We start from the raw sequence: 144,179 nt of genomic DNA, 5'->3' as shown, positions 1-144,179 counted from the left end.
ACGCAATCGGAACCGGAAGGGAGAGGGACGGCGCGTGCCCGGCCACGCCCTTCGTCTTGTCCCGACGGCGTTCTTCTAACCGATTGTCTAATCGTATGACGAGATCGATAAGCCCGTCTAAATCCCGCGGTTCGTCCCTTAGCCACCAGGTGCTCCTTTAGAACCAATGACAGTCCGTTTACAAAGGCGGCGCAGAGGGCAGTGCTATTCCAGCCGGACCTCGCAGCCGCGATGCGGAAGTCGACTGCATAGACAGCTGCGCTCCGGCGCCCCTGTCTCATTGACAGCAGCACGGCTGAAGCGGTCTCTCCTCTATTTGGTGATCGAACACTGTTGTGAACTCCCTCACAAAACCATCATATGTCTGAAGGAGCCGTGAATTTTGCTCCCAGAGCGCTGTAGCCCAAGCGCTGTGCCTCACCATGAAGCAGATTTATCACATAAGCTACTTTGCTAGCATCAGTCGCGTACATGACGGGACGCTGTGCGAAGACGAGGCGAACACTGCATAAGGAAATCCGTGCACGTCTCCACACAGCCTCCGTACGGCTCTGGAGGGCTTATGTTATGCTTCCGGGAAGGTGGAGGGGGTCGTTGAACGACCAGTGGAACGTCACTGTTACGCCACAGGGTCGACGGGAGGGAGAGCCGCAGCGGCGCCCGGAGGGCGCGCTTCCACCTGCGCGGCGAGAGGCCTCCATCCTGCAGTTCAGGAGGATGTTCTGCTCGGTCATCAAATCCAACTGAGTCGTGAAAGCGGTGAGGATCCGCTGCAACTCCCCGATCACCCCTTCCTGCGGACAGCCTGCGCGCCCTGTTCTTCCATTGGCCGTCAACAGCCGGTTGACGCCCTCGGGATCCATGACGCTGGCCGAGATATCCTGTTGGGGAAAGTGTAGGAGGCACGGACCCACAACAGGGGGCGCAAATGAACGGACAATGGATAAAGCCAAATACACACTTTACTGTTGTGAAAATGCACAACAACAACAGATTACAATAGTGAGTCAAATACAAGATGTCATGTGGGCAGGCTCGAAGATAGGAGACATCAGTCCGAAGTCGAACCGGAACCACACGATTTCCTCCGCCACCGAACCCCGGGAATACTGGAGCCGCCAAGTCCCGAATTCCCAGGTGGCCACTGCCTCCGCGGTGGCGGATCTGGTACTGCTGGCGAGGAGCAAACACAGTTAGAAGTGGGTGCGTGTGCACCCAGCAATACGTACGGTGGAAAACCACCTCCTCCTCTCGTCGAATAAAGAGTTCACAAAAAACGCTCAAGCAACAAAGGGTTATTATCTCACAACCAGCTGAGGTACGTTACCTTCAGGTTAGAACGATATCTCGGCAAAGAGGTGGAGATGTCGTCTGGCTGATATACCAATGCTGATCCTGTTGAGTGGTGACAGCTGTCAAGGATGATGAGCGTCAGCTGTCACCCTGGCTGCTCCTGTTAGGCGGCAGCGCCCTCTGGTGCCTGGAGCCCACACTCCAGGCAGGGCGCCCTCTGGTGGTGGTGGGCCAGCAGTACCTCCTCTTCAGCGGCCCACACAACACATTGCAGTAGTCCAGTCTAGAAGAGGCAAATGCATAGATCAGAGTCTTTGCATCACCATAGACAGGACAGGAAAAATCTTTTGCTATGTTACAAGGTGAAAGAAAGCAGACGTTGTAATTTTGTGGGATCAAAAATCACCCTAAGGTTCCTCACTTTGTCAGAGGAGCAGGATGATGCATGAGTCTGAGTTAACTGTTAGCTGGTAAAAATCATGTTGATGTCTTGCTGGACCAAGGAAGTCTTGGTCATTTCAGTCTTCTCTGAGTTTAAAATTAAGAAATTGCTAGACATCCAGCTTGTCACTGTAGCAGGGCAATCCTCTAAAGTGTGTGAGATTACTAGCAGTTATTGGCATGTACAACTGAGTATCATCAGCATAGCAGTGAAACTAATCACATAACATTGCAGAATATGCCCAAGAGGTGCTATATAAGGGGACAAAAGCAGGGGACCTAAGATGGATGCCTGTGGAACCCTGGATTTCATCGGAACAAGGTTTGCCGGTGACATTATTGTACAGGACACAGTGAGAATGACTGGTTAAGCAGAATGTCAAAATACAAGGACATTCCAGCAATCCCAAAGTGATTCTCCAACCTAGTGTGTAGCATACAATGATTCACTGTGTCCAAACGCAGTGCTAGATGTAACAGAACCAAACTGGTGTCCAAATCCATAGGGAGCAGATCATTTTCCACTTTAGTAGGAGCTGTCTCAGTGGAATGGTGTGTTGAAAAAGCAGATGGCAGCTGGTATTCTCAGTAAAGTGGTCCACAAGCTGCTATGAAACTACTTTTTCAAGGATTTTAGAACAATATGATAGGTTTGATATCGGCCTATATTTTTCAGGAGACCAGCGTTAAGGTTTGATTTCTTAAATAGTGGTTTATTCACTGCAGATTTAAAGCATTTAGGAAGTGATCCAGAGGTTAATGGCAGGCTAATAATTTCAAATACAGTTAGCCTAAGTGTAGGCCACAGGTCTGAAACACTTTTATTGGTGTAAGGTCAAAAGACATTTAATAATATCAAATTCAGGAAATCTAGTTGAGGGTGTCAGCAATGGCACCACATCAGCAACAGGGTGCAGTGGCAGGACTAAGCCATTGTAGCGGAAAGCTGGATCAAACAACCACCATATTCAGCTTGCATTAAGATGGGGCCCTGGAATTCCTTTTAAACAAAGTAAGCTCCATACAGCAAGGCCTAGTATATCTCCAGGTGTCAAAGAAGAGACTTGTAAGCCCGGCACAGCTTGGATCTGTCAACAAACCCCCCAACACTTTAAGGATTTAAGATCACCAAAAAGCATTCCACAAGGAGCTGTGAATGCTTATCAGCACTCCAGACCAGATGTGACTCAACTCCCCTCTCACATAAAAGGGCCTTCACAGAAGACACCTTCCTCAACAAAAGTCCTGAAAAGAGGTTTCCACACTAAACCCAAAAGAAAACAGCTCACTGAACGTTATCCTCAATGGGACAATCATTACAAAAGTTTCGTGGCTGAAGTCGACCCAAAATTACTAATTTTGCATCACAATAGATAAATGCCATTTTTAACCATGGAACAAGAGCGACCCCTGTGGGACGATTTGGGAAGGGCAGGTAGGACATCCTGCAAACCTCAAACGTTCTAACAACATTTTAAAGAAAGGAAATTTCATTGTATGTAACAAAAGAACAGGAAAAAAGAAGAAAAGGAAACATGTCACTCTTTTCTGTTTATGCAATGAAAGTGTTATATTTGATGTGTCATAACTCCGCTCATTGGGAATGTTTACTTAATGTGTTCTCTCTTCTTTTCCTTGGGTTTAAGGACGCGCCTCCCGTCCAGATTTTATGACCCTTTGTCTGAATCCACGTGCTACTTAAGACTAATTCTTGTTTGGTGTACCGACAAGAATTTATTTTTCTGACAGATAACTTTTGCAACCTTTGTCAAGTTAAATGCGCTGGGCGCATTTAACTTCCTTTTTGAATTTTCAAATTAAAACTGTTTTTCTTTTTTAAACTCCAAATTCCTTTCATGAACCTTTTCTTCTAAAGTCAACTGTTTTTACATTGAATTCTGATTCGACCAAGCTTCCAAAAAGACGATGACGAAAGACGAATTTTTGATTTTTGATAGAGAATAAGACGCTCAAACTTTTATTCTGATGAGCCATACACCAGAGTGCTGCAGAAGAAAAAACATCCAGGTCAGCTGAGACGTCCCAAAGCGACTTGAACTGCCACCGTGAAATCACAGCAATAAAAGAATTCATCCCCGCCACTGACGAGACCGAGCGGGTCGGACCGGCAGAGCCTTTGTTAAGGTCCCTGACGAAGCTGTGTGGTGGACAGAGCGTCGAATGAACCAGACGATTCCAGCATCGGACCTCACGAAGACGGTGCAAAGTAAGACTGGGCTATGTTGTCAGATAAACAGAGTGGCTTTATTTAACTCTATTCAAAATCATTAAGTCTCTCTCTGGGTTAACAAATACCAAAGTAAACTCCCTGTTACATTAGGATGAATTTTACTCCAAAACTCCCGCTATGAAACCAAACGATCAGAACATCGTATAATTATTGCTAGTTGAATGTCATCATAATTAAATTGCTCACTGTGATATGTCCTGTTATTTAACTCCTGCCAGGGTTAAATAAATATCTTAACTTGTGAAGTTTGTCTGTGATTTTTGTATGGTTTTACAGAGGGTGTCGGATCTGACCTGCAGAGCTTACGCCTTTAAAAATTGAGACTGATTAAAAACTGAGACTGATTAATTGACAAATAATAAGGACCTATCCTTTGAAATAGGTGGTGCCCCTGAGGTAAAATTATCCACAAGTGATAATTTTCAATATTCCAAAATATTATAATATTCATCCTGTAGCCTTTCCTTCTCTACACCATGCTGGGCTATATTAGACCTATTGTCATCTATTTCTCTTTCTGAAGTAAGTAGTAAATGAGCAGTAAATGGAGAGCAAACTTACAGTTGGTTGTCCTTGAATAGGTGTTGCCACCGTGTCGAGCAAGAACATTGAATTATACTTGTTTTGCTGATCAAGTTAGAGTAGTAGGCCTGTTTTGTAGCCAATAGTGTGTGCTTATTGTCCAGATTAGCATCGCCTCACGCAAGGTGGAATACCTCTGGTTTTGAGCTACGGCATTTCCATTTTGACATCCAGACTTATGCTTGAGGCCTCTTCGATGATCACTGAAACAAGGAAAGTAAGGGGTAGAGAAAGGGGTTCAGAAGGCTTGTTTACATGAATGTTGAAGTCACCAACAATCAGAATGTTATCTACATGGGTTGCCAAAGACTCGCCAAATTTATCTAAGAATTAAGGATATGGACCCGAGGACCTATATACGGTGACAAAGTAACATGTATGAATTTTATTCACCTGACATTGGCTATATGTGGCATCCTGAGCAGAGCAGAGAGTCAAATGTTCAAACAAGTTATATTTTAGACTCCAAAAGCCAGTAAACATAACCCAGACTTATGATTAAAAGCAACACCTCTGCCTTGCTTTGTATTGTGACGGCTGTGACTAAACAATGGTTCTGTGGGTCTGCCAAGTTGGTTCCTTTCGACCCTTGGATGATGGTTTAGGTGTTTGTTCTCAAAAATGCCCTGGTGGCTTCAGAAACTTGTGGAACATCGATTTAAAGTATTTGCATGGATTCAGAAAAAGTTCAAGGCTTGGCAACAACAGTTCTGGCAAATTTGCTCTTAATCTGAAAAACGCAGGAAGTTGTCTTTAAAATGCAGCAAACTCGATTCAAACCTTAAAATTCATCAATGCTGGAGCATTAACAACAAAGGTTACAGTACAAAGGAAACACTAAGAAAACCTTGATACAAAAGGACTGAGCAAAAGCTACAAGGTTGGAAAAAGAAAAAAAAACAGCAAAAGGGGTAACAGTGAAAGGACAAGAGCAAGAGAGAGAGTGATCCTTTGTTCATGGTCTTTTTAAAGGGGGCAAGCTTACCACTGTTGCTGTGAGGGTGGTAAGGTTAGACCTTACTGTGTGAAGCACTTTGAGGCAACTCTGTTGTTATTTGGTGCTATATTAATGTAAATAAATTGAAAAATTGAAAATTGAAAGCTAAGCCTGGTCATGGGCTCTGCCATTCAGGCATCAGATTTCTGAGCCAAAAGGATATTACGGGAAAAAAACACATCAGATATAATGAATGATCACTTCTTTTCTAAGTGTACCCTAGGCAGAAAAATAAACACTTTCATCATGACAATTCATTAATAATTCAAGAAATAACATTTGACATACATCAACAGTTATAAAAGGCATCGCATGAAATAAATATGTTGACAGATTAACCCTCTGGAGTCCAGGGTATAATGGCCATTTTGACTACTTTTGTTTTACCTTCATAATTCACCTTAAAAACTGTTTACATTGCCTTGTTTGGTGTCATTATTTTAAACACAACCTCAACTGCGTGAGATTGTCCCTGTCTGACCACACCTGTCTAACAAGTGTATTAACTCAATGAACCTAAATTCACACAAAACATAAAATCTGAATAGAAAAAGTTTGTTTTTCCCTGTGAAAACCATAAACATATTTAACAAACAATTAAATATAAGTGAGAATGCAAATATAAATAGTAAATTTCAAAAAATTGAGCAAACAACAATTTACCTTAAAATGAAAATGCTTCAGGCATTTTTTGTACAACAATTTACAAAACAATAAAATGCCACACAAATTATTTGTGCCATTCAGAAAAAAAAACATTCCTGTCCATGACAAGACATCTGCCTTGTGCTGGATATGTCACGGGTTTGTCACTTTGTCATTCCTTCTGTTTTTCACCTCGGAGCAGCGTTGGTGGCTTTTTGGTTTGATCTCCTGAGCAACAAGCCTATGTGTGTTGGTGATTTTGATTGGTTTAGGTTATGAATTTAACACCAATGATAAAGGGAAAGTAATATTTTTCCCCTTGTAATTGCTCTGGCCAGAGAAGAGAAAGAGGAAAACAAACTCCATTTGAGCGTGTGCCAACGAAATGTGCTCTACATATGCTGTCTAATCAGCATCTTGATATACCACCCTGTGAGGTGGGATGGATTATCTTGGCAAAGAAGTGTTCACAAACACAGATTTTGACAGATTTGTGAACAATATTTGAGAGAAATAGGTATTTTGTGTATATAGAAAATGTTTTAGATCTTTGAGTTCACCTCATGAAAATTGGGAGCAAAAACAAAAGTGCTGCATTTTTATTTTTATTCAGTGTAGTTTCTGTCTGTGTCCATTTGTTTGTATTCATTGTGTTCTCATCCTTGTCATTGTCATTTATCTGTGTTTGTCATCCTTGTTGTCCCCTGTCAGTGTTGGTGGTCTGTCCCCTCACAGCTGATGATTTAGCCAGCATATGCCAACCGTATTACAAATGTTGGCATACACTGGCATACGTCTAATAAGTTATGCAGCTGTCACACTTTGATGATTTAGTCAGCGTATGCGGCCAGGCTTGTTTCCACCGAGTGGTTTGGGTCGGTACTGCGAGTCAGAACGGTTAAGTCTGGCTTGCTTTACATTTCTACCACCAGCAGAACCCTTTTTTGCCAGGTGGAACACTTAATTTTGACGAGCACATCATCCAGCCCGCGTACGCTGTCACACAGTGTCTCCACTCCACACGGAGGCAAAACAGATTCGATTTGATTTATTTTTGTCTTGGTGGATCATGGATTTATTTTCATTGTGAGCAGAATGCTGATGAGTCGACTGATGGCTGTGGAAAACGTTGCTGTGAATGAATCAGGCTCTGTGGTCTGATCGGTCCCCCCGGGTCTGATCGGTACTCCCGTGGTCTGATCAGTCTCCACATGTGGTCAGGGAGGACCGATCATGCTGCGACACCGGCATCCTCAGGCAGAGAAATGCACCTGAAGTAGAAAAACCACCAAGGGACTTATTTTAAAATGTGACGTTTCCAGCCATGACAAGGAAAGTGTTTTCAGATGTCGCTTTCCAAAATCAGGACATTTTCTAAGGATACTTTTTCATCAGGCTGTGATGATGAATCCGAGTGAAACAAACAGGTAAGATTCAGACTTTATATTTACTCTGTGTGTGAATGGATTTAATATTTGAAGCAAGCCATTTTGCATGAGGGCTGCAGCTTTCAGCCAGTCAATGGACAGCATTAATGGACGTATTTTGACTTATGAGTAACTTAAAAGAAATGTGTGTCACAATCACATAACTTACCTACAACTTTTTTCCCCCCTATCTGCATATATAGTCCCAGCTAACACGAAACGTCCTTGCAACGTTGCTGGGAGGTTACATTTCATTGCACAATTGGGAACGTTCTGTCCACCTCCTGGCAACTTCCATCAGGCACATTTACTTGTTACAGTTTTTGGACGTTTCTTTGGAACGTTGTACTTACGTTGAGGGGACGTTCTGTTAACTACTATATATAATTCACCAGCCTTATCAATCTATATATGATTGATAAGGCTGGTGAATAAGTATTGTTTGTAAATTTAAATTCCTGTATTTTCTTTCTTAACACTTATATTTTATAACTTACTTAATTTTCCAAAAGTTTTTCATTCTCAGGGATACTTTAGTAGGCCTACCGTCCCGATGATAGCCTAGTGCGGATTGACCCGGTCGATCGCATGGGCGGGACTCCCGTGGTTCATTCTATCTGCGCATGCGCAGGGTCAAGAGGTCATGAGGAGCTACAGTGGAGAGTGACGGGAGCGTATAATGGCGGAGGAAAATATCCCAAACTTATCATTTTCATCCAGAGTGGGAGGAAGATTATTTTTTCGTTTATTCAAATGGCAAATCCATCTGCCTTATCTGCGATGCAAACGTGGCATTGACGAAAGAAGAAGGGAATTTGGAGCGGCATTTTAAGACGAGCCACAAGAGCACCGATGCTAGCTTCCCGGCTAAAAGCCGGCTTGCAGCACAACAAGCCGTTTTCCCCCAGCCAAATTCCACCAGCAAGGCTGCAACCACAGCTTCTTTTTGTGCCAGCCGTGTTCTGGCAAAAAGAAAGAAATCATTCAAGGATGGTGAAATTGTGAAAGGAGCTTTCATGGAAGCTGCAGATGTGCTCTTTGCCGATTTTAAAAATCAGAAGGAGATTGTGTCTGCAGGATGTGCAGCTCTCAAGAAAGTCTGTTGCACAACGATGCGAGTTAATGGCGGAGGATATTGATCGGCAACTGAGGAATGATATTGAGGTATGTGAGTGTTTTTCTCTGCAATTCGATGAATCCACTGATACTGTGGACGTGGCTCAGCTATGTGTTTTTATTAAAATGTTTTTTGACAACATGAATGTAAAAGAAAAACTGCTGAGCATTTTACCTTTGAAAGGCCACACGAGAGGCACAGATATGTTTCAGGCTTTTATGGAATTTGTTAAGAGCCAGCTGCCCCTCTACAAACTCATTTCTATAACCGAGCTGCCAGCTCGATGCCATCTTAATAATGTATTTATACAAACAACCATGTCATCAAATTTCATTGCATAAGAGGCCTATTAACTGATCGAGTAGTTCTGTTGTGTTTATATACTTGTTCCTGCTTTCAGCAGCATTGTAGCTGTTTCATGTATACTAAACTTGAAGCAACTTTGTAACAGATGGTACGCAGCAACGACTCGACAGACTGGATTCAAAGGTGGACCGCATACTACAACTACTGTGGAGGAATCAGGCTGCTGAAGAAGCTGACTGCATTGGCGATAATGCAGGCCAGACTTAAAACAACGGAGGAGCTGGACCAATCAGCAAAACGCTGGAGGACCAGGAGTTTAGGAGGACAGTGGTAAATTATTGTTCCTAACACTTTTGCAGAAGTGGTTATTTTCATAAAGGTTGCATATTGCCATGCACACATACTGCTTTTTACTCTGTCATAGGTGAATCTGCTGAAACAGCTATCTGGATCAATGCTGAACTCTTTTGCCAGGACGATGCTCGGCAAATTGGGATGTGGCGGTTGTAGGCTGGCGTCAGCCTCAAAGGATGGAAAGGGAAGAAAGCCCTGCAGCCTCTCACTCTCTAGAGTTTTGAAGAGTAAGTTATCAAGGTGTCTCACTGCATCATTTAATTTTAGTTAGCAATTAAAAAGAATTTTATCGTTTCTCCAGTTAAAAGAGGAAAATACAAGAACGTTTTTTATTTTGTTTTTGTGACAGAAGCCTTCAGCAACAAGATGGAAATTTTACCAGATGCTATCGATGATGCGTTAACTGAAACACTGTGCCATGCAGCAAAGAGGGTAAGTAGTTAAACTTTTATGGCATCAGCAACTCACAGGTGACTTGTACTAGCACCATGGCCACACCTAGTCATTCCCTTCAATCAAATCCCGGTCCATTGTTGACTGTTTCAAGAGTGAAGACCGTGACCGGCTCACATGCACCCCAGCTCTTTGGAGCAATCTCTCTCTCTCTCAATCCGTTCCTCACATTCTGTATTCTCTTTCCGCAAAACATCTTAAAACCTATCTGTGTGGGCTCACCTTCCCTCCATAGTGTAACTGTCACTCAGCTGTGTTGACAATGGGAATTCATTCATTCATTATTGGTTTCTTTTTGACAGGGACAGTGCATATTAATGAACGTACAATTGTTATAGACAGTATACACACACACACACACACACACACACACACATATATATATATATATATATATATATATATAATATATATATATATATATATATATATAATATATATATATATATATAGGGCGCACACTTTAACGTAAATATGCAGTTTTAACATAATACTAATTTCCATCTGTAGTCTCCAGACATAAAATATAAAACCACGAGCATTTAACAAGCATAAAAAACATTGATAATTTTACAATATAATACACTGTCATATTTTAATATAACCCCAGAGCCATATAAAGGAGGAGGTTATCTGTTCCGGTCAAGATGGAGGTTAAAATGCTATTGTCTCAATATAAGTGCAGGAAAGTACTGAGGTAGAATCAGTTGTAGGTATGTACAGGTACAGTCACTTTTATTATAAGATGCTGAATAAAGTGCTTTGCCACGATAGTAAAGTGCTCGATACAGCTGCAGTATCTCTTTAAGTGCTGGTGTGCATAAGCTTACCTATGTGTGTTCTGTGCGGTATATGAAAGTATATTGCTTTCGCATGTCTTTAACTCTTAATGATTACAGGTTTTGTTATCTTTCAGTCATGTTTTAAGCTGTCTTGAATAAAGCAAATGTGGGGCTGAACCTGATTGTCATTGGCAGAGTAATCCATGTGCTACTGCCCCTAATAGAGAGTACATTTTGAGCAAAGACAGTTTTTCAAAATTTGATCTCGCAATCACACCTAGCGGAGGATCTGGTGTTAATTTCATTGTACTTTTCCTGTTAATATAGTTCCTCAGAGGGGGTGGGGCCAAATTGTGTAGGGACCTGTACACAACACAACACATTTTAAATAGCATGAAATTCTCAAAACTTAAAAGCTTATATTTTTCTAAGATTGGATGGTGATGAGAAATCTGTTTTGTTTTGTTTTTTTGGGGTCCAATATTTTTATGGCTTTTTTGTACAATTGTTCTACTGGTTTCAGTACAGTTGTTTCCTGCAAAGGACCATGTGTAATGCAATACTCTATATGTGACATGAAGTGTAAGTAAGATTTGGCCGCATCTATTGTAATAAATGGTCTCATCTGTTTAAAATTAGATCGATTGAACTTTACAGTGTGATTTACCTTTTTGATATGTTTTTTGAATGTGAGATTTGGGTCTAATATCACTCAGAGTTATTTGAATTGGTTCACAAGCACAGTTCTTCCCCTTCCAAGAAAACATGGGATCTGGCTAGCTTAATTGGTCCTTTTGGTGAACATCATACATACAGTTTTTGGTGTTCAGCAGAAGACACTTTTTATGTAGTCATTTGTGTATTTTACATAGTGCATTTTGTGAGGTCTACAGATATTTTGTCACTCTTTCCCTGGGTAAAGATTACTGCGTCATCTGCATACATTTGCATATTTAGTTCAGAGCACACATGGGGGAGATCATTTCTATACAGAAAGAATAATAGAGGGGCTAATATTGAGCCTTGTGGAAGACAACATAAATAGGGAGATATGAGGATGTGGCACCATCCACAACAACACGCTGCTTTGTGTTCGAAGATAGGATTGAAACCATTGAATAGTATCCTCTGAAAAATTAAAATATTAATTGTAAAAATTGAGATATTGAATTAAGGATTTTGCATATTAATACATGGACTGGTTGAGCGCCCTTGAACTTCACTGTGCTGAGGGGACTGGCACTATAGAAGTTATAGTATAGTATTTTTATGAATGGTTTTCTTTGTTTTTTAGGCAAAGAAGGAGAATGAAAGAATTGGTTCTGGTGTTAATGTTGACTCAGATGCTGGGGTGGACGAAGCCACGGGCGATGATGTGGATGCCGATGCATGGACCATTGTGTAGTGAATGATGACGCCATGGACGGCAGTGCCATGAGTGATGATGCCACAATTAGTCATGGGTCAGATGAGAAGTGATTCATTTTATACTGAGAACTTATGTCTCCCCCTCTGTAAGGTGCAGGGGAGACATGAAATAAGTGCCCAATTTTCCTTGCACAACAACTTTTTTCCTGGATGCCATGATCATCAACTCAACTGGACTGATGCCTAGTTTGTTTTGATCCACCTTTGTGATCCACCCACCATTGTGGGAACAAATCAAAAGCTGTATTCACCACGGGGGACACGTTCGGCACTATTCAGGATTATTTTAGTTTTTTTTTTTGTTTTTTTTTACGATGACGAACAATGCGTAAAAAAAAAACTGACCGATGCAACTACATCGGTCCAAATCAGTCTGGATCCGGGACTGATGTTGCTGCTTTAAAGGGTGGGCGGTGGAGACATCTTCAGTTTTTGTTTAACGTTGACCCTTCTAGTTCATTTTATACTGAGAACGTATCCATGGCTTAATGCTATTGTAACTGTAATAATACTAGATGATGTCACCTGGCTTAGTACCTGAGAGATTGGAGTGTATTTTACCTGTTTCTATGACTGTATTATTTTATGTGTTTATTTATTTGTGTAAGGTAAATTATTCTATTGAAGTTTTATTGCACTGAAGTCACTGAATGAGAAAAGAAATTTCGTTTCTAGTGTATACAATTGCACAGTGAAAATAACAACAAAATCTTTGAACCTTAGTCATGGGTCACACATCGCGGATGAGAACTGATCCCTGGCTTAATGCTATTGTAATTGTAATAATACTGGAGGGCGGATGAGAACTAATCAAGTTACTGAGAACTTGTCCATGGCTTAATGCATTGCTATTGTAAAAAAGTAATAAAGTAATAAACTTGCAATTGACAGACTCATGCAGTGTTCACAGTGTTCCTTCGTGTTGGGGGACATTGCAACAACGTTGCAGCAATGTTGTGTCACAACCTCCTGAGAACGTTCTAGGTTGGTTGGTTGGCAACGTTCTTGGCAACATCCCAGGAACGTTCTGGAGAGTCTACAAATGAACGTTCCTACAACGTTGTGATGCAACGTTACTGCCACTTTGATGTAACGTTCAGGCAACTTTCAGGCAATGTTCCATTGTTAGCTGGGGTAATGGTAAATGCCAAACTGGCAGAACCATTTATATACATATATACACATATATGAATTGAATTGAATTAAATTGAATTGAATGAGATTTATTGTCATTGTCATCACAAATGCAACAACAATGAAATTGCGTTTACACTCCAGTTACCTCAGACAAAATACAACAATTAATCCACAATTATTACTTGTTTACCGTAATAATGGTACACATCAAAATTAAAGACAAACATATACATTTGACATTGTTTATGTGCACTAAACGTGATGCAATCCGTCATCCGAATTGAGGCAAAGTGGGTGAGGGCCGCTGCATCATGAGTCGTGCCACCAGAAGCTTGGGGGAGTGGCGTGAGCGGGGGCTGGGATGGGGTGTGTGGTGGGGAGCAGGAGGGGGAAGCGGAGCATGCTTACAGTCTTTGTGTGAGTCAGTCCTTTTTCTGTCCATGTGGGTGTTAGAGAAAATAAGGGGAAGCCGAATGTTCACCAAGGCCGTAGTCATTCTCCATGTTTGTGGTTGAGCAGTGAAAAACACTTTTACAGTCTCACATGAACACACCAGATCCAAAATTGAATATTCCCTGGTCTCTGAAATCTTCCTCTGCAAGGTGCGCATTTGCTCCGAGATGCCATCCAATTTGCATCCGAGTGCAAGGATTAACACAGTCTGAGAATGCATCACCTTGTCCAACTCGTTAATCATGACAGACAGGGGGGTTGTGGTTCTGGTGGCAGCCATCTTGCCAATTTTCCGGTAGGTCAGGGCAGCACATAAGCCAATAAGTACCAGCCCTCCTACTATGAAACCAAATATATATAAAGCCTTGACATTCTCCACACAGAATGGTGCAAAGCATGCGACTCGCCACGTCTCCCAGGCGTCAAGAACATAGCCCACAGGGTAGGTTCCATCTGGGCACGCAGGGTCCCCTGGCCCTGATCTTCTTGTAGAAAAAATGGTGTCAATCGCATTCAGAGTTCAGCTGATTAATTCCATGGTTAATCCATTATAGTTTGAAGAATTCACAGTCTGGTGAAATAGGGACTTTGACGGTTGGAGGAGAGATAGAGAGAGAGATGTGTCCACCCTTGTCAGAGTCCCAAGCTGAACAATATGCAATTTGTTCTTGCAAGACAGATAGCATGTAGTGCATGAGTGAATGTGGTGTGCATGTGTGACCTTCATCTGCCCTTCCTGATCAGCCTATAACATTTTATGTAAAGCTAACATAACTTTTATCAGGAAGGGCTGACCACCAAAACATGAAGATAGAAAAGAATGAAGACAAGAGGTGACAGCAATAACTGTGAAGTGATGAAAAGTGAGACACCAAGGAGATGGAACCCCAACAATACAACATACCAGGACAAACAACCACACATGAACAAGCAGTGGCAGCAATAGTCTGTTGTATAGTTATTGAGCATCCATACCCTATATTAGGAGACCAGAGTCTTAATACCCTTGAGACCACCCAAAACCGAATTGTGGTGATGGCCACAAACACCTAACCATCCACACACAGAGACCCAGATCACAGCTAAATATCCGATCACTACTGTGGCTGGTGTGTTGGGCCAAGACAAAAGTACAGAACCTTACCATATGATGTGGACCATTCCAGCATGCCAGGAGCCATAAGGGTGATTACATGCAACTGATGGAAAGGGGTCTGGGATGCAGGGCCCCAGGAGAGACAAGGATTAAAAGGGTGGTAGAAGGGCACAGGGGCCAGGAAGAGCACCCACCAGGGCCACCAGGGCAGCCCAATGAACAGCCCAGACAGGGCCAAAACGTACCCCCACACTGCACCCCTGCCCCACCGAGGCACAGAAAGCAACCTCACACACAACCGGAATGGAACAGGGCACGGTGTAGGCCCACAAAAAGGGGCACCCCAGAACAGCACCAGCCGGCCCACGGCCCCCCAAGGGATGAGCAAGCGGCGGTGTGGACGAGGAGCCAAGGAGCCAGCACAACCAAGCCTGGGCAGGGACCACCGAGCCAACAAGGGCGAGATCCAGCCCCCAGACAAAGGATGGGACCAAAACCCCTGAGCCGGGAAGCACAGGTAAACTCCCACAACACCAAGACTCCCCCCAACACAGCCAGCAGGTCCCCCCCCCAACTTACCTACAGCTTATGTCCTGCATATGCAGGATGTATTCTCTTCACGGATGATGCGAAGGAGATGTGTTGCACTGCATGAGGCAAATGGTGGTCACACCAGATACTGACTGGTATCCCCCCCAATAAAACAAAACTGCACCTTTCAGAGTGGCCTTTTATTGTGGGCAGTCTAAGGCACACCTGTGCACTAATCATGGTGTCTAATCAGCATCTTGATATGGCACACCTGTGAGGTGGGATGGATTATCTCAGCAAAGGAGAAGTGCTCACTATCACAGATTTAGACTGGTTTGTGAACAATATTTGAGGGAAATGGTGATATTGTGTATGTGGAAAAAGTTTTAGATCTTTGAGTTCATCTCATACAAAATGGGAGCAAACCAAAAGTGTTGCGTTTATATTTTTGTTCAGTGTATGAGTCATATGCTGGCACACATTGAAAATTTTAAGCATGTCCAAAATTTTAGAGGTGCTTGGCATATTACAACCTATATCAGTGTGCTTCAATGTACACTTAACTTACACAAAACTTACCCATAACTTAGACATACCATCAGCATATGCCCAGCATTTTTAATACAGTTAGCATAACCTTGCCAAATCGTCAAGGTGTGACGGGGGTTTCACTATTGAGTTACGTCTTAAGGTTTTTGCCTTGGATGTTTGTTTGTTTTTTGTTTTTTTTTTACTTTGTTTCATATTTGATTTATTTATTTATTTATTTTTTTAGGATATGTATTATTATTCTGGTTGCTTTGAGTTCCACTTACTCCCAGGTTTTGGTTGAGTTTTGTTTCACCTTTTGTATGCTAGTTTATGTATATATGTTCATATGTTTTATGGCTCTGGTTTCCCCTTTTGTTACACTCTGCACCTGCTGCTTGTTTGATCATTTATCCTCTGTGTATTTAAGCCTGCATGATTTTCCTGCTTCGTTGTTAGTTCCTTCTCGTTGGTCCCATGATCCTAAGGTCTTGTTGTAAGTATGTGTTTATTTTGTCACCTTCTGCATGTAATCTGTTCCAGTTTATGTTTGATCATCCTGTCACCACTGTCGTGTTACATGGTTGAGTTGGATTCTCTTGTGTGTTCGTTTTTGACTCATGTGAAACCCTGTGTGCTTACTTTGTTCAATGGACTTGTCTCATGTGTTGATGGATAATAAATGACCTGTTTTTTTTCATCATACCTCCCGTTGACTGGCTTCTTGCATATCGGGTTCACATTGTACTGCTAAACATAACACTGTTAGTAAAGCTCAAGGCTAGCTGACTGTGATCACCTTAGTACAACCCCGATTCAATGAAGTTGAGACATTGTGTGAAATGTAAATAAAAACAGAATACAATGATTTGCAAATCCTCTTCAACCTATATTCAATTGAATACACCACAAAGACAAGATATTTAATGTTTGAACTGATTATTGTTTTTGTGCAAATATTTGCTCATTTTGAAATGGATGTCTGCAACATGTTTCAAAAGGCTGAGACAAGAGAGGTCTGGGCGGCTTTGCTTGAGCTGTTGCCCCCGCGACCCGGACTCCGGATAAAGCGGAAGAAGATGGATGATGGATGGGACAAAAGACTTGGAAAGTTGAAGAACCCTGTTTGGAACATTCCACAGGTGAATAGGTTAATTGCAAACAAGTGAGTGTATTATTTGGTTATAAAGGAACATTCCCAAAAGGCTCAGCCGTTCACAAGCAAAGATGGGGCAAGGATCACACTTTGTGAACAACTGCGTGAAAAACTAGTCCAACAGTTTAAGAACAATGTTTCTCAATGTTCAGTTGCAAGAAATGTAGGGATTCCATCAGCTGCAGTCCATAATATAATCAGAAGATTCAGAGAATATGGGGAACTTTCAACTCGTAAGCAGCAAGGCCAAAAACCAACATTGAATGCCTGTGACCTTCAATCCTTCAGGCTGTACTGCATTAAAACCAACATCAATGTGTAAAGGATCTTACCGTGTGGGGTCAGAAACAATTCAGAGAAAACTATTGTCAGTTAATACAGTTTGTCGCTACATCTACAAGTGCAAGTTAAAACTCTACCATGCAAAGCGAAAGCCATCCATCAACAACATCCAGACACCCCCCGCCGCCTTCTATGGGCCCGAGCTCTTTTGAAATGGACAGACACAAAGGGGAAAAATGTGCTGTGGTCTGATGAGTCCATGTTTCAAATTGTTTTTGGAAATCATGGACGTCGTGTCCTCCGGACAAAAGAGGAGAAAGACCATCCAAATTGTTACCAGCGCAAAGTTCAAAAGCCAGCATCTGTGATTGTATAGAGGTGTGTTAGTGTCCATGGCTATGGGCAACTTACACATCTGTGATGGCATCATCAATGCTCCAGGTTTTTAGAGCAACACATGCTGCCAGCCAAAGAGTGCAGGTACTAGACTGGCCTGCCTGCAGTCCAGACCTGTCACCCATTGAAAATGTGTGGCGCGTTATGAAGTGCAAAAATACGACAATGGAGACCCTGGACTGTTGAACAACTAAAGTTGTACATCAAGCAAGAATGGGAAAGAATTCCACCTACAAAGCTTCAACACTTAGTGTCCTCAGTTCCCAAATGCTTATTGAGTGTTGTTAGAAGGACATGTAACACAGTGGTAAACATACCACTGTCCCCGCTTTTTGAATGTGTTGCAGGCATCCATCCAAATGAGCAAATATTTGCACACAAACAATAAAGTTAATCAGTTTGAACATTAAATATCTTGTCTTTGTGGTGTATTCAATTGAATATAGGTTGAAGAGGTTTTGCAAATCATTCTGTTTTATTTACATTTTACACAATGTCCCAACTTCACTGGAACTGGGGTTGTATTTTCTCTGCTTCCCTGTCGATTTACTGCTGGTGAATTCATACTTTAGGTGCAGTTATTTCCAGCCTACTGACTCTGCTCTTTTTCTGTCTGTGTGAGGCACTGATGACATTGCATGGGACTGATGGCTGTGCATCACAGGGCACTAAATTGACCACGAGATGCACTGGCTGAAGCTGACACAGTACAGCAGTCTGCTGTGATGGATGTCTACTGCCCCTGCATCCCAGGGCACTAGACAAGCCCCTGCTAGTGACTGTGTGCTCATCTCAATAATGCACTTTGTTTTGATGTTATCTCTGTTTTTTTTCTATTTCCTGTTTCTTCAGCTTGGTTTTTACAAAAAAGATGTTAAAACTTTGTAAATGTTGAATGCCCTAAGCAGGGGGTCCACCCCTCTGAGTCTGGTCTGCTTGAGATTTCTTCCTCAACATCATTAGAGGGAGTTTTTCCTTACCACAGTCACCTGTGTGGTTGCTCTAGGGCAGAGGTCTTCAACTCATTCCAGAAAGGGCCAAGAGAGTGCAGGGTTTTTTTGCAACCACCCACTCCACCAGGTGATTTCACTGATTCCATCTGCTCAAAGAGATGCTAATCAGTGAAATCACCTGGTGGAGTGGGTGGTTGCAAACAAAACCTGTACCCTCTCGACCCTTTCTGGAATGAGTTGAAGAGCTCACAAATGTTTTACAAAAGAGTTTTCACACACTTTATTACATGAAAAGACAAAAACATCTGTTCAAAGGTGACAAGAAGCAGTTTACGCTGACATTATTGTGCTTATACAGTGAAATAAATTAGCCCATTAGCTTCTGCTTGCTGATGTAAATGGACTGCATTATATAGTGCTTTTTCCATCTTCATTAGACGCTCAAATCACTTTACAATAATGCCTCACATTCACCCCGATCTCAGGGTGCTGCCATACATGGTGCTCACTACACACCGGGAGCACTAGGGGATTAAAGACCTTGCCCAAGGGCCCTTAATGATTTTCCAGTCAGGCGGGGATTTGAACCGAAGATCATCTGGTCTCAAGCCCAACACCTTAACCACTAGACCATCACCTCCCCCTGATGTGGTGTTTATGTTATAAATAGAATTCAACAATGCATCGATTAAATACATTTTGCTTCCTGTTCCATGAAGCAGTAGCACCACTTTTCAGAAATAAATTATTTTTCGACTAGTGTAACTGCTGCATGTTAGTTTTTCTTTTTTTTTTCTTCATGGCACATTTTTGGACTGATGCAACTAATATGCCGGTGCAACTTATTGTCCGAAAAATATGAAAAATTCTGTGGAAAATGTACACCTACAGAGGTGTTCAGTATCTTAGCAGCTGTTCTATTATCTCTGAATTTGGACAGGATGTAAATTTACTGTAAAAACATATACTGAATATGATAAATTCATTTTTTTTACGGATGTAGTGGAATTTAGACCAAAAAATCCTCTACTGTCAAGTAAATGCACAAACTGTTTCTTCACTCCCCTTAAGCCACACTTTGAATGCGTTCATCAATCTCTGCTATGACTTCGTCTATTTACCGGTTTCCAACAGAATAATTTGCAGATGCACAGTTTGATGTTTAATGCAGAGTTGGATGAGAGACAGAAAAAACATGCTGGCATCAATACAAGGGCTCAGGAAGCCCGTAAGCTTATGATTAAGGTGGAAAAAGGTGAACAATTTTGAACCAGTTCTTCACTGGAACCAGTTGTGGATTCTCGACCTTATTGCAAAGCCATGGGCCAAGTTGTTGGTCGGCTTTGTGCATCTTTTTTTCTGTCTCTTTCTTTCTTCTTTACCTCTGTCAATCATGCGGTGAAGTATTGCAGGATTGAGTGTTTACTATTATTTACTTCAATAGTTCCCCCGGCTTAACAACATAGGAACTCACTCATTTAACATCAGTGTTTGATGTGAAGTTACATACAGTGAGGAAAATAAGTATTTGAACACCCTGCGATTTTGCAAGTTCTCCCACTTAGAAATCATGGAGGGGTCGAAAGTTTCATCTTAGGTGCATGTCAACTGTGAGTGACATAATCTAGCAAAAAAAAAATCCAGAAGTCACAATGTATGATTTTTTAATAATTTATTTGTATGTTACTGCTGCAAATAAGTATTTCAACACCTGTGAAAATCAGTGTTAATATTTGGTACAGTAGCCTTTGTTTGCAATTACAGAGGTCAAACATTTCCTGTAGTTTTTCACCAGGTTTTCACACACTGCAGCAGGGATTTGGTCCACTCCTCCACACAGATCTTCTCTAGATCAGCCAGGTTACTGGGCTGTCGCTGAGAACACAGAATTTGAGCTCCCTCCAAAGATTTTCTATTGGGTTTAGGTCTGGAGACTGGCTTCTGCCACTCCAGAACCTTGATATGCTTCTTACGGAGCCACTCCTTGACTATCCTGGCTGTGTGCTTCGGATCATGTCATGTTGGAAGACCCATCCACGACCCATCTTCAATGCTTTAACTGAGGGAAGGAGGCTGTTCCCCAAAATCTTGCAATACATGGCCCCGGTCATCCTCTCCTTAATACAGCGCATTCCTCCTGTCCCATGTGCAGAAAAACACCACCAAAGCATGATGCTTCCACCCCATGCTTCATAGCAGGGACAGTGTTTTTGGGATGGTACTCAGCATTCTTCTTCCTCCAAACACGGTGAGTGGAATTAAGACCAAAAAGTTCTATTTTGGTTTCATCTGACCACATAACTTCTCCCATGACTCCTCTGGATCATCCAAATGGCATGGGCAAACTTAAGACGGGCCTGGACGTGTGCTGATTTAAGCAGGGTAACCTTCCGTGCCATGCATGATTTAACCCATGATGTCTTAGTGTATTATCTGTTATGTTTCGGACGCGGTCGGAGCACCGACCCAGCGTTTGAAAGGACCCAGCATAAAATAAGCAGAGCACGGTTCAAAAGGTAACAGAATTAATAAACATAACAGTGGGTGAAGTGCTAAACAACTAAAAAGTCCGCGGTCTGGTGAGGTGGAAACATGGCGCGCTCTCAACAGCGCAAACGGTCCGGAGCCACAGCAGTTCAGACCCAGGGACCCCGCCGACACCCCCCAGGTGGCCGCGACAAACCAAGTCTGTGAAGAAAGAAAACATGAGGTGAGTCCAACTCCACACAGAGAGACACAACTCAAAGTGCACGCAATCAGCAAACACTTCCTGGCTTAAATCTATACATCAGCTTCTCACCCTGCAGGCACGGAACAACTCAGTTCAAATCTCCACTGCAGCAGAAGCTGATTAGACAATTAGCATAACGTGACAGCTCACTAACACAAGGTGTGAGGGACACCAAATCCACTGTCATTACTTCATAAAAGTCACCAAAACCAAATTACCTCAGGAAGTGTGCTGAAGAGTGTGAGACCTCACCCAATCCTCCTTCACAGACTGTGGCGTCAAACCTGGAGCGGTCTCTGCGTCCGTGATGGTGAGATTGTTCTCCTGACGTCGATCTCACCGTCTGCTCACAAGGTCGAGTCTCTGGCCCTCACACACTGTGCATTCAAGGTTTAAATGCAGCAATCTCTGATCAAGACAAATACACCACAGCTGTGAGTCCTGATGACCTGCACGTGAAAACAAGCCTCAGGTGTTCAGGGTGAGGTCCTAATGCTCAGCCACTCAGTCCTGAATGCATACCACCTGGTGGGAGAAACAGAAAACAAAAACCAAGCCAGCCAAACACCCCAGCCCACAACATTATCCAGAGTAACCTTGGAAACAGTGGTGCCAGCTCTCTCTTCAGGTCTCAACTATGCACCAGTAGCTATTGCTGTACTTGCAGAGTCACTTTAAATGTATCCAGGCTACACTGCATGACATCTCAAACATTGAGTTGATGGTCAGTTCCACGGATTCCGCGACCAATGCACCTGTCCTCCGACGGTGAAAACTGACAGAAGTCAGTGGACCATTGCCAAACATCACCTTCTGCTGAGCTACATTAACCTGCAATGAGAATCTGCTATGTCAACCCGCATCAGCTGCTTCAATTATAGGGTGACTGGGCCCTAACCCAGGTGACCAACACAACATTTCTCTCCACACTCCAGGCCACCCTTGCTAAATACTGTCAAAATCTATCCAAAGGTAGTTGTAAAAACAAAAAAGCATAATTCTTTGCAAAATAAGAGTTGTAGCTTAAATGAGAATGTTGCAGTGCAGTCCCTGCCTGGAACACCCGTGTCACTCACTGAAGTGTTACATTTTGACTGAGAGACATGAAATCCTTGCAGAACCTTCAACCGCCAACAGCATTTCAGCAAAACTTTCCTATATGTTGTTGTTGTAAAGTAGAAACTCATGATCCTTCGGTTTGAAAATGAAGTTGTGTGAAAATTAATGCTACACTTAATTACTTCTGAAGTGGCAGGATAAATTTCCCTCCTGTCCAAGGTCAAGAGTTTGCATTTGAAATGTTCAAAACTGCACTAAAAATACCAGTTTGTGTGTTTGTGCGAGGGAGCAAGCGAGAGAGAGAGACCGAGAGGAAGAGCCTGACAGACTACTGGGATGAATAAATGATGAAATGAAAATATGGAGTGAAGGGAGAAAGAGAAAGAAAACAGGAGGAAAATGTCAAACATTTCTCCTTGCAACTCAATAAGGAAACAGAAAGCAGGTGAAAAATCAAATCTTACGTATTCTGATGCACCAATCTTTCTCTCGAAGCCAACTGTATTGTGGAACATATTCAGCCCTCTAAAGAAATGCACATTATAAGTGAGACTCAATACCATCGTGAGTTCTGAAATGCAGCACTGAAGTTGCAGAAAATCATAATGTGGAACTTTGCAAAGGTCCAGATGGGTATTTTGTTGACAGGTTGAAGGTTTAGGAAGACGCAAAGCAAGAAAATCTGAATAATCTCAAAGTACATGTTGCGTTGTAGCCTCACTGGCTCGCTCTTCCATCCGCGGCAAAGCTGCTGTACAGTATGCATGGCTGCAACTATTTATAGAACCCCCCCCAAAAAAAAGCCCATAAGTGCAACACCTGGCCACATAATCCTTGACTAACCCTTAATCATTCCATTGTGGATAACTACATATTGGTTTAAGTTAACAGTTATGAGCTTGAGTTTGACATTTAAATGTCACCTGCCATCATAGGTGGCAGGGGAGGCGTAAATGGTAAATGGACTGCATTTATATAGCGCTTTTCCATCTGCATCAGACGCTCAAAGCACTTTACAATTATGCCTCACATTCACCCCGATGTCAGGGTGCTGCGATACAAGGCGCTCACTACACACTGGCAATTACATATGCAATTTATCTTTTCAGTTCAAATTGATGGAAATATTTAATTTTTTATATCAGTTTGTAGGACATTCAGCACAGAACAGTTTTGGTCAGCGTATCAAGCGCTCAAATTTTTGTATTTCGTCACTTTCCTAAAATAATGGGCTAAGTCCATCCATCCATTTTCTTCCGCTTTATCCGGAGTCGGGTCGCGGGGGCAGCAGCTCAAGCAAAGCTGCCCAGACCTCCCGATCCACACACACTTCCCCCAGCTCCTCCGGGGGAACCCCAAGGCATTCACAAGCCAGCCGAGAGATGTAGTCCCTCCAGCGTGTCCTGGGTCTTCCCCGGGGAATGTGCCCGGAACACCTCTCCAGCGAGGCGTCCAGGGGGCATCCGGAAAAGATGCCCGAGCCACCTCAACTGACTCCTTTCGATGTGGAAGAGCAGCGGCTCGACTCCGAGCTCCTCCCGAGTGACCGAGCTCCTCACCCTATCTCTAAGGGAGCGCCCAGCCACCCTGCGGAGGAAACTCATCTCAGCCGCTTGTACTCGCGATCTCGTTCTTTCGGTCATGAGCCAAATCTCATGACCATAGGTGAGGATCGGAACATAGATCAATCGGTAAATCGAGAGCTTTGCCCCCCTACTCAGCTCTCTCTTCACCAGGACGGTCCGATACAGCGACCGCATCACTGCAGATGCTGAACCGATCCGTCTATCGATCTCACGCTCCATCCGTCCCTCACTCATGAACAAGACCCCGAGATACTTAAACTCCTCCACTTGAAGCAAGGACACTCCACCGACATGAAGAGGGCAAAGCACCTTTTTCTGGTCGAGAACCATGGCCTCGGATTTGGAGGTGCTGATTTTCATCCCGGACGCTTCACACTCGGCTGCAAACCGCCCCAGTGCACGCTGAAGGTCCTGATTTGACGAAGCCAACAGAACCACATCGTCCGCAAACAGCAGAGACGAGATTCTGTGGTTCCCAAACCAGACCCCCTCTACACCCTGGTTGTGCCTAGAAATTATGTCCATAAAATAATGAACAGAACCAGTTCTGGGCTAAGTCATTTTTTCCAAAAGTGATTTTTTTTTTTTTTTTTTGCCTAAATCATCTCCCTATGATGCTGGCCACCTGTGGTAAAATCACTTAAATCTTCACTTGAAGAGATCATGCAGTTGCACCCCAGTTGTATAATGGCCTATCTCAAGAGTGTGACTTAGGCCATATTATGTTGCCTAAGTCAAAAGAGTATGTGACTTAAACAGTTTTAGAAGCTTTTCAAAATGGTGACTGCTTCAGGAAAATGAAACTCTACTCAGTCACTGAAGCTCTTGTGTTTTCCTTTGTGTTTTCTCAAAAACATGAAAAACATGACTTAAGCCATTATTTTAGGAAGGTGATATTTTTTAAAAAAATGGCTGCCTTAAAAAATTGTGATTTTGGCGTGTTAGAAAAAGTCATTATTCTTACATAATTTCTGTGTAACATAACCTTTGACATGGATTTTTAGGTAATACTTTATGATTAATAAACTATATCAATGAAATATTGATATATTTGAATTTTTTCACAAACCAAATTAAAATAATTACTGCATGTTGTTGTTATTTGAAAATTATTCAATAAATTCACATTTACAGATATTTTTTAAGATCCAAGATTAGATCAATATTCAGGTGGTGAAAAGTGTACAATTTGTAGCTCGTATATGGACATCATCTTCCACCACATGCTGCACTAAATTCATAACTCAGATTTTGGCTATTAGAGGTCATGTGATGATATACCTGTATTAATTTGTGCATTTGTGTGAACAGTCTGTAAGCATATGCCAATCAAAACAAACAGCTTTTGAGCCTGCCAAACAAAGTATTCATTAGTACTTGGACTAGCACCTGCCTATTTAGCTGACCTAGTCAAGCCCTACGTACTGGCCCGGGTTCTGCGTTCTCAGGGTGCAGGACTATGTTGTGTCCCTAGAGTGAATAAAAAGTCTCTGGGCCACAGAGCCTTCTCTTATCGTGTCCCTGTTTTGTGGAATGATCTCACTATGGATTCTGTAGAGACTTTCAAGTCCAGACATAAGATGCATTTATTCTCCCTTTCGTATGGCTAGCATACTGGCATAATATGGTACAATGTTTCCTACCCTTTTAAATTCATTTTATTAGTAAACAGGTCTTGGCCTCCACTTTATCTAAAATCTGGGTCTGTTAGTGAAGCTTAGGGGTAGTGGATGGTGATCACCTTAGTATTTCTTCCCAATTCCATCACCTCTTCATGGTGGACTGGATGCCTGCATGGACTCTTGACAATTATTGTTGTGTTCTGTATTGTAAACTTTTTTGGTCGAATGGCCTAAGCACTGGGTCACCCCTTTGAGTCTGGTCTGCTTGAGGTTTTTTCCTCATCATCATCAGAGGGAGTTTTCCCTTACCATGGTTGTCTGTGTGCTTACTCTAGGGGCTGGTAAGGTCAGACCTTACTTGTGTGATGCACCTTGAGGCAACTTTGTTGTGATTAGGTGCTATATAAATGAAATAAATTGAATTGAATTGAGCACTGCGACAAATGCCTGTAATTTGACCAAAAAAAAAAGGTGGACAAAGTCCCTTAAACATGTCCTAGATATGATAATCAGAACAATAAGACAATATTTAGTAGATGACATTGGCATCACCTGTAATCCTGTGTGCACTGTGTGTACATTTTTAGTCACAGCTTTATTTGTAAAAATCATTCAGTATTACAACAGTAAAAGTAGATTGTGCAAAACTACATTTAATGTCTTGATTCAAACATGCGCCGCACAAATGATAACTGTGTTTGGGAGGAAAGCTGGAAAACAGCAGACTTTTTCATCCAAAGCATCATCAGGCAGACTGCAGAATGCTATCAAAAATCCAATGCTATAAACACCAACTCAATATTTTTCAAGTGTATAGAAAGTGTTGTGTGTCGGGGGGTGTGGCTGGAGGTTTTGGTGTTGTTTTCTTTTCTTTGCTCCTCAGGTGGCATGGAAGCTGATTTGTCTGTGGAAAAGAAGGTGCTGGCTGAAGAATCCTCACCCTCGTCAATATCGTGTGAGGCACCTGGGACTGGTGCTCACGTGCAGCCCTAAAGACTTTCAGCTGTAGCAGATAATTGGATGGCGTTCTGCTTTTAAGGCAGGTGTGAGCCAAGCAGAACTGCCGGGAACTCGACCTTGTGATGTTCGTTTGTGAGACGCTGAGGACCGCACCTGGGTTTGACACAATAAGCCTGTGAAGCAAGGAAGGGTGAGGACACATGCTGTCAGCACACAGTAAAGGTAATTAACTGTTGGATTAATTGTAGATAATAACTTGATGTTTTGCTACATAGTATACGTGAAATTGTGATGAGAATGGTGTGGCTTGCTTCTCACTGTTGTGACGTGCAGGATAAGTGATCCTCCACTTATTGTGAGAAGCTGCTCATGTGCATAAAGATAAAAAGTATAAACCTTGATGTGTTGCTGATAGCATGTGTTCTGTGAAAGAAATTGCTATAATAGCTAACGTGCCTCACATCTTCTGTGCTTCAACAGAGAATCAGTTTGTCGTGTCCACCTGGGGGGTGTCTGTTTGTTGGTAGTGAGTCCAGGAGCATCGGACTTCTCTCCCTGTGAACACTGGAGAGCGTGCCAGCAGTCACTCCTCCTGAAGGACATTGGGTTGGGGTTTTTTTTGTATGATTTATTTAGGCACAGGTGAAAAATAAATAGTTTTTTTGTTGATGGAACCGCTTCTTGGTTATTTTTAGTGCTGGGTCCTGTCTGACGCAGGTTCGCTCCTCAATCTGCGTCGACACATAACAGAAAGATTCAAAGACACACTGTAAACAGAGGAACTTCTGGAAGAGGGCACAGTTCCTTACTTTCATTTTTTGGGGGTTACTAGGTCTGCACTTTATAATACAGCCTGTTAGGTGGCAAGCCGTATTTAGCCGTTTCATCCTGTTTTAGCACTTTTTTTTTAATCTTAGTAGAACAGTGCCCTGTGGAATAATCTGTGAGAGACACTCCTTTGGGCGAATAGGCACTTAATGCTCCCCATGCCGGCAGCAGAGGTGGGAGCTCACGCTTAGTCACGTGAAATTTATACACTACTGAGCATGTGTAACAACGGTCCATACAGAGTTTACATAAGTGTGATGTGTCATGGTGCCTTGATTTTACAGTGATAACTGTGTTGATTTTGATGCAGTTAGTAAAAAAAAATAAAAATAAATAAGAGTCATGATGCAACAAATGGAAGTATGAGGGGTGATTGAGAAGTTTTGAGCCTGACCCAGAAAAGTAGGGTGTGGTTCTCCATCTTTTGCACGAGAAACCACTATTTCTTGAATGTGTGACGTTTTGACTGACTGGGTGCAGTGTTGAATAATGTTGGTCAACCATTGTCTGAGGTAGTAGTGAGGTATCCTTGGTACCAAATTCCATCTTGATACACAGTCTTTTTGAAGGTATAGCATCCACAAGGTTACAAAGAGTTGGGCCCCTGGTGATCACAATTAAAACTGCAATGGACTCACCATCAAACCTGTCTGAGATCATCATTAGGTGACTTTGTGTACCAAGTTTCACCTTGATACTCAGTATTTGTCAAAATGTACATACCAATACACATAGACCACACAGACGCACATAACGAGTCCGTTAGGTCCTGGATCTACTCTGCTTTTTGTGACGCAAGTCAAAAGAGAAGAGATGAAGTACGAGTGTGAGAATAGGCACAATAGAATCATTTTCAGAGCTTACTGTGGAGATGGGTTCAGATTAAAAAATTAATCAGATTATTATCAAATTAAGTGTAAGAAGATAGAGGAAGCAGGTAGTTGGAGTTCAAAACCAAGCTAACCGTTTAAAAAACAAACCAAAAAACAAAAGTGTGAATCAGGAACAGAGGGAGACGAGGGAGTAATCAGTGGAACTGTATAGTGAAAATGAGAAAATGGTAAAGGAAAGAAAACGTTTGGTGCAGACTGAGGACAGTATTGAGTGGTACAGAGAGGAAATGAGATGGAGACAGACACGTGTGAGGGACTTTCAGGAGGCGCTGAGGCAGGATGTCAATATGATGTCCTCATCTTTCTGTTGATGTTATGTCAAGAGTATCACAGATGACCACAACAGGCAGGAAACAGATCACCCGGCAGATCGCTCTGCCTCTGCTCCATCCTTCACATCTTTAATTGGCTCTCTCTCTTCACAACATCTTCCAACCTCAGTCTGTTCACTTTTGTCATGATGCTCTCTGTTCACAGTGTTCCCCCAAGCACAGTCACTCTTTGGCCCTGACAATGAGCGGTACCACAGCGATTTGAGTCAGGTAGCGTCTCAACATAGATGTGGAAAATGTCATTCTCCAGCTGCACAGAGACCGGTTTGGATTTTCACTGTTTGTGTTGTAGACATCCATATGAAGCTGCTGTTGATCACCAACATGGTAGGAAAATCTTTTCCACTAGTATAGGCCCAAAGCCAATTTTGACATGATCAGTACCACTTAAGGGGACTAAACAACACTTACAATACAGTCTCAGTATACCATGGCCTACAGAAAAATGTATGGTGGTCACCATACTCAGGTAGGGATCAATGAAGGATTACATGGATGTCAACATGTAAAAATGCTCCAATCATATAACTGACCAGGTAGAGCGCTGGTCTCAAGCATGAGCAATCTGGGGTTCAAATCCTGCTATGGCCACAAGGATACAGTAGTGTTCAGAATAATAGTAGTGTTATGTGAATAAAAGAGATTAATCCAGGTTTTGAGTATATTTCTTAATGTTACATGGGAAACAAGGTACCAGTAGATTCAGTAGATTCTCACAAATCTAACAAGACCAAGCATTCATGATATGCACACTCTTAAGGCTATGAAATTGGGCTATTAGTAAAAAAAAAAAAAGTAGAAAAGGTGGTGTTCACAATAATAGCAGTGTGGCATTCAGTCAGTGAGTTCATCAATTTTGTGAAACAAACAGCGGTGAATCAGGTGTCCCCTATTTAAGGATGAAGCCAGCACCTGTTGAACATGCTTTTCTCTTTGAAAGCCTGAGGAAAATGGGACGTTCAAGACATTGTTCAGAAGAACAGCGTAGTTTGACTAAAAAGTTGATTGGAGAGGGAAAACGTATACGCAGGTGCAAAAAAATTATAGGCTATTCATCTACAATGATCTCCAATGCTTTAAAATGCACAAAAAAAAAAAAAAAACAGAGACGTGTGGAAGAAAACGGAAAACAACCATCAAAATGGATAGAAGAATAACCAGAATGGCAAAGGCTCACCCATTGATCAGCTCCAGGATGATCAAAGACAGTCTGGAGTTACCTGTAAGTGCTGTGACAGAAGACACCTGTGTGAAGCTAATTTATTTGCAAGAATCCCCCGCAAAGTCCCTCTGTTAAAAGACGTGCAGAAGAGGTTACAATTTGCCAATGAACACATCAACCGACCTAAAGAGAAATGGAGGAATATTTTGTGGACTGATGAGAGTAAAATTGTTCTTTTTGGGTCCAAGGGCCACAGACAGTTTGTGAGAGAACCCCCAAACTCTGAATTCAAGCCACAGTTCACAGTGAAGACAGTGAAGCATGGTGGTGCAAGCATCATGATATGGGCATGTTTCTCCTACTATGGTGTTGGGCCTATATATCGCATACCAGGTATCATGGATCACTTTGGATATGTCATAATACTTGAAGAGGTCATGTTGCCTTATGCTGAAGAGGACATGCCCTTGAAATGAGTGTTTCAACAAGACAATGATCCCAAGCACACTAGTAAACGAGCAAAATCTTGGTTCCAAACCAACAAAATTAATGCCTCGCAGATGTGAAGAAATCATGAAAAACTGTGGTTATACAACTAAATACTAGTTTAGTGATTCACAGGATTGCTAAAAAAGCAGTTTGAACATAATAGTTTTGTGTTTGTAGCGTCAACAGCAGATACTACTGTTATTGTGAACACCCCCTTTTCTACTTTTTTTTACTAATAGCCCAATTTCATAGGCTTAAGAGTGTGCATATCATGAATGCCTGGTCTTGTTGGATTTGTGAGAATCTACTGAATCTACTGGTACCTTGTTTCCCATGTAACAATAAGAAATATACTCAAAACCTGGATTATTCTTTTTAGTCACATAGCACTACTATTATTCTGAACACTACTGTATGTCCTCTGGTCACAAACTGGTGTTGTTGGCAGGATGACTGGGTAGTCACAGGACATTGTCCCAACCTTAAAACTGCTGGGGAAATATGTAACAAGGTGAAGTCCAGACTGAAAAGAGGTTCCAACTGGCTTGACCACTGGGTAACTCAGCTTTGACTGACCTGGTCAAGACTTGGTCTCAAGTACAAGCAATCTGGTGTTTGAACCCCACTGTGGCTGTGGCCACAAAAATATTTCATACAGTCACACTAGTTTAGACTAGATTAGATAGAACTTTATTAATCCCTCAGGGAAATTGACATTCCAGCAGCATTGTATAGCAGAACACAGGTAAGAAGCACACCATGGACTGGTGGTCCTTATTTTGCAAAATTTTGAAATTTAAAACTCTGACCTCCTGAATAGGTTCCAATTGATGAAAAAACACGCTGTGTAAAATTTTGTTTATATAAAATGTTTTTTAGATGTAGTTCAAAAGCATTAAAATTTTGCTATTTTCTGCCATATAACGCCATACAAACTAAAGCTTAATGGTGCCCCAACCCATCCAAAACAACATATCAAAAGTCCTGATGAATCCTCCTGGTGCCCACTTCCACAGGTGATTTTCAAGCTTTAGTTTGTATAGCGTTATATAGCAGGAAAATATCAACATTTAAATACTTCTGAGCTACCTCTAAAAATGAATTTATACTAGGGATAGACCAATCAGCTAGGCCAATTATCAGCTGGCTGATTATTGGTTTACCGATTTTTGGCCAATTACAGGCTGGCCAATAATCATCTGATAAATTGGCCAATAACTGGCCCTGCCAATGGGATGGGCCAATTATTGGCCCACCAATAAACGGCCAGCTGGTAATCGGCAGATTAATCGGCTGATAATCAGTCTAACCCTAATTTATACAAGGGTGATTCTTAGACTACGGGCACTTATGATGTCCTTTGATCATATTGTATGAAAAAATGAAAAAAGGGGAAATTTCACACTTTTATAGTTATCTTTACAATGAAAGTGTGTTAAGAAATTTGTTCTAGTAGTCTATGATGACTTGTTCACCTTTTTTCAGCATCATTATATGCAAATATTGCCATTTTGTGCTTGTCCCACACCCAGACTTTTGATCTTCAATGATAAAAATGAATGGTAAAGAAATGTTTTTTCTAATGTTTTAAAATATCTCTGAATAAAATATCAGTAAAATAATCAAAACATAATTGGGGTATTCAATGTCATACAACTGTTGTGATTTTTTTAAAACAAAATGTAGTTGTCCCACACTATTGCCGTAATTTCCACCACAACACTGTAATGTCCCTTTAAACAGTTTGTATGAAAGATTGTTTGGGTAGTTTCTATGGAGATAAACAGTGACATCAGAGCACATGTATATAGCGCCAAATCACAACAAACAGTTGCCCCAAGGCACTTTATATTGTAAGGCAATGGTGTGGTGGAAATTACATTTACAAGGCCAATAGTGCCCGTAGTTAAAGAATCACCCACAAACAAAATTTTACACAGCATGTTTTGTCATCATTTGGAACCTATTCAGGGGTCAGCGTATTAAATTTCAAAACTTTGCAAAATAAGGACCACCCTACCATACATAAGATGAACACGTCCTTCCACATCGACTGCAGGTGGACGAAGGATGAAAACCTGGTTGGAGGTAGTTGTTTGGGTGGGTTTATTTATTTATTCAATCGCTGCCTCTTCGCTGGGACAGTAGTTCTGTGATTTGACTCATAAAATGCAGTAGGTGTTTACCACATTTTAAACTGAGTGATTGTGCACAAAGGAGACTTGTGAGGAAAGCCACCAAATCCTCCAAACCAACACGAAAGGGGTTCCAGTCTTCTGTGGCTATTCTTTGTGAAAATGCGTGTAGTCCATCTTTTTCTGTTGCATCACTGATTATACAGCTTCATAGTGGAGTGGAACAGTGAAGGATTTTCTTAAAAAGAAGCTGTGAAATTTCAACTACAGTTTGCCAGAAGGCATGTTTGACACTTGTGCCTACATTTTAATGATTTTCCTGTGTAACAATGCTGTAACTAGTGGTGCAGCTTTTGTCTGTTGCACAACATTTATCCATATCTCATTATAAGTGTAGGACACCTTCTCTGAAGTGTTTGGACAGACTTTGGACAAGTACACCTGCTTATGAAAGATTTGTAGGGTATCTAAAGTTTTCACGGTGATCTAATGTCACTTTAATGGACTCTGAAGAGCAAGGTTAATGGGTGTCTCTGGGGATCAGCGGGTGCATATGATTATGTTCTGAGCGCAAGTGGGTTATGAGACCTTGATCTCCCTCATGCGGTGTAAACTGTGCAATCTGGACAAAATGAAGGAACAAAAAGAAAATTCTACTTTATGTCCAGTCCCAGCCATACAACAAGGGAATGAACAGACTCTCAGCCAAATGCATTGCTTCATTTTTTGATGTCTCAACGCGCATATGAGTGATTTTGCTTTCTGTCACCAGTCAGAATTTAAGTATCAATTGAAGAACTAATTCACTTCTACGTACAATGATACGGGCTGCTAGCATGACCAGGAATCAAACCCAGGTCTACATACTGTTTGGATCCAAACAAAGCAATGTAGTGTATTCTACCAGATGTCAAGAAAACGAACACTACATAGGTGAGACTAAGCAACCTTTACACAAAAGGCTATACCAGCACGTGGACCTCAGTCTGCAGTTCATCTCCACCTTAAAGACACTAACCACACGTTTGAGGGCAAGGAAGTTAAAATCTTAGCCAGAGAAAGGAAATGGTTTGAGAGAGGAGTGAAGGAGGCATTTTATGTGAAACAGTTGAAACCCAGCCTTAACCGGGGAGGGGGTCTGAGACACGCTTTGTTCCCTGTTTACAATGGGGTACTCAGGTCAAAGCAGTTTCAGTCTTTTGTTCATGGTAATGAGTCATTCACGTCATCAGGAGAGTCGTCAGGGGAGCCGTCAGGAGAGGCGTCCGTCCCATCATTAGGAGGGACAGCTGTCCTGTCATTAGGAGGGTGCTAGCTAGAGCACAATAGGTGCTAATTAGAGCTATTGTTTAGTCACTAGCCTATAGCAGTCTGCCGCTCGGTAGGAGGGTCTGGTTAGGTTTAAAACTCCAGCTTTTGTGGCTTCTGTTTATTCTTCTCTACAAGAATCAAGACAGAAGTCAGACTACCAGAGCAAGAATTTTAGCTGAGGAAGCTTCTGTGATTTGAAGCGAAACGTCCTCGCGTCAAGCAACCCAGTCCAGTCGAAGATTCAAGCTTCTCTACTATTTTTATGTAAAATATTTCAATATAATTCTTTTTTCACATTTTACATATTTATGTGTTAAAATTGTCTTTAAATAAATGTTCTTATCCAAATGACACATATTTGCTGCAATTAACATGCATTTTTTATGAGTGTGACCTATCTTCTTATCCCCTCCTGTGTAGGTTACTAGTAATCAGGATGCTTTGCACCCTGTGACTATAGGGTGGTGTGTCTAAAAATAGATGTGACTGGATGGAAATTCCCAGCATGTGGTGGAAGATGATGTCCATATACTAGCGACAAATTGTACACTTTTCACCACCTGAATATTGATCTGATCTTGGATCTTAAAAAAATATCTGTAAATTTGAATTTATTGAATAATTTTCAAATAACCACAACATGCAGGAATTATTTTAATTTGGTTTGTGAAAGAATTCAAATATATCAATATTTCATTCTTCTTCTTCTTCTTTTCCTAAGCCTGTATTCCCGCTTTTGCAGGGTCGGCTGCCTTGGTCTTTGTCCTCCAGGTTTTCCTGTCCTGGGCCTCCTCCGGTCTCACTCCAAAGTGGGTCATATCTTCCTTGATGCAGTCCATCCATCTCTTGCGAGGTCGTCCTCGGGGTCTCCTTCCCAGTATGCTTGCTTCCCATACCTTCTTAACTGGGTTCTCGTCTTCCATCCTGGCTACATGGCCATACCACCTTAACCGTATCTCTCTAACTTTCTCATTTATGGTGTTTATTTGTAGCTCTCTTCTGATGTCTTCACTCCTCTCTCGATCTCTCAATGTCACTCCCTTGATTCTCCTAAGCATTCTCATCTCAGTTGACTCTAGGATTCTCTCTTCCTTTTTTCCCATGGTCCAGACCTCCGCTCCATACAGTAGTACTGGTCTTATGATGGTGTTATTAATCATAAACTATTACCTAAAAATCCATGTCAAAGGTTATGTTACACAGAAATTAATTTACTCAATTCATGCGCAATTAATCTTCTCCCCAGTGGGACCAGGCCCGAAGACATTCATTTCTATGTCTGGAGAAAAAGCAGGTTGTTGTGCTGACTCTGTTAACACACATGTATCTATCTGAGCACGCAAAAAACAATTATCCTTTGCTAAATTATTGCTGGATAAATGCATTTTTGTGTTTGCTATTATCCACATAAACACAATATTAACAGCTGATGCACAATGTATTTGGCCAAATTGTATCTTGTGCATGCAATAGCATTTTGAGCAGGCAATGTAATAAAATTTATGTGCGTGTGTGTGTGTGTGTGTGTGTGTGTGGGGGGGGGGGGGGGGGGCTTAATTTTTGTGATGACAACAGATCAAAAGATCGAGGTTGACTGCCCCTGAATTTAAATGGAGTTTTGTGTGTGTGTGTGTGTGTGTGTGTGTGTGTGTGTGTGTGGTGGTGGGGGGGAAGTGTTGAAGAATAGCAGCATGTGAAGCATCAAAGTAAACCCATGTGTGGTTGCTTCTGTGTGAGTGAGAGCACAGCATGTGAAAGAAAATACCTGAAGGTGACAAACAAAACGGATGGAGGTATATGGGGAGGGTGGAGGGGGTCCATCTGGGAGATAGCTCATTAACAAACATCTCTAATGAAGTCCTATCATTTGTGGATGTGTGTGCTTATTATCCCTCAACTCATTACCCAGTGAGACATCAAGACAAAAAAGATGATGTAGCTGAAGGAAAAGCAAAGCGTTTCCATGTAGTCCAAACCAGCTGTGTTCATTCGCGGATTCCTTATAGCTGAATGCATGACAACAGCACGTATGAGATGTGACAATACAGAATGTATGAGAAACACAAAGTATCAGTGATTTGCCTTGGTGAAACTGACACAAAAAACATGTTTACCACCAGTTCTAAGTATGTTGTGGTGCCACTGTTCTGCCTTCCCCTTTTCCGTGGCTTCAGCCACATCACACTCCAGAAAGTCCTCGCTTCGCAGGTTATTTGACCTAATCGCCCTCACTCGCTCTCCTGTGCACGTGTCCTGATTTACCATCCCACTGTTTACAGCACGAACTTCAGCCACACTGGTTTCTTAAGGTGAGTTTGTTGTCAGGCTTCGCTCACTAGTCTTTAAGGTGACTGAAGCCAAACCACTGGTTGTTACACACCAGGAGGCTGCTTACCATCTTCGTTCATTTCAAAGTGATTGACCCTGCGTCTGCCACAAAGCAAAGTGACTGGTGCATTGTTTTTAGATTTTGTTGACCTTTGGCTGTCTTTCAGCTGCTGCTGCTGGCTGGTGTTAATCAAACAAAGAGGTTGAGATTTTTGAGTGCAGACATCCATACAGGAGATCAAGATTTGGGGGAAGGGGGGTTTGGAGAGTGCAGGGTCCCTTATTTTCCAACCCTGCCCCCAAGAGACTCTCTGCCAATCTTACTGAGCTGAGTTAATACTCCCCAGCCCCCGACCTCTTCTCCATCACTTTTCGATATACACATGAACTACACAAGGTGAGTGACAGTTCTACAGCTTCATGACAAAGTGCTATAGACGAAGATTTTCTTAAAACATCAATCAATCAACTTTCAATCAACTTTTTTCTTATATAGCGCCAAATCACAACAAACAGTTGCCCCAAGGCGCTTGAAAGTTCAGCTACAAACTGCCAGAAGGCACATCTGAGATGCAAGCCTAGATTTGATGTGTTTTGGTGAAGAATATCCTTCTCTGCTCTACTCCACTATGAAGCTAAGAGTGGCGATGCAACATACAAAATTTACACTGTGCACAATTTCTCCAATCACAGCCACATGAGCATATAACTTCTTCTGGGTTGTCCGGGTGTCTTGGTGGCTTTCCTCAATCTTCTTCTTCTTGCACAGTCACTCAGTTTTTGACAACTCCATGCAGATTTACCGTAGAGTGCCATACTGTTTGTACAACCCCAATTCCAATGAAGTTGGGATGTTGTGTAACATGTAAATAAAAACAGAATACAATGATTTGCAAATCCTCTTCAACCTATAATTGAATACACCACAAAGACAATATATTTGATATTCAAACTGATAAACTTTGTTTTTGTGCAAATATTTGCTCATTTTGAAATGGATGCCTACAACACATTTCAAAAAAGCTGGGACAGTGGTATGTTTACCACTGTGTTACATCACCTTTCCTTCTAACAACACTCAATAAGCGTTTAGGAACTGAGGACACTAATTGTTGAAGCTTTATAAGTAGAATTCTTTCCCATTCTTGCTTGATGTACAACTTCAGTCGTTCAACAGTCGGGGGACTCCATTGTTGTATTTTGCGCTTCATAATGCGCCACACATTTTCAATGGGCGACAGGTCTGGACTGCAGGCAGGCCAGTCTAGTACCCGCACTCTTTTACTACGAAGCCACTGTTGGTTTTTGGCCTTGCCGCTTACGTGTAGAAAGTTCTCCAGATTCTCTGAATCTTCTCATTATATTATGGACTGTAGATGATGGAATCCCTAAAGTCCTTGCAACTGAACATTGAGAAACATTGTTCTTAAACTGTTGGACGATTTTTTCATGCAGTTCACAAAGTGGTGATCCTCACCCCATCTTTGCTTGTGAATGGCTGAGCCTTTTGGGGATGCTCCTTTTATACCCAATCATGACACTCACCTGTTTCGAAACAGGTGTTCTTTGAGCATTCATCAACTTTCCCAGTGTTTTGTTGCCCTGTCCCAACTTTTTTGAAACGTGTTGCAGGCCTCCATTTCAAAATGAGCAAATATTTGCAGAAAACAATAAAGTTTATCAGTTTGAACATTAAATATTTTGTCTTTGTGGTGTATTCAATTGAATATAGGTTGAAGAAGAATTGCAAATTATTGTATTCTGTTTTTATTTACATTTTGCACAACGTCCCAACTTCATTGGCATTGGGGTTTTATTTCTTCCTAATTGATGTAAATAAAGTTCAAGATATATTCAGTGGCAGCTTTACCATCAGAGAGCCTTGTCCACAAACTACCACAAAAGACTCCATGTTGTCACTGATCTTAAAGGGGGCAAAAGACAGTATGAAGAATGGGGGGGGATGCAAACTTTTGATCAGGATCATTTGGGTAGTTTCTATTGTCTTTATGATTTAAAAAGTAAAAACAGTTTGACAATAAATGGCTTTATCCAACCACTAGCCATGAGTGAAAAAGTGTTGCATTATTATTCATATTGTCTGAAAAATGTAAAAAAAAAAAAAAAATCTGGCAGAGTATGTAAATGTTTGAGCACAACTGTACCTGTTTGATAAGGATGAGGATATTTTTGTCTGTCTCTCCACACAGTAAATTTTGTTTATATGACAACATTTAGAACCTTTTCTTTGCACAGTTTGACAGTTGAGCTCCCTGGGCTCTGGGAACACAGGGGAAAAATAGGAATAGGAAGAATAGTGTTCTGTGATGTGAGTATGCAGAGTGCCAATTAAAATCAGTGAAAATTTATTTTGTATTCATGAAACAATGAAGATGTGCAAAAGCCCAGAGTCAGTTCAATACTGCAGTGATTGCAGTGAAGGCATATGGAGAGAAAAGTTTCAGCTTTTCAAGAAATCCTTTTGAACAACAATAAATTGCTCAGGGTGCTGTGCATATCCCATGCATGCATGAATATGGGTGTTCCAAAATGTGTACGTGGTAAAAGACGTCTCTCCAGCTACAGGATGGCAGCATTTAGTTGCATGCTGCTGCACTGATGTGATCCCCTACTTCCAGTAGTATTGCACTGTGTGCGTAGCAGACAAACCAATTTTTTGTTGTACTTGTGTTAATATTAGCATGCTGCTGGAGCGATGCAGATGCCCTGAAGGAAGTGATGCTCCTCACTCTCGCAGCATCTGCAACAAAAAGATGGCAAAGATATGGATGCCTCGCTCAAGTGCACATTTGCATAGATATCTTCATAATCTGATTTTCCTCTGGCTGCTATTGTGTTCTCTTTCAGCCTCTCTCTTTTTTATTAATAAAAGTGGTTTTAAAAGCCAAACATTTATCCCAAAACATCCCTGGGGCCAGGATAATTCTGTTCTGAATTCTACCAGACCCACTTGAACCACTTGTTTTTTTCTTTTTTTTTTCTTTCTTTTATATTCTTGCAGGAGTGCTTGTCACTTGAAATGTATGGGAGACGTGCCCAGATAAAGCAATTTATTCATAAATCAGGTGCATTTTATAAAAACATTGCACAAAATTAACAGTGTTCACAGTCTATTTTCCATCCTACCAATATCTGTACTAACAGTATTCGTGCATAAACTGGAATGTTGCAAATGTGATACCATTTGAAGTGGATTTGTAGGATTTCATTGCACAGAGAATTAAATAATGTTAGTGTAAATTACAGTGTGGAATGATGAATTATGGTATCCATTGGCAACCAGTGTGTAGAATTTTCTGCTTTGAAGTGGGTGGTTGCAAAAAGAAGTTGGCTGAATATATGAGAGAAGTGACACATCAAAGAAAAATGCACCTTCCTCATAACACAAAATGTGTGTCTCTCTCTCACACACACACACACACACACACACATACACACGCGAGGGACAAACATGCAGCATGTGTATCTCATTCTCATTCAGAAAACCAAATTTAATGTGTTTGAAGTATTGCTTCCACAAAGATGTGCGACTTTCAGTGATCAATGCAGTAGACCATTCATTCATTCATTCATTCATTTATTCATTCATTCATTCATTCGTTTTCTGCTGCCTATCTGGGTTCAGGTCACAGTGGCAATAGACTAATCAGCTCAAGCCACACTTCCCTGTCCTCGGCAAAGTCCTGTAACTCTTTCTGGGGGATCCTGAGGCACTCCTAAGCCAGCTGGGAAATGTGGTGCCTCCAGCATGTTCTGGGGTCTTCCTGGGGACGACTCCCAGTTGGACTTGCCTGGAATACCTCCGTAGGGAGGCAACTAGGGGGCATCATCACCAGATGTCTGAATACATTGGGGTAGCAGCAATCTTCCATTCCAGCTTATTAATTAATCAAAAACCCAGACAGAGCTTTAATTCATTTGAAAGCTTGACTCTTAGTCTTGTCCATCCAAATTGGAAGTCCCAAAAACCAGTTTTATTTGTTATTATCTATCGTCCACCTGGTCGTTACTGTGAGTTTCTCTGTGAATTTTCAGACCTTTTGTCTGACTTAGTGCTTAGCTCAGATAAGATAATTATAGTGGGCGATTTTAACATCCACACAGATGCTGAGAATGACAGCCTCAACACTGCATTTAATCTATTATTAGACTCTATTGGCTTTGCTCAAAAAGTAAATGAGTCCACCCACCACTTTAATCATATCTTATCTTGTTCTGACTTATGGTATGGAAATAGAAGACTTAACAGTATTCCCTGAAAACTCCCTTCTGTCTGATCATTTCTTAATAACATTTACATTTACTCTGATGGACTACCCAGCAGTGGGGAATAAGTTTCATTACACTAGAAGTCTTTCAGAAAGCGCTGTAACTAGGTTTAAGGATATGATTCCTTCTTTATGTTCTCTAATGCCATATACCAACACAGTGCAGAGTAGCTACCTAAACTCTGTAAGTGAGATAGAGTATCTTGTCAATAGTTTTACATCCTCATTGAAGACAACTTTGGATGCTGTAGCTCCTCTAAAAAAGAGAGCTTTAAATCAGAAGTGCCTGACTCCGTGGTATAACTCACAAACTCGTAGCTTAAAGCAGATAACCCGTAAGTTGGAGAGGAAATGGCGTCTCACTAATTTAGAAGATCTTCACTTAGCCTGGAAAAAGAGTCTGTTGCTCTATAAAAAAGCCCTCCGTAAAGCTAGGACATCTTTCTACTCATCACTAATTGAAGAAAATAAGAACAACCCCAGGTTTCTTTTCAGCACTGTAGCCAGGCTGACAAAGAGTCAGAGCTCTATTGAGCTGAGTATTCCATTAACTTTAACTAGTAATGACTTCATGACTTTCTTTGCTAACAAAATTTTAACTATTAGAGAAAAAATTACTCATAACCATCCCAAAGACGTATCGTTATCTTTGGCTGCTTTCAGTGATGCCGGTATTTGGTTAGACTCTTTCTGTCCAATTGTTCTGTCTGAGTTATTTTCATTAGTTACTTCATCCAAACCATCAACATGTTTATTAGACCCCATTCCTACCAGGCTGCTCAAGGAAGCCCTACCATTATTTAATGCTTCGATCTTAAATATGATCAATCTATCTTTGTTAGTTGGCTATGTACCACAGGCTTTTAAGGTGGCAGTAATTAAACCATTATTTAAAAAGCCATCACTTGACCCAGCTATCTTAGCTAATTATAGGCCAATCTCCAACCTTCCTTTTCTCTCAAAAATTCTTGAAAGGGTAGTTGTAAAACAGCTAACTGATCATCTGCAGAGGAATGGTCTATTTGAAGAGTTTCAGTCAGGTTTTAGAATTCATCATAGTACAGAAACAGCATTAGTGAAGGTTACAAATGATCTTCTTATGGCCTCGGACAGTGGACTCATCTCTGTGCTTGTTCTGTTAGACCTCAGTGCTGCTTTTGATACTGTTGACCATAAAATTTTATTACAGAGATTAGAGCATGCCATAGGTATTAAAGGCACTGCGCTGCGGTGGTTTGAATCATATTTGTCTAATAGATTACAATTTGTTCATGTAAATGGGGAATCTTCTTCACAGACTAAAGTTAATTATGGAGTTCCACAAGGTTCTGTGCTAGGACCAATTTTATTCACTTTATACATGCTTCCCTTAGGCAGTATTATTAGACGGTATTGCTTAAATTTTCATTGTTACGCAGATGATACCCAGCTTTATCTATCCATTAAGCCAGAGGACACACACCAATTAGCTAAACTGCAGGATTGTCTTACAGACATAAAGACATGGATGACCTCTAATTTCCTGCTTTTAAACTCAGATAAAAGTTATTGTACTTGGCCCCACAAATCTTAGAAACATGGTGTCTAACCAGATCCTTACTCTGGATGGCATTACCCTGACCTCTAGTAATACTGTGAGAAATCTTGGAGTCATTTTTGATCAGGATATGTCATTCAAAGCGCATATTAAACAAATATGTAGGACTGCTTTTTTGCATTTACGCAATATCTCTAAAATCAGAAAGGTCTTGTCTCAGAGTGATGCTGAAAAACTAATTCATGCATTTATTTCCTCTAGGCTGGACTATTGTAATTCATTATTATCAGGTTGTCCTAAAAGTTCCCTAAAAAGCCTTCAGTTAATTCAAAATGCTGCAGCTAGAGTACTGACGGGGACTAGAAGGAGAGAGCATATCTCACCCATATTGGCCTCTCTTCATTGGCTTCCTGTTAATTCTAGAATAGAATTTAAAATTCTTCTTCTTACTTATAAGGTTTTGAATAATCAGGTCCCATCTTATCTTAGGGACCTCGTAGTACCATATCACCCCAATAGAGCGCTTCGCTCTCAGACTGCAGGCTTACTTGTAGTTCCTAGGGTTTGTAAGAGTAGAATGGGAGGCAGAGCCTTTAGCTTTCAGGCTCCTCTCCTGTGGAACCAGCTCCCAATTCAGATCAGGGAGACAGACACCCTCTCTACTTTTAAGATTAGGCTTAAAACTTTCCTTTTTGCTAAAGCTTATAGTTAGGGCTGGATCAGGTGACCCTGAACCATCCCTTAGTTATGCTGCTATAGACGTAGACTGCTGGGGGGTTCCCATGATGCACTGTTTCTTTCTCTTTTTGCTCTGTATGCACCACTCTGCATTTAATCATTAGTGATCGATCTCTGCTCCCCTCCACAGCATGTCTTTTTCCTGGTTCTCTCCCTCAGCCCCAACCAGTCCCAGCCGAAGACTGCCCCTCCCTGAGCCTGGTTCTGCTGGAGGTTTCTTCCTGTTAAAAGGGAGTTTTTCCTTCCCACTGTAGCCAAGTGCCTGCTCACAGGGGGTCGTTTTGACCGTTGGGGTTTTACATAATTATTGTATGGCCTTGCCTTACAATATAAAGGGCCTTGGGGCAACTGTTTGTTGTGATTTGGCGCTATATAAAAAAATTGATTGATTGATTGATTGTTACTACCAAAATGTGCGCTGAAGGCCGTTGGTGGGCCATGAAAGCAATGCAGGTTGGCCATGAGAGTATATTGAAATCAAGTCTGGCAGCATGTGGCGGTGTTGCGTTTTGCCGCTTCCATGACACCATTGAAATGCTTTGGGCCCTGATTGGCAACCACCCATCCAGACAAACAGACCTACCAAAGTTGTTGAAAGTGGCCATGTATCTGCTGCATTCATGTTACCTTAATCCTGTGATAATAGAGATGTCAGTAAAATTCTCTGGGAAAGGAGTTTTCTGCTGTTTCTTTCAAGAATAAAGCCATGTTACCTTTTTGAAGACAGTTACCTTAAGGCAGTAAAGATTTTACATTCACACTTGAGTTTTATTTACAGAAAATTTCTGTGTCAATTTGTTCACAAGTAACATGGCTATGAAACTATGATCATGTTCATGGGAGCTCCTCTTCTCTGTGCATCTTTGTTCCATCTGCTCTGCTTATGACACACAATCACATCGCACTGCAAACAGGCTACGCACCTCTGCTTGGAGATTAAAAATTAAACCTGCAAAATCCGTGGGATGGGGCACACTTATTATGTGTTTCAATGAGAGGTATCCTGACTCCCTGCATTGGAACAGGAGTGAAGGCTGTCCTGACACATGGCCTTAAACTGTGTGGCCATGCACACAATTACACAGAGCTTTCTTATCCAATGAGAATCAGCCTCAAATATTACAGGTATCCTTTGGTAAAATTGTATTACCAATTACCACCTCCAAATATAAAATGAATCGTGTCTGAATAGGGCTTTAGCTTCTCTCAGTAACCACTCATTAGATACAAAGTCATTAAAGCGGTACCCAAGGATCCTCTGAAGATACCTGTTAACAAAGACACACTGTCATCACCCTTGGTCACTGCTTAATGTCCAAGCCACAAAACCATACGGTAAGACAGTTAACACCATGACCCTTAAAGAGTTGAACCTTTGTTCTCCTGCAAAGATATCGACATTGCCAAACAGCGGTGTCCAGCAATCTTATTACTCCCATAAACTCTACCCAGGTGCCTGTTAATCTCAAAGGCCAAGACCAACAATTTACCATGTACAGATACATTCTGAGTCAAGGACTTTTTAAAGGCCTGGGGCCTCATGTACAAAGACTTGCGTGGACTTTGTAGTAAAAGTTGGCGTACACCAAAAACCTGAATCTGGCGTAAGCACAAATATAGTCAGATGTATTAATGTGTGCATAGGCATGAATTCACGTACGTTGCATTTGTACATCCCACTGAACGTGGAATTGAGCGTGGAACCAAACTCCTCCCTGGCCACGCCCCATTTAAATATGCAATTTCATGTAAATAAGCCCTTGGAGCAGGGATTCTCCACGACGTCACATCAGACAACATGAACACAGAAAATAAATGATACTATAGATGACTGGAAAGTATGCAGAGACACACAGGGACAGTTTATTCGGTAGGCTGTTAAACGGATTAATCATGAAACTGGAAAAATGTTCGTGGCAGCCACAGAGCATGTATGTGTGAGGCCAACACGCAGAACAGCACACACACACTGACGTTAAAAAGGTGAGGCATGCCTATGGCGTCAGATCAGTGACAAAACCCCACTCGCATAATGCGTTCACATGTAGATATTAACTACGATGACAAATTAAAATCTCTTTAATCATGTGCAAACCATGGCGCCACCACCTCCCTGAAGGAGACAATGGCGTCTCCTTTAAAAGAATAAAATTATTTATTCATGAATCAAATCCAAACAAAACACGTCCTGTACAGAATCCTGAAATGCTCATTACAGTCATTACAGTTACTAAATAATTGTCTCAAAAATTAGCCCAAAAGAGATTATATTCTTAAAGATTTTGGAAAGGAGGAAATACAAAAGATTAGATGTAAATATTTAACATTTCCAGTCTCACCAAAGATGAAAGAACTCCAACTGAAAATTCTGAACAAGATTTATCCAACTAAGAAGTTTTTAAAACAGAGATTCCAAATGGATGTCAGTAACTGACTGGAACTGAAGACCTGCTGAACCATCTTTTCTTTTTGTGTGAAACAGTGCAAAGTTTTTGGTTTGACCTTCAACAATGGATTGTCTCTGAAGGAATTTGGATCTGTGATCTACATCATAGACATCAATTCTGGAATATTAACCGAAATGACTTTGGTATTAATAATGTAATTTTACTAAGCAAACATTACATACACAAATGTCATTTTTTTTCCCAAAACAAAACCAAACATTACTCATTGGAAAAATGAGTTTAAACTTAATTATAAGTCTCTATCATTGATTGAATCCAATAATGTTTTAAAAGTAGCTTCTTTTATAGACAAATTTGATTTGTAAATGTTTGGTTGCCCTATAGTTTCTTTTCTTTTATTATATTCAATAAGCCCCTTATGTTCTTGTATTTGTATTTTCGTGTATACAGCTATTTCAGGATTTTGTACAGGACCTGTTTTGTTTGGATTTGATTAATGAATAAATAATTTTATTTTTTAAAGGCGATGCCGCTTTCTCCTTCAGGGAGGTGGCGGCGTCATAGTTTTCACATGATTTAAGAGGTTTTAATTTGTCGTCTGATGGTTAATAATCCCATTTTTCCCTTTGATCAGTTTGGGTGTCAGTCTGCAGACGAGTTTCAGGAGGTGATTTTTTTAGCACTTTCTGTAATTTGTTATGAAATAATGCTGAATTTATGTGGAAATGATTGTTGTACAGAAGCTTCAGAGATCTGTCACTGAGATAGATGATGACTGGAGTGAAGTTTTAAGCAGAAACAAGGCGATAATCGCTTAACGCCGTCGTCTCCGACTGACTTCCGCATCAGAGGAGGGCTGTCAATCAAACCTCGCTCTCCAGAGACGGCCAACCACAGCAGAGTCAGTGCCATCCTGGTTCTCTCCCCTATAGTGCCATAAGTTTAAAGCGAGTGAGAAGGAATTCTCTGTGCGCAAGCAGAAATAAACTTTGCACAAGCAGAAATAAATTTTGCGCGAGCAGAAATCAAGTACGAGCGGGCTGGGGGAGCGCTGGTCCTTGCTTGCAGCACCTTTGCGCATGCGCAGAGATAATTTGCACACATGGAGTGATTATTTGCACATGCTCAGTTAATATCTATGCGTGAACGCATTTTTTCCGAGAGTGGGGTTTTGTCACTGATCTGACACCATACGTGCCTCTGCTGACAGTGTGACGTTCACAATTTACACACGCGTTTATTGACAAATACTGAACACAGGAAGCCTGTTAAGACGCTCTGCAGCTCACCATCAAGCAAAAATAAAAAAAGATATTAATAATAACAATTAAAGCGTATTTAACTGCACACATGCCTAAATGTGTACGCACTGGTTTTCGTTCCGAACACTTACACCAATAAGCTATTTTAATACAAGTAGCCCCCCATGGCTCGCCATGCCATGCACCTAATGCACACCAGATATGATTTGAACATTGATGGAATGAAAATGTTTCCTATTAACAGGAACAAATTCATCATGTGACGGTGCCCTTATAGCAAAATGTGTGCAGTTAATAGCTCTGATTACATTCAGGAAACGGCTCTCGCTGCAAAATGCACTGTAAATGTTGGAATGTACCTGGATGACATTTGGATGATTGCGTTCCACACAGCTGGTGGCTTGGTGCAAGGTTGACTGGCACACTCCTGACTGATCAGCCAGCTCACGCTGAAATGCCCCTGATGCCAGGATGCCCAGCGTGGTCAGCACCTGTGTGGGCACAGACTCAAGTCACAGTGACCTTGGTAATCAAAATCAGTTTCAGAGCTAATTATCCTCATTTGGAAGTAAATCCTCGCATTCCCTGAGTACATGCTCACATCAGATTGCACCATTTGCAAGGTCCTCTAGCAACGCTAACACAGCTACTGTTAGTGCCATTTTTACGCTCATCACTTTGTGCGTGCTTTTATATCCATCCATATAATTGGAAACACGTGGGTGTGTTAAGTGCAGTGGTGGGCACAGCTAACCAAAAAGTTAACTTCGATAACTGGTTATCAGCTAACTGAAAAGTTATCTTTTGGAACGCTAAACCGTTAAACTGCCTAAAAAAAACTTATCGGAAGCTACAGATAACTGATGACTTTCAATTTTGCCTCAAATACACTCTCAGCTACTAAGAAGCTGATTTTGAGTTTAAACACCACCAAAGCTTCTGATAGAACCAAAGAATCACAAACCCAAACAGCCAATGAGCCAGAGCTTCTGTCTTTGTGCACTCTGTCCCCCGCTGTAAGAAAGTGTCATTTACCCTTACAGGATACAGAGGTCCAGCGATGAGGCAGAGGTCTTGAAATGGAAAGCAGGTTTGAATTATGGTTTTGCTTTCTAAATAAAATTGTTCTGGATAGAATAACTACATTAATGTAAACTCTTAAAATGTACAAAGTGATATATAACACATATCTGTTAATTCTAAAATAATGCACTAATTCTGAAGATTTGAACATTAACACACAGAAGCCCAAAGGGATTATGGGTATACTAAGCCTCCGCTCATACCAATTGGTTGATTCATTCATGCTATGTATAAACGAACACAAGTTAATCAATGTAACGTGTTGGTGTTTACAAATAAATGTGCCTATGCAAAATATGTCATTTTTTCATTTGTATATAAAAAAGAAAGAAATTTTCAAGATCCCGCTAGACAGCGCCGAAGTGCACGCGTGATGACATCACAATTCTATCCGGTTAGGGAAACACGGTTTCTTTCAATAACAAGAACTGTCAAAAAACTTTCTTGTGTGTGGTTGGAATTGCGTGGCGATAGGAATCGCCATTTGAATGCTTGAATAACAATGTCAGCCGCACAAAGAAATCAAATAATAGTGAAAACATGTTCGGTGCGGTGTCATAACGCATCAATCAGTCGCTCTGTGAGGCATCATAACATCAAGCTACATGGCAAGATAATTAGGCCGATATCGGACTCGATCTTCCCCTTCCGACAATCTTAAGGACGCCCCGACAATCATGATGATGCCAAATATAATCTTATCAGATATTCTTCCCATGTGTGGTGTGTTAAGAAGGACGTGAGGAGCTAAATGTGACATGCAGCCAATCAGAAAGTGAGCTGTTTGACTTGGGAATGTTCGTGGGTGAAATCTGTTTGTGTATGTTGTTTTTACCGTGTGGCTGACACCACACACTGTACAACTAAACCTGTCAGATCTATGATTGAATTTGGAAAATTTCTAAGTTCCATTTCAGAATGAAAATGGCGCACATGCCCATGTGCAGTGTCAGCGTGATATTATGTTATATTATATTTTATTATATTATGTTGCATTAGACTTGCCAATTCATGCACATTGATGTGTATTTTCAACCTGCATCTGCGACTTGTATTGAGAGCATCAGCAGAGACAGACTGGCTTCCTGCGTTGTTGTTGGGATTCAACATAGCCATGCGCTGGCCATGATATAATAATGAATAAATTAATTAATTATAACAATTAGCACGGTAAGCAGCCGGTCTGCTCTGTGTCAGCCTGATCCCGTCAGATCTCAGAAGCTAAGCAGAGCAGGATCTGGTTAGTACTTGGATGGGAGACCTCTTTGGAACACCAGTGGCTGTGTGTGTTTCTCCAAGTAAAACTGGAGTTGCGTCAGGAAGGGCATCCGACATAAAACTTGTGCCAATTACCAATGCGGATCTGGCTGTATCCGCTGTGGTGACCCCGAACAAAACCGGGAGCAGCTGCATGAACAACAACAATAACAATTAGCATGGTGGATTAGTGGTTAGCACTGTTACCTCACAACAAGAAGGTTATGGGTTCGATTCCCACCTGTGGCCTTTCTGTGTGGAGTTTGCATGTTCTCCCCGTGTTTGCATGGGTTCCCTCTGGGTGCTCCGGCTTAGTCCCATATCCAAAGACACGCAGGTTAGGTGGATTGGAAGCTTTAAAATTGTTTGTAAGTGTGCGTGCAGGTGTGAATGTGTTTGCTTGTCGGTATGTAACCCTGCGACAGGTGGTCGTCCTGTCCTGGGTGTACCCCGCCTCACTCCCTATGACTGCTGGGATAGACTCCAGCCCACCCATGAGCCTTAATTGCAGTAAGCGGTTGAAGATAAATGAGTGAATATAACAATTACATGTATATGTTGAACTCAAACAAGCACAAGAATTTTGTTAAACCATTTACATATTGCAAATTATTCTTGATAATCTGGTTAATCTGGATCTATGATTTTTTTTTTCCTGCATATTTTCAGACATGTTAGACTTGTGCAGACTGTAGCTTAACACTTAGAACTTTCCTTTTTTTTTTTAAATATCAACTTTTTACATGTTGATAGAAGACGAATACCCCCAAAAGTATATTACATGTCATAAATGTTATTGCAATTCACATAAATTTCTAAATTCATGTTTTCCTTTTCTGCTGTTATAGCAAGCACCCAAAGCATTAATAATGATCACCGTCATCAAGCTTTCCATGCTTTTCTTGTCTATAGGGCAGATGTAGAGCACATAATTTAAAATAAGTTGTCTCCACGCATGTTTTCCATCCGTTGTTGCCCAGCCAGCTTCCATCACTCCTTACAAAGTGATCTTCCAAAAGGGAATTCAAATTAATTGCGATGAGAACACTAATGATTAGATGGAGCTCGCCAATACAACTGAATCACCTCAAAGACTGTAAACATGTCCTCTTATGCTGCAGAAGTACAACAATTTGCTTTGAATTTAGGAAAAAAACTGCAAAGTCAAAAAGGATAGCTTTCAATGTCAGAATTCTTGGGAAAATACAATGAGATGTCATAATGTTGAGAAATTGGCAGATACAAAATAGTTGCACTTTTTATGTTCATTCATGTACTAGCAAATGTTAATGACATCAGGCCAATTTTGTTGCAGTGGAAAGTTTTCTTGGCACGCCTTGCAGAGGTTATAAATTATAGCTTGTAGAGCAGGGGTGGGCAACGAGGGCCGAGACACTGCAGGTTTTCCTTGCAACCAATCACCTCAGCAGGTGGGTTGCTGATGAGCCTCTCCCTTGAACATAAACACCTGGTTATCAATGAAATCACCCGCTGAGACACCTGAACATTAATGAAATCACTTGCTGAGGTGATTGGTAGCAAGGAAAACCTGCAGTGCTTCGGCCCTTCATGGCATATGATTGCCCACCCCTGTTGTAGAGTGTTTTGATTTTACACATAAGCTTCAAAAATAGCTTACAGTAGTGTTCAGAATAATAGTAGTACTATGTGGTACAAGTACAAGGTACCAGTAGATTCAGTAGAGTCTCACAAATCCAACATGACCAAGCATTCATGATATGCACACTCTTAAGGCTATGAAATTGGGCAATTAGTAAAAAAAGTAGAAAAGGCGGTGTTCACAATAATAGTAGCATCTGCTGTTGATGCTACAAACTCAAAACTATTATGTTCAGACTGCTTTTTTAGCAATCCTGTGAATCAGTAAACTAGTATTAGTTGTATAACCACAGTTTTTCATGATTTCTTCACATCTGCGAGGCATTAATTTTGTTGGTTTGGAACCAAGATTTTGCTTGTTTACTAGTGTGCTTGGGGTCATTGTCTTGTTGAAACACCCATTTCAAGGGCATGTCCTCTTCAGCATAAGGGAACATGACCTCTTCAAGTATTATGACATATCCAAACTGATCCATGATACCTGGTATGCGATATATAGGCCCAACACCATAGTAGGAGAAACATGCCCATATCGTGATGCTTGCACCACCATGCTTCACTGTCTTCACTGTGAACTGTGGCTTGAATTCAGAGTTTGGGGGTCATCTCACAAACTGTCTGCAGCCCTTGGACCCAAAAAGAACAATTTTACTCTCATCAGTCCACAAAATATTCCTCCATTTCTCTTTAGGCTAGTTGATGAGTTCTTTGGCAAATTGTAACCTCTTCTGCACATGTCTTATTTAACAGAGGGACTTTGCGGGGGATTCTTGCAAATAAATTAGCTTCACACGGGCGTCTTCTAACTGTCACAGCACTTACCGGTAACTCCAGACTGTCTTTGATCATCCTGGAGCTGATCAATGGGTGAGCCTTTGCCATTCTGGTTATTCTTCTATCCATTTTGATGGTTGTTTTCCGTTTTCTTCCATGCGTCTCTGGTTTTTTTGTGCATTTTAAAGCAGTGGAGATCATTGTAGATGAACAGCCTATAATATTTTGCACCTGTGTATAAGTTTTCCCCTCTCCAATCAACTTTTTAATCAAACTACGCTGTTCTTCTGAACAATGTCTTGAATGTCCCATTTTCCTCAGGCTTTCAAAGAGAAAAGCATGTTCAACAGGTGCTGGCTTCATCCTTAAACAGGGGACACCTGATTCACACCTGTTTGTTCCACAAAATCGACAAACTCACTGAGTGAATGCCACACTACGATTATTGTGAACACCCCCTTTTCTACTTTTTTTTTTAACTAATAGCCCAATTTCATAGCCTTAGGAGTGTGTGTATAATGAATGCTTGGTCTTGTTGGATTTGTGAGAATCTACTGAATCTACTGGTACCTTGTTTCCCATGTAACAATAAGAAATATACTCAAAACCTGGATGAATCTTTTTAGTCACATAACACTACTATTATTCTGAACGCTACTATATGTTAATAAGGGAACAGGCTCCTTGTAGGCACTGGGCAGGTCTAACTCTGGTCATGACAAACTTAGGAAAAACATGTAATTCATGTACTGTAACAAATACACTGGTAGTTATCCACTTGTCCACTTTATTGCATACAGGTTGCTGGAAAAACAGTTGTCTTCTGAACCAGACTGGTACTGGCACTTCTTGACTGGTGGTTCATTCAATGGAGCGACATCTTGATCTTTGGCTGTCTTCAATGCTACATGCATTTGAGCCTCAGGAGTGAGGAGGATCAGATTTAATTACTGGGTACAAATATATTCAATTAAAAACATACTAAATGTAGATGTATGTATGTGCTCTGCTCTATACAGTGACCACAAGCATTCATGTACATGTAAAGGAAGAACCCTTCAAACAGGTAAACAGGGCCTTTCAAATACTCCATTAACAATAAGCCCCAAAATATTATGAAATATTCTCCTAATGTACCTTGGTGATCAAATTTATGTCTGTGAATCGATAACACGTCGGATGAAACCCAAAGTTGGGGTGTTTCACAACAACATCATGAAAGGACTTCAATCCATTTTGCCAGGATTTACAGCAATCGACAACCTTAATCCACCTCACTGCTGTCATTGGAGCGGATTCAAGGTGGAAAAAGCATTTCATTTCCGCTTCTCCAGCCAGTGTGCCGGCGCGCGCCATGTTATTTACATGCTGCTAGGAGTTGAAGGCTGAGCAGTGATTAATTCAGACGGATCACGTGTGGTTACCCTTCTCATTCAAAAAATTAGAAACATTATTTTTTTTCTTGGGTTAATATCTCGCTACTGTGTGGACTTTTTGAGTTGAACTCTATGAAATATACTTTTCTATATTTTTAACAAAATTATTACATAAAGATCATTTAGACCGGAAGTACTAAATTTATTGGAATGGAATGTAAAGAATGATGCAAAGAACACTCTGATTTCTCACTCAGCTTCTCAAGTGCTGCATTCAGGGTATTAATTGATTCCACAAAGATCACAGCATCGTCTGGGAAGTCAAGGTCATTAAACCAATCCTCACCAATAAAAGCACCTGAGTCACTAGTTTCCACAACCCTACCCAACACCTAGAACACACAAAGAGTGAACACATTTTACTAGGAAAAACTCAAAGCCTTTGGTCTCCGCTATCTGTATATAAGCTGGCTATGGTCTCCAGCAACATCTTGGGGATCCCATAAATTCTCACGATGTCCCAGAGAGCAGTCTAATCAAGTGAATCAAACACTTGGTGAAAAGCAGCATAGGCCACAAAGAAGCACTGCCGAAATTCACTCTTGTGTTCTGCGAATACTTGCAGGACTAGTTTGTGGTCAGTGTGTCAGGTTTTGAATCTGGCTTTATTTTTTCTAGTCTGTTATTTTTTCAGTTTCATTGGTTTTCTGTGGGTTCATTTTCTTGTGGGGCTTTTCTGTTTGGGTCTGTCTGTCTCTATCTCTCTTGGTACTTGGTGTTGTGTGTTTCCCTCTCTCTGGCCACACCTTTATTGTGATGCTTTCCATGCACACCTGTTCAAATCAAATCAAATCAATTTTATTTATACAGCGCCAAATCACAACAAACAGTTGCCCCAAGGCACTTTATATTGGAAGGCAAAAGCCATACAATAATTATAGAAAAACCCCAACGGTCAAAACGACCCCCTATGAGTAAGCACTTGGCGACAGTGGGAAGGAAAACTCCCTTTTAACAGGAAGAAACCTCCAGCAGAACCAGGCTCAGGGAGGGGCAGTCTTCTGCTGGGACTGGTTGGGGCTGAGGGGAGAGAATCAGGAAAAAGACATGCTGTGGAAGAGAGCAGAGATCAATCACTAATGATTAAATGCAGAGTGGTGCATACAGAGCAAAAAGAGGTGAATAAAAAGAAACACTGCATCATGGGAACCCCCCAGCAGTCTAAGTCTATAGCAGCATAACTAAGGGATAGTTCAGGGTCACCTGATCCAACCCTAACTATAAGCTTTAGCAAAAAGGAAAGTTTTAAGCTTAATCTTAAAAGTAGAGGGGGTGTCTGTCTCCCTAATCCGAATTGGGAGTTGGTTCCACAGGAGAGGAGCCTGAAAGCTGAAGGCTCTGCCTCCCATTCTACTCTTACAAACCCTAGGAACTACAAGTAAGCCTGCAGTCTGAGAGCAAAGCGCTCTATTGGGGTGATATGGTACTATGAGGTCCCTAAGATAAGATGAGACCTGATTATTCAAAATCTTATAAGTAAGAAGAAGAATTTTAAATTCTATTCTGGAATTAACAGGGAGCCAATGAAGAGAAGCCAATATGGGTGAAATATGCTCTCTCCCTCCAGTCCCTGTCAGTACTCTAGCTGCAGCATTATGAATTAACTGAAGGCTTTTCAGGGAACTTTTAGGACAACCTGATAATGAATTACAATAGTCCAGCCTAGAAGAAATAAATGCATGAATTAGCTTTTCAGCATCACTCTGAGACAAGACCTTTCTAATTTTAGAGATACTGCGCAAATGCAAAAAAGCAGTTCTACATATTTGCTTAATATGCGCATTGAAGGACATATCCTGATCAAAAATGACTCCAAGATTTCTCACAGTATTACTGGAGGTCAGGGTAATGCCATCCATAGTAAGGATCTGGTTAGACACCATGTTTCTAAGATTTGTGGGGCCAAGTACAATAACTTTAGTTTTATCTGAATTTAAAAGCAGGAAATTAGAGGTCATCCATGTACAATATCTTCAGTTTTATCTGAATTTAAAAGCAGGAAATTAGAGGTCATCCATGTCTTTAAGTCTGAAAGACATTCCTGCAGTTTAACTAATTGGTGTGTGTCCTCTGGCTTCATGGATAGATAAAGCTGGGTATCATCTGCGTAACAATGAAAATTTAAGCAATGCTTTCTAATAATACTGCCTAAGGGAAGCATGTATAAAGTGAATAAAATCGGTCCTAGCACAGAACCTTGTGGAACTCCATAATTAACCTTAGTCCGTGAAGAAGACTCCCCATTTACATGAACAAATTGTAATCTATTAGATAAATATGATTCAAATTACTGCGGCGCAGTGCCTTTAATACCTATGGCATGCTGTAATCTCTGTAATAAAATTTTATGGTCAACAGTTTGGATGCCATTTACTTCCCAGTTTCTTACTGAAAATTAAAGGGACCATGTAGACACCAGGCATAATATAAAATTCACCTCAAAGGAGCAATTCACAAAACTGTCAGAATTGTAGATCTATTTGGGGAGGTGATGGTCTAGTGGTTAAGCATTGGGCTTGAGACCAGAGGATCCTCGGTTCAAATCCCAGCCTGACCAGAAAATCACTAAGGGCCCTTTGGCAAGGTCCTTAATCCCCTAGTTGCTCCCAGTGTGTAGTGGGCGCCTTGCATGACAGGAGCCTCACATCGGGGTGAATGTGAGGCATTGATGTGTAAAGTGCTTTGAGCATCTGATGCAGATGGAAAAGCGCTATATAGATGCAGTCCATTTACCATTTATCTACTGATGGACATATGTACGTACATTATGAATCCAAGGAACCATTCCAAGTAGCTCTTTACAAACATGCCACAGTGCACAGACCAGTATGAGGGGCGATTGATAAGTTTTGTGTCTGACGCACAAAACGCAGGGTGTCATTCTCCATCTGTTGTATTCTGAGAAACAAACATTTATCATCATTGCACCCAGTGAGTTAAAACTTCACACATTCTTAAGAAATGTTTGTTTCTCAGAATCCAAAAGTTGGAGAACCACATCCTTCTTTTCCTGGGCAGGCGCAAAATGTCTCAAGCACTCCTTGTACATCAAATACCACAACTGATACAACATAAATACTCAAGTAATCTTGACTCTCCCAGCAAAACATGCATCTTATTTTGTGACATTCCACAAGTGTGGCTAAAGTTTCAGAGACCACACACCCAACCTCCCCAGCCACATTCTAAGATTTCAAGAGAATCAAGGTCATCCAGTTGGCTTTGTCTCAACACAGCAGTCTTCCTGTTACCATTCCAATCAGGATTGTCTAACCATAAAGTGTGTGTGGGTGTGCGCACAAGTCATCCACATGCATGTGTCCTCTCACTGCTGCTGAACACTTACAGTGTGACAGCCTCACTGAGCCCAGGTTTCCCCACTTGAGCTGATTGGGTTTCAGGGTAGAGCAGGGAGAGCGCTCAATTAAGAATGGCAGATAATCGATGAGGAAGGAAAGCGAAACCACTGAGTATCCACAGGGGAGGCTGGCTGAGACGACAGTATGGTGTCCACACTGATATTTACAGACACGGTTGAAACATCCTGAGCCATTTATGAATGACGATTTATTTGCTATAATGTGGCACTATGAACACCTTCTCACTCAAAAATGCATCAACTAAAGCAGGACACTCGGAGATTAAATATTGCCGATTCCACTCAACAACCAGATTGCATGTGTTTTTTAATAAGTCTTATTCAAACACGTTTTCTGGAGATTGACCTTTGGAGTAATTGTGCTTACTGCTAAATGGTTAACTAGGTTTGATGTAGCATATTTCCAAGCAAAATCTAATCACTGTGAAGCAGGGCTTCTAACCAGCTCTTTTTTCAGTTGGGTTGTTCCACACAGCATCGACATTTTAACATTTCTGGTTTTAGATTCCACCTAAAATTCTCGATCCTAAACCAGTTACAATGATGTGGTAAAAATGTTGCATGGAAGGCTGTGTGACATAATAAGTATGTTTTCAAATGCTAGAAAAATGCCTATTCATATGCCATGTTATACCCTGCTAGTGCATTGCCTGTGAGATCCATGGGCTCTAGATTGGATTGTGTTTATAAAATAAGTAGCTGACATATTTCAAAGCTAGTAATAAATTGTGCAAAGGTTCTATAATGAATTGGAATGAGTGCAGAGTGTTTTTAGAACCTTAGACCTCAACAGTTTTTTGAAGAACCATTTTTGATTGTTTAGTGCCTTTTGTGCGCTGTATGACTCCCTCGGCTAGCGCGATGCTAAGCTACTCTGCAGCTGAGCTATGGAGCTTGAACAACAACAATGTTCCTCGGGACATTCTTGCTATCAGAGAGCTTGGTGTGCTCCGCCGGCCTCGCTGTGTCCACAGAGGCTCCCAGAGAAAGTTTGTATTCCATCGGACTGGGTTGTCTGTGCCGGTTATCTGGTCAGCTGAGCGCATTGGCACTCGGCGCCCATGTCATCAGAGCGCTGCAGCTTCTGGGACTTGTAGTCCTGATGTGATGACAGCGGTTTCTGACAATGTCCGGGCGCTGGATGGAAAACGTGGAGTGGATTTTAAGCTACTCAGGCCTATTCAAAGATGTCAGTCTGTCAAACCGACAGAAGTCTTCAGTTTGGGTCTCATTAACATCAGATCACTGTCCTCAAATCCCTGTTGATCAATGATCTAATTATGGATCATCACTTGGACATGATTGGTTTATGTGAAACCTGGCTCAAACCCACAGCTGTTCTTCCTCTGAATGAAGCCTGCCCACCAGGGTACACATTTGGTCACATGTCTCGTGGTGCAAAGCAAGGCGGGGGTGTTGCGTTTATTTATAAATCCAGGTTTACCTTCTTGACTGTTGGGGGTCATAAATATAATTTGTTTAAGCATCTGACTCTCCGCTCTGCTCATGATGCTACATACTGTCAGGGTCAGAAGTATGAAAATCAGTCATGTTATTTTGTCACTGTTTATAGGCCTCCTGGCCCATACTCTGAATTCTTAGATGAATTGCAGACAACATTTTGATTATTGGTGACTTTAACATTCATATAAATAAGCCCTCTGATCCCCTTTGCAAGTCATTTATGGAACTTGTGGATGCGTTGGGATTCCAGCAGTGCATTCAGGATTCAACGCACATTAGTGGAAATACCCTTGATTTGGTTCTCACACGTGGCCTTGCTGTCACGAACACTGACATTTTGCCTCTTGCCTCGGTGGTCTCTGACCACTCATTTATTAGGTGTGCATTTATGTTGCCACATTTAGTGGACCGAAAGCCTTGTCTATCTCTGCGGTGACGCATTAATCCCTCAACTATGACTGAACTCAAAGCCAGACTGCCTGAAATTTTGGCTTCAGGGTTGGAGAATATTCAATCAGTGGATAGTCTTATGGATGGCTTGAATTCAGCGCTCAAGACTACACTGGATAAGGTTGCGCCTCCTCTTTTAAGGCCACGCCTTCCCAAGGCACAGTCGCCTTGGTTCAATGGTTACTTGCATAACCTTAGGCAGAAGGCTCGAGGTTTGAAACGGAAATGGCGTAGTTCTAAATTAGAGGTGTTCCACCTTGCATGGCGTGATGCTGTCTTAGATTATAAGCAGGCACTACTGGCTACAAAGCGTGCCTATTATTTTGATTTGATCAATAAAAACAAGCATAACTCAAAGTTTTTGTTTGAAACTGTAGCATTTCTCATTCATGGACAGCCACCTGTTATTCACTTTCCCTTTTCAGCACAGGACTTCTTGGACTATTTCGAGAAGAAAATTGAGGATATTAGGTTGAGCATATCTCAGCAGGCTTTGGTCCAACCACTGCATACTGCTATGGAGGTGGATGCGCCCACTGAGGTGTTACCCAGATTTACAGATTTTGATGGTATCTCGCTAGGCGCGCTGACGAAGCTCATGACGTCTACTAAACACAACCTGTTTACTTGATCCTATACCAACGAAACTGTTTAAGGACCTGTGGCCCATTCTTGGACCAACTGTGCTGGAAATTATAAATCTCTCATTAACTTCTGGATCTGTTCCTAAATGTTTCAAGTCTGCAGTGATTAAACCATTGCTTAAGAAATCCAATCTCGACCCTAGTGTATTGAAGAATTATAGACTGATATCAAATCTATCATTTTGTTCTAAAATCCTGGAAAAAGTGGTTTCGCGACAGCTCGTGGACTACCTCACTGAGAATAATCTTTTTGAGCCACTGCAGTCTGCTTTTCGAAAATATCACTCCACAGAGACAGCACTTACTAAAGTAGTGAATGACCTTTTGCGAGCAATGGACTCAGATACCACTACAGTCTTGGTGCTGCTGGATCTTAGTGCTGCATTTGATACTGTGGATCATCATATTTTACTTAATAGGCTGGAGAATCACTTTGGGATTACTGGAACTGCTCTTGCATGGTTGACGTCATACCTGTCCAGTCGTTCTTACTGTGTATTGTGTAATGGCACCTCCTCGAATCCGCAGGGATCCGTTTTAGGCCCCCTGCTTTTTTCCCTTTATGTAGCACCCCTTGGGAATATACTGCGGCGCTTTGGGATTCCCTTTCATTGCTATGCTGATGACACTCAATTGTACATGCCAATAACTGCTGGTAATCTCATTCACATAAAATCTTTGGAAGATTGCCTTGCATCAGTAAGAGGTTGGATGTCTAACTTCCTACTTTTAAATTCTGATAAGACTGAAGTTATGGTTCTTGGTCCAGCGAGGTATCGGCATCAATTTGATCAGCTAGCACTTAGCTTAGTGTGTGTTATACATCATACGGATAAAGTGAGGAACCTTGCAGTAATTTTTGATCCTACATTGTCCTTTGATCTCCACATTAGAGACATTACGAGGACTGCTTTCTTCCATTTGCAAAATATAGCGAAGATTCATCCCATCCTGTCTATAGCTGATGCTGAGACTTTGATTCATGCATTTGTCTCTTCTAGATTGGACTATTGTAATGCTGTATTTTCTGGCTTACCGCAGTCCAGGTTTAGGGGTCTTCAACTGGTTCAAAACGCTGCTGCCAGACTTTTGACACAGAGCAGAAAGTTTGACCACATTACGCCCGTTTTGGCATCCCTGCACTGGCTTCCTGTTCCTGCAAGATTGGATTTTAAAGTACTGTTATTAGTTCATAAAATTGTTCATGGACTTGCACCTCCCTATCTGGCTGACCTGGTAAGCCCCTATGTACCGGCTCGGGCCCTGCGTTCTCAGGGTGCAGGACTTCCGTGTGTTCCCAGGGTGAATAAAAAGTCTGCCGGTCACAGAGCTTTCTCCTACCGTGCCCCAGCTCTGTGGAACGATCTCCCGGCACACATTCGGCAGTCGGATACTGTGGAGACTTTTAAGTCACGTTTAAAGACTCATTTGTTTTCCCTGTTTTATCATTAGTGTTATGATGTGTTTTTATTCTTGTATTCTTTTATGGTTGTCTTTCTTTTATGGTCATCTTTTTATTGTGTTTTAAATTTGTAATTGTTTTTTTATGTTGTGTGAAGCGCCTTGAGACAATTTCATCGTGAATTGGCGCTAAATAAATTAATAAATGTGATTTGATTTTTGAAGAATAACTAAAAAAAAAATTCATATATTTGCAGTTTAGTTGAATAATAAATTGATTTTTATTGAAATTTTGTCTCTTTGTTTTTGTCTATAAGCACATGCAATATCAATATCAGTGCTCAGATGACAGTAGCTTCTGGGAAAGGTGCAAGTTGCAATAAACTGTGATGCCAAGCGCTAAGGATACATGCTATCCAGTCACAGCAGATGAAACTTTTTTTTACTACTGAGCAAACATCATTGTTAGACTTTTTTATGTTCAATGATTCCACGGCGAGCTCGGTCACTCGGGAGGAGCTCGGAGTCGAGCCACTGCTCCTCCACGTCGAAAGGAGTCAGTTGAGGTGGCTCGGGCATCTTTTCCGGATGCCCCCTGGACGCCTCGCTGGAGAGGTGTTCCGGGCATGTCCCATTGGGAGGAGGCCCCGGGGAAGACCCAGGACACGCTGGAGGGACTATATCTCTCGGCTGGCTTGGGAATGCCTTCGGGTTCCCCCGGAGGAGCTGGGGGAGGTGTGTGTGGATCGGGAGGTCTGGGCGGCTTTGCTTGAGCTGCTGCCCCCGTGACCCGACTCCGGATTAAGCGGAAGAAAATGGATGGATGGATATATATATATATATATTCTATTTCTACCTCATTTTCTTATTTTTTTGTATTGTTACAAGTATTATTATTATTGCTTATCCTTGCACACAGTGTTTGATGCACATTTTGTGTGTTTTTTAAGAGCTGACGTAACGTGAATTTCTCCACTGTGAGATCAATAACGTTTTATCTTATCTCTTACATGAGAAATGTTTTTTGGAGGGTTTTTTTTTTTTTACTTTTTTTCAGCATTTTATATTTGCATATTATCTAAATATTTAATGATTTCAGCAAACATTAAGTCAAATATTAAGCTAAATGTTTTGCAGAAAAAATATATCTAAATATTATGAAAAGTAACTACAAATTTAACAAGAATATACAAAACCTGACATGCATCAATTCATGATGCTCTAGACTTTGACATTCTCATGTTCTAGGATCAGTGGCTGTTTTATTTAGGGACACAACATCTGTGCATTGTTTTTGTGTATGTGGATTAGTTTATTTTATTGGTCTCCTGTTATTTACTTGAAACGAGAGAATCCAAATTGGGTTAGTGTTGAAACATTAAGCAGAGCAAGACACAACTCTCTTATTTTTACCCTCACCCACCATCTGTGTATTCCTCCAGTATGAGTCACAGCTGGCTCATTCCATTATGAATAAATACAATTTGTGCAACAGAAAGTTGCTGCTTTGGTGCATTGAGCAGCACTGCACCGCTGAAAGAAGAGGTGCCCCCTAATGGAGGGAACAGGAGGGCATCATCTAGCAATCAGTGCTGTGTACCTACCCCATTCCAGCTGTCCAGAGGGAGACCCATACTGCCCAGAAGTACTTGACAGCTCCCCAGTAGTATGCCACCCCCAACTACCTTTCTGCCCATGGCTACCGGTGGGATCTGGGCCCCACCAACAGCATTTGTGTCGGGGTTGGAACTGGGGAGTTTTGGAGTTTCTGTGACTGATTTGGCATTGGTGCAGTCCCTGTCGTTGCCTCTGGGTTGTTCTACCAGGCCATCTGTCACTATGAACAGTAGATTATATATGGATGCTCAACTGCAACATTTCCATCACTGCATGTTGTGACACTTCTGTGCTGTTTTGTTCAATGTTGTTGAACAGGGAGGCGGAATTATACAGTCTGATTGCCACAGGTAGGAAAGACCTCCTGTGATGTTCTGTGGTGCACCTCGGTAGTCTCAGTCTTTGGCTGAAGGTGCTCTGACAGGACATCAGTGTGGCATGCATGAGGTGGGAGGTGTTCTCCAGGATGCTGAGCAGTTTCCTCAGCATCCTCCTCTCTGACACCTCCATCACAGACTCCTGTTCCACCCCCAGGACAAAGCCAGCTCTCCTGTTGAGCTTGTTGAGTCTGTTCATGTCAGCTTCCTTCACCCTGCTGCCCCAGCACACTACAGCATAGAAGATGACGCTGGATACCACCAAGTGATAAAACATCTGCAACGTATTTCTGCAGATATTGAAAGATCTGAGCCTCCTGAGGACGTACAGTCTGCTCTGACCTTTCAATAATCAAAAACAGCCAAGGAAGTTTTTCCGAACCAACTGGCTTGCTTAGGGGGTGGGTAAGTCTTAGATTTTACACATGTATATATGTGTAAAACTTTACCTAGGGGCCACATTATTTTGGATTTGGTGCTATATAAATTAATTGAATTGAAGTGACTTGAAAGTTTTAGCCTCCAGGTGTATTGCAACTACGGGAGCAACAATTAACCAATACAAATCAAAAATCTATTTTAAAGTAACAGCTACAGCTACATCAATACACGGGCTGCAGAATCAATTTAAATGTACTGCGAACTATTCAAGGGCTCCACTTTAACATCATGAATTGGTCGATTTTAGCTTCTTTTTTTTTTGCTGCTGCTTCCGCATCTTCAAACTGTATTAACAGGACGAAATCTTAGTTTTCAAGATAAAAACAAAATCAACATTTCTAATAGTGGTACACGGTGCAATTGAGAAAAGTACCCTTTTGAACTTTATGTTAGGTTCAAACTTTATGTTAGGTTCGACGATATTCCTGGTTGGGTCCTGAGAGACTGTACTGAGGAGCTCACGGATGTCTTCACGGACATCTTCAACATCTCGCTGAGACAAGCTGTTGTCCTGACATGCCTCAAAGCCACCACCATCATCCTCGTCCCGAAGAAGTCGTCTCCCTCCTGCTACAATGAGTACCACCTGGTCGCACTCACTCCCATCATTATGAAGTGCTTCGAGCCGCTAGTCATGGACCACATCAAATCTGCCCTCCCCCCCACACTGAACCCCTACCAGTTTGCATATCGGTCCAATCGCTTGACTGATGATGCTATCTCCACTGCCCTCCACTCAGCCCTCATTCACCTGGAGACAAAGGACTCACACGTCAGAATGCTGTTCATCGACTTCAGCTCAGCATTCAATACAATCATCCCTCAGCAGCTCATCCACAAACTAGTCCAGCTGGGACTCAACACCTCCCTGTGCAACTGACTGCTGGACTTTCTGACGGGGAGACCACAGGCAGTTCGGGTTGGCATCAACACCAGGAGCCCCCCAAGGATGTGTGCTGAGCCCCCTTCCTCTTCACTCTGCCGACCCACGACTGCACACCTACATCCAGCTCCAACCTCTTCATCAAGTTCGCAGACGACACGACTGTGGTGGGTCTCATCAAAAAAAAAAAAAAAAAAAAATGGGGTGGGGGGTTGTCCTGACGGGGGGTTCGTGGTTACGTTACAGCACAGCGGCGCCCCTATCTTCCCCCTCCCCCCCGTCCCATGGTGGGAGGCACGCATCTGGTGCCTGTACAATCCACTGTCCTCAGATCACATCATCATCTGTCATCACGCTCTGCTCTATTATTGTATAATATTTCAAATAAAGGTTTTGAAATTCTCTACATTCCCATTAGGTTTGATTCTGTGTTGTGTATGATGAACCGAAGGAATTCCCAAGATTATGGTGGTCAAGGTGGTCAATTGGTCAAGTTGAAATGGTTTAGCGACAGTCTCACCTCTCGCGTTAGGTGAGCAATGCTGCACAGTGCAGAGTTTGTGCAGGGGGAGGGGGGAATCATTCAATGTTTGGACGAGGAGGTGGTCGAAATGGAGTAAGACAATCATGGATAGGAAACGATCAAAGCCATCAGGTGCCCAATTTCGAAAGAAAAAGAAAGAAGAAGAGAGAAATGAGCAAAGGAAAAAGGTATGTATCGATTTATGTATCGATTTCAGTGAGTGACATGATGAATTAGTGGTCTAACTAGCCTGATGATGTTTGTTAAATTGGACGGCCTAGCCAAAATTAATTTCAGCATAAGATTAGGCTTAAACTTTTAAAGTTATTGCTGTCATCACCTTGGGTTAACGTTGGGCTCTGTGTTAGCCAACAGAATGGTAGCCCCATAATACACTCCGATGCCGTTCCACCAGTGGAACGCTGTAATAGTCATTGAAATGTTGACTACCAAGTACTACACTACTACAGAGACGATTGCTCTAAGACTGCAAGGGAAGCTCAGCTTCCCCTAAAATGTGAAAAAATAAGTGATCAAATATATACTACTGTTGTGTGTACGTCATTGACTAAATATGCACTACAACGCGCTCAACTTTTGTTCAGAATCAGCTTCTTATCACTGGTAACGACGCGGCTTTCCTCTCACTCAAACCCACAGCTTCACAGTGCTTTAAACAGTGTGGACGCTGAGTGTCCATAGAGTTTAATAGCGTAGCAAAGCATGCAGCGAAATAAGACGAGTCATTGGATAAATGCTGGGCTTTGTCCCGCCCATCGGACGCTCAGCGTCTCTGGGGGTCTATGGGGCAGTGGGCTGACCTCAGCTGGCCCGGACGCTCAGCTTGTGCATGATGACTGGATGATCTGTCTGAAGCTGAATCCCTTTTTGATTGACAGCAAAATGAGCGAATCAGCGATCTTTTGGTGTAAACATCCGTGGGAGCATTTTTTAATTTTCTTTCTGTTCTGAGTTGAACCGGAGACTTTCCTAATCCTCTTAGCGGCATTTTCTTTGTTAAAAACGACTAGTGACAAATCGAGCTTCTATTTCTGGTGGGTTTTTTTTGTAGCTGCTTGTGTTTGGAGACTGACTTCTATCACTCTTTCTGACTTCTATCGCAGCTTCTGTCCCTACCGAGCAGCGGGTGCTGCTGAGCTCCTCCACCGTCACAAAGCACTCACAGGTGGACAAACTTCACACTAGCCTCATGCCAGTCCCAGCTAGCGAGCTAGCTAGGTAGAAAGCTGCACATAATGGCAGACAATTTGAATGTTGTGGACCGGATTTTGGCAAAGCCATTTGATAGTCTTCCTTACGAAGAAGCCATGGCTGCTGTCATGGCTTCAGCTCTCAATGGTTTGCAGGCCAAAGTTAAAGTAATAGCCCCCAGTGCAATGTTTGTGTATTGCTATGCACACAGACTGAATCTGGTTCTGTCTCAGGGGGCTAAATGCTTATCTGAGTGCAGAATATTTTTTGCATCACTCTCTGGGTTTGCCACATTTTTCTCAAAATCCACAAAGAGGATGTCTTTTCTTGAGTCTCCAGGCTGCTCAAGGTTGCCCAGAAATGCTCCTACTTGATGGAATTTCACATCACGGATAGTGAGCACTTATTTATATGGTGCGACTTTAATGGAGGTTTAAGTCTTGTTCATTATGGTGAATGGTACTCTATGATAATGCAAAGTGCACTCTGTTGATAAAACTGAATGATGTGCAATATTTTGACCATCGGGTGGTGCTGCAGTGCAGTTGTGCTTTCTTAAATACCTGTACTGTACATAGTTGTAATGTGAAGTCACTGAGTCTTTTGTTTTTTTTATGTTCAAAAACTTTATTGAAGTAATTATTGTTTATCTTTGTGTTTGTTATTGCAGTAGTCATTAAAACCGGAAATTTGTTCTTGAAAATAGCTGTTGTGAGTTAATTTGTGGGATTGTGGGTGTTCTGGACGAAGTTAGTGTTTTCACGGGTGGTGGGGCGGAGGTGGTGGCCACGTTAGTGTGCGTGGGGGCGCACGCAGGGGGTTTCTCCCGGGGAGTAAATCACTCTAGAACTGCCACTGTATAGGGGTACCATCGAGAGCATCCTGACCAGCAGCATCACTGTGTGGTACGGTACCTGCACCGTATCCTGCCGCAAGACCCTGCAGCGCACTGTGAAAGCAGCTGGGAAGATCATCGGTGTTCCTCTTCCCTCTCTGCTGGACATCTACCACACCCGCCTCAGTTGCAAAGCCACCAGGATCGCAGGTGACCCCACCCACCCAACTCAGTCTTTTTACCCTTCTGCCATCAGGGAGGAGGCTGCAGAGTCTCCGGGCCAAGACCAGCAAGCTCAAAGACAGTTTCCTCCACCAGGCAGTCAAGATGCTCAACTTCCTCCCTTCTCTGCCCCCACTCGTCCCAAATGACCCCCCCCACTGACCCTGCATGCCCACACACACCTCACTTTATCCTCCCCCATTGCACTATTGCATCCACATCAGGACCGCCTGTACTGATACTGGTACATTAGTATACAGTCATTGCACTATCATCAGCATACTGCCACTTGCACCACTGTTATACTGTATCATCATGTATTATCATATTTAATGTTATACTGTTTACAATAGTACGCTTTTGCCATTTGCACAACAGCATCATACTGTTATACTTACACGATCTACACTGTTTACACTGTTTTATATTATTTTTATTTTGTAAAAATTGTATTCAGTAATATTTAAGGTAATTTTTTTTACTTAGCTTAGTAGTTTTTATTCTATACTCTGCACCGTGGGTCTGAGAGGACTGAAATTTCATCTGTGCTGTATGTTGAGCATGTATAGCATATTTGACAATAAAGCTGGCTTTGACTTTGACTTTTGAACTTAATTCTGACTATATTATATCTTCTAAAGCACTTAATATGAACACAAAATTAGAAATATTGTGTTAATGTTGAAATGCATGAATCACAACATTTTTTATCTTATAGAGTGACAAATCACATTTAAATAGGAGCTTTTACTTAAAGTGACATTGTTAAGATCTAGTGCCATCTAGTAGTGAAGTAACAGTTTGTATTTTATCCTCACTGGTCACTGATGTTTTTCCCCCCCTTTGTCTTATTTGATGACAGGAATTCATGCTCCCCTGTCTTCATTTGTGATAAGCAATATCTATGATCCTCATTTTCACAATGAGTGTTTTCAAACCTGCATGAGCAACCAGCAGACAGTGCCCAAGGGAGCAACCATTGATTCTGCTTCCATTTTCTTTAATCTTCCAAAAATACAAAAGCCTGAGTACAGTGTTGCCAACCCCTCAGTAAGAAAAGAAAAGAAGTCACTAAATGACATTCTGGCTGAATTTGAACAATATATAAGCAGTATTAACTGAGGTCTTCGGGTCTGTGGGACCCGTTTTCAGATTTTAGCTTTAGAAAAATGATACAATACTTATTTTTTCAAACTAAGATTCATTGGCCTTGGCTCTTTTCTGTGAGGAACATAAATCAAGTAAGATTTTCAATGATGCCCCCCTGTATAACACCCCTTCACATTCACATTACACACAAGGTCTTCGGGTCCACTGGACCCGGGGCGATTGAATGTGTAGAAATTACAGGTCCTGTGCACCCTCATTTTTGCTTTCTGCTCTCTGGACCTGTGAATGAGTGGGTGTTTGGAGTGGAGTGGAGCGAAGCGAAGCAGGTGAATGGGCCCTTGTTGTGAGCACCCACTGTTCCCACACAAGGTTGCAACATTATGTGGTGACTGCACCCACATTCCCACACATTTCACCTTCTGTTCCCAATCTTGGGGACCTGACACTATAAACAGCTGTGTCAGCATGGTTCCATACCACAACTGATCAAGAAGGCAAAGTGATTCTCTGTTCAGGCTGCCTTACAGCTGATAGTGGAAGAGACAGAGGGTTTTGATGGTGATGCAGAGGAAAATGTTTGAGAATGTGAGGATCACATTTCTAAACATTCAGAGTCTGACACTGAGTTTGCAGAGGAGGATGAACATCAGCCAGCTCTGAAGCATGAAAGAGCCTCAGGACCAGCCCTTCAGCAGCCAGGACTAGTCTGTGAAGTGTGTGGACCCAAGATGGACAGAAAAAAAACAAAATATGCATGAACCCAGTGCAAGAAGTACATATGTAATACACAGTGAAACTCTGCCCCTCATCTGTGGTATAGTCTGGTATGAAAATGAAAGTTCAGTGTAGCTTATGTGATGTTCAGATGGATGTTATGTATAAACTAACCTGAGTATGTTAAATTTCTAATGAAATTCAAATAAATAATATACTATAGTTTTGGAAAAACTTGCTTCATTTGTAGATGTGTTAATTATTTTCCAGTTTTGCTTGTTTTGTGATGCATGTTCTTATTTTCTGACATTTTAAATAAAAAAATAAACAAAAATTAGCGATATTTCTATTCATTTTTGTGATTTAAAAAGGAAAAGGGAACAAACGTGTTGTTTATATTACTTGCAATAGATATGAAGTAAACATCTGATGAGTATTTTAACAAAACAAGTGGGATTATGTTGAATTAAAAGTCCCAATATGCAATGGGTCCACCAGACCCAGCAGGACTTCCTGTGTACAAAAAAAAATGAAGACCCTATAATGCCGCGTTCACACCGGGCGCAACGCGAGCAACAGCAGCGACAGGTTGCCATGTAATCCCTATGGAAGGACACGTTTTGCTGCCAAGCCGCGCAGCGCGATGCGATGGACGCGAATGAAGCGACGCGAGTGAAGTGATTTTGAGCGACTGGCGCGTTTGTGGCGCAATATTGCGTCACGTCACGTCGCATTGCCCTCCTCCCCACGTTGAAAAATCTGAACTTTTTCATCTTGTCGCGCCGTGATGACCAATCAAGGACTGAATATGTAGTGACGTGAAGATGTCTGGAGTGTGACTGAGTTGGATGTGAACATGTCCTGTCTCTGGTAGCAGCCTGTGAGCAGGACGTATGTCGCTTTTGTCCTTTATTTCACAATTATGAGTTTTTGGAGCGAGCAGTAGCCCCACAGCAGGGGCTGCGGAGTTTTTTTCTTTTTCACGTGCGTGTGCGAGCGAATTGTCCGTGAAGATTATTTTATTTATTAACTACACAGATGTATAATAAAGCAAATGGTGACTGGTTTCTAAACACAATTATGACAGAGTTTTGGGGGGAAGAGCGAGGAGCAGCCCCACAGCAAGCAGTGGAGTTTTTTTTTTTTTTACATGCGCAAAAGAGTGAATCGTCCATGAAGATTATTTTATTTATTAACTACACAGATGTATAATAAAGCAAATGGTGACTGGTTTAAAAACACAATTATGACAGAGTTTTTGGAGCGAGGAGCAGTCCCACAGCAGGCAGTGGAGGTTTTTTTTAATTGTTTACATGTGCGTGCATGAACGTGACAGGAGGTCCTCAAACTGGGTCCTGCAGAGGCAGAAGGACCGCTGAAAGCGGCCGTCATCCAGACGCAGCTCCTGCAGCAAATAATGATACTCCCCGAATTGGGAATGCCTCATGACGTTTGTCAGCTTTCCACAACAACTCGCTCCATGTGATCAAGGTCTGTCATGTTAACTTAACTGACAACCGGAGCCAGCGAGCGAATGGAAGCTCCTCTTATTTGATAATGCACTGGGGCGAATTTTCGCAGTGAAAGCAGAGCGACACACCGGGCGATAGTGGCGCATCCGTCGCCACCTGACCAACGCGAATTTGTGGCGTCTGGTCGCGCCCGGTGTGAACACGGCATAAGGGTTAAGCTCTCTCAAAAGTAACAAAACTGCCACGCTCTATAAGCTATTTTTTAAAAGAGAATTAATGTTAAAGAATCCCTTTACTTTTGTTATTGTACAATTTATTTTCTATTATTTTTTCTTGCTATTTATAATGATAATACGCTGAATTTTATTGTGGTCTTGTCCTTGGTTCGTGTACTGTAAATGTATTTGTTGAAATAAAAGTTTGGAAAAAACTTGTCGGAGAGACAAAAAGTGAGTATAAACACCTTAATGATATTTAGAACTACAAGTAAACTTGATTCTTGATTTGTTTATTTTTTTGCCATTAAAATTGGCCATCACTTCTCAAAATAAAAATAAAATAACTTCTCAAGGCCAGGGCTTCGCAAAGTCTCAAAGAGTGAGGTTTGCCATTCAACGCGAGAACATGTGTGTGTTCCATTTGCACTTTGAATGGAGAGGATTGTAGATCTCAGGAAAGTCGCCAGATTTAACGAGAAAGTCGCCAAGTTGGCAACACTGCCTGAGTAAGAATGTCCATTTTGGGCTACTGGCTCAACATGGTAGTGCAACATGGTGGCCTCCATGAGGGTGCCTGCTTCAATGAAAGACTCATTCTAACTTTATGGAAAAAATACATTGATTCATTGTTGTAAGTAATTGTACATTGTTGAACAGTTGGTTATGAATGTTATACGAGGTCTGTCCAAAAAGTATCGGACCTTTTTATTTTTTGCAAAAACCATATGGATTTGAATCTTTGTGCTGTCGGTTGCGTCATTCGCATGCGCACGAAGGTTCAAGCTTGGCTGATGCAATCACACGTGATTCAAATCCATATGGTTTTTGCAAAAAATAAAAAGGTCTGATACTTTTTGGACAGACCTCATATTCCATTCCTGCTAATAAACACCCCTAAAAAACTAAAAACTGTTTTACAGAGAGCTCATCAGACCTGTGGATGTTGTGTATGATTGTGTTGTGTTCCTGCTACATGCTCATACTATTCCTGCACTGTGACTGACACCACCACCTGGCCGGCTCTTAGGACGTGTGTCACAGTAGCGCCTGTGTGGTGCCATTCTTCTGAACAACACATATGGCCGAATATTGAGTTCAGTGTCCAGAATGGCAGCGACGAGGTCTGGGCTGAGCAGCGGGTGCCGTGCCCTTGACAGATGGAGTTTAGATGTGTGACTCTATTACACAGGACATAGAGGGAGGCCTGTATAGAACAGTGAGTGAACGGAAATGTGGAAAACTTATGACGAGAAAGGGGTGAAGACTGAGATGAGGGTGATAATGAGCCGAGTGCAGGAGAGAATCTGAAACAATCAACACAAAGGGTAATAAAGAAAAAAGGAGTTAAAAAGAAGGTCTTCCAGGGTGACAATGAGGAATGTTACAGTGGGTTTCTATCAATGACCCACCAGGACTTTGCCTCCTGAGAAACACGTCAGCCAAACCAGCAGAATCACTGAGAAATAATGGCTCTGTCATCTAATAAGCATAAAAGAAATTCAGATGGAAGCTGACAGAGAAGCGGCAATTTGGACCGTGAGTCAAGGACATAGTCAAGCACTGGGGCCAATAAATCTGGATCTGAGGCCGTTCAGACCAATCAAATCCTATTATGAACAATAGCTAGTTGGGCTCATTACCAGGGTGGTAGCATATCATGATGGTGGATGCTCATTAAGAACAAATTGGAAGAACTGCCAACTGGCTGTTAACATAAAAAAAATAGTGAAAGTGCAACCTATGAAGAAACATATACTCATTCTTTGCATTGAAATGCTGAAATCACTGATAGTGGAGCAGATAACTAACAATTGTTCATTTCTGGAAAGAAGCACCAAAGTTGGCACAAATACTCCTTAGACATTACTCTTTTGAAAAAACTGAGTAGCCACTTGAATTTTCAGTAGGCGGCCAGGTAGGGGTCAATTGAAGAATTACACAGGGGTCAAAATTTAAAAATGCTCCAAACATATTGAAAGCTATACCACATTATTTGTCTGATCACAACGATGCCAAAAAGGTATAGTTTGGACTATCTATGACTGAATGTTATGGAGTTATGGGGTAAAAACAACAAGAATGGTGACAAAGGTCAATTTCAGTTTGTACAGGGGTTAGAAGTTAAAGTTGCTCCAATTTTGGTAAAAAAGTGGTGCAAATTATTGGTTGAACTAATAGGATTAATAAATGAAATAGTTTTGACTGTGTTGAATACTTGGTCTGCAAGGTAAAGGTAGAGCAAATTTATAGATTGTTGCTTTTATCGACTAGAGATTTTGAGTGATAGCCATCTATCCATTTTCTATACCCTCTTATTCCAGTTAAGGGTTACAGGTATCCCAGCAGTCACTGGATGTGAAGTGAGGTTCACCCTGGACAGGACACCAGTCACAGAGCATATATTATGTGGTTGTGTCAGACCTTAGTATTTAGTTAAAGATTTAAGTAGAAACTTACTTAATGTCTCATAAACATTTAGATAAATGGCTAAACATATATTTAATGGCAGTTGTCTGAATATTGAAATCGACATTTAAGTAGAAATGCCTTAAATATTGAATTATTCATGCTACTTTGTAAATGCCCTGGTGCCTCATGTGCAAAACGTGTGTACGCACAAAAACGCGGCATACATCCATCTCCACACTAATGTTCAGATGAATCAAATGACTGTGGAAATATGCAGTGCTTCACACAAAAATCCAGGCTGACATACACACGTTTCTACAAATATTGTCCCACTGCTGACACATAGAGGTGATGCTGGGACACTGTTAATAGTGTGAAAACAAGAAGTCATTAGAGTGATGTGCACATCAGCAACGCAATGATGAACAATTAACACACCCACATGTTAGCAATTATATATATGGACATAAAAGCATGCACAAAGTGATGCATAAAATGGCATTAACTATGGCTGCATTAGTGTTGTTAGAGGACCTTCCAAATAGTGCAATCTGACTTGAGCGTGTATTCAGGGAACGCGAGGATTTAGTTGCAATTGATGATAATTGGCTCATAAGCCGATTTCGATTACCAATGCCAAATTGCGCACAGAACTGCGGCCAGCCTTAGAGTGCAATACTGCAAGGAGCCAGGAGTTGTCTGTGCCGACACAGGTGCTGCTCACGCTGTGCTTCCTGGCAACAGGGGCAATCAAGCAGGAACTGGAGAATCGGTCAGGAGTGTGCCAGCCAACCTTAAGTGGAGCCATGCCAGCTGTGTGGAACGCAATTATCTGAATGACATCCAGGTACATCACATTCTAACGTTAAAGCACAATTTGCAGCGAGAGCCAGTTTCCCTAATGTAATCAGAGCTATTGACTGCACACATATTACTATAAAGGTGCCATCACATGATGAATTTGTTATTGTTAATAGGAAATATTTTCATTCCATCAATGGTCCCCTTCCATCAAGACATTTCGTTCCCCGTCTGGCACGGTGCATGATAACTAAATCATTTATTCGCATAATTGTTTTGAATAAAACCAGCGCGGGCACATTTTGGCATGTGCATATCCAAATATGTTTTTTGTTATTATTACTATTGTTTTTGTTTCTTGTTGGTGAAACTAGAGCTTCTTAACAAGCTCCCAATTGTCTCCCTGTGTTCAGTATTTGTCAATACGTGCGTGCATATAATTGTGATATCACACACTGTCAGCGACGGCGCATCATTCTCTTTAACTTTAGTGTGTGTGCGCTGCTTCTATTTCACATTTATTCTGGTTGACAGGGTACCAAATAAAATATCCCTGCGTGTCTCCAATTCAGTTACATTTACTTCATTTACTCCACTTCATCTGTAGCTCACACTCTGTTAAATTCCTTTTCTTACCATGATCATTCCAAACAGAGAGGGGAATTCCAAGGCCCGCGGGCCTATATAAATACATTTGCATAATTAAATAGAGGCATGGGCAAGGAGGAGTTTGGTACTTCTGCATATGTGCTCAATTCCACATTCAGTGGGATGTACAAAAGAACGTGCTTGGATCCATGTGTATGCACACTTTGATACATCTGAATTTTTTTGCGCTTATGCCACTTTCTAGGTTTTGGCATATGCCATGTTTCAGTAGGAAATCCACGCAAGTCTTTGTATATGAGGCCCCTGGCATCCTGTCCAGGGTGTACTCTGGTTTTTTTTGTGCATTTTAAAGCTTTGGAGATCATTGTAGATGAATAGCCTGTTGGGAAAGTGTAGGGACACGGACCCACAACAGGGGGCGTAAATGAACGGACAATAGAAGGAGTTAAATTAGAACACTTTACTGTTGTGAATGCCACAACCAAACACAGCAGATTACAGAATGAATACAAGTAAATCAATAAAGGTGTCGTGTCAGTACCTCCTCTTCTGGCGGCCCACACAACATAGCCTATATTTTTTGCACCTGAGTATAAGTTTTCCCCTCTCCAATCAACTTTTTAATCAAACTACGCTGTTCTTCTGAACAATGTCTTGAACATCTCATTTTCCTCAGGCTTTCAAAGAGAAAAGCATGTTCAATAGGGGACACCTGATTCACACCTGTTTGTTCCATAAAATTGACAAACTCACTGACTGAATGCCACACTACTATTATTGTGAACACCCCCCTTTTTCTACTTTTTTTTTACTAATAGCCCAATTTCATAGCCTTAAGATTGTGTATATCATGAATGCTTGAGCTTGTTGGATTTGTGAGAATCTACTGAATCTACTGGTACCTTGTTTCCCATGTAACAATAAGAAATATACTCAAAACCTGGATTAATCTTTTTAGTCACATAGCACTACTATTATTCTGAACACTACTGTATGTGTTAGAGTTTAGCTAGGCAGGAAGTAACCACAGCAGGCAGGAAGTGTGATGAAACAGCTTCATAACCTGCTGTAGTTCACGTGAAGCTCAAGTTGTCAAATTGTCAAAACAGTCAAAGACTGAACTTTTTTACCATTCCTGTTAAAACTAAAGGGCTATATGTTGATGGTTTGCCTGTAACACATGATGCAGGTGGTTTTGGGACATGTCCAAGATCTTTGAAATGTCCAGAGAGGATGTAGTCAGACTGCAAAGGGGGTTAGATTTATCCATTAGTTAGGGGCGTGTTCTGAGCTTAACATATCCTATCAACCAATCAGAGTGTCAGCAGGAGTACAGCGCTGTGGTATTGGAAAGGCGTGTGAGTCCAGAATGTTTTTAGAACCTTAGAACTCAACAGTTTTTAGAGGAAGAACTCAACCCTTTTATTTTCTATTAATTATGTATTTTTGTAATGTTAATTTGCTGTCTTAATGTATTTATAAATTGTTTAGGTTCTGGTTATGATACAGACACTATTATCATTATTATTTTCAGTATTATTATTATTATTATTGTTATATTTTGTCATTTGATTTTTAAATGGACCACAATGGAAATAAGTGTTTTCACTTTCTTGTGTCATCCATATATTTTAATGTATTTATAATTATATGATGTGCTTACATGGAACTTACTAATCAAAATCATGCACACACACAGAAGTACACAGTAGTTCCGATAACTTTTAGACCTCTAACGTTTTAACATCGAAAAACATTTATAATCCCTTTTGCTTCTGTCTGCTAATGTATTTTGCAGCAGTGAGGTAGCTAAGAGGAGCTGAGCTCAACTCTGCCCCCAGCACAAAGAAAACAACAGAAACAGTAACAGAAAATAATTGAGAAGCACTGCTTTAAAGTTATGGGTTCACATTTTGGTTGAGTTCTTGTTGCTTGTACCTTAATTTTGTCTTAATATCTCATATGTATATGTATTTGCAACTGTAAAGTATGTCTTCTCTGGATGAACTTCATAAATAAATTATGGTAAATTTAATTTAAAATCTGTTTTGTTTGGTGTGTATTGCAAGCACAACTCTAAAAACTACTGATCTCATGACTTCGAAAATTTGCAGTGGTGAAAAGTAATGGGTGGAAATGAAAGAAAATAGAGAGAGATAAAAACATACATTTTAAAATCTTTCTTGCTGTTTTCTCTTCAAGAAATACATCCTCACTTTTCACAACAGAGTCCATCTGCACTCCACTGTAAACCATCATTCAATCAACTGAGCAAACAATCCATTCCTCCAATACACAAATCAATTAATCAGGCAGCCAATCAGATGGGGTTATCCAGAAGCTGATGATGCTCACACAAAAACATTAGTGCCACTCTCCACTCATGTTAAATTGGCGGCTCACAGTGAAAAGATAAATGAATTTTAGATTTCTCCAGCTTGTTTTGATGATCCATGTTGAGTTAAATTATTGCAGTAACGATGGTGCGACAATGATGAATAAGTTCACTTTCTGTGCTGTGTTCTAGGCATGTTGACAAACTTAAACTTAGCAAGATTTTCCAGACTTTTATTTTTTATGTTAGTGTGACAGGCAGGTTTGTCAAGGAGTTTGGACACAAATGCGAAGCTCACACAAACAGCTCTGGTTGGAAGAAGACTTCAGTGATGAGGATAGCAAGAAAGCACCAGAACAAGGGAGACGCCAGAGAGAGAGAAACACCCACCACCAAGAACCCAGGGACAGACAAGAGAGATGGAGACAGACAGACCCAAGCAGAAAAACCCCACAAGAGAATAAATACACAGAGAACCAATGAAAATAATAAAACAGACCTGGCGAAAATAAAACAGACAGGCAATCAAAACACAAATCTGATATATTGATTCAGTAACAATATTTGTTGAAAGAGTTTGTGAGTAAGAATGGCAGGAAATGTTGACAGAATAAATTCCTTAGATGTCTCTCTTCGTGATGGCATGACACTCGAAATTCTCTATACTAAATTCGATACCAAAAAAGACAAAATGTTAAGACAACAAATATGTTTATGGTATTAAGTATACTTAATAAATATTGTTATTCCCAAATGCATTTTTATGTTAGAATATAAAAGAAATATAAAATGAGAAGATCCTCACATTAAGCACATTGAACAGATAAAGATCAGTTGATAGCACTTTATTAAAACAAAGTGCTATTTGATTTGGAGTTGTATTTATCCAAACTGTCAATAAGCTTGTGAATTTTCTTGTGAACAATGAAAAATTATGTGACCAGTGGAGGGCAGTATGATGATGAACTGCTGCGTTGTGCCCTACCTGGAAGGGCACAACATTCAAAAGAAGAACACGTCAATATAACCCTCAAGCTATTTTAGCAACTAATATGACTGAGTGGGGTTATTAATTAATGACCCCATTGACTTTATATTGGAATACGTCTATATACACGAGTGTTTTAGGGTTCTTCATATTTATTTCGCTCTCTAAGTTAATACATGAATGAATTAATTAATTAAATAATTAATTAATATGAATTAAGCACTTTGAAATTAAGTTAGTAAGTTGCAGGGCTGGTGGCCAAGTGGTTAATGCGCTTGGTTTCAGTGCAGAAGGTTCTGGGTTCAAATCCCACCCCTGCCACATTTCTCCATGTAATGTGGAGTTGCGTCAGGAAGGGCATCCGGCGTAAAACCTGTGCCAATTCAACATGCAGAACCACCTTGGATTTGCTGTGGCGACCCCGAGTGCAAACAAGGGAGCAGCCGAAGGGACTTACTTTACTAAATTAAGTTAGTAAGTTAGATCTTTCTAAATTTAGACAATGTAATACATTCAGGTAATCCCAATTGAAACAATTCAGTTGGTTCAATGATTGTCTTTGTTCGGTGTGGAGCTGGCTGCCCATCAAAAACTGAGCAATCAGGAGAGAAGGGCCTTAATCAGGGAGGTGACCAAGAACCTGATGGTCACTCTGTCAGAGCTCCAGCATTCCTCTGTGGAGAGAGGAGAACCTTCCAGAAGCACAACCACTCTGCAGCAATCCACCAATCAGGTCTGTATGGTAGAGTGACCAGATGGAAGCCACTCTCGAGTAAAAGGCACATGGTAGCCCACCTGGAGTTTGTCAGAAGGCACCTGAAGGACTCTCAGACCATGAGAAACAAAATTCTCTGGTCTGATGAGACAAAGATTGAACTCTTTGGCATGAATGCCAGGCGTCATGTTTGGAGGAAAACAGGCACCATCCCTACAGTGAAGCATGGTGGTGGCAGCATCATGCTGTGTGGATTTCTTTCAGCAGCAGGAGCTGGGAAACTAGTCAGGATTGAGGGAAAGATGAACGCAGCAATGTACAGAGACATCCTGGATGAAAACCTGCTCCAGAGCGCTCTTGAACTCAGACTGGGGAACGGATCATCTTTCAGTAGGACAGTGACCCTAAACACACAGCCAAGATATCAAAGGAGTGGCTTCAGGACAACTCTGTGAATGTCCTTCAGTGGCCTAGCCAGAGCCCAGACCTGAATCAGATTGAACATCTCTGGAGAGATCTAAAAATGGCTGTGCACCGACACTCCCCATCCAACCTGATGGAGCTTGAGAGGTGCTACAAAGAGGAATGGGCCAAACTGCCCAAAGATAGATGCACCAAGCTTGTGGCATCATATTCAAGAAGACATGAGGCTGTAATTACTGTCAAAGGTACATCAACAAAGTACTGAGCAAAGGGTGTGAATACTTACGTACGAGTAATTTCTTTTTTTTTAATAAGTTTGCCAAAAAAAAAAAACTTTTCATGTTGTCATTATGGGGTTATGTGAGTACAACTGTGAGGGGAAAAATGAATTTCCTCCATTTTGGAATAAGGCTATAACATGTGACTATATAAAATGTGGAAAAAGTAAAGCGCTGTGAATTCTTTCTGGATGCACTGTAATGTCTTAGCTTCCAACACAAAGTACTTAAAACCCTTTTTAAGTCGTCGAGCAAATCTGGTGCTAGTTCTGGTTTAATTGTAGCTGTGGAAGAATTGTGTCCTCAGTTCCTATGGCACTAACAATGCCGTGGAAAAACAAGCATTATCACATTTTCAGAATTTCTGTACTAATTTGGTAATGAAGTATCAGTTTTTGTAATATCCCAATTCTCTATGCACGCCTTTGGAATTCATATAAGTCAGTGTTTACAAAATGTTCTTAAACCATTAAACCATTTTAAAAATCGAATTGATAATAAAGTATTTAAAAAGAACCTTTGAATCCAAAGGTCTTTTTTTAATATTTAAAGATTCACTGTTGAAGTCTTTCTAATCTAATAGAAATGTCTTGCTAATTACTTGAGCTTTATTATCCAGGGCTCCATAGCTTGTTCAAGATATCAAATTTTAATTATTGCTCATTTTCGCTGAATGAAAAAGGCACTTGAATTGGAACAAATAGAGTAAATATAACATTTAGCTGCTGAACAAACCCCCTGAAAGAACATTTTATTGAAAAAGCCATGTATATAACTATTGCTCTCTGGCACTTAACTGTGCAGTCCATCTTTTCTATGACTATATATAAGCCAAATTAACTGAACTGTTTTGACAGGATAAATATATTGTCATTCCATATTTGATTGTGCAAGCTAAATAAAAATGGGCCAGTAAAGCACCTTGCCTTTCTCTGACAATCGCTGCAATCTAGCACAGTGATTAGTGATGGTGTGTCTCGTCAGCGAGAGGGAGAAGGGTAATCACAGATAATTGCTGCAAATCATAGTGATGCTTTAATTGTGCACCTGCATTTCTCAGTTGTTGGTTCCACATTTGATTATTGTGCATTTTGCCATGATTTTTGTGTATGAGGCATAATCATACATAAATACTAGGATATGAAAAATACAATGTACTGGAAGTGGACATATAAATCAGTATAATCCTTAAATATCAGCTGTGAAGGCTACTATTTCTGTTCTGGATTCGGATTTTGTCAGATTCAACACACACACACACACACACACACACACACACACACACACACACACACACACACACACACACACACACACACACACACACACACACACACACACACACACACACACACACACACACACACAGCTCTTGGAAAAGTTTTTTTGTACCTGCATTAATTCTGTTTTACCTGCATTAAAGATAAATGTCCAACAGGTGAAGATATTGCTGCATTTCAAGAACCTTGGCACATGACCTCATCCAACCTGTTGCTTATATTAGTGGAGAGCAGCAGACCAAGCAGCTCATCCAACACTTCCCTATCCTCTGTCAAATCTTCTAGCTATTTTAGAGGAAATCCAATGTGTTCAAATGCCCACTGGGCAATATAACACCATCCTGTCCTGGGTCTTCCCCAGGAATGACCAGGGGTCATCCTCACCACATGCCTGAATCACGTCAGCTTCTTTTGATGTGAAGAAGCAGTGGCTCCTGAACAAGACTCAGCGATAATTTAACTCCTCCACTTGGTGCAACAACTCTCCCCTGACCAAGAGGGGACAATCCTCTCTTTTCCAACAAAAGACCATTGCCTCAGAAGTGAAGGTGCTGAGCTTCATCCCAGTAGCTTCACACTTGGCAAACCTGTTGACAGCACAACTGAGGTCACTGTCTGATGATGCAAATAGAACCTCAGCATCCACAAAAAGCATCTTATAATGGTGGAGGGGTTTCTGGGCTCCAGTGATCCTGTGGTTTATCTGTAGCATTATTGTGGTAAGGCCTCACTCAGCAAATTGTTCCTTGGTGAGGAGACAAAGTGCAACTGAAGAAAGGCAGTTCATGATTGACACAAAATCGATAGAGTCATCTTGCTCAGATTAGGGAAACTGCGGCCTCCTACTGGAGATAGGCCTGATGGGGGAGCTTGAAGGCAAGTGCCTTGTGGCTGGGTTCACAGCCATGGGGCTCAGCCAGATTGACACAAAATGTTGTCACCTCTATGTGGGCTCACCACCTGTAAGAAGATAATAAAGGGTCTGGTAAGTTGTTCTCCAGACAGTGGACAGGAGAAAATGCCCACACAAACTGACATTCTGCTTTCTGTCAAATTGTTGTTTTCACCTCAATAAAACAATTGCCACATTTTTGTTTCATTCCCTGTTGTAGCAGCACAGAATAACATTTCTCTGGGAGAGTAAGAAATTCAATCTTGTGCTCCCATAGGCTCACTGTTCCAGTTTTTAAGGTAATAATGTAGTTTTTTTACTTAAGTGAAAATGGTAATAGTACTTGTGGGCATCAAGACAGTCAGGATTATGTCAATCTGATATTTTACCACAGTGACCCCTGACAATTAAGTGTATGAAACATGTGTCCTGGTCTTAACTTTCACTGCCATGCCAGGTTTGGTAGCTTTCAGCCACAGAACCTGGAACAAGAAAGCCAACAAATAGACAGGTAGACATAACATTGACCCCAGTGATTGAACTTTGGCAAATTTGACCTTCTTGGGCAATTCTGGAGTACACTCACATATGTTTACTAAGTCTGGTGCAAATTGACATCTGACCATGACTCCCTTGATTGCAATGACTGACCTTTGACAAATTTCAACCTGCCAGGGCAATTCAAGATCCCATCTTGATATGTGTGTAATTTGGTGGAAATCGGATTGTTTCCTCATGAATTTTATGCCTAGGTTGACCTCACCCTGCTTCCTATTCTCAATACAGATCACAATGTCACCTAGAAGCATCATTGTGCATGGAGACTCTTGTCTGATGTCATAGGTCAACCTGTCCTTCACCATTGCAAAGAAGAAATGGCTCAGAGCTGGGGGTTTTTTCATGCAGTCCTACCTCCACCTTGAAAATGCCCATCATTCATACTGCACACCTCATCGATGTCATACGATGCTTGTACTGTACATATCCTGCACCAATCTCACATACTTTTCTTCTACTCAAGACTTCCTTATACAATGCCACAGATAGTATTCTCCCAACACCCTTTTGGGAGAAAACATTCTCTAAATCCAGAAAGAAATCATGCAGTTCCCTTCTGGCCTTCTCTGTGATTCCCCATCATAATTCAAATTTAATCTGCAGCCATGTGTGGTTCAAAATTTAATCATCTCTTCCTTGACCCAAGCTCTACTTCTCTGCCAGATTTCATTGAAATCTATCCATGCGTTTGAGACACAAAATACAAGGTAATCAATTATTTATTTATCCTTTATTTATACAGGCAGTTCCTTGAGACTCAACGCCTTATTTGCAAGAGAGACCTGTGCATTCAATGGAAAACATTTAAGAAATGAATGAACACGTTATTCTGCATGTGGATCAAAATATAATCAACTCTTCCTTGATGTACCAGGTTTCAATGAAATCAAGGGATACAAACAAGCACTTTTCACATTACCTTTTTAAAACAGACTATAAATACGCATCCTAGATTTCTAATTTCAAATCAAGCATTTTGCATTGTGACTCTTCACTGTGCTGTGAATATCTCAAAATAAAGTTGAATTTAAATTTGCATCCAACAAAGTTTAAATTTTCACTACGAACTGCAGATACATTTGATTAAAAGTGAAATACACAATGTTTATTTTGAGCCCTGGACAGTTTTACAATTTTTGACTTTCCAAAAATGTTTCTATAGTGTGTGCAAACGATTCACGCACCTTTTCAGAACAGTTTAATGGTTAATAATGTTGTGAACCACTAATTTTATTTCTTCAGTGTGTGCCATCCGCTGCCATCCAGAGTGCAACAACGCCATGGTGATCCTGATGGGTGTGCTGCCCAGTACATAACAACACAATGCTGCTGATCACAGAAACATGAACGTAAAACCTCACTCACTCAAATTCAACCGCTTATCCGGGATCGGGTCAAGGGGGCAACAGCTCGAGCAGGGGACCCCAGACTTCCCTTTCCCGGGCCACATTGACCACCTCTGACTGGGGGATGCTGAGGCGTTCCCAGGCCAGTGTGTAGATATAATCTTCAAAGACTAAAACTGGACACCCTTTTTACATATTTTAATTTATTTATAAATATTGACCATTTTTCATTATTTATTTATTTTTAATAAATGTTTTAAGGATAATATGTATACCTTCTTTTTTCAGCTGCTCCCGTTAAGGGTCGCCACAGCAGATCAATCGTTTCCATCTCATACTGTCTTCTATCTTCCTCTGTCACACCAACCGCCTGCATGTCCTCAGCACATCCATAAACCTTCTCTTTGACCTCCCTCTTCTCCTCCTGCCTGGTGGCTCCATCCTGAGCATCCGTCTCCCTATATACCCTTGTTCCCTCCTCTGCACATGTCCAGACTACCTCAATCTCGCCCCTCTGAATTTGTCTCCAAACTGTCCCACCTGAGCTGTTCCTCTATGTTCATTCCTAATCCTGTCAATTGTCATCACTCCCAAAGAGAATTGCAGCATCTTCAGCTCTGCTCCCTCCAGCTCTGCCTCCTGTCTTTTTGTTAGTGCTGCCTTCTCTAAGCCGTACAACATAGCTGGTTGTACTACTGTCTTGTAAACTTTACCCTTCACTCTTGCTGATATCTTTAGTCACAAGTCACTCCTGCCAGCTTTCTCCACCCACTCCACCCTGCCTGCACCCTTTTCTTCACCTCTCTACCACACTCTCCATTACTTTGGACAGGTGAACTGGGCTTCCTCTCATTCACACACATGAACTCAGTCTTGCTCCTATTGGCTTTCATTCCCCTGCTCTCTGGAGCATATCGCCACCTTTCCAGGCTAGACTAAAACTGTTTTCTTCTCTCACTACAGATCACAATGTCATATGCAAACATCATAGTCCATGGAGACTCCTGTTTGATCTCATCAGCCAACCTGTCCATCACCATTGCAAACAAGAAAGGACTCAGAGCTGATCCTTGGTGTGATCCCACCTCCACCTTGAATGAGTCTGCCATTCCTACTGTGCATCTCACCGCTGTCACACTATCCTTGTACATGTTCTGCACTACCCTCACATACTTCTCTGCCACTCGAGACTTGCTCATGCAATACCAAAACTCTTCTCTTTGCACCCTGTCATAAGCGTTCTCTAAATTCACAACTCCTTCTGGCCTTCTCTATACTTGTCCTCAGAGCAGAGAGATATTCTCAGAGCAAACATTGCATCTGTAGTGCTGTCTCTCAGCATCAAACCATATTGTTGCGTGCAGATCTTGACTTGTTTTCTAAGCCTAGCTTCTACTACTCTTTCCCATAACTTCATGCTGTAGCATCTGTATGTCTGTGTAGTTACTGCAGCTCTGCACCCTTGTTCTTAACAATAGGAACCAGCACACTTTGTCTCCAGTCTTCAGGCATCCTCTCACTTTCCAATATTTTTATTAAACAATTTGGTTCGAAACTCCACTGCCATCTCTCCAAGAGATTACCATGCCTCCACCGGAATGTCATCTGGACCAACTGCCTTTCCACGCATCATTCTTTTCACAGCTGCCCTCACTTCATTCTTACTTATCCATTATACTTCCTGATTTACTCATCCAGCCTTTTCTCTCTCTCATTTTCTTCATTCATCAGCTCCTCAAAATATTATTGCCACTTCTCTGTTCACCGTATGCCACATCTCCTTGTACACCTGTCTACTTTCTTTATCTCTCTGACTATCCCAATTCTTTTTTCCCAACCTCTTTCTCCTTATGCTTTCCTGGCCATCATCGTTCCAGCACCAATTCTCCTTGTCTTCTTTCCACTGTCTAGATGTCACACCCAGTACCTTCCTAGCTGTTTCTCTCAGCACATCTGCAGTACTTTTCCAGTTGTCCAAAATTGTTTCCCCTCCATCCAGTGCCTCTTACCTGCTCACTGAATTTCATAGCCTTCCTCCTTCAGCTTCCACCATCTGATTCTTTATTGAGCTCTCACTTTTTCTTCTTCACCTTTAAAGTCATCCTACAAACCGCCATCCTCTAATCCTCTAGTCTCTAATTTCTTTTATCTTGCATCTCCTACACAGAATGTAGTCCACCTGGGTGCACCTTCCTCCACTTTTATATGTCACCTGGTGCTCCTTCCTTTTCTTAAAGTAGGTGTTCACTACAGCCATTCCCATCCTTTTTGCAAAATCAGCTATCGTCTGCCCTTATACATTTCTGTCCTTGATTCCATGTCTACCCATTACTTCCTTGTCACCTCTGGTCCCTTTGCCAAAATGCCCATTGAAGTCTGCTTCTATCACCACTCTTTCATTCTTAGGCACACTGTCCACCACCTCATCTCACTCACTCCAGAAATCATCTTTCTCCTTCATCTCGCAACCTACCTGTGGGGCATATGCACTGATGATATTCATCATCACCCACCCCTTCAATTTCCAACTTCACAGTCATCACCCTGTCAGACACTTGCTTAACCTCCAACATACTCATGACTTAGTCTTCCTTTAAAATGACCCCAACACCATTTCCCTTCCTATCATCACCATGATACAACTACTTGAACCCATCGCCAATGCTCCTGGTCTTACTTCCCTTCCACTTGGTCTCTTGCATACCAATATGTCTACCTTTCTCTTCTCCTTCCTTCTTCTTTGGCCAGCATAATATGTATGTCTAAAATCTTAATTTGTGTTGAAAAAATATCTGCTCATTTTCTGGCTGTGCTTTTTGGTATTGCAATGTGGTGTTCTCAGTAACTCAGTGATGAATCTGATGGACTGCCGTATTTCATTTCATGACCATTCCAAGAGTGTGGCCAACTTGTGGTTTTGTGGTGTGACTGTGCACAATGTTTAGCGATAGACTATTAGCTTTTCCTCCATATTTGGCTGCTTGACAGAACCAAAGTTCAGTATATTTGTTTCATTACAATGTGTGTCACAGTGATGCTCCTGTATCAGTAGTTAGGTAGCTAACCTCTGTTACGTATCTTGAATTACCTGAGATGTATTATCTGGTTACAAAGGCAGGGTTTTTGGATTTACAAGTGTTTATTTCTAGCTAACATTTACAAACTGTAAAAGAAAAGATGCCAAGCATATTAGAATTGTGGAGAAATCCAGCAATCTAGGACAGTATTCTGCTGTTTTGGATTATTTTGTTTCAGCAACCAACCAATGTACATCATGCTGTTATCACACTGCCATTATGCTACCTCCATTCAGACTGTCAGCTGCCAGGTCGTGTGGCTCAGCATTTGCATAAAATAGATCCCTTGTCTATTTTGGACCCACCTGGTTGGTAGCAAAGCAACTACGCATCTCTTGTTGCTGTAAAACACCCACTCTGATTGAAAATGAATGACAGCTGGTCACATCGCCTCTTGTTGACAATGTGACCAAGGGATAAAAGTTTCAAAGCATGTATTGTTACCCCTCCAACATCACCCCTATATATACGAGGTCTATTAGATAAGAAACCGACACTTTTTTAACTATATGGATTTGAATGACATGCGATTACACCAATCATGCTTGATCCCTCGTGCGCATGCGTGAGTTTTTTCACGCATGTCGGTGACGTGTCATTTCATTTCCCTGTGGGCAGGCCTTGAGTGAGATGTGGTTCAGCCCTCTCGGCTGAATTCCTTCGTTTCACACGCTGCTCGAGACGACGCGCGTTGTTTTATCAACATTTTTTCTGGACCTGTGAGGAATATCCGAGTGGACACTATTCGAGAAATTTAGCTGGTTTTCGGTGAAAAGTTTAACGGCTGATGAGAGATTATGGGGTGTTTCTGTCGCTGTAAGGACTTCCCACGGAGCGGGACGTCGCACAGCGCTTCCAGGCGTCGGATACTTTTCTAACAGACCTTGTATATATATATATATATATATATATATATATATATATATATATATATACACGAGGTCATATACACGAGGTCTGTGATAAAAGTAACAGATCTTATTATTTTTTTCAAAAACCATATGAATTTGAATCATGTGTGATTACATCAGACATGCTTGAACCCTCGTGGGCATGCGAGAGTTTTTTCACGCCTGTCGGTTACGTCATTCGCCTGTGGGCAGTCTTTGAGTGAGGAGTGGCCCACCCTCTCATCATTTTTTTCATTGTTTAGGAATGGCTCAGAGACTGCTGCTTTGTTTGATAAAATTTTTTTCAAAAACTGTAAGGCACAACTGAGTGGACACCATTCAATAAATTCAGCTGGTTTTCGGTAAAAATTTTAATGGCTGATGAGAGATTTTGGTCTGGTAGTGTCGCTTTAAGGACGGCCCACGGCGCCTGACGGCGATCTGCGCTTCGAGGCGGCAGCGTCTCGCCGTTTCAAGTTGAAAACTTCCACATTTCAGGCTCTGTTGACCCAGGAAGTCGTCAGAGAACAGAGAACTTTCAGAAGAAGTTGGCATGAGGAGTTTATTCGGACATTCCATTGTTAACGGACATTTTGTAATGAAAGAACGTGCGGGCAGAGTCGCATGTCGGGCCGGACCCGACCGCGGGGGGTCGCGACAGGAAAAACACCTCCGTTGGAAACCTTAACGGGCAAGTAGGAACATGCCCAAGCTGTTAAACAATTTCTCAGTTACTTGTTGAAAGCCATCAAAAGCCGCCTGAATTTTACAAATGGTTTCCAACACGGAGGTGTTTTTCCTGTCGTGGCGCACACAGATTCGCCGAGTCGTTTCCGTGATGACTCGGCGAATTTGCGTGCACGTTTTTCATTACAAAATGTCCTTAAACAGTGGAATGTCCGCATAAAGTCCTCATGCCAGCCTCTTCTGAATCTTCTCTGTTCTCTCACGACGTCCTGGGTGAATTAAGCCTTAAATTAGGATGTTTTCAGGTCGAAACAGGCCGACGATGGCGCCTGGAAGCACTGCGCGACGTCCTGCTCCGTGGGAAGTCCTTACAGTGACAGAAATACCCCATAATCTCTCATCAGCTGTTAAACTTTTCATGGAAAACCAGCTTAATTTCTCAAATAGTGTCCACTCGGATATCCCTCACAGGTCCAGAAAAAATGTTGATAAAGCAACGCGCGCCGTCCACAGCGGCTATTCAGACAAAGAGATTCCGACGGGCGGGGAGGAGCACTCCTCACTCAAGGCCTGCCCACAGGCGAATGACATCACCGACACGCGTGAAAAAACTCACGCATGCGCACGAGGGTTCAAACTTGTCTGATGTAAAAACATATGAATCAAATCCATTTATTTTTTGAAAAAAATAAAAAGGACCGCTTTTTTCATCACAGACCTCATATATATACACAGTAGTGTTCAGAATAATAGTAATACTATGTGACTAAAAAGATTAATCCAGGTTTTGAGTATATTTCTTATTGCTACATGGGAAACAAGGTACCAGTAGATTCAGTAGATTCTCACGAATCCAACAAGACCAAGCATTCATGATATGCACACTCTTAAGGCTATGAAACTGGGCTATTAGTAAAAAAAAAAAAAAAAACAAAGTAGAAAAGTAGAAAAGGTGTTCACAATAATAGTAGCATCTGCTGTAAACTCAAAACTGTTATGTTCAAACTGCTTTTTTTTAGCAATCCTGTGAATCATTAAACTAGTATTTAGTTGTATAACCACAGTTTTTCATGATTTCTTCACATCTGCGAGGCATTAATTTTCTTGGTTTGGAACCAAGATTTTGCTCGTTTGCTAGTGTGCTTGGGGTCATTGTCTTGTTGAAACACCCATTTCAAGGGCATGTCCTCTTCAGCATGAGGCAACATGACCTCTTCAAGTATTTTGACATATCCAAACTGATCCATGATACCTGGTATGCAATATATAGGCCCAACACCATAGTAGGAGAAACATGCCCATATCATGATGCTTGCACCACCATGCTTCACTGTCTTCACTGTGAACTGTGGCTTGAATTCAGAGTTTGGGGGTCGTCTCACAAACTGTCTGCGGCCCTTGGACCCAAAAAGAACAATTTTACTCTCATCAGTCCACAAAATATTCCTCCATTTCTCTTTAGGCCAGTTGATGTGTTCTTTGGCAAATTGTAACCTCCTGCACATGTCTTATTTAACAGCGGGACTTTGCGAGGGATTCTTGCAACTAAATTAGCTTCACACAGACGTCTTCTGTCACAGCACTTACAGGTAACTCCAGACTGTCTTTGATCATCCTGGAACTGATCAATGGGTGAGCCTTTGCCATTCTGGTTATTCTTCTATCCATTTTGATGGTTGTTTTCCATTTTCTTCCACACGTCTGTTTTTTTTTTTTTCTTTTTGTCCATTTTAAAGCATTGGAGATCATTGTAGGTGAACAGCCTATAATTTTTTGCACCTGCGTATACGTTTTCCCCTCTCCAATCAACTTTTTAATCAAACTACGCTGTTCTTCTGAACAATGTCTTGAACGTCCCATTTTCCTCAGGCTTTCAAAGAGAAAAGCATGTTCAACAGGTGCTGGCTTCATCCTTAAATAGGGGACACCTGATTCACACCTGTTTGTTCCACAAAATTGACGAACTCACTGACTGAATGCCACACTACTATTATTGTGAACACCCCCTTTTCTACTTTTTTTTTTTACTAATAGCCCAATTTCATAGCTTTAAGAGTGTGCATATCATGAATGCTTGGTCTTGTTGGATTTGTGAGAATCTACTGAATCTACTGGTACCTTGTTTCCCATGTAGCAATAAGAAATTTACTCAAAACCTGGATTAATCTTTTTAGTCACATAGCACTACTATTATTCTGAACACTACTGTATATATATATATATATATATATATATATATATATATATATATATATATATATATATATATATATATATATATATATATATATGTGTGTGTGTGTGTGTGTGTGATTTTTACTGAAGATTCATATCCTGATAGGTAAGAACTGATTCAATCTTCAAGGTTTTAGGTCAAATAAATTAAATGAAATAAATAAATGGTAAATGGACTGCATTTATATAGCGCTTTTCCATCTGTATTAGACGCTCAAAGCTCTTTGTAAATAATGCTTCATATTCACCCTGATGTGAGGGTGCTGCCATAAAAGGCACTCACTACATACTAGGAGTAATAGGGCATTAAATAACTTAACCACTAGACCATCGCCTCCCCTAATGATAAAGTCAGGAAAAATCTTGGAACAGTAAGAAGGCCATGGGATTGATTCTCACCTGTGGCCTTTTTGTGTGGAGTTTGCATGTTCTCCCTGTGTTTGCTTGGGTTCCCTCCAGGTGCTCCGGCTTCCTTCCACAACTAAAAAACAGCATGTTAGGTGAATTGGAAACTTTTAAAAAGTTATCTACTGTAGGTCTCCCTTGTAAAATAGATCTCAAAGGGACTAACCTGTTTAAATAACGGTTAAAGTAAAAAATAAAATAAAACACTGAAAAACCCCATTTTTCATATTATATATATATATATATATATATATATATATATATATATATATATGAACCAAACGTGCCCCAATCACTCTCATATTTGAAGACTGGCACTCACTATCGATTGTGAATTTTGTGGACATTTGAATTTAATATTTTATTGCCTCTTTTAATAAGACTTTGATCTTGAACAGTTTTTCCAATGTAAAAATTTACAGAATTGTAAACTAGTGTCGATGGAGATTTGCTTTCTATGAGCGAGACACTTTGGTTGTTCTTTTTATATCAATTATTTAGATTTATTTATTTTGTTTTACTTTTTTAAACTCACTGTTGTTTGGGCCAGATACTCAGTAGACTCAATATGAACTCAAGAAACTGTGAAGAGAAACAAGAAAATAATAGAAAAGACTTAAGCAATGCAGAGGGTAAGAAAGAGATATGAGAGACGCAGAAAAACCGTGAAAGAGCTCATACATGGCAAAAACAGAGTGTGCACGTATGTTTGAATTATTAATTTATTTTGTCCAGCAAGGGAACAGACACCAGAATCTGACCTTCGCATTTTATCCTCCTAATTTTTTTCCTGTTCTTTCAAAGAAGCGTGAATCTAATTTAGGCCTGGGAGCTTTGCAGCTTTTCCCTTTAATCTCTTACACATGATGGAGAGAGAGAGAGAATAAAAAGAAAATCCAAGGCGAGAAAGGAAGATGCCTGGAACCTTCTTTAAGATGGTGAAATTACAATATGTAAACAAATTAAAGACGCGAGGCATGCGTTGAATTGATTTAGCGCATCTAATTACCAAGGAAACTAAGAAGGATAAATGGGCACACTGTGAAACGTCAAACACAAACTATACAAACAACACAACTTAGAAGAACATCGTTTGCTGCTTAGGCGAGATTTAGACCTCGTACGAGCTCAAACCATACACTGAGAACACCGCGGCATGCTGCAGAAGGAGCGGCACCTGCTTCATATCATCTTGTCAAGTGCCAACCACACAAATGTATTTAAGTGTAATATAGTAGTATAGGAGGGAAGCGATAACGTGAGACGAGAGGGAGACGGATGAGACACGGAGCATACAACACGCCTTCATTGCAGGGTGCAGTGCACTGCAGACAAATTGTGGCATTTTATCGCCTGGAGCGGCTGAGCGTGCTTTTAAATTCATGCTCACTCTCCGGCAGGTAGCGGCTGTGGCGGCCGGTGACTGATATGCCACAGTCACACAGGACACAGTGGTGAGGCTGTGCAAGAAAATATCAACTTTAAAAATGAAATCTAATCGTGACTCCTAATGCTCCCTAAACCAAAAAGAAAATATTCTGATAGTGGATTTATGATAAGGGAATATTGCTAGGAGGATGGAATTTCCTTGCTTCCTCTATGGCATTAAATCTGGTCAAATCTCATCCTTTAGATATTTTGAGCACAGTGGAAGAAAGTTGTTCCAGTCTGAAATTTTCACCTCTATTTTGTGATTGATGTCCGGATACTAATGCTACGGACAGTGTAAGCTAGCATGCATGTCACTGTGAGACAAAATATTTGCAAATGCATACAGATGGAACAGTAGGTCTTTAGAGACTGAAAGCACACATTTGACATTGGATTTTGAAATTAGCCAGCATCTCAAACTCAAAGTTCTTTCACAACATTCTTGCCTGCAACTGCCTGAAAATATTGTGAAAAGCCTGTAGATGCTAAGGGCTACTTTCTTCTAAATTGATTGTAGGGGGGTTATGTCTGTTTTACTTGTGTGAAGCACCTTAAGGTAGCTTTGTTGTGACTTGGCGCTATATAAACAAAAATAAATTGAAATTGTAATTATATGTGACCCTGTGATAGACTGGCATCCTGTCCAGAGTGTACCCTGGCTTTTACCATATGAATGCTAGGTCCAGTCCCCTGTGACCCTTAATTGGAATAAGCTGCTTTAAAAAATGAATGAATAAAGTAATTGAATTGTAAGTGAGTAACTGGATTGTAAGTGTTGTTTGGGTACCTAGTGATTCCGAAAACCTGCTTGGACCATGGACCAAATGCTGTAATAAGGATAAACATTAAAATTTGATGGGGAGGTGATGGTCTAATGGTTAAGCGTTGGGCTTGAGACCAGAGGATCCTTGGTTCAAACCCCTGCCTGACTGGAAAATCACTAAGCACCCTTGGGCAAGGTCTTTCATCCCCTAGTTGCTCCCAGAGTGTAGTGAACACCTTGCATGGCAGCACCCTGACATTGGTGTGTGAATATGTTTGTCTGAATGGGTGAATGTGAGGCATAATTGTAAAGTGCTTTGAGAGTCTGATGCAGATGGAAAAGCGCTATATAAATGCAGTCCATTTACCATTAAAATTTGATGGAGTTTGACTTGAAGGTCCAGTCTTGAGGGTCCTGGTGCTTCCTGTCTTACTGTATGGTTGTGTGACTTGGATCCTAACCAGTGGCTGAAGATGACAACTACATGTCTCTGGTATGAGATCTCTTTGGAGGATCCTTGGGTACCACTAGAATTACTGTTGAATGTTAACATTATTAGTAGTCTGTCTACCGCTCAGGGGTGCCACCAGGGATTTTGGGCCCCATGAAAAAGAAATCTTACTAGGTTACCCCCCATATTATTTTGTCAGCATTATAACTGCATTAGAGGCCTCTGTCAGTCATGGGCCCTTAGAACCCTTCTCTTTATTCTCCCCTTTTTGGCACCCCTTCTTCCACTTACTGGTAGACTAAGATGAGGTATACAATATCCATTGAGAAGGAATATCAGCTATAACATTTTTGGCCATGTGACGCGGCTCTGTGGGCATGATGCAGTATGCAGGTGCCTCAGTGTTGAGGATCTCAGCAAGTGGAAAATAGCAAGGGGATGTCTACATTTCATTTGTCTGCAGCAGAGAGATGGCTATTTGATAGGTGATTATGGACCAAATATTTGCTTGGGTATTTTCCATCCACTCCCTAACATGGTTCCATAGTGTTTAGATGCAGTCACAGGTGGCACCATGCTTCTTGAATAGTGATTTGTTATGTACTGGGAACACAGAGACATTTTTTTTCATACCAAAAAGTACTCACACCAGACTTCATTTGCTTGTGTGTTCTTGATGGCCAAGCTTTTGAAATTTGATAAGTCAGTCCACAATAAATACTGATTTGCAAATTCAAGTGGCCATGTCTACAAGAAACAGAAAAGACAATGAACTGTCTTGATCGCTGGTGTAATGCCACAGTGGTAGATTGAATAAGCACCATATCAACGTGAATATTCATTGCTGGTTTTGAGGTTGATGATACAACACAAAAAGAACAGTTGGTCAAAGCAGCCACAACACAATAACACTGCCGTGTCCACCTCTAGCACCTGTGACATCATATTTGCCTTGCAACTGTGACTGCGGAATCAGTCTGTACTCTTTGTTGCTGCAGCATAATTTAATTTTACAAATAATAAAGCTGGCTCTGGCAATGCTTCTATTGGAATATTTGAATTTTCCACCAAATGACCTAAAACAATGGCTCACTTCAGTACGATGGATAGCAACACTCATAAGGGATTAACAAGCTGAGTGTGTCGAGTCAACAACAATGTTGACTCGATATTTTGGAAACAAAACAAGTACTTTTAGAAACCATCTGAATCTGTTAGACTAATCGTTACTGCAGGAGGTGAAAATTATTGCCGGTATTGTTGAGTTCACACAAACAAACATTTAGAGACTCAGAGTTCCAGTGGTCAAAAATGTGACAGATGTTTCACACACACACACACACACACACATACATACACACACACACACACACACACACACACACACACACACACACACACACACACACACATACATAGTTCACACATCCCCCCCCCCCCCCCCCCCCCGTCAAGATACATCTCCTGCTCAGTCACGATTGCACAATTGACATGTCAGATCAGCATGACAGGGCTGTGACAGGCAGTTCCCTGAGGTGTTCCCCGCTTCACACATCACCCCACAGCTCCCCCTCACTTCATCTCTCTGCCTCTTTACTCACTGATGCTTCATTCAGAAACAAAAAGACAGTTGAATGAATGAATGAATGAATGAATGAATGAATGAATGAAAAAATGAAAACTGTTTATTTCGAACATTTGATACAACAACAATTACAAGATAGATCAGTAAAGACAACAACAAAAAAGTTCCTACTGTGTACCCAACATGTCCGAAAAGGGGTAGGGTGAAGCATCAGCTTATTTATCCCTACCCCTTCTTCCCCACAACCAGTAATACCCTTTGCCACATATACACATAAATTCCTACACACCTAAACCGATATCAATATATATATATACATATATATACACACACATACATATACACATCAACATACACATATATACACATATACATATATACACATATATATACACAAACATAAATATACACCTACACATACCTACTTACATACAAAATACTATATATACAGTTGTGGGATGATGGGCGGCTAGACGTCAGGGGAAAGCGATCATGAAAGTGACTGGAATTTTTATATATATATATATATATATATATATATATATATATATATATGTATCCAAGCTCCCCCAGCAGAGTAAATGGATTCAATAAGAGAGAGGAATGCAATAAGTTCTATAGCTAATGAAGTAAAAAATTTTTGAATGAGCTAAAATTCATTTTTACATGAACGTATTGCAACCCAGTCTCACGGCAAGTTGTGATTCAGCAGCACGAAATATACATTAATCTATTGGTTTGTTCTATTGTGACAAGAAGCGCCTCATTGTCGTCACAGCAGCACAAATTAATTCTAATTCCTTCCGTAATGGCTGCTCGAAATTAAAAGTGAAGCGCGGGGGGGGGTATGGTTAGGGTGGGGGGAAGGAGTAGGATTAGGTTATGGTTAAAGTTAGGGTTGGGGGTAGGAGAAGAGTTAGGAATCATGAGTTTAAAAAACCTGTCACAAAATTTCAGCACAGGAGCACAAAAAAAAAAAAAAAAACGTGAGGCTGGGCTGCATATCGTGACCAAAGCTGTTTTACATGAAACTGTAAGGGCACTCAAGAGAGTCCATACCTCCATTGACATTAACAGTCTTCGTTTTACATTTCCGTTGACATTTCTCTTTTATCTCTCACAATAGATCCTTATTGCTTATGTCTGAACCTAATCTTGGATCCTGACTACTCATCTTTATTTGATCCTGACATTGGTTTGCAATTGCTGGTCTTGATTTGCAAACTGTGATACCAGTTGTGTAACTTTGCTATTGATCACTCATCTTTTATATCCTAATCGTTGATCTCTATTGTTGATCTTTGGTTATGTCTTTGATCACTTGACTTTGACTGTAATTTCTGAGCTTTGATCCTCAACAGTCATTTTAGATTTTATACGCTTGTTGTTGGTCCTTATCACTAATGTTTGGTTACTGAGTCTTCCGTGGTTGGCATGAAGCTGGACGACGGTGACAGTGACAGAGAAAACAACACTGGACAAACTGCTGGACATTATGGATGATGCCAGTCACCCTCTGCACACTGTCATCAGCAACCAAAGGAGCCTCTTCAGCCACAGACCGCTCCTTCCCAAGTGCAGGACCAACAGACTGAAAAACTCCTTTGTCACTCAGGCTATCAGACTGTACAACTCCTCACTCAGAGGGAGAAGGAGTAATAGGAAGACAGAGGACGGGAAGGAGAGGAACAGTGGTAGCTAGTAAACCAGTAGAGATTAGTATGTCTTGTATTTATATTTGTGTATTTATTATAATTTACATTTTCAAATTGTTTTTTACTTTAATTTTTGATACTCGGTGTGCTTCTTACCCTGTGTGCTGCTATGCAATGATTCTGGAACCTCAGTTTCCCTGAGAGAATATTCCCAATAGTTAATAAAGTTCTGTCTAATTGAGTCGAATCTAATCTGATCTTTGGTCACTGATGATTGATCCTTATTCCTGGCCTTTGATCAGGATCACTCAGTTTAGATTTTATATACTGATCATTGATCTTTATCACTCATCTTTGATCTTATGTCTTAATCTTTGATCATTATTGTTGATTTTTGGTTATATGTCTTTGATCACTTGTCTTTGACTATAGTTACTGAGCTTTGATCCTCAACACTCATTTTAGATTTTTTATGCTGATCATTGATCCTTATCACTTATGTATGGTAACTCGTCTTTGGTCACTGATCATTGATCCTTATTACTGGTCTTTGATCATGAGCACTCATTTTGTAATTTTATATCATGGCCTTTGGTCTTTATCATGGATTTTTGCTTACTCATCTTTAATCACTGACCTTTGATCCTGATCCCTCATCTTTGATCATGATCACTAATCTTTGAACCATGACAAGGAGCTCATGTTTCTTTCTCTGTCTTGCTTGATCCCATAATCAGGATCATCAGAATAAGGATCAAGAAGTGGATCTTGATCTTTGAACCGAATTGTTCAACTAAATTCCAATCCTGATTATAGGATCATGGGATTAAGAATCAGAGATCAAACACTGAAGGCTGGTTCTGGAGCAAAAGGATTAGAATTAAAAACATCAAAGACAGGATCCACCCTTTTATACAAATTTCACACTAAATTTGACTTTTTGAATTGGGTCTTTTTTATCCCATGGATGCTTTGGTGGCAAATGGTGACACAGAAGGACAAACAATAGTATATGTTTTCAAGTACAAACCAACACATGTAGACCAGACTGGATTTAAAAACTTATATTTGATGGTGATATAACTGAACAAAAAAAGTTCAAGAATAGCCGCTATCTGCTACTAGACTATGAGAGGTCCAGGAGGAGTGGAGCAGAAACAGACAAGAGGGAGCGTGAGGATTTACAGGGTTGTGGGATCGTCCAATAGAGAGGAAATCATTAAGAAAGCATCACAGAGAGAGAGACAGACAGACATGTCTCCACTGGGGAGAAGAAAGTTAAGGGCCTGCAGAGGAATCAGTGCTGTGAAGTGAAGCAGCAGCTCAAAGCCCCAGCCTCTCCTCAAATCTTTATGTTTTGCCTGCAAACACTACTGACCTTACAGCACACAATGGATGAGTCGTGTGCTGCTGGGCACAATGTGGAAATCGTTTGACTGCCACTGTCACAGAAAACTCAAAAAGGGAAAAAAAAAATCATGGTGTCAAATGTGAGTAATAAAGTCCAGAGGATGGAAGCGTTGCTGCGCCGCAGTGATTTGAGGACGTTCAGGGTTAGGAGTTCAATTCTCTCTCGGCCCGCCTGTGTGGAAAATGCCCCATCACAGTCCAGCTTTTGGATGTCAGAACCTTTCAAAGAACAGACATTTGTGTGATGACACAACCTGAGGTGCAAATCCTAAAAAAATTGTTTCTATGTTTAGGTTAATGAATTTAGTTTGGGTCACTTGGCTTTTAATTTAATTTGAAGAAGAAATCAGCAAAGATTAATTTTGAGCAACTGTCTCGAGAGCTTTTACTCCAGAACTTATTTGATGCAGATAAAAACTTCAGCCATTCACAGAGGAACAGCTTGTTTCACTCATTTCACTGTGTGCAGACATAGCTGAGCAACCTGTGGTCACTGGTCTGTGAGCTGGCAAAGCAGGCAATTGTAACCTTGTATAGTATGTGTGGTGGTTGTGTGTGTCTGTGAACCAGATAACTAAAAAAATAAAAAAAAGAATAACTGGATGAATTTTCGCCAAACTTGATGGGAATAGTTATTGGGGAGATAACTCAAGTTGGTCAAATTTTAGAGAGGATTGAACAAAGGTCATGGTCAGCAAAATCATGGTGTGAAAAACACTTTTTGTGCTGTTTCTCTGTTTTTCATGATTTGTAGGGTGAGGTGATGGTCTAGTGGTTAAAGCAATGGGCTTGAGACCAGAGGATCCTTGGTTCAAATCCCACCCTGACCAGAAATTCACTAAGGACCCTTGGGCAAGGTCGTTAATCCCTAATCCCCTAGTTGCTCCCGGTGTGTAGTGAGCGCCTTGTATGGCAGCACCTTGGCATCGGTGTGAATGTGAGGTGTTATTGTAAAGTGCTTTGAACATCTAATGCAGATTGAAAAGTGCTATTCCAGAACTTTTCCAAGAACTCTAAGAAGTGCATGAACTCTGATATCAAACAATTGAAGAACCCAGCCCAGCTGTATCAAGTCCTGCTAAATTGGCACTTTGCTTCAACATGCAGCACTTGACCTCTGACCTTTGGATACCACTTATGGACCATGAACAACTGCTAATGAACTGTTTTTCTTAAGAAGAGAACTTTATTTCATGAACTCTGAAAGAACCTATGTTAACCCTTTTATGAACTGTGTCTGTGTTGCTGCTCAAATGTTACGAGTGCATTCACTCACCGTCTGTCTTTATTCCCCATAGTTCCTGGTATCGGAGGCGAGCGTTCCACCTGGTCCTGGTCTTTGAACCCTTGACGTTCTCCTTTAAGACTGGCTCAGAATCCTGCAGCACCTGGATTTCCACCGCTGCGAGCGGGCTGACTCTCGCCTCAGCAGGCCACCTTTATTTGATTATTTAGTGTTAATGAATCTCCTTTCATTCATATTCCAGCCTGTTTCTTGCTTCCTTGCATTTAAGTCCATTGCCAAGTACCGGTCTGGACCCCTAACTTAACATTTTAAATAGAACGTATATTTAATTCAGTGAAAGCTGGATTCCATCTTAACCTCATGAAATATTTGTACCATTGAACTCATAAACATTCATTATTTGTATACTGAAAGTCTTGTCACCAATATCAATATGATCAATATGAACTTTAGATCATTCCGTGAGCCCCACTGGGTGCAAAGAAGTAAATGGTAAATGGACTGCATTTCAAATGTTATCACAAAGGTAGCTTTAAAATTCTCTGAATGTTTTTCAGGAAAGTTTCTTTTTAGTTCCCAGAACATCTGACAATAATGTTAGCACAAACCTTTCCATAACATTAGGTCTAAGGTTTCATTTCATCTCAATTTCATTTCAATTTATTTAGTATATATAGCACCAAATCACAACAACGTCATGATTTTGGTCTGTGTGGTTTATTTTTTATTGTGTTTTTTTCTCATTTATGGTATGTGGATATTTTTGCACTGAAGATTCTTGGAGGGATTTCTCTTGTCTGGTGTTGAGTTTGTTGTCGGGCGTTTCCCTTTGGTCCTCCCTTCCTGCTTGCCACGCCCCTTTCTGGAACCTTCCTCACACCCCTGTGGTGCATTTCCTCCTGATCACGTCCTCTATATTAGCCACTCCTCTTTCTTTTCTCACATGCGAAATTGTTGTGCCTTGTGCCTCTTTCAGGCATTTGTCTTCAGAGTTTTCCCAGTCTTGTTTAGCTTTACCGTGTATCAACCTGTCTGCCTGTTTTTGGATGCTGTCTCCACCTAATGCTTCAGTTACTGTTGCTATTTTCGGACTGCCTTTTTCTAAACTCTATTAAGCTGAGACCTGAATCCTGCATTTGTGTCTGACCACTTGGTGCCAACTGGATTGTCAAACAAAGCTGCCCCAAGGTGCTTCACACAAGTAAAGTCTAACCTTACCAACCCCGAGAGCAAGCACACAGGTAACAGTGGTAAGGAAAAACTCCCTCTGATGATACAGAGGAAGAAATCTCAAGCAGACCAGACTCAAAGAGGTGACCCACTACTTAGGCCATTCAACAAAAAGGTTTACACAACACAACAACAATTGCCGAAAGTCCATAAGGTGGAATTTGTCAGCATTAAGCAACATGACAGAAGATATACTAATGTGATCACTGGCCACTAGCCCTAAGCTTTACTAACAGACCCAGACTTTAGATAAAGTTGAGGTTGAGACCTGCTCTGTTTAAAAAAAAAAAAAAAAAAAATTAAAAGGGTCAGAAGCACAGTACCATGCTATGCCAATGCTAGCCATACTAAAGGGAGAATCATTGCATCTTCATTCTGGACTTGAATGTCTCTACAGAATCTGACTGCTTTATTGATGCAGGGTGATTGTTCCACAAAACAGGGGCACAATAACAGAAGACTATGTGGCCTGCAGACTTTTTATTCACCATATGGACACAAAGTAGGCCTGCATCCTGTGAGTGCAGAGCCCGGGCCGAGATGCCAAAATGGGTGTAATGTGGTCGAACTTGCTGGGCTGCATTCTGAAAATATTTGTGCTGGGACTATATAAAAGTACAGTAAGTCCCTAAGTTGCAGTGTTTTTGTTTTTCTAAGTCTTTTTCCTCGACATGTGTTCCACATCTGAGACATACATACAGCCGTGGGTTTCTGTTCGATATTGGCAAAAATGCATCCTTTAACCCAAACCAACAGAATGAGGAAGTGCTACATGTCTGGGGTCTGCTCCAGAGGCCCGGTCCAGCCCCAACCCAAACTCCTGTACCTTGCCCAGAGTGGAGGCACTCCAAGCGGCATAAGTGGAAAAAGAAGAGGTGATCATGGAGGTATCCGAGCTAGGCTAGCTGCTTACCCTCAAAAGCCAGCCATACCAACCATTGTGCTGGCCAATGAACACTCCCTGGACAGTAAAAAGGACAACATATGGCCCCTACGGAATACACAAAGGAATGCGAGAGACAGTTGTTTTTGTTTTTACGGAAACATGGCTTGATGATAGTGTCTCGGACAGCACCATTCAGCTTGAGCGGCTTGCGTGGTACAGAGGGGACAGAGCCCTCATCAAAGGAGGTAAAACACGAAGGGGAGTGGGGTGGGGGATGTGTTTACATCAACAATGCCTGGTGTCAGGGTGCTGCTGTGGTTAACAAATACTGCTCACCGCTAGTGGAGCTTATGATCAGCAAGTACCGGCCATTCTACCTACCAAGTGAATATATGGCAATTATGATTGCCACGGTGTACATTCCCCCAAACTCCAGGAATAACAATAGGAGTGATGCACTGAATGAACTTTCCCACCACATCAGTGAGCAAGAAACAGCCCACCCAGATGCTATCCGCATGTTGGACTTTAACCACATAAATCCCGGGACTGTGTTTCCCAAACTACAACAACACAGACTTTCCCACTTGAGGAAGTAACACTCTGGATAATGTCTACACCTTCCAGAGGAAATCTTACAAGGCTTTTCCCCTCCCCCATCCTGACCAGACCACATCACTGTCATGCTAATACCAGCATACAGACCACCGGCATCGAGAGCGGGCGACGTTCTTCCCCGCCAGCCCGCTCGCTAGCACAGCATGCAAGCGGGTCATCGCAGTAACCCCAACCCCAGCCCTGCACCGTGAGAAAATATTGGCTTGCATGGACTGGCTCTGTCCATTCACTCATACTGCAGCTGCACTGATCATGCAGATCCTACTTACGCCTTGCTCTCACTGCCTCTGATGTGCTTACCAAGTCTGCGGGCTCGGTAAACGCCGCAGCAGGCCACTCACACTGCCCCCGTGTCTGCTGTGCAGAGCTGCAGCCAACTCCGGCACCACCTCCCTGTCTACTGAATGGACGTGCGGCCAACTTTGCAACAAGTCCAGAGACTACGCTTGCTGTTTTGATGCGGAGTGCTCCGGTAGCCTGCAAGGATAGACTTCTTGCAGAAATATCCGCAGTGCCGCACGGTCTCGGTAACCGCAGCTGCAGAGCTCCGTGGCCACTGAGAGAGGTTTGTATCTTTTGTATGACTTAGATTCTTTGCGGGTCCCGTATCCATACCCTGCAACGGTAACACCGGAGGCAGTGTGAGCGAGGGGTTACATTGCAAAAGGTCCCGATTTTTATGCAGTCCACAAACATTCAGTCTTAGAGCAAGATAATATAAAACTCACCAATAATTGTTTTTTACGGGGAAATATGATTGAATATAGATCTAGTCTAAAAGCAAAACAATCACAAACAACCTCAAAACGGCAGTAGGCTAAAGACAGTAGATTTTCAATCTGACACCACTCAATCAAATGGGCATATGAAAAAGTCCCCAAAAATAATTTTCAGGCAAAAATAAAAGAAATGTATACTCACCAAACGTACCGCAAGACAATATGAAGTTTTAAAAAAAGTTGAACCTTCCGTATAAGACAATAAAAAGGTGCTTTTGTAAGAGATGCAAACTGACGTAAATCCACATGCTGGGATAATGTCTTCTCTCTTACGTCTCGGCAATGCCTCGGATGTGATGACAGTTTTGCGGAGGGCCAAATTTTAGCTGTAAATTTGTCATTTTTTTAAACGAAGATTTCTCAGTTGAATGACAGAGCTGGGCTTGCAGATTTACTTTACTACATTCAGAAGGATCTTATGTGACTGCATTTATTTCAACGCAGGTATACTTTAACAACACAGACTGGGAGGTGTTCAAGCAAGCTGCCTCCCACAACTCCACCATCAACCTCCAGGAGTACACAGACTCCGTCACTCCCTACATCATCAAATGCATTGATGATGTAACGGCCCTCAAGGCCATTAGTGTCCGAGCCAATCAGAAGCCGTGGCTGCCAGGAGGGGTCTACAGGCTTCTGAAGGACCAAAACGCTGCATTCAAAGCAGGAAACCAGGTCGACCTGAGGCCAACAAGGGCCAACCTTTCATGCAGCATCAGAGAGGCTAAGAGGCAGTACTCCAGGAGGATAGCCCACTGCTTCAGCGACAGTGGAGATTTGAGCAACCTGTGGCGAGGGCTACACACAATCACAAGCCCCCACTACAGACCTGTGACAACTCCACCTCTCTGCTGAAGGAACTGAATGGGTTCTTTGCTCGTTTTGAGGCACTCAACACCATGTCTGAGCATAGGTCCCCCCTCCTTCAGATGAACAGGTGATTACACTGTCTACGGACATTGCTAGAAGAACACTCAGCAGTATTAATGCTTGCAAAGCTTCTGGTCTTGACATCATACCTGGCCATGTTCTGAGGGACTGTGTGGGAGAAATAGCAGATGTCTTCAATGACATATTAAACATTTTTCTGAGTCAGGCGGTTCTCCCCACATGCCTCAAGGCCACCACCATCACCAGTTCCAAAGAAGTCCTCATCCTTCGTCTTCAGTGAGTAAAATCCGTTTGCACTCCCCCCCATCCTCATGAAGTGCTTTGAATGGCTAGTCATGGAGCACATCAAAAAGTATGTGCTCCCCCTCCCTGGACCCCTTCCAGTTCACATATCAGTCCAGTCACTTGACCGAGGATGCCATTGCCACTGCCCTCCACCCAGCCCTTAAACATCTGGACAATAAAGACTCACATGTCAGAATGCCGTTCATTGACTTCAGCTCATTCAAAACAATCATCCCCCAACAGCTGATCATCAAACTGAACCAGCTGGGACTGAACACCTCATTGTGTAACTGGCTGCTGGACTTCCTGATTTGGAGACCACAGGCAGTGCGGGTCGACAGCAACACATCCAGTGTTATCACCTTGAACACGGGGCCACTCAGGGATGTGTGTTGAGCCCCCTCCTCTTCACCCTGCTGACCCAGGACTGCACACCACTGCAAAACACCAACCTCCTCATCAAGTTCACGGATGACACAATCATGGTGGGTCTCATCACCAACAATGAGACCAACTACAGGAATGAGGTGAACCACCTGACCTCATGGCAGGAGCACAATGATCGTTCCTGAATGTGGAGAAGACAAAAGAGATTGTTGTGGACTTCAGGAGAGCACACACCCAACACCCCCCCCCCGACCATCAACAGTGCTGCTGTGGAGGGGGTGAGTAGCACCAAATTCCTGGGTGTGCATGTCACAGAGGATCTCCCCTTGACCACCAACACTACATCACTGGCCAAGGAAGCTCACCAATGCCTCCACTTCCTCTGCAATAGTTCAATATCGCATTGTAGCAGATATTTTGTTTTTCATTGTCTGATAGTCCTTCAGGTGCCTTTTGGGAAACTCCATTCAGGCTGCCATGTGTCTTTCACTAAGGCTTGGCTTCCATCGGGCCATTCAACCATACACTTCTGAATGGTGGATTGCTGCAGAGGAGGGGGTGAGTAGCACCAAATTCCTGGGTGTGCATGTCACAGAGGATCTCCCCTTGACCATCAACATGACATCACTGGCCAAGGAAGCTCACCAATGCCTCCACTTCATCTGCAATAGTTCAATATGTCATTGTAGCAGATATTTTGTTTTTCATTGTCTTATAGTCCTTCAGGTGCCTTTTGGGAAACTCCATTCGGGCCGACATGTGCCTTTCACTAAGGCTTGGCTTCCATCAGGCCATTCAACCATACACTTCTGATTGGTGGATTGCTGCAGAGATAGTTTTCCTTCTGGAAGTTCTCCTCTCTCAATAGAAGAATGCTGGAGCTCGGACAGAGTAATCATCGGGTTCTTGGTCACCTCCCTGACGAACGCCCTTGTCCCTGATTGCTCAGGGGATCCAAATTTCCTGATGGATCCAAATTTCTTACATTTACAGATGATGGAGGCCACTGTTCTCAATGGGACCTTCAAGCAGCAGAAATGTTTCTATTCCCTTTCCCCAGATTTGTGCCTCAAGACAATCTTGTCTCAGAGGTTTACAGACAATTCCTTTGACTTCATGCTCGGTTTGTGCTCTGACATGCACTGTCAACTGTGGGACCTTATATGTAGACAGGTGTGTGTCTTTCTAAATCATGTCCACTTTCCGAATGAACTGTATGTATTTGGTTTTCATTTAGTATTTGCTGTTCGTTTTCTTGACACTAGATTGCTGAATTTTAGTTGTTATTATTCCTTTTTATGGTCGTTGCTTGGCAACATAAGAAAATAAACTCTTGTCATGCCATGACATACAATCAGGAATTGTGTTTGGGTTTGAAACCAAAGAATCTTCAGAGCTACAAACTGATTTTCCCTTTTAGGAAAAACTAATGATTGAAGCTATTTAAACCTCTGCCAGTGCTGTACATCCAATCTAAAACTGAATTTATTAACATCTGACTGACATTAATGTTACACTAGCACACTGCCTATGGGGATCCACGGGCTCTAGATTGGGTAGTGTTAATAAAATAGGTAGCTGACATTTTTAAATTATGCAACATTTCTTTCATGATTTGGAATGGCACGTGAGTCTAGAAGAGGGCTGCCACAAATGACTATTTTGATAGTTGACTAGTCAACGATTATTTTACTAAGTCAGATCATATGTAATTTCCTAAATTCAATGCCGCATTTTCAGAGAAACATCAGGGGATGAAAACATGAACACTTCCAAATCAGTGACTATTTCTTAGACTTTTTACATCAATCATTCAGAAATATAAACAGTGTGATACTTTATAGTAAATCTGTGTCAGGTAGGCAGTTCTCAAGACACCAAGACACAACTCTGGAAGAACTTTTGGCTTCTGTGAGTGGAGAAACTTGGAATACTGCAACATTTTTATTCTTATCTTCATTTTGCATATAGTCCAAACTTTTTCTGATCTGTGGTTGTTTCTGTTGCATTTCTGAAATTACAGAACTACTATAAAGAAAAGTGTCAACATTTTGTTGTGTTTTAAAACTTTGTAAAACAAATGCAAACACCAAACTCTTATAAATAAGGAAAAAATACACAGACATGTGCAGAAAAACTTTGACATAAACTGAACAGAACAATGCAGGCTGATTTGACTCCCCATATTTTTTGTATGAATAAATCAGAATAAAATAAGAGGTAACTCACTTTGAAATTAATAAAACATATAGCTGCAGCTTAATAACTTTGAAAAATAACAAAAATCAGCAGCTTGTATTTTTATTCTGACTCCAGGTCATTTTAGCCTGATGAAGTCATCATTTGTTTTTCTCCTCAGTCACATTTTGTGCGTAAACTCTACATTAAGCTCAAGATTGAACAAATACATACCTTTGGAAAATAACAGGTGTTAAAGTTCAGAGTTCTCACCTGCTTTATGTGATCTGTTCCTCTGAACATCACTGCACAGCTTCTCCACAGCAGGGTTTTTTTTTAACCCATGTATGCTTAATTTTTGCTCAGTTCATTCATATATTCTCATTTTTAAGGATATTTAACCATTTGTTTCATCTCATGATCTCATAAATTCAGTATACGCTGCCCACATGGTGTGAACAGGATGGTGCCGTCGGACCCGCACAAGTAGAGAAAGTGCAGACAGAAGTAAAGCAGCCCCACGTTTTTTGTTTTTTTTTTAACATGTTCACTCAAGTTAAAATCCTCTCGTGCCTCCGTTCAGGAATCTCCATACCCCACCCCCTCCCTCCCTCACAGTCTGCAGACAGTTGACTACACACACACACACACACTCTCACACACACACACACACACAGACAGCTCCTTTGGTAAACTGTGCATTTTAGACGGCTTTGAACAAGACGGCCACTGTTTTAATCGGCTGTCTTTTTCAAAATTTGAACGTCCAAATGACAGCAGGACAGCTCGCTGCCTAAAACTATGAATTGAGAGAAAAACAAAGACTTAAATAAAATAAACAACTTAAATTAGTTGTCGATAGTTTCAGTAGTCGATGTAGTTATGACTAGTCAACTAGTCGTGGAAGCCTAGTCTAGAATGTGATTATCAAAGTCTATTGTTCACTGTTATTAGCAAATAACAGTGTAGTTTCTCCAAAAATATTAGTCCTATCAATGTTACATTTTGGCGGTGTTCATCCTTGACCCAAAGTACATAAGCATACCAAAGGCAAATGTCAACTCTCTCCAGTTTCTCCATGATGGAAGCCATACACAAGTATGTACGAGGTCTGTTAGAAAAGTATCGTACCTTTTTATTTTTTTCAAAACCATATGGATTTGAATCACGTGTGATTGCATCAGCCAAGCTTGAACCTTCGTGCACATGCGTGAGTTTTTTCACGCCTGTCGGTTGCGTCATTCGCCTGTGAGCAGGCTTTGTGTGAGCAGTGGTCCACCCCTCTCGTCGGATTTTTATTGCGAATAAATGTCTGAACGATTTGGAGCTTTGCTGCATCAATTTTTTCCAGAAACTGTGGGAGACCTCCAGGTGGTAACCATTTGGAAAATTCAAATGCCTTTGAGGGACGATTTTATGGGGATTACACAGATTAAGGAGTGCTCCAGCCAGTTTAAAAACCGCCCACAGCTGCTGAGAACACGCCGCGCTCCGAGCGCCGGTCGACAGGCTCAAACCCCGCTGAAACAACCAGATCATTTCCAACGTGAAGGCTTTGTTGATCCGGGACGTCGTCTGACTTCCACAAAAATGGCAGGAGACGTGGACATCAGTACTTTTTCGGCACATTCCACTGTTATAGGAGTTTTTTTCATGGAAAGAAAAGTGGACAGATGCGCCACCATGCCGCACAAAACCACCTCCGTGTTGGTCTCACAGGACGGCTTTGAGATGGCTTTCAGACGGCTGTCGGTGGGTTTTCAGTCGTGTGACTAACTGAGAAATTGTGGATGAGCCTGGACATGCCAGAACATGTCCTGTGAGGCTTCATCACGGCGTTGCTTTGCGCCATGCGGCTCCACCGCGACGCGTGGAATTCCTCTGCACGTCTGTCTCAATGTGTCGAAAAAGTGCTGATGTCCACATCTTCTGCAATTCCTGTGCTAGTCAGAGGACGTCCCGGATAAAACAGCGTCCAGTTTGGAAATGAACGGCACATTCCACTGTTACAGGAGTTTTTGTCATGGAAAGAGGAGCGGAGGAATTCCGAGCGTCGCGGCGGTGCCGCATGGCGCAAAGCAACGCCGTGATGAAGCCTCACAGGACATGTTCTGGCATGTCCAGGCTCATCCACAATTTCTCGGTTAGTCACATGACTGAAAACCCACCGACAGCCATCTGGAAGCCATCTCAAAGCCGTCCTGTGAGACCAACATGGAGGTGGTTTTGTGCCGTGCCATGAGCAGCACGGTGGCGCATCTGTCTGCTTTTCTTTCCATGAAAAAAACTCCTGTAACAGTGGAATGTGCCGAAAAAGTGCTGATGTCCATGCCTTCTGCCTTTTTTTTGTGGAAGTCAGATGACATCCCGGATCAACAAAGCCTTCATGTTGGAAATGATCTGGTTGTTTCAGCGGGGTTTGAGCCTGTTGTTCGGCGCTCGGAGCGCAGCGCGCTCTCAGCAGCTGTGGGCGGTCTTTAAACCAGCTGGAGCACTCCTTAATCTGTGTAATCCCCATAAAATCATCCCTCAAAGCCATTTGAATTTTCCGAATGGTTATCACCTGGAGGTCTCTGTTTCTGGAAAAAAATGATGCAGCAAAGCTCCAAATCGTTCAGACATTTATTCGCAATAAAATTCCGACGAGAGGGGTGGACCACTGCTCACACAAAACCTGCTCACAGGTGAATGACGCAACCGACAGGCGTGAAAAAACTCACGCATGCGCACGAAGGTTCAAGCTTGGCTGATGCAATCACACATGATTCAAATCCATATGGTTTTTGAAAAAAATAAAAAGGTCGGATACTTTTCTAACAGACCTCGCACACACACACATACACAGAGGCCACTTTGCTTTTATTATATAGATTTACTATCCATTGTTCACTTTTGTTAGCCAATATCTGTTGTTTCTCCAAAAATTCAGTCCTTCATCCTTGACCCAAATACATAAACATACCAAACAGCAAATGTCAGTTCTCTCCAGTTTGTTTGTGATCGAAGTTATATACACTCATGTATACAAGTACACAGACGCCACCTGCTGTTTACTATATAGATGATTTACTGTCCCCCTGTTGGAATGGTGAGTCCAGAATGTAATTATCAATGTGCATTGCTCAATGTTGTTACCTAATATCCCTAATTCCTCCAAAAATATTTGTCCTATCAACTTTCTGTTTTTGCGGCATTCATCCATGACCAAAAATATATAAGCATACCAAACAGCAAATGTCAGCTCTCCACATGCACACATGCATATACATACACATACACAGAGGCCACTTAGCTTTTAATATATATAGATAAAATTTTAATCCTATGTACAGTATGCCATGAATATCTTATTCTCCAGCCAGTCACATTTCTGTCCAAACTCACAACATGCTCAAGTCTAGAATCAAAGCCTGAGCTTGGCCTCACTTACACATGATTAATTAATTGGACAAGCATGCCAGATGTGATCAGGTCAGCCACGATCATTGGCTAACATGCAAATGAGCCTCTGCATTGGCCAAGAACCTAGGCTGTCAAAAAGTTGGCAGGTGTTGCCGCTGTAATTTGGAGAGATGCTCAGCCTGTTCACAGTAAACACTGTTGACATCAGCAACTGCCACATTCCCTTTATAAATATTACATGAGCCACAACTGGACAGCTGATATTTGTAAGATATGTCGTCCTTCATTGCTTAGGGGCTTTCTCTGGATGGCACATATATTTCATTTGAGCAGATGGAAATTGCAAAGGAGAGATCAGGCGAGTGTAGGAGGAGCAAAGAAGAGAAGGGGGCAGAAAGAGAAAGATGATGAAGCAAGGAACGTGTGTGTGTGTGTGTGTGTGTGTGTGTGTGTGTGTGTGTGTGTGTGTGTGTGTGTGTGTGTGTGTGTGTAAAATAGAAATATCTGTAATGAGTACACCGTGGTGAACCCAGAGGCCTTTGCCTGATCCTGTCTGCTAATGGAGTGGTTGTGATTTGCCGGCTGGCTGGCGGTAGCAGCTTCAAAATGACACCTTGTCAGCAATTTCAGCTTATTTTGAAAAACTGCAACAAAACAGTCTAATGATTCTTCATCCAGCACTACCTTTCTGTTAAGCCTTTCATACATATGTAATATGTATTTTCCTGGTCTTATATAAAGGTCCTGCTAGATGACGATCACTGAGACACCCATGAGAGTTATCGCAGATTGTGAGAAACGTCAGCTATGACATTTTGGAGATGTCGCATAGTTCTCTGAGCACAATCCAGCATACAGGCACCTCGGTGTTGAAGACTCCAACTGGAAAAGTACAAGGGGACGGCCATGAAGCAGATACAGGGTTGAGACTTGGAGACTATTAGAGTGCCTGGGTGGTTGCCATCCTGTGGCATTCTTCCAGAACTGACCCTAGAGTACATAAGCTGTACATTAGGCACTGGGTGGCCACCTAAAAAAATGCATTTCATTGTGAAAAGATGTTTTGTCATCCCAGTGGAATATATGGCATTTTCATGACATTAGTAACAGCCACCATAGATTTCAGATTTCACTGTTTACTGTTACTGGTGCCATAAATGCCTGCAGGTATAACCTACCTGGGGTCCACGGGCACTTTGCCAATTTTAGCATATCGTCACTAATTTCCCTTTTAAGATACTTGCATATAGTATTAAGCCCATGTGTTGGATATAGCACAATGTACAGAATAATTTCTGCTTTCTGAATGTGCGACACAAATGTGTCTGGTATAGTGTGTAAAAGATATAATTCGGCTCTAATGCTGAAAATATGAAACGTGTTTTGAGAAATTAAAAATCTTTAGTGAATACACATTTTTATTCATGTAAAGGTACTGTTTTGGTGTTAGAAATGGGTTTACCAAAGTCTTAAGGTCACAAAAGTAGTGTAAAACAATGTATAATAAGTTTAAAAATAAAATATGCAGTGTGAAGTGCAGCAGTGCCATTCACTGGGAACATATGGCAGAGATGCATAACATTCTATTTTTGAATATTTCTTTTTTTTTTTTTTTTTTTTGAAAAACATTTGTGATAAAACTGATAAAAATGTCCATTCCTTCATTTTCCACAATGATTTTCTTTGTAAGACTAAAACATGAATGTTTTTAGGTTAACTGGACTGTTCTTTTAAGCTTTTATATGCATTTGTGGTGGGTTTCAGTGAGGTTCTCTAACTGACACATTCTCCAGCCAGACTGCAGCCTCTCACATGGTGAGAGAAGATATACACTCAACAAAAATATAAACGCAACACTTTTGGTTTTGCTCCCATTTTGTATGAGATGAACTCAAAGATCTAAAACTTTTTCCACATACACAATATCACCATTTCCCTCAAATATTGTTCACAAACCAGTCTAAATCTGTGATAGTGAGCACTTCTCCTTTGCTGAGATAATCCATCCCACCTCACAGGTGTGCCATATCAAGATGCTGATTAGACACCATGATTAGTGCACAGGTGTGCCTTAGACTGCCCACAATAAAAGGCCACTCTGAAAGGTGCAGTTTTATCACACAGCACAATGCCATAGATGTCGCAAGATTTGAGGGAGCGTGCAATTGGCATGCTGACAGCAGGAATGTCAACCAGAGCTGTTGCTCGTGTATTGAATGTTCATTTCTCTACCATAAGCCATCTCCAAAGGCGTTTCAGAGAATTTGGCAGTACATCCAACCAGCCTCACAACCGCAGACCACATGTAACCACACCAGCCCAGGACCTCCACATCCAGCATGTTCACCTCCAAGATCGTCTGAGACCAGCCACTTGGACAGCTGCTGAAACAATCGGTTTGCATAACCAAAGAATTTCTGCACAAACTGTCAGAAACCGTCTCAGGGAAGCTCATCTGCATGCTCGTCGTCCTCATCGGGGTCTCGACCTGACTCCAGTTCATCGTTGTAACCGACTTGAGTGGGCAAATGCTCACATTTGCTGGGGTTTGGCACATTGGAGAGGTGTTCTCTTCACGGATGAATCCCGGTTCACACTGGCCAGGGCAGATGGCAGACAGCGTGTGTGGCGTCGTGTGGGTGAGCGGTTTTCTGATGTCAATGTTGTGGATCGAGTGGCCCATGGTGGCGGTGGGGTTATGGTATGGGCAGGCGTCTGTTATGGACAAAGAACACAGGTGGATTTTATTGATGGCATTTTGAATGCACAGAGATACCGTGACGAGATCCTGAGGCCCATTGTTGTGCCATACATCCAAGAACATCACCTCATGTTGCAGCAGGATAATGCACGGCCCCATGTTGCAAGGATCTGTACACAATTCTTGGAAGCTGAAAATGTCCCAGTTCTTGCATGGCCGGCATACTCACCGGACATGTCACCCATTGAGCATGTTTGGGATGCTCTGGACCGGCGTATACGACAGCGTGTACCAGTTCCTGCCAATATCCAGCAACTTCGCACAGCCATTGAAGAGGAGTGGACCAACATTCCACAGACCACAATTGACAACCTGATCAACTCTATGCGAAGGAGATGTGTTGCACTGCATGAGGCAAATGGTGGTGACACCAGATACTGACTGGTATCCCCCCCCAATAAAACAAAACTGCACCTTTCAGAGTGGCCTTTTATTGTGGACAGTCTAAGGCACACCTGTGCACTAATCATGGTGTCTAATCAGCATCTTGGTATGGCACACCTGTGAGGTGGGATGGATTATCTCAGCAAAGAAGAAGTGCTCACTATCACAGATTTAGACTGGTTTGTGAACAATATTTGAGGGAAATGGTGATATTGTGTATGTGGAAAAAGTTTCAGCTCTTTGAGTTCATCTCATACAAAATGGGAGCAAAACCAAAAGTGTTGCGTTTATATTTTTGTTGAGTGTATATATCCATGTTTCAATCTCTAGGGTTGGCTGTGAGTCAAAAATTATCTAGAAGAGAGATAGATATTACAGCTCAGCATTTGTACTTTTGGGAAGTGGTTAAAAAAAGTGTCTGTGATGTTATGTCACTGATCTATTAGAAATATAATAAAGGTACACTTGGACATGCCAGCATGTCTCTGGACCGCTGAGGGTAAAACTGACCTGTCTTTGGAAAGGTGTGCAGAACCTGAGCCCTAAGAGTATGTAAAATACATTGTAGTGTTTACCTTACTATCTGTTGTAAATGAAAAAAAAAAAAATAAGAACAACATTTGGCCAATTTCACAAAGCTCGAGGTTCATTTAATTCATTCACTGCACCTGTGTACTCCAGTCAAGGGTCACGGAGAGCTGAAGCCTATCCCAGCAGTCATAGGGGATAGATGACCCAAGACCAGATGTCAGTCTATTGCAGGGCCACATGTACATGAACAAACATATTAGAGGCAAGGCAACAATTCACCTAACCTGCATGTCTTTGGAAGTAGGAGGAAGCCTGAGCACACCGAGGGAACACATGCGAGCAAGGAGAGAAAATGGAAACTTTACATGGAAAGAACAAGGTGGGAAGTGATCCCACAACCTTCTTGCTGTGAGGCAACAGGGCTAACCAGTAAGTCACCAGTTCAATTCAATCACTTCAATTAAGCTTATTTATACAGTGCCAAATCACAATGTCATCCCAAGGTTCTACACACAAGGTTTAAACCTGACCCACGTTTGTGAGCAAGCACTTCCACCTGTTTTTTTTTTTTTTCTGTTTCTGGATACCGTTTTCATTCGGTTAAATTTTATGATTATTTTTCTTTTCTTCTCCAGACCCTTCAAGTCTGCGTGTGGGTTATTCAGGCTTATATTTGCACTGAAATGCTTGCACCTTACCTTTCATTATACTTATTGCAATGACAATAAAGAATCTGTATCTGGATATGGATCAGGCAAAATCGATGGAATTATTTTTTTCCTTCAAAATTTTATTCACAGCACCTCATAACGACAATGTGAAAAAGGTTTTTTTTTTTTTTTTTTTTTTTAGATTTTTGCAAATTTATTAAGTATTCACAGCCTTTGTCATGAAGCTCAAAATTGAGCTCAAGTGCATCCTGTTTCCACTGATCATCCTTGAGATGTTTCTACAGCTTAATTGGAGTGCACATGTGATACATTCAGTTGATTGGACATGGTCTGGAAAGGCACACACCTGTCTACATATAAGGTCCCACAGTTGCCAGTGTATGTCCGAGCACAAACCAAACATGAAGTCAAAGGAATTGTCTGTAGCCCTCAGGTACAGAATTGTCGACGCAAATAGCAATAGCCAGGTTTGTCCACTTTAATTTCATCTTATATCTGTGTGCAGGTTGTTCAATCTATTAACAACTTTGAATACTTTTCATGGATTATACAGTTTGTGTGTTTTCTAGTCTTACACATATTTAATGTGAGAGAATATACTTCATGGATTTGATAGCTGAGGTCATCTCTCAATTAAAAAACTGTTAAGTGTCTTGCCTATCTAAAGCTAAGGTATTTAGGGAGAGCAGAATAACTTTCTTTTTCTCACCACAGCTATATAAATCTGTCAACCAGCTGTGACACGTGTGTGTGCGTGTGTGTATGTGTATGTATTGAAAAATTAATGTAATGAATTTTAAAGGACCCCAGGAAGAATAGCTACTGATTTTCAGTGGCTAATGGGGATCTTAATAAACTAACTAAACTAACTAACAATAGTACCATAGGAAATACATCTATTACAACATATAACCAAAAATAGGAGGTGTTCATGGCCTCCCTCATGTCCCAGTAGTTGAGACCTAAGATGGATTGAGCCCATTTTGTTGTGGTTATTTCAGGTGGTATGTGCCAGTATGTCTAACAGGTTTGACTCGAGGTGAAATGAGTGGTGTATGAGCTCTCACCAAGTACTGCCTCAGAATCACTGCCAAAGAAAAAAGATCTTTTTTTTACTTTAGGGAGGTTCGCAATGTCAAATGTGAAGTGCAAGAAAAATGAAGGTGCTCAGAAAAATAAGTGCTTCTATTTATCCAGCAAACACTCCTGTATTCATTTGTTTCCATATGCTTTTGGCATTTGGCAAAGCATTTGAGGTCAGACAGAATTATCGTTGGGTTGTTTTTAGAAAAGAACATTGCAGAGTAGCAGTTCTCAATCGTGGTCAGTAACCTACTCCGCAAATTTCCCGTCTCCCTCTGCTGTACATACAGCTCATTACATCAGTCAGGTGTGTTCAGACAGTCCAGAGTTGGTAGACAACTGATTGAACAAATCATCTGTAGATACATAAGATTAAGGTCTGGGACCATCCGCTTGCACCGTGTGTCACTGCATCCACCACACTAGCGAACCACATTGGGTCCTGGAAGCCAAATATCCAGACAGACAACTGGCCATTCACCACTTCTTAAAAGCAAAACGTCCCGTTGGCCTTCTCCAGCCTCTGAGGTCTGCAAAACTGAAGCACCTGCATGTTGGATTGTGTCTAGTGAAATGTGACACATGGCCAAACTGTTGTACCTGACATTCCATTACAATATAAGTGATACTCATCTTCTGAGTCTCCCTAGGTAACCATTCCAGTGGTATCCTAGGATCCTCCAAAAATCATAGTAACAAAGACATCCAGTCATCACCTTAAGACCTGTTCTCACTTTCATGGATTTGCATCCCAGAAGCTTATGGTTTGAAACCTTGTCCTTATCTTGTAAAAACCTTGGTGTCTCTCCATCTGAAAGACTGATGATCCAAAGGGTTGATCATCATTGAATCATTGAATCCCTCTAGAAGTTTAATACTTTCACTGCATACAGATACACTTTTGATGGCAGAGTCCAAGAAGGATTTGACAGTCTGGATCTCAGTCCTGATCTGGGACAATTACCAAATCAGATACTTTGAATAATCACTCAGCTTCTCAAGTGCTGCAATGAGCAGATGGATCAATGAGAGATGGAAAATGTGCATTGTCCAGGGGTCTCAGAGAATCATGTTTTTGGATGCTGTGATTTAACTAGTCACTCTGTGAGATGGGTGAAAAAATGACAGTCATGACATGAAGATTGTTTCCAAACCATTGGAGGAGACACTCCACAGTTTCTTTGGGATCGATTCTTTAAGTTTTGACCTTTACAATGGCTCTAATTTCAAACATATACATGGCTTTTTGAGGAAGAAGAACATAAATGTGATATCTGGTCTGTCCAGCCTTGTACTTTAAGTACCAAGTATATCTGTACTCTCAGATCACTGAGACTTCAGTTTGTGCATGTCAGGCAGGGATATGTTTTCAACTGCAGTCTCACGATGGAGGCTTTTTACTCATTACACTGAAGATAAAGTTGAAGTTAGAAATGCTCACAACAATGGCTTCGCCTTCAAACACTGATTAGAAAGAATGTGTCGTCAGATCTCTGTGGGATCAAAGTTATATTGTGTTAGCTGCATAAAAGAACTGAGATAAAAGCATTGTTGATCAATTAAGGCACAAAACTATAGCTTGCAAGTGTTGTTAATTGTGTAGTGCTCAACTGTGATCCCTGTAAAGCCGCACTTTCAGGAGTTACACCTTTGGATTCTCTTCAAAATGTGTTTAGTGGCACAAATCACTTAACCTTTACCTGAAATTACCACATTCTGGAACATGCACAAAGTACATTTTCAAGCATGCCTTCTATTAAAGATGGTTTACAATGTTGTGTTATTTTGCTGGTAGTTAATTTTATACTAGCTACAGAGTGAGCTTTTAAGAATATACAAATGAAGAAGATTTAAGGCAAAAGTCAGTATAAAAGATAGCAGGAAGGGTTGAAAACAAGTTTATCTGAGTGTTCACTGTTGCTCTGACTGGGAAATAAATGGTATAAATCGAGAACCACAACGAACACATGAAGGGTTTGAAAAACCTGGAGATGCAGTGAAGGATATGAACTGCTCTGAGGAACCATAAGTTGCGATGAACAGAATGAGTGAAATTGAGCCAAATGGGTCGAAACCTGTTGTTCCCATAGACCATGTACACTCACCAGCCACTTTATTAGGTACACCTGTTCAATTTGGTATTAACACAAATAGCTAATCAGCCAATCACATGACAGCAACTCAAACCATTTAGGCTTCTACACATGGCAATGACAACTTGCTGAAGTTCAAACCGAGCATCAGAATGAGGAAGAAAGTTGTTGGTGCCAGATGGGCTGGTCTGAGTAATTCAGAAACTACTGATCTACTGGGATTTTTATGCACAAGCATCTCTAGGGTTTACAGTTAGTAAAGTAAGTAAATCCCTTCGGCTGCTCCCTTGTTTTGTACTCGGGGTCGCCACAGCAAATCCAAGGTGGATCTGCATGTTGAACTGGCACACATTTTATGCCGGATGCCCTTCCTGATGCAACTCCACATTACATGGAGAAATGTGGTAGGGGTGGGATTCGAGCTGGGAACCTACCGCATTGAAACCAAGTGCATTAACCACTTGGCCACCACCCCTACTTCCTCTAGGGTTTACAGATAATGTTCCAAAAAAGAGAAGATTACCAGTGAGGGCAGGTGTGTGGAAGAAAACGGCTTGTTGATGTCAGAGGTCAGAGGAAAATGAACGGGCGATTGCATGATGCCAGCATAGCAATATGAACCAACATCTCTGAGGAATGTTTCCAACACCTTGTTGAATCTATGTCATGAAGAATTAAAGTAGTTCTGAAGACAAAAGGGGTCCAACCAGGTACTAGCAAGGTGTACTTAATGAAGTGACTGATGAGTGCATATACACATGACATTTTGAAGTTCAAATAGGGTGCCACCAAATGTTGTCATGTTGGCACTGCTTGACTCCGCAGAGCTCCTGGCCAACCCATAAATAGCTAAAGATATGGTGCTTGAACAAAACTGCCGTGACATGGGCAGGAAAAATGAAGCCTTCTATTTTTCAGTTCCAGAATAAATACAGCTATGGTGACCAGACTCTTTGGTTCAGGTGTTTGATTCATTCAACCTTTATTTCATCTAAAAAAAAATCATTGATGGACATACCTCATTTTCAATGATGCCAAGTGTACAGTAGAGCCCTTCATCCCACTCCCGCCTTCTCCGGCTGAAATTCGGACAATTACCGCCTCCACATCCACAACGTGTTTTACACCCCCACACATTCCTGCAATGTGTATATCAGTCTCGCCCACAACTGCGAAACACTGAAAATTTATGCCCACACAGTAATAGACATGTATTGATTTTGTGCCTCCTCCTGTCCCATGGGAGAAAACATGTCATTTAGGCTATTAAAGAGATTCATGGGGTTGTTTGTTTCATTTCCCTTGGCTGTATGTTTTTTGACACATTGCTCAGGAATAGCACTACTATTTCGTTATTTTCATTTAGTTGAAAGACACTTTCATACATGTGTGCCATATATGGGCATGCAGTGTTGCTATGGTAACTCTCGCTGCATCTGTGTACCTGTGTTGCTGTGTCCGCTGCTCCTGTTAAATTAACAATGTTCTATTTAACCTGAAAGTAGCGCGTGGACACCGCATACTTTTACACTATTCTCCTTTGTTGACTGAGTCATCCTGTCACTTCCAAACCCGCAGTGTTTTTCTTTATGCATCCTGCTCCCACCTGCAGCGAAGTTCTAACTGCCCGCTTCCGTGAGATTTCTGTTGGGTCCTGCAGGACCCGGTGGGACCCAATCCCAATGCAGCCCTCTAGTGTACAGTTAAAACAAAGCAAAAACAGAAAATATATATGTACGTGCATAAACATGTAAACTCACATATACATCACATACATTTACAAGTGCATGCACACACACAAACACAAGTCGACAAAACTATACATACACATTTGAACAAAAAAAAAATCAGACAACAAAAATTTAAAACAATTAAAATTTGTTAAAAACTTAAAATAGTCACATTCAAAAGTTAAGTAATTTATCATCATAATTTTAAGTAGGGAACCGCATCTCATTTGAACCCCTGTGTGATATTCTGGTATTTGACGAGGTCCAGGGACAACTGCACAAACACAGCATCACTTCTAATGGAAAAATGGTGTACTGTTTTGTTTTCAGCTGCGATCACAGAAGCAGTCACGAAAAATGTAGTTTTGTTTGGTTTCCAGTGGAGAATGGAAGACGAGGCAAATACAAGAAGTTGTGTCAGTAAATTTTTGCCTACACACTTTGACAAAGTAGCTGCATTCTCTCCCCTGCACAACCACCTTGATGTTTGAGCTTTGGGTCATAAACAAACTGCAGCACATGCACTTTCCACCACATTGTCACTTTTTCTTTGCATTTTCACTTTGCTTGCTGTGTAATTTGCCCAAAAACTCAGAGATACTGCCATGCTTCTAATGGGGATAGATGAGGGCTGTCCCCAGAAGTAGAAGTATTGTGTCATATACGTCATATTTTACCCCTTTAGCGCCCACCCTTAAATGAGACTACGGTGCCCAGTTGCCCTGTAGATACATGTGCATTAGGTTTCCATGTCTGTTGTAAGTTGGTTCAATTATGTACAGCACAAAAATCAAAATCACTCTCCCCATAATCAGGATTTCCATGAGGGACTTCAAGCATTGCTGTTAACACATATTTGTTTGCGCTGGGTAGTGGTTTTGATTACAGATGACCTTGATGTGAGTTTTAAAACATACAGTAGTGTTCATAATAATAGTAGTGCTATGTGACTAAAAAGATTAATCCAGGTTTTGAGTATATTTCTTATTGTTACATGCGAAACAAGGTACCAGTAGATTCTCACAAATCCAACAAGACCAAGCATTCATGATATGCACACTCTTAAGGCTATGAAATTGGGCTATTAGTAAAAAAAAAAGTAGAAAAGGGGGTGTTCACAATAATAGTAGTGTGGCATTCAGTCAGTGAGTTCGTCAATTTTGTGGAAAAAACAGGTGTGAATCAGGTGTCCCCTATTTAAGGATGAAGCCAGCACCTGTTGAACATGCTTTTCTCTTTGAAAGCCTGAGGAAAATGGGACGTTCAAGACATTGTTCAGAAGAACAGCGTAGTTTGATTAAAAAGTTGATTGGAGAGGAGAAAACGTATACGCAGGTGCAAAAAATTATAGGCTGTTCATCTACAATAATCTCCAATGCTTCAAAATGGACAAAAAAAAAAAAACAGATGCGTGGAAGAAAACGGAAAACAACCATCAAAATGGATAGAAGAATAACCAGAATGGCAAAGGCTCACCCATTGATCAGCTCCAGGATGATCAAAGACAGTCTGGAGTTACCTGTAAGTGCTGTGACAGTTAGATGACACCTGTGTGAAGCCAATTTATTTGCAAGAATCCCCCGCAAAGTCCCTCTGTTAAATAAAAGACGTGCAGAAGAGGTTAGAATTTGCCAAAGAACACATCAACTGGCCTAAAGAGAAATGGAGGAATAATTTGTGGACTGATGAGAGTAAAACTGTTCTTTTGGGGTCCAAGGGCCAGTTTGTGAGATGACCACCAAACTCTTAACTCAAGCCACAGTTCACAGTGAAGACAGTGAAGCATGGTGGTGCAAGCATCATGATATGGGCATGTTTCTCCTGCTATGGTGTTGGGCCTATATATTGCATACCAGGTATCATGGATACCTGGTATGCAATACTTTAAGATTAGGCTTAAAACTTTCCTTTTTGCTAAAGCTTATAGTTAGGGCTGGATCAGGTGACCCTGAACCATCCCTTAGTTATGCTGCTATAGACTTAGAGTGCTGGGGGTTTCCCATGATGCACTGAGTGTTTCTTTCTCTTTTTGCTCTGTATGCACCACTCTGCATTTAATCATTAGTGATTGATCTCTGCTGTCTTCCACAGCATGTCTTTTTTCTGATTCTCTCCCCTCAGCCCCAACCAGTCCCAGCAGAAGACTGCCCCTCCCTGAGCCTGGTTCTACTGGAGATTTCTTCCTGTTAAAAGGGAGTTTTTCCTTCCCACTGTCGCCAAGTGCTTGCTCACAGGGGGTCATTTTGACTGTTGGGGTTTTTCTGTAATTATTGTATGGCTTTTGCCTTACAATATAAAGCGCCTTGGGGCAACTGTTTGTTGTGATTTGGCGCTATATAAATAAAACTGATTTGATGGATCAGTTTGGATATGTCAAAATACTTGAAGAGGTGTTGCCTTATGCTGAAGAGGACATGCCCTTGAAATGGGTGTTTCAACAAGACAATGACCCCAAGCACACTAGTAAAACAGCAAAATCTTGGTTCCAAACCAACAAAATTAATGCCTCGCAGATGTGAAGAAATCAAGAAAAACTGTGGTTATACAACTAAATACTAGTTTAGTGATTCACAGTATTGCTAAAAAAGCAGTTTGAACATAATAGTTTTGAGTTTGTAGCGTCAACAGCAGATGCTGCTATTATTGTGAACACCCCCTTTTCTACTTTTTTTTTACTAATAGCCCAATTTCATAGCCTTAAGAGTGTGCATATCATGAATGCTTGGTCTTGTTGGATTTGTGAGAATCTACTGAATCTACTGGTACCTTGTTTCCCATGTAACAATTAGAAATATACCCAAAACCTGGATTAATCTTTCTATTCACAGCACTACTACTATTCTGAACACTACTGTATGACTGGCATATTGGCTGAGTAATGACTGAACATCAGTGGACCTAATGTCACCAAAATTCCTGATAATCAGTGTTAACCTGGTGCTAGTGGTGCAAACATATAAATGAAATAATATCAAAATTTCACTCACTGGAAATACTTCTTTGATCATCAATCAATCAATCAATCAATCAATTTTTTATATAGCGCCAAATCACAACAAACAGTTGCCCCAAGGTCATACTGTCTTGGGCATTTGTAAAAAAATGCTCATGAAAGGACAAACAGTTGAACTGATTATTCATATCTTTTATGGCTGAAAATAGCTTAATCTGTTGTTAAAAAAAAAAAAACAAACAAACAAAAAATTCAAACTAAAAGTGACCCAAAACAACAAAACTATAGACACCCAAACCATTTAACAAGGTTTATCGGGATTGAGTCACTTCTGGGTTCAATCTCAAGTGGCCATTGAAGGAACTGCAAGATTTGCCTCTTCCTTGTTTGCTTAATTATTGAGTGCTGGAGGTTGCCGTTTGGTTGTTCCCTCATGAAGTAACAGTAAATGAGTAAACTTACTTGTAATTCACCTGAGAGCAATATCACTACTACAACGTGGTCAACCAAAGAACCAAATATGTCTTCATTGTAATCAAGTGGAACTAGTTCAATAACTTGTTTTTGATGGAAAATCATTTTAAGGAGCTTTACTAAACATAACGCGTTAACAGTTTGTGCAGACTATTGGAGTCACATCAGAGGTTAATGCAAATGATGATCGAAAAGCAAGAAAGCACATTGTGGACTGGGAGTGAAATGAAACTGAATGAACATGTTTTATCCACCTCCTGAGCCCTGTTCAGAAATGATAGCGAATCTTATTGTTCCTGTAAAAGCATAAAGCGTGTCGGATGCTTTCGGCTGTCACGCTCCCAGGGTTACCCAAAGTGACAGCCTACATAACAGCATATCACCATCCTGAGTCTGTTATAAAATGTACTTCTCCTTCCTTGCCTGCTGCCCGCCTCTGCATTTCTTTCTCACCATAAACCAAACGCGCATCAAACTAAACAGGCAGAAAAAACAATTTCTCATTATGAAAAATCCCTTTGCCATGTGTCTCTACAATTGCACTGCAGGGTCTGTGACAAAGGCTTTTATGAATTATATTAACAAACCTGCTTAGTAATATAAAAACCAAGAGACACGGGGCAATACCCTGAAGGTAGCCTGTATAATTCATTCTGCATTAGAGGCTTGTGCGTAATTCATAAGCAAAAGCAGCTCAGGTGTAGTTAAACTCAAGGTGTCATTAGAATTTTAGACGTGAATGAATCTCACAGGGGCCAATTAAAAAACACACGCTGGGGACAGAATTGCTTTGTGGGTTATTCATCTTTCCTTCTCCTGCACAATGCAGCCACATCATCCAGAAAAGTGATTGTGGATGTTTTGGGATACAAGTTATAGATGTCAGAAGAGAGATGAGTTGAGCTTGTTTATAGTGTTGTTGGGTAATAACGGTGCAGGTGGATGTTGGTGTAAATCACACAGAGCATCTTCACACTATGCCTCCTGTCTTGATCTTTGCAGCCAGTGGAATGATTTCAACTCACTTTTATTGACAGCTGAAACTGGATTTTGTCATACTTGCTGCAATAATGCTGCATTTATATGATGTGAATGAGAGGAAGGGTAATTTAGTTTGTTGTCATTTGGAAGTGACGAGGAAAAGCTTAATTACATCGTGGGTGTTTGGTGAATATGATCAATATAAAACTAACAACTCAGTGAAGTTCATTACTTTGCCACACAGCATGAGTGTAATATATGCTAATTACTGCAACTGTGCACTGTTGGTGCTATACTCCTACATGGTTTTGCTTCAGATTATACATAACTCCTGCAATGTTGCCCTTACATACACATTTAAAGTCAGTTACCAAACAATATTAAGGATCTGAATTACTAAGATTACAGATAACGAGTGCTGAATTGAATGGGCAAACCAAATGTTTGCACATTGGGGTAGAGACAGTTCTGTAGGTGATTTACTATAGCTAATTGTGCAAGGTGATAAAGTAACATAACCAGTAGTATATGGCCGCAAGCACAAAATCTATATTATGATAGCCAAGTGGCTTCTGTGTGCATGTGTGTTATTGATTTATTGTGTTTTTGTAGTTGAATTGGTTTAGTCAGTTTAGCAAAGTCACATGTTGCCGTTAGCATGAGTGACTTAAGTTTCATGTTGCTGCTACCATAAGTGAAAACTGTAGTGTGTTTGATGTCTTCTGCCACTGTATCTGTTTCTGACTGTCTAGCGACACCAGCAGCCATAGTCAATTGTCTTCCGGGGGCCAGAGCAGGCGACATTGAAGGAAATTTGAAACTGCTGGCTAAGGCTAAGCGTAAATTTGGTAAGATTGTAATTCACGTCGGCAGTAATGACACCCGGTTACACCAATCGGAGGTCACTAAAATTAACGTTGAATCGGTGTGTAACTTTGCAAAAACAATGTCGGACTCTGTAGTTTTCTCTGGGCCCCTCCCCAATCGGACCGGGAGTGACATGTTTAGCCGCATGTTCTCCTTGAATTGCTGGCTGTCTGAGTGGTGTCCAAAAAATGAGGTGGGCTTCATAGATAATTGGCAAAGCTTCTGGGGAAAACCTGGTCTTGTTAGGAGAGACGGCATCTGTCCCACTTTGGATGGAGCAGCTCTCATTTCTAGAAATCTGGCCAATTTTCTGAAATTCTCCAAACCGTGACTATCCAGGGTTGGGACCAGGAAGCAGAGTTGTAGTCTTACACACCTCTCTGCAGCTTCTCTCCCCCTGCCATCCCCTCATTACCCCATCCCCGTAGAGACGGTGCCTGCTCCCAGACTACCAATAACCAGCAAAAATCTATTTAAGCATAAAAATTCAAAAAGAAAAAATAATATAGCACCTTCAACTGCACCACAGACTAAAACAGTTAAATGTGGTCTATTAAACATTAGGTCTCTCTCCCGTTAGTAAATTATATAATAATTGATCAACATATTGATTTATTCTGCCTTACAGAAACCTGGTTACAGCAGGATGAATATGTTAGTTTAAATGAGTCAACACCCCCGAGTCACACTAACTGCCATAATGCTCGTAGCACGGGCCGAGGCGGAGGGTTAGCAGCAATCTTCCATTCCAGCTTATTAATTAATCAAAAACCCAGACAGAGCTTTAATTCATTTGAAAGCTTGACTCAGTCTTGTCCATCCAAATTGGAAGTCCCAAAAACAGTTTTATTTGTTGTTATCTATCGTCCTCCTGGTCGTTACTGTGAGTTTCTCTGTGAATTTTCTGACCTTTTGTCTGACTTAGTGCTTAGCTCAGATAAGATAATTATAGTGGGCGATTTTAACATCCACACAGATGCTGAGAATGGCAGCCTCAACACTGCATTTAATCTATTAGACTCTATTGGCTTTGCTCAAAATGTAAATGAGTCCACCCACCACTTTAATCATATCTTAGATCTTGTTCTGACTTATGGTATGGAAATTGAAGACTTAACAGTATTCCCTGAAAACTCCCTTCTGTCTGATCATTTCTTAATAACATTTACATTTACTCTGATGGACTACCCAGCAGTGGGGAATAAGTTTCATTACACTAGAAGTCTTTCAGAAAGCGCTGTAACTAGGTTTAAGGATATGATTCCTTTTTTATGTTCTCTAATGCCATATACCAACACAGTGCAGAGTAGCTACCTGAACTCTGTAAGTGAGATAGAGTATCTCGTCAATAGTTTTACATCCTCATTGAAGACAACTTTGGATGCTGTAGCTCCTCTGAAAAAGAGAGCTTTAAATCAGAAGTGCCTGACTCCGTGGTATAACTCACAAACACGCAGCTTAAAGCAGATAACCCGTAAGTTGGAGAGGAAATGGCATCTCACTAATTTAGAAGATCTTCATTTAGCCTGGAAAAAGAGTCTGTTGCTCTATAAAAAAAAAGCCCTCCGTAAAGCTAGGACATCTTACTACTCATCACTAATTGAAGAAAATAAGAACAACCCCAGGTTTCTTTTCAGCACTGTAGCCAGGCTGACAAAGAGTCAGAGCTCTATTGAGCCGAGTATTCCTTTAAGTTTAACTAGTAATGACTTCATGACTTTCTTTGCTAATAAAATTTTAACTATTAGAGAAAAAATTACTCAACCATCCCAAAGATGTATCATTATCTTTGGCTGCTTTCAGTGATGCCGGTATTTGGTTAGACTCTTTCTCTCAGATTGTTCTGTCTGAGTTATTTTCATTAGTTACTTCATCCAAACCATCAACATGTCTATTAGACCCCATTCCTACCAGGCTGCTCAAGGAAGCCCTACCATTATTTAATGCTTCAATCTTAAATATGATCAATCTATCTTTATTAGTTGGCTATGTACCACAGGCTTTTAAGGTGGCAGTAATTAAACCATTACTTAAAAAGCCATCACTTGACCCAGCTATCTTAGCTAATTATAGGCCAATCTCCAACCTTCCTTTTCTCTCAAAAATTCTTGAAAGGGTAGTTGTAAAACAGCTAACTGATCATCTGTAGAGGAATGGTCTATTTGAAGAGTTTCAGTCAGGTTTTAGAATTCATCATAGTACAGAAACAGCATTAGTGAAGGTTACAAATTATCTTCTTATGGCCTCAGACAGTGGACTCATCTCTGTGCTTGTTCTGTTAGACCTCAGTGCTGCTTTTGATACTGTTGACCATAAAATTTTATTACAGAGATTAGAGCATGCCATAGGTATTAAAGGCACTGCGCTGCAGTGGTTTGAATCATATTTATCTAATAGATTACAATTTGTTCATGTAAATGCGGAATCTTCTTCACAGACTAAGGTTAATTATGGAGTTCCACAAGGTTCTGTGCTAGGACCAATTTTATTCACTTTATACATGCTTCCCTTAGGCAGTATTATTAGACGGCATTGCTTAAATTTTCATTGTTACGCAGATGATACCCAGCTTTATCTATCCATGAAGCCAGAGGACACACACCAATTAGCTAAACTGCAGGATTGTCTTACAGACATAAAGACATGGATGACCTCTAATTTCCTGCTTTTAAACTCAGATAAACCTGAAGTTATTGTACTTGGCCCCACAAATCTTAGAAACATGGTGTCTAACCAGATCCTTACTCTGGATGGCATTACCCTGACCTCTAGTAATACTGTGAGAAATCTTGGAGTTATTTTTGATCAGGATATGTCATTCAAAGCGCATATTAAACAAATATGTAGGACTGCTTTTTTGCATTTACGCAATATCTCTAAAATTAGAAAGGTCTTGTCTCAGAGTGATGCTGAAAAACTAATTCATGCATTTATTTCCTCTAGGCTGGACTATTGTAATTCATTATTATCAGGTTGTCCTAAAAGTTCCCTGAAAAGCCTTCAGTTAATTCAAAATGCTGCAGCTAGAGTACTAACGGGGACTAGAAGGAGAGAGCATATCTCACCCATATTGGCCTCTCTTCATTGGCTTCCTGTTAATTCTAGAATAGAATTTAAAATTATTCTTCTTACTTATAAGGTTTTGAATAATCAGGTCCCATCTTATCTTAGGGACCTCATAGTACCATATCACCCCAATAGGGCGCTTCGCTCTCAGACTGCAGGCTTACTTGTAGTTCCTAGGGTTTGTAAGAGTAGAATGGGAGGCAGAGCCTTCAGCTTTCAGGCTCCTCTCCTGTGGAACCAGCTCCCAATTCAGATCAGGGAGACGGACACCCTCTCTACTTTTAAGATTAGGCTTAAAACTTTCCTTTTTGCTAAAGCTTATAGTTAGGGCTGGATCAGGTGACCCTGAACCATCCCTTAGTTATGCTGCTATAGACGTAGACTGCTGGGGGGTTCCCATGATGCACTGTTTCTTTCTCTTTTTGCTCTGTATGCACCACTCTGCATTTAATCATTAGTGATCGATCTCTGCTCCCCTCCACAGCATGTCTTTTTCCTGGTTCTCTCCCTCAGCCCCAACCAGTCCCAGCAGAAGACTGCCCCTCCCTGAGCCTGGTTCTGCTGGAGGTTTCTTCCTGTTAAAAGGGAGTTTTTCCTTCCCACTGTAGCCAAGTGCTTGCTCACAGGGGGTCGTTTTGACCGTTGGGGTTTTTACGTAATTATTGTATGGCCTTGCCTTACAATATAAAGCGCCTTGGGGCAACTGTTTGTTGTGATTTGGCGCTATATAAATAAATAAAATTGGATTGAATAAATTAAAATTAGAAGAACCTGCTTGTGGCAGAATGCAGGAAAGACAAAACGCTGTGTGTGTGCATGCGTACGGGTAACTTCAGTCACAGAGAAACTGTGGAAAGCTGACATTTGCTGTTTGTTATGCTTATGCATTTTCAGCCAAGGATGAATGTTGCCAAAATAGAACATTGATAGGACTAATATTTTTGGAGAAGCTACGGATGTTAGCTAACAATGCTGAACAATGGATGCTGCTAACTACATTCTGGACACACGCTATTCCAGCAGGAGGCGGTAAGTCATCTTCATACTGTAAGCGTGTGTGCGGTGAGTGATTTTATTTAGTAAGTTCAATGCAAGTACATAATATAATTGGAAATATGTTAAAAATGCATGGACACAAGAAAGTGAAAACACTTATTCGACTGTGGTCCATTTAAAAATCAAATCGCAAAATAAAGTAAAATAATAATAATAATAATAATAATTTAGATTTAGGTCTGTTAGTGACCATCCGATGATCCACTGGGATTACTTTGTGCACTTCCATGACCGGTTTCTAAGTATACGGCATTCGCAACAAACAGCTATGGAGACCTCTAAAAACAAAGTACTCATGAGTACTCGGGTGTTTCCGACAAGTGACGTCACAACTAGAAGCGTCACAGCGTCCGCTTCAATGGAATGTAGCTGATAACTTTAAGAACTGAGGCACAGATTAATTCCAAAGTTCACATGTGTGATGTTGTATTATGATGACTTGTTGTTAAGTGATAACTGTTCATTTTGATTGAGTCATGGTAAAAGCTGCAGCTCCAAGAAAGTTTCTGTTCACCTGCACTGCACGGCCATGACTCATAAACGCAGCCTGTCAATAACCATCTCTGCTCCAGGATCAGCTTTGTGCACGATTAATTATGATTGTTGTTATCAATAAAATGTAAAAAAATACATCTGCTGCCGGGGGATATTGAGTGTCTCGTCAACACAATGCAGGCGCACACACACACACACACACCGCGAGCTTCGCAGTACACATACACACACATTCCAGCTCCAAATGTACACTCTCTCACAGTAAAAAAGAAAGAAATCTAGCCACAAAACACAAAAGGGGAACATGCCTCACTCACCATCGTGTTGTGGATTAATTTCCAATTGTAAACTTCACATGATCAAAGAAACGCATGCGTGTGTGAGATCGTGGCGACTGCAGCTCTACCTCTCTCTTGATCATGGCACATAAAATAACATCCATGATCTCACTGAAATAATGTATTCTGACTTTTTCCAATGTAACAAATCCATCTCCGTGTCCAGGCAGTCTGTTAAAAACAGTGTCAGATGTCCCACGTCCATGTCCACAGCTTAAGTAACAAACAACGCTTCACCGCTTTAAGCTCCAAAATCTGACACTCTGAAAAAGTTAAGAGTTTCGGGGTGAAGAATGTCGTCTCCTCTCTTGTCTGTCAGTCATTGAGATTTTTCTGTTTTGCTAATAAGGACATCACACACTGAAAAATGCAGAGAATTGCCGAGTGAAACGTTTTCCAGAAATGCTCCTGCTAACGCTCAGAGTGAGAGGAATAATATACATCAAAGATAACTATTAGCATGTTTGCAGAGACTCTTACAAGCATGAGTACTTTTATGTTGTCTTACTAACTGGGATGTTAAAAAATGTGAGACATGTCCTTTATGTCAATAAAATAACATTTTAAAAATTACATAATTAACAGGAAATAAAACGGTTGAGTCCAGTTCTAAAAATTGTTGTGGTTTAAGGTTTTAAAAACATTCTGGACTCACACGCCATTCCAACTCATTATCCAAGCTTTGCTTAATTTATTACCTCCCTTGAAAAAACTCAGCTTTGCCACTGTGGAGTTGTTTGACTACCTCAGTGACTTCGACCAGGGAAATTGATGGTGATCCCTCATCAGCTTCTAGCTCTGCCCCTACGATAGAGGGCGCTCCGGTCTGATGCAGGAGTTCCTCAATGTGTTCCTTCCAGCACTCCTCAGTTGAGGTCAACAGCATCCCATCCTTACTGTAGACAGCTTGGATGGTTCCCCATTTTCTTCTCCTGAGGTGCCTCACAGTCCGCCAGAAGCTTACTGAGAATAATCTCTTTGAGCCACTGCAGTCTGCTTTTAGAAAATATCATTCCACAGAGACAGCTCTCACTAAAGTGGTGAATGATCTTCTGCTTACAATGGATTCGGACACCTTTACGGTTCTGTTGCTGTTAGATCTCAGTGCGGCATTTGATACAGTGGATCATCATATTCTACTTGATAGGCTGGAAAATCATTTGGGGATTACTGGGAGTGCCCTTGCATGGCTGACGTCATACTTGACCAGTCATTCTCACTGTGTTTTGTACAGTAACACTACCTCTAACCTTAGTGACATGAAATTTGGGGTTCCACAGGGGTCTATCTTAGGCCCCCTGCTTTTCTCCCTTTATATAGCACCCCTTGGGCACATATTGTGGCGTTTTGGGATTACCTTTCCCCTCTGGCAGATCCCGAGCAGCCGGGAAAGCAGGCCGACTGGGTGACTGTGAGGAGGAAGCATAGTTCTAAACAGAAGCCCCGTGTACACCGCCAACCCGTTCACATTTCTAACCGTTTTTCTCCACTCGACGACACACCCGCAGAGGATCAAACTCTGGTTATTGGCGACTCTGTTTTGAGAAATGTGAAGTTAGCGACACCAGCAACCATAGTCAATTGTCTTCCGGGGGCCAGAGCAGGCGACATTGAAGGAAATTTGAAACTGCTGGCTAAGGCTAAGCGTAAATTTGGTAAGATTGTAATTCACCGCGGCAGTAATGACACCCGGTTACGCCAATCGGAGGTCACTAAAATTAACATTGAATCGGTGTGTAACTTTGCAAAAACAATGTCGGACTCTGTAGTTTTCTCTGGGCCCCTCCCCAATCGGACCGGGAGTGACATGTTTAGCCGCATGTTCTCCTTGAATTGCTGGCTGTCTGAGTGGTGTCCAAAAAATGAGGTGGGCTTCATAGATAATTGGCAAAGCTTCTGGGGAAAACCTGGTCTTGTTAGGAGAGACGGCATCCATCCCACTTTGGATGGAGCAGCTCTCATTTCTAGAAATCTGGCCAATTTTCTTAAATCCTCCAAACCGTGACTATCCAGGGTTGGGACCAGGAAGCAGAGTTGTAGTCTTACACACCTCTCTGCAGCTTCTCTCCCCCTGCCATCCCCTCATTACCCCATCCCCGTAGAGACGGTGTCTGCTCCCAGACCACCAATAACCAGCAAAAATCTATTTAAGCATAAAAATTCAAAAAGAAAAAATAATATAGCACCTTCAACTGCACCACAGACTAAAACAGTTAAATGTGGTCTATTAAACATTAGGTCTCTCTCGTCTAAGTCCCTGTTGGTAAATGATATAATAATTGATCAACATATTGATTTATTCTGTCTTACAGAAACCTGGTTACAGCAGGATGAATATGTTAGTTTAAATGAGTCAACACCCCCGAGTCACACTAACTGTCAGAACGCTCGTAGCACGGGCCGAGGCGGAGGATTAGCAGCAGTCTTCCATTCCAGCTTATTAATTAATCAAAAACCCAGACAGAGCTTTAATTCATTTGAAAGCTTGACTCTTAGTCTTGTCCATCCAAATTGGAAGTCCCAAAAACCAGTTTTATTTGTTATTATCTATCGTCCACCTGGTCATTACTGTGAGTTTCTCTGTGAATTTTCAGACCTTTTGTCTGACTTAGTGCTTAGCTCAGATAAGATAATTATAGTGGGCGATTTTAACATCCACACAGATGCTGAGAATGACAGCCTCAACAATGCATTTAATCTATTATTAGACTCTATTGGCTTTGCTCAAAATGTAAATGAGTCCACCCACCACTTTAATCATATCTTAGATCTTGTTCTGACTTATGGTATGGAAATTGAAGACTTAACAGTATTCCCTGAAAACTCCCTTCTGTCTGATCATTTCTTAATAACATTTACATTTACTCTGATGGACTACCCAGCAGTGGGGAATAAGTTTCATTACACTAGAAGTCTTTCAGAAAGCGCTGTAACTAGGTTTAAGGATATGATTCCTTCTTTATGTTCTCTAACGCCATATACCAACAGTGCAGAGTAGCTACCTAAACTCTGTAAGTGAGATAGAGTATCTCGTCAATAGTTTTACATCCTCATTGAAGACAACTTTGGATGCTGTAGCTCCTCTGAAAAAGAGAGCTTTAAATCAGAAGTGCCTGACTCCGTGGTATAACTCACAAACTCGTAGCTTAAAGCAGATAACCCGTAAGTTGGAGAGGAAATGGCGTCTCACTGATTTAGAAGATCTTCACTTAGCCTGGAAAAAGAGTCTGTTGCTCTATAAAAAAGCCCTCCGTAAAGCTAGGACATCTTTCTACTCATCACTAATTGAAGAAAATAAGAACAACCCCAGGTTTCTTTTCAGCACTGTAGCCAGGCTGACAAAGAGTCAGAGCTCTATTGAGCTGAGTATTCCATTAACTTTAACTAGTAATGACTTCATGACTTTCTTTGCTAACAAAATTTTAACTATTAGAGAAAAAATTACTCATAACCATCCCAAAGACGTATCGTTATCTTTGGCTGCTTTCAGTGATGCCGGTATTTGGTTAGACTGTTTCTCTCCGATTGTCCTGCCTGAGTTATTTTCATTAGTTACTTCATCCAAACCATCAACATGTTTATTAGACCCCATTCCTACCAGGCTGCTCAAGGAAGCCCTACCATTATTTAATGCTTCGATCTTAAATATGTTCAATCTATCTTTGTTAGTTGGCTATGTACCACAGGCTTTTAAGGTGGCAGTAATTAAACCATTACTTAAAAAGCCATCACTTGACCCAGCTATCTTAGCTATACTCAACAAAAATATAAACGCAACACTTTTGGTTTTGCTCCCATTTTGTATGAGATTAACTCAACAATCTAAAACTTTTTCCACATACACAATATCACCATTTCCCTCAAATACTGTGCACAAACCAGTCTAAATCTGTGATATTGAGCACTTCTCCTTTGCTGAGATAATCCATCCCACCTCACAGGTGTGCCATACCAAGATGCTGATTAGACACCATGATTAGTGCACAGGTGTGCCTTAGACTGCCCATAATAAAAGGCCACTCTGAAAGGTGCAGTTTTGTTTTATTGGGGGGGGGATACCAGTCAGTATCTGGTGTGACCACCATTTGCCTCATGCAGTGCAACACATCTCCTTCGCATCATCCGTGAAGAGAAAACCTCTCCAACGTGCCAAACGGCAGCAAATGTGAGCATTTGCCCACTCAAATCGGTTACAACGACGAACTGGAGTCAGGTCAAGACCCCGATGAGGACGACGAGCATGCAGATGAGCTTCCCTGAGACAGTTTCTGACAGTTTGTGCAGAAATTCTTTGGTTATGCAAACCGATTGTTCCAGCAGCTGTCCGAGTGGCTGGTCTCAGACGATCTTGGAGGTGAACATGCTGGATGTGGAGGTCCTGGGCTGGTGTGGTTACACGTGGTCTGCGGTTGTGAGGCTGGTTGGATGTACTGCCAAATTCTCTGAAACGCCTTTGGAGACGGCTTATGGTAGAGAAATGAACATTCAATACACGAGCAACAGTTCTGGTTGACATTCCTGCTGTCAGCATGCCAATTGCACGCTCCCTCAAATCTTGCGACATCTGTGGCATTGTGCTGTGTGATAAAACTGCACCTTTCAGAGTGGCCTTTTATTGTGGGCAGTCTAAGGCACACCTGTGCACTAATCATGGTGTCTAATCAGCATCTTGGTATGGCACACCTGTGAGGTGGGATGGATTATCTCAACAAAGGAGAAGTGCTCACTATCACAGATTCAGACTGGTTTGTGAACAATATTTGAGAGAAATGGTGATATTGTATATGTGGAAAAAGTTTTAGATCTTTGAGTTCATCTCATACAAAATGGGAGCAAAACCAAAAGTGTTGCGTTTATATTTTGTAATTATAGGCCAATCTCCAACCTTCCTTTTCTCTCAAAAATTCTTGAAAGGGTAGTTGTAAAACAGCTATCTGATCATCTGCAGAGGAATGGTCTATTTGAAGAGTTTCAGTCAGGTTTTAGAATTCATCATAGTACAGAAACAGCATTAGTGAAGGTTGCAAATGATCTTATGGCCTCGGACAGTGGACTCATCTCTGTGCTTGTTCTGTTAGACCTCAGTGCTGCTTTTGATACTGTTGACCATAAAATTTTATTACAGAGATTAGAGCATGCCATAGGTATTAAAGGCACTGCGCTGCGGTGGTTTGAATCATATTTGTCTAATAGATTACAATTTGTTCATGTAAATGGGGAATCTTCTTCACAGACTAAGGTTAATTATGGAGTTCCACAAGGTTCTGTGCTAGGACCAATTTTATTCACTTTATACATGCTTCCCTTAGGCAGTATTATTAGACAGCATTGCTTAAATTTTCATTGTTACGCAGATGATACTCAGCTTTATCTATCCATGAAGCCAGAGGACACACACCAATTAGCTAAACTGCAGGATTGTCTTACAGACATAAAGACATGGATGACCTCTAAGTTCCTGCTTTTAAACTCAGATAAAACTGAAGTTATTGTACTAGGCCCCACAAATCTTAGAAACATGGTGTCTAACCAGATCCTTACTCTGGCTGGCATTACCCTGACCTCTAGTAATACTGTGAGAAATCTTGGAGTCATTTTTGATCAGGATATGTCATTCAAAGCGCATATTAAACAAATATGTAGGACTGCTTTTTTGCATTTACGCAATATCTCTAAAATTAGAAAGGTCTTGTCTCAGAGTGATGCTGAAAAACTAATTCATGCATTTATTTCCTCTAGGCTGGACTATTGTAATTCATTATTATCAGGTTGTCCTAAAAGTTCCCTAAAAAGCCTTCAGTTAATTCAAAATGCTGCAGCTAGAGTACTAATGGGGACTAGAAGGAGAGAGCATATCTCACCCATATTGGCCTCTCTTCATTGGCTTCCTGTTAATTCTAGAATAGAATTTAAAATTATTCTTCTTACTTATAAGGTTTTGAATAATCAGGTCCCATCTTATCTTAGGGACCTCGTAGTACCATATCACCCCAATAGAGCGCTTCGCTCTCAGACTGCAGGCTTACTTGTAGTTCCTAGGGTTTGTAAGAGTAGAATGGGAGGCAGAGCCTTCAGCTTTCAGGCTCCTCTCCTGTGGAACCAGCTCCCAATTCAGATCAGGGAGACGGACACCCTCTCTACTTTTAAGATTAGGCTTAAAACTTTCCTTTTTGCTAAAGCTTATAGTTAGGGCTGGATCAGGTGACCCTGAACCATCCCTTAGTTATGCTGCTATAGACGTAGACTGCTGGGGGGTTCCCATGATGCACTGTTTCTTTCTCTTTTTGCTCTGTATGCACCACTCTGCATTTAATCATTAGTGATCGATCTCTGCTCCCCTCCACAGCATGTCTTTTTCCTGGTTCTCTCCCTCAGCCCCAGCCAGTCCCAGCAGAAGACTGCCCCTCCCTGAGCCTGGTTCTGCTGGAGGTTTCTTCCTGTTAAAAGGGAGTTTTTCCTTACCACTGTAGCCAAGTGCTTGCTCACAGGGGGTCGTTTTGACCGTTGGGGTTTTACATAATTATTGTATGGCCTTGCCTTACAATATAAAGCACCTTGGGGCAACTGTTTGTTGTGATTTGGCGCTATATTAAAAAAAAAATTGATTGAATTGATTGTTGATAGGTATACATGCCGATAACTGCTGGTAATCCTTAGAAGACTGCCTTGCAGCAGTGAGAAGTTGGATGTCTAGAAACCGCCTACTTTTAAACTCTGATAAGATAAATGATGGTTCTTGGTCCAGTGAGACATCGGCATCAATTTGACCAGTTAACGCTCAGCCTTGGCTCATGTGTCATACATCACATTGACAAAGTGAGGAACCTTGGGGTCATTTTTGATCCTTCGTTGTCCTTTGGCCTCCACATTAGAAATATTACGAGGACTGCTTTCTTCCTCCTGCGAAATATAGCGAAGATTCATCCCATCCTGTCTTATGGCTGATGCTGAGACCCTGATCCATCCATTTATCTCTTCTAGATTGGACTACTGCAATGTTCTATTTTCTGGTTTACCGCAGTCTAGCAATAGGGGTCTCCAGTTGGTTCAAAATGCTGCAGCCAGACTTTTGACACGAAGCAGAAAGTTCGACCACATTACACCCATTTTGGCATCCCTTCACTGGCTTCCTGTCCCAGTGAGATCAGATTTTAAGGTTCTGCTACTAACCTATAAAATTATTCATGGACTGGCACCTCCCTACCTAGCTGACCTAATTAAACCTTACGTACCGGCCCGGGCTTTACGTTCTCAGGGTGCAGGACTACTTTGTGTCCCTAAGGTGAATAAGAGTCACAGAGCTTTCTCTTATCGTGCCCCTGTTCTGTGGCATGATCTCCCTGCATCAATAAAACAGTCAGATTCTGTGGAGATTTTCAAGTCCAGACTTAAGATGCACTTATTTTCCCTTTCATATGGCTAGCATACTGGTACAGTTTTGTTTTACGCTTTTTACTCTTTTAATTCATTTATTAGTAATTGGAGCGGGCTGCGGCCTCACCTTTACCTAAATTCTGGGTCTTTTAGTGAAGTTTAGGGCTAGTGACCAGTGATCACCTTAGTATTTCTCTGTTTTTCTTGTTGTTTAATGCTGACAAATTATACAGTATTTTTTTGTCTTTCTGATGCCTGATTCTGTTTTTTTCTCTCTGTTTAAGGTGCAGCTCCATCCAGAGATGGGAGTTGTAGTCGTGTTGGCGATCCTCCTGTCCTGTGCGCCAATAGCATTTCTTGTATATTTGTCCGTGAATTGTTCTGTGAATTGTTCTGTAATTTATGTTTGTAGCATGGCCCAAGCAGAGAGTCACTCCTTTGAGTCTGGTCTGCTTGAGGTTTCTTCCTCAGAGGGAGTTTTTCCTTACCACTGTTGCTCTGGGGGTTGGTAAGGTTAGACCTTACCTGTGTGAAGCACTTTGAGGCAACTCTGTTGTGATTTGGCACTATATAAATGAAAATAAATTGAAAATTGAAATAGAAGCACCTTGGTGCTGACTGAAAGTCATTCTCCATGGTTACTCCAAAGTCCTCCCACACCCGCTGCTTTGCCTCCCTCACAGCAGAGACCGCTGCCTTTCGGACCTTGCAGCTACCTCTGGAGTCCTCTGATAGCATATCCCAGAAGGACTCCTTCAGTCAAACGGCTTCCCTGACCACTGGTGTCCACCATGGTGTTCAAGGGTTGCCACCCCCTGAGGCACTTAACACCTCCAGGTCACAGCTCCCCACTGCAGCATCAGAAATGGAAGCTTTGAACATTGCCCAATCTGGTTCAATGCCCCAACCTCCACAGGGATGCCAAGAAAGCTCAGCTGTGAGTTGAACATCTGTCGGACAATGGGCTCCTGCAGATGTTCCCAGTTCACCCGCACTATCCTTCTGGATTTGCCAGGTCTGTCCAAAGTCCTCCCCCACTTTCTGCTCCAACTCACCACTAGATGGTGATCAGTTGACAGCTCTGCCCCTCATTTCACCCAAGTGTCCAGAACATGTAGCCTCAGATCAGGTGATATACGAGGTCTGTGAGAAAAGTATCGTACCTTTTTTTTTTTTTCAAAAACTACATGGATTTGATTCATATGTTTTTACGTCAGCCAAGCTTGAAGCTTCGTGCGCATGCGTGCGTTTTTCCATGCCTGTCGGTTGCATCATTCACCTGTGAGCACGCCTTGTGGGAGGAGTGGTCCACCCCTCTCGTCGTTGTTTGGGCTTTTTTTCCATCAGAATTTTTTCAGAAACTGTTAGAGACAAGCAGCTGGAAACCATTCAAAAAATTTATCTGGCTTTCGGTGAAAATTTTACGGGCTTCACAGAGAATAAGGACTGTTACTACAGCTTTAAGGACGCCCCACAATGGCGCACGGTGCGCCGCGCTCCGAGCCGCCATCGAGAGGCAGAAAACACCACATCATTTCTAAAAGAAAGGCTGTGTGGAGCCGGGACCGTCGTGTGCAATTTCTCTGGTTATCACAAGAGCTGGACATCAGCCATTTTCCGGCAGATTTCACTTTTAACAAGAGATTTTGGCATGGAAAGCCGCGCGGAGGCTTCGCGCATCACGACCGATTCGCTGATCGAGCGAGACAAAGGAACACCTCTGTTTTGGAGTGCCAGGGGACAAGTTGGGACATGCCCAGCTCTCCACAATTTCTCTTATACTCACTGGGCTGGTAAGCATTGAAAGCCAAGATAGGCATTTCATTTTCCATGACAAAATCTCTTGTTAAAAGTGAAATCTGCCGGAAAATGGCTGATGTCCAGCTCTTGTGATAACCAGAGAAATTGCACACGACGGTCCCGGCTCCACACAGCCATCCGTTTAGAAATGATGTGGTGTTTTCTACCTCTCAATGGCGGCTCGGAGCGCGGTGCGCCGTGCGCCATTGTGGGGCATCCTTAAAGCTGTAGTAACAGTCCTTATTCTCTGTGAAACCCGTAATTTTCACCGAAAGCCAGATAAATTTTTCGAATGGTTTCCAGCTGCTTGTCTCTAACAGTTTCTGAAAAAATTCTGATGGAAAAAAAGCCTAAATCATTCCGCCATTTCCTGACAATGAAAATCCGACGAGGGGGCTGGACCACTCCTCCCACAAGGCGTGCTCACAGGTGAATGATGCAACCGACAGGCGTGGAAAAACTCACGCATGCGCACGAAGGTTCAAGCTTGGCTGACGTAAAAACATATGAATCAAATCCATATAGTTTTTGAAAAAAATAAAAAGGTCCGTTACTTTTCTCACAGACCTCGTAATCACAAAATTGATCATCAACAATTGGCCTAGAATGCTCTGGTACCATGTCCACTTATGAACATCCCTATTTTCAAACATGGTGTTTGTTATGGACAATCCATGACTAGCACAGACATCCAGTAACAAACAACCACTCATGTTTAGATCATGAAAGCCGTTCCTCACAATCACACATGTCCAGGTGTCTCTGTCATTGTCCATTTGTGCATTGAAGCCCCCCAGCAGAACAATGGAGTCTCCCATTCAGGGAATCGGAGAAGGCCAAATACTCCAAACTGCTGTTTGGTGCATACAGTATGCATCGTGGCATCCGTCTCCCCAGAGGAGATATGAAGTTATCCAATAGACCGAGGACAAGGTCATGAGACATCCTGTGCAACAACAACTAGTTCAATTCTGTAGCTTACTGTCTCAACACACAATTAGACTGATTAGGCTACATCTGTAGTGACAAGGGACACAATTTTATAAGACAACAGGTTATTCAATTTGTTAGGCTATTTATCAGCTTACCTTGTCATTCAAAACATTCTATCGTGCATCAGTGGTCGATGCAGAACCAAGCTCCAAACGTATACTCGAACTCTGAGTTCAAGCATAGCTTCAAAGCTTGGTTCAGAGAGTTTGTCTAAACTCTTCACTTGCAACTGATGTATCAGGTGCAAGGTTTTCAGTGAATCAATGATCAGAAAATATTGCAGTGAGAACGTAAAGCGGACGTTAATAGCTGTTTTGTGTGTGCACTTTAAACTCCTCTCCTTTCATTAAGAAACAATGCACTTTGGTCTTGTCTAGTATAATCTAGTCATCAACAGAAAATTAACAGGCAAAATTTTTATTTTGGCATGACATTTTTTGTTTGTGCGTGACAGTGTGAGATTAATGCTGAAAGCGTGAGTGTCACAGTTGGCAAGCCTGGTGGCACTCCACCGGAGCACTCGTGAGTATGCTCACACCTGCCCAGTCCTCACAGCCTGAGCAGCTGAAGAGAAGAATAATGTCCAACCTCTATCAAGGAGAGTGGTTCCAGAGCCAATGCTGTGCGTGGAACCAAGGCCCACCAGATCTAACTGGTAGTGTGCCACCTCCCACACAAGCTCTGGCTCCTTCCCCAACAGTGAGGTGACATTCCATGCCCCCAGAGGTAGCCTCTGCTGCCCAGGTCTGTCATGGCAAAAGTCCAAAAATCAATAAGCAGGCTCAAAGGTTACAAGAAGAAAGTACAGTAAAAAATAAAATTGAGATCAAACTTGGAAAACAAAAACACTAGCAAATACAATGGGGAAATCAACTGATAGACCAGCAACTCGAAAACACAAAAGCAGGGTTGGAGTGGGAGGTGATTGCAATTGAGAGCAGGTGCAAAGATGACTAAATGAACACAGGCGTGAAAACAAACAGGAAGAAAGCAAACCAAAGGAGAACAGAGGAGACCATTGCTCTGTCCCAATCCAGGGTCTATGTACTTCTATGGACTGTATCCCACAGAACACTCCAGACTTCAGCGCAGAAAATGCAGTGGAGGCTGGAACAAACCATTTAGAAATGAGATGTCTAGACCATGGAGCATTTCGCTATTATGTCATTATGTTTCCCTGACCATTATCGGGTGTGGCACAAACCTGGTGGACACAAATGCAATCTCACACAACTGATAGAGTTCAAAAGGGTTTAATAAGTGAAACAGGTGGGAGGTCAGTACACGGGGAATCCAGCAGCGAGGCAAAGGTAACAAAAAGGCAAGAGGCTGAGATGTAGTTCAACAAACAGGCACAGGTAAAAAACAAAAAAAAAAAACAGTGTAAGGGCTGTCAGAGGCAAGGCAAAATCAAGGTAACAAAAAAAAAAAAAAAAAAACGAGGCAGAGTCAAAGTACAGGCAGGCAGAACAAGTAAGGTACGGGGCTGGAAAGTGACACAAAATCAACAATCTGGCAGTGAGCTGTGAGGGCTTAAATCGGGAGCAGAGACTAATCAAGGTGTGATGAGGTGCAGGTGTGTGGAAGGGCCTGGAAGGGGGAGTGGCTGGGGAAGACAAAGGTAAGTGCAAAAGAGTGCAGTGAGACAAAAGCAAAGGAACTGGGGCAAGATAACTAAGTGACTGAAAAACCAACCGTGCAAAATGTGAGGTGCTCAACAAACAATTAACTTGAACAAAACAAAAGGGGAAAAAATAGGAAATAACATGACTAAAGTAAATAGTGGGAAACAAGAAGATCAATGATTATAATCAAAACTAGAACAGAACTGATACTGATTAAAATATAAAAGTAAATGCAATAAAAGACAATGAGGTGACAAGAGAAACTAAGACTACACCGAATACAAATGAACAGAACAACAAAACCAGAGACTACAGAATAATGCAATAAATAAAAGGAGCTAACTGATAAGCAATAAGTGACAAACGGAACACAATCAGATAAGAAACACTTGAAGATCAATAATAACCAAAACCGGTGACTAAAGCATAATACAATAAATGTGATAAACAGAATTAAACTAAGACTAAAGCAACATAAGGGACCAAGAGTGAAAGAATACAAAAGTAATAAAACAAACAATAAGGAAAAACAAACTAGAGGCAAGACAGGAACTAAGACAAAGCTAAATACATGGTAACCGAGTGAAACAAAGAAAATAAATGTAACAAAAGTAATCATAATAAGAGCATGACCAAAACAAAAACAACACTGGGGGCTCAGAGCACAGCAGAGAAAAAGAGTCCAGAACTAAGACAACTGGGCCTAAGGGGCTGGATCATGACAACTGTACTTCCTGTCGCCTAGCAATCTTGACAACTGCACAGGAAAAGCTACCGTAGTGGGTGTAACAATGTAAATCATAGTTTACTAACCATTTTTCATTTTCCATTTTGTCAGTTATAAAGATTTGATCGAATGGCACATGAAGTGCACGTGAAGCAGGAATCGTATGCAAAACGTGTAAAATTGTAACTGCTTCCAACATCTTGTACACCTGTTGCTACAACTATTTGCACACACCAGTGGCTGAAAGACAGAGTGTGCACTGAGAGCCCATCTAACCCCGCACTTAGAAAATGTGTGGCCATTTGCACTATTAGCACAAAAACAGTCAGCAGACGATCACTGTTGAGCTGGATGTGAAATTTGTCTAAGTGCCTGTAACAAATAGCCAATTTGTTACTGTGACTTCATACTTGTACATTTACTCTGTTCAGTAAGCACTTTTGATGCACATTTGCAAAATGGACTGCACTCAGCACAAACAACTTTTTGCACATTTGAGTAATTTGAACACGATTGGTTTTAAAGAAATATAAATTTTATTGAATAATGTCTTTCTGTCATCCACTGTTTAGATTTGGAGGCAGTTAGGTTGTTTTAGTGTTTGTGTAGTTAGTGTATGTGTTGATGTGTATTGTAGTGATGGGATGAACAACACTGGTGTGTCAACACTGTACCGAGCACACGAGTGAAACCCCGTATCGGTGCGCGTATCGCTTTAAGAAAAAATCACGTGACCGATACAGGAACTGTGCCGTTCGGCTGCACCGTGCCAAATTGTGTTTAGAAGGAAACAAACTGTATTGACATGTTGCGGATTTGTTGGATGGAGTTTTGCTGTTGGATTTTTGCTTGCCCTAACCTTGCTCCACTGACTTCATGGCACGTTCAAAGAGTTTCCCCAGTCTGGAATAATTTTGATCTTTTGACGCCAAATAAGATAAATCTTTTTCTCCTTTCGGCATTGTTTACTGTTATTTTTCCAATTAGATATGTTTGTACTCCTTTACAATACTGGAAGAATAACCAGAAAACATATCCACACCTTTATCAACTCGCACTGAAATGTTTATGCTCACCATCTTCATCTCTACCCTGTGAGTTTTTTCTAAGGCAGGGGAACTGGTGTGTAAGAGGAGAAATCGCCTTGGAGCAAAGACACTTCAGAAACCTTTGTTCTTCAATAAAAATGCATAAATGAATCTATTTTCAGTCTTTTATTTCAGATGCTTTAACACTTAAGTTAACATATTTCCATACACAAGTTACAAATTTTAACTCTGAATTTTATTACAGACAAATTTGCTATATTTTACAAACCAACTCAGTTTAACATTTACACAAACAAGGTTTTAAGCAAATTTGAAACTCTTATGAACAGCTTAACTCGACACACAAATTGAGCAAATGAAATTATGCAATGATGAGATCATATTTTAAATAGAGGACTGGCGATTAACTATTTCACAGGCTGACGTTGCGTTTGCAGCACGGTAACTTTTCCATCTTATTTACCTGCAATGATTTTATAACTACTGCAGGGGTCACCATTGAGCGACCAACACAGTGTCAACACAGTGCCGACACAGTTTGTGTAGTGTGTCAATACACTCCTTGAGGTATCATCATCCCATCACTAGTGTATTGTGGTGTTTTAGTGAATAGTTGTAATCTGTCTCCCTTACCTTCTGTCCAGGTGGCAAAGAGGTCCCACCACCAACACGTCCCCATGATAAAGGTTCCGGGCCAGACCAGGGCAGGAGAATGTGAAGGGGGAGACAGGTTAAGGGGTTTATTGGCTTATGGATTTTAGTTAGCAGGGGAGTTTGGTTTCAGGGTTTTATGTACAGAGATGGTGGGCTTTTAAATGGTTTTGGTTTAGTTAAAGTTATGCAGGTTTTTCAAACAGGTTTTGTGAGTTAGTTTTTTCAGTTCTTACCTTGTTAGATTCTAATGGTTCAACCCAATCAACCAGACCAGATAAAAAGGCGCCTGGAAGATCACTGGTTGGCTGGTGGGAAAGAGACTACTCCACCCACCTCTATGGGCACTTGTACTTTATGCACTGGTTTTTTTTTTTTTAGGGGGAAGCAGATATAGTAAAAAATTAAAATTGTGGACCACGTCATCTTGCCTGTGCCTCTGTCTCACCTATATTCGATCACTAACGGCCAGACAACTTTAGTGTCAGAAGTGGGTCCCTGCCTTGGTGAGACAAAATGAGAAGGAATAGTTGGGGAAAAAGAGGTTCAGAAGATGTTGACGGCAAATCAGCTGAAGCCCACATTGAGGGGGCAGCGTCAAGGGGTCGAGACAAGTTTGAGGAGTTAACAGTCTGGTTAAGTTATTGGCTGACTCCCAGGCAGCAAGAGACAGGAAGGGGGACAAAGACTGGTCCCTGCAGGAGCAGCGCTGCTTGTCCATGCAGCAGCAGGTCCAACAGGTCCAGCAGCAGCTATTAACAATACAGTCAGAGCAATCTGCACATCAAAATGATGAGTTGGTGGAGGCACCAGCAGAGGCCGCAGGGGTTGATGGGGTAGATAATGACAGCTACCACAGGCCACAGCAGGAACCAAAGCTACTACCACTGGCTCCTGAAGACGATGTGAAGTATTTCCTCACTACTTTTGAGAGGATGGCTCATGTGTGCAGGTGGTCAATGGAGGAGTGGGCTTTTCGACTGGTCCCGCTCCTTACAGGCAAAGCCCGTAACACTTATGTTTTAATGGACTTTGCAGATACGGAGGACTATGACAAGGTGAAGAAAGCCATCCTTGCAAAATACGAGATTACAGCAGAGACGTACCGACGCCGTTTCCATTCCCTGAGGATTGAGACAGAGGAGATGCCGCGAGAGTTGTACGTAAGGCTAAAAGAACTGTTTTATAGATGGATTCAGCCAGAAAAATCTACAGTTCATGCAATATCCGAAACCCTCATCATGGAACAGTTCCTTTGCATGGTCAATCCTGAGCTGGAGGTTTGGATCCGGGAGCATGACCCCACCACCGCTGAAGAAGCGGGGCGTTTAGCAGAGGTCTTCACAGCTGCTCGTAAAGGGCCCAGAGCCACCTTTTTCGGCCGGGAACTGCGCCAGGCCCCGCCAAGTAAGTCCTTTGGAGGTGATAGGGGTTTTGGTCCAGGTCAGGGTAACGTTAGTAATAGGCCCTCCCCATGTTACCCCCAGTCTCGCTCAGTTAAAAAACCTTCAAGAATGTCACCACAGGAGGTCAGATGTTATAACTGTGATGAGCTTGGTCACACACAACACTATTGCCCAACTTTGAAATCTAAGCATTCCTTACTTTGTTCTGTGCCAAGGCCGGCAACAGTACAGACAGAGCGTAGAATGGACCGCACAACTCCAGTGCTGGTAAGTGGCCATCATGTGGAGGCATTGCTAGACTCCGGGTGTTTTCAGACTGTGGTTTTGTCTAGTTTGGTTCCGTCTGAACGGCAGTGTACCGACAAAACCCCTTTAGTCTGTATACATGGAGATGAGCACAGGTACCCTACTGCAGAGCTTTACCTAACCGCTGGGGGACAGACTTATCTGGTTTCTGTTGTGCTAGCTAAAAACCTACCTTTTTCTGTCATCCTTGGTAGTGATATTCCAACTCTTCCTGATTTGCTAGTCCAGGC

This window comes from Thalassophryne amazonica, chromosome 10 (assembly GCF_902500255.1).
Source record: "Thalassophryne amazonica chromosome 10, fThaAma1.1, whole genome shotgun sequence".
Lineage (NCBI taxonomy): Eukaryota > Metazoa > Chordata > Actinopteri > Batrachoidiformes > Batrachoididae > Thalassophryne > Thalassophryne amazonica.
Note: the sequence above shows the minus strand (reverse complement) of the source record.